Source organism: Neofelis nebulosa, chromosome 17 (genome assembly GCF_028018385.1).
Source record: "Neofelis nebulosa isolate mNeoNeb1 chromosome 17, mNeoNeb1.pri, whole genome shotgun sequence".
In the NCBI taxonomy this organism is placed as follows: domain Eukaryota; kingdom Metazoa; phylum Chordata; class Mammalia; order Carnivora; family Felidae; genus Neofelis; species Neofelis nebulosa.
The window spans coordinates 19960251-20100985 of NC_080798.1; the positions used below are offsets into that span (position 1 = coordinate 19960251).

Consider the following 140735-nt stretch of genomic DNA (forward strand, 5'->3'; position numbering starts at 1 on the left):
CAAAGCCCTACAGGATCTGACCCTTGCTTACCTCTGAGGTCTTACCTCTCACTCCCACATCCCCTCTCCTGGACACTGAACTTTTTGGTTACTCCGGTAGTCCTGGCCTCTGCTCAGGTCATCTCCCTTCTTAAGCTACAGTTATCACCTCTTCCCTGTCCCTAGATTGGGTCAAGGTCTCTCTCTCTCTCCCAGGGTGTCCTTCCCCGGTGGGCGCTGAGACGCCCGGTGGGGGTTGAATCAAGGTATCCGTGGCCTGGGGACACTCCCTCCTACCCTGGAAAGACCCCTGCCCCCTACTCCGGCCCTGCCCCTCGAGTACAGCGGGTTGCCGGTGAGTAGATGGATCCTCCTCTCTTGCAGGCTCAGTTCCTCCGGGTCTCCAGGAGCTAGACGCTGGAGGGGGCGGGGCGTGGACAACCGGCCCCGCCCCGGCCCCGCCCTGGCCCCGCCCCGGCCCTGCCCCCGGCGGTGGGACCTGGCCGGGCTCAGCTGATGCCTCACTTCACGTGACGCTGGTGCCGAGCGAACATGGCGGCGGCCACCGGGTGAGTGCTGCTCCTGTCCCTGGCCGTTGGCAGGCGGCGCGGAGAGGGGGCCTGGGTCTCCCGGTCAATAGCCCCCGCCGCCGGGCGGCGGCCCCGCTGGTTGAGTTGCGTGGCCGTGGACAGCGCACTTCGTCGCGCGGGGGGCTGGCTGCGCGCTCCGAGTCAGGGGCAGCTGAGCTCCCCTGCCCGCTGCAGGGTGGTCCTCGGGATCACCCTGGCGTCCAGACACACCCGCGCGCGTGGCGGCCCGGCTGTGTGGCCGAGGCAGGGGCTCGCGTCTGCAGGCGCGTTCACTGCCACGACCCTCAGATGGGAAGGCGGCGTTGCCCCGGAGTCCGGGACGCAGTGCTCCCGGGGGGAGGCGGTGTTTGAAAAGGGCTTGGAATTCCCTCCCGAGAGGGCCACTTTCCCGCTTCCTTCGGGGCCCAAACGTCACCTCGGAGGCGCTTTCCCTCAGCACTTATCTTACTTCTGCAGCCCTTATCACCTCCTGATAAACTATATAGTACATTTATTTTACTTGTTTCACGTCTTCTCATTTGAAAGGAAGGTCAGGGCCTCTCGCTGGTTCACTCCTGGATCTCACTAGTAAGTGCCTTGCATGCAGTAGGTGCTTCCTAAATTCTGCAGGAAAAAATGGGTGAGTGGTCCTGCTGGGAGGAAGCGTGGACAGATGGGTTCATTGCAGCGTTGGGAGGAGTGTACCAGAGGAGGGAACATCTGAACAAAGGGCGAGTGACAAAGGTTGAGAGTTAAGACTGCTGGGGACAGGGGAGAGTGGGGTGCATCCTTGTGCTGGAGGGCGTGGTGTCCCAGTTGGCTTCTCCAGACTTTGTCCCGAGGGGCTGGAGCTATCCAAGTGTTTAATCTAATCATATGTGCTCTTTAGACGATTGCTACCCTGGACTGTGTGTGAGTTCAAGGGGAGGCCCAGTAATGGGTAGGGCAAATGGGCCCGGTGGTGCTGGGGGCTAGGAGAGGAAGTCATAGCTAGGGGGCACTGCCCCAAATGCCCTGCTAGGAACTGAGATCAGAGTGGGGACTGACTGCATTTCTCTTTTTGGAAGGCGGGGAGAATGGCAACAGAAAATGGCCCCCTCAAGTAGCCCCCAAGGTTGAGAGAGCTTGGGACATACAAATCAAACATTTATTGGTCACTTGCTGTATTCTGGGGACAGTACTGGGCCGACCTTTAATGGATGACGTGTGTACCAGTCTCTGGGTGCCCCTCAGGCAGAGAACTGTGCATGCACAATCCCAGATGAGTGTTAAAAAACCCAGGGTCAGATCCTTGAACCCAGCCTATGACCCTGTCTGAAGGAGCAGAGTGAGCAAGTGTAGGCCAGTGTCCAGATGTGGGTCTGTTGTCTTTATATCTGGGCTAGTTAGGTGGCCACAGCGAGTTCCAGGGGCTGCATTTGGGTTCAGAGCAAGCCAGAGGTACAGAGAAAGTACAGAGAAGCCAGACTCCTTGTTTGGATGGGCGTGAGCCTGGAGCTGGCCGAATCCTGGAAGGAGGGCTCTTACAGCAAAGCTGATCCTCTGGGCCTTGGCGGGGGTGGGGGGGGGGCTGGGCTGGATGGTGAGGGAGGTGACACAAAATGACAGGGTTCTTGGAGAGGTGCACTACTGGAAGTGCAGGGAGCTTCTGGAGCTTGACAGGGCCTCCTTGGCAGGAGCCATCCCAGGCCGTGGTATGGGACTATCCTGCCGGACACTTTGAATCTGAGGTCAAACCCTAGCAGCTTCTTTAAGGGGGGGTAGGTTCTGAGTGTGTTTCCAGCAAAATTCTGCCCATCTGCACACACAGGACAGATCAGGGTGTCAGACGTAATGGGGCACTATGCCATCAAGTCATGGTCATGGGCTCCTCGGGGGGTCGGATTTGGTTGCCTGCAGGGTCCTCCAGAGCCTGGGCCAGGGGAGGCTGTGAGAGTCTCAGGGACTGGAGTGTGCTGCGTGTGATTTGGGGAGCACCGGAAGCCCTAAACTAGCATCTCAGATTCAACTAGAAGACCAGGTGCAATAAAAAGCTCCCCTGGGGAGTGTTTCAGGGCTGACCCCGCTCTGTCCTACCAGCTTGGGCAGGGACGTCATGTATGAGATGGATGAGATAGCCCCCAGAGGATCTGCTCTGAAGCCCTCCCTCACTGCTCGACCCCTCATCCCATAGCACTTGGTGCCGCCTCTTTGAGCCATGCCTGAGCCTTCGTGGTCAGAGATGAGACTTGGCTGCAGCCAGAGCTGCCTGCATCTCCTCTCTCACCTGGCTTTTTCCTTTCTCTTCTTGGCTGTGCCCACTCACCTGCTGGCCCTGGAGTGCCCTTGGCCTCCGATGTAACTATTCACATATGTGCAGGCCCAGCTTAGATGATGATTCCTCCTCCTAGAAACCTTTCCTGACTGCCCTCCCTCCTGACCTCTGATACAAGCTTCCTGCTCAGAACTCCAGAGATTCCCAGTTTTCTCCACTGGCAGGATGCTTTTCCGTGTCAGCACACCTGCCAGTTGTGGTTGAGATGTTGCTTCCCTTTATGCCTCTTCTGGCATCCTTGGATCCCAGGGATCAGGTCATTTTGTACCTTCAGGGCCATTTGGCCACCCTGTGATTGGTGCTGGGTGACGTGATGCCTAATGAATAAAAGGGGAACTTTAAATTAATCCAGTGTGCCGTCCTGCTTTGCAAGGAGGCTCTCAGTGATTGAGGAAAGGAAATGTGGCGGGGGGTGGGGGTGGGGACAGAATTCCAAGTAAGATGAAGAAATACCTTAAAAAAAAATTTTTAACGTTTATTCATTTTTGGAAGACAGAGAGAGACAGAGCACAAGAAGGAGTGGGGCGGAGAGAGAGGGGGACACAGAATCCGAAGCGGGTTCCAGGCTCCGAACTGTCAGCACAGAGCCCAACGCGGGGCTCGAACTCCCAGCCAGCCAGATCCTGACCTGAGCCGAAGTCGGACACTTAGCCAACTGAGCTACCCAGGCGCCCCAAGAGATACCTTTACTTCTTTAACCGAGTGGCTCCCAGGGAGCTGCTTCCCAGGGAGCCTTTGCCAGTGAGGAAAAGCAGATGAGCTGCCCTCGGTGTGTATCTGTTGGTCATAGGTCATGCCGGAGTCAGCATTTTTAGGGAGAGAAAGTAACTGGAGGAGTCAGGTTCTGGATCAAAGCCTGTCCCCACCCTGATACGAACCTTTTGCTCCTGGAGAAGAGGTGTCAGGCCAACGCTGGTGGGTGGGTAGGGGTGGGTCTGTGGGAGGCAGGCTGGCCTTTGAGTGCTCCTTTGCCCTCCTCTGGCTCTTTTCCAGGCCTGGTCCTGACTCCATAGCTCTCTCTCTGTCGGTCTCTGTGTATGCTTAGACCCCACTGACCCTTCCCGGGAAAGAGGGAGGCAGGGTGGGGGAGTGTTGGTCAGCTGCCTCTAGGCCCCTCCAGCCAGGGTGAGTGGGTTGCCCTTGCTGACAGCCAGCCAGTGGGCTTGGGGCCCAGCCCAAGCCGGAGGCTGAGGGTGAGGAAGCAGAGGCCCATGGCTGGTCTTTCTTGCTGGGAACTTAGCAGTGTGGGCCCCATCTAGAAGTGGCATTACATTCTAGTGCAGGGATCTTGTCCTTTTCTGTGCCGTGGACCCCATGCCCATTGGTGAGGCCTGTGCACCCTTCTCAACATGTTTTGAAATGCATGATATAGGGGCTCCTGGGTTGCTCAGTCGGTTAAGTGTCCTACTTCGGCTCAGGCCATGATCCCACAGCTTGTGGTTTCGAGCCCCAAGTCGGGCTCTGTGCTGACAGCTTAGAGCCTGGAGCCTGCTTCAGATCCTGTGTCTCACTGTCTCTCTGCCCCCCTCCCCCCCACCCCTGCTCATGCTCGCTTGCTCTCTTTCTCTGTCTCTCAAAAATAAATAAACATGAAAAAAAATTTTTAAATGCATAAAATAAAATACAGAGAATTACAAGGCAAACTAATTACATTGAAATACAGTTATCAAAATGTTAATAAATTTACTGCATAGTAATATATGCTTCTTTATTCACACATTAAGTCATAAAAACAGCAGGCCTAATGACCACCCTAATTATGAAGTAGCAATGAACAAGAGTGATATTTTGAGATCCCGTGACATCAGTAATATGATAGGAAAACACATATGATTGTTACTGGTGACAGATTCATACACTGCTGATGCTGCTGTGGTTAGTTCCTTACATTAATAATAACTGAAGAAAATGTACAGTTGAATGAGAGGTTAAAGGCAAGAAAGATCTACTTTTTCCCCACCCAAGAAGATGGAGTCCCTAAGTTCTGTGTGTGAATCCTCATGGGTGAATCCTCCGTGGGTGAGAACCCCACAGGTGGCCACTGAGGCAAAGGAAGGGGTGGCTCAGTATGGTTTGGGGGACAGGAATGGGTTGGAGGGACAACAGCGTCACACTCTCCCCGAGGCTGGCCCCACTCCTGGTCACTGGCTGCTTCCTGGGCCCTGGCGGTTGGTAGGGGTGGGCTGGCCTGTGGGGACCGGAGTTTGTTCTCTGGGTCTCTCCGGTGCCCCAGAGCTGGTGTGCCAGCCTCTGCTGGCTTATTTACACTGGCACTTGGGGATGACCTGGCTTTTGCCTTTTCAATTCTGGGGAACCGTGAAAGCGCCAGTGGAAACCAGGTGGAGGCGTTTTATTGGTGCTGCTTTTGCTGAGCTTGCGGGAAGTCACCTGCACTGGCTCTGGGCCCCATGTTCTGTTGGGGATGGGGGGAGAGGGTTGGTTTACATCAGGAGAAATCAGAGGGCGCGTCTCTAGAAACCTTGATTCTGGGCGTGCCCTGCAGTAACGAGTGACCGCAGCTCCTGGGCTAGTCTGGGCTGCCCTTCTCCGTTCGGCCTGAGCCCCATGGAGACTTAGGGAGTATTGCATGTTTTCTTCACAATAACAGCTGACGCTCCTAGACAGGATTCTTAGCAAGTTACCTGTCTTGTTCTGGGCTGCTTGGCCCTTGGGCCAGAAGGTCCCAGTCCAGATGCTCTGAAACATGTAGGCCTCTCAGAAGGTTCTGGACAAGAGGAAGCCCAGCTCTTCTTCTGAGAGCCTTCCTGGTGGGGGCATGGTGGCAGGCCAGGTGGAGCTAGTGTCTGGTGCTTTTAAGGAGAGAGGGTCAGGGAGAGGGTTGGGGGATGAGGTGGGCCGGGCGAGGGGATGGGTGCTGGCTGCAACTGGGCATTTTCAGCCAGCTGTGCTATGGAGTCTTCGGGCATCCGGGCAACTTTGGCTGAGGCCACCTGCAGCAGTGTCTTAGTGATGCTCCCGCTGGGCCACTGGGGAGTCTGCAGAGATGAGGTTCTTCCCTGTGCCATCCCCTCCCTGGGATTTGCTGAGTGAGGGGAAAGAGTGTGGGGGGCCGTGCGGGTGCTGGTGGCTGCACTTTCGGTTCCTGACTGCATGGCCAGCTGGGATGCAGGCATGTTCACGAGCTGTCACCTCTGCCCTTTGATCCTTGTGGCTGAGCACAGCAGAAAAGCAGCCCAGCTCAGAGGAAGTCCTGGCCTCTGTACAACCCTTCTGTAAGGGCGAGGCCCAGGGACTGGGGTGGGGAGCTCTAGCCCTGTCAACGCGTGTGGGGTGTGCGTGACCCTTCCTCCCTTTCTGGGCCAGGGTGGGCCCAAGGGTCCTGCTTCCTGCCCCACTGGAGCCGACGTGGCAACTTCTGATCTGCACAGCTGTGTGGGTGGCCCCACATTGTGACCGTTGTTTACTCAGCAGATATTTATTGAGTACTTGCTGTGTGCCAAGCGGAGTGCTAGGCACTGGGGCGGTAGTGACCAGAGCAGGCCCAGATCTGTCTCCATGGGATTACTTTCTTGTGCATGGAGGTGGACCCCCCCAGTGAGCACCAGTACATACAGATTGCCTATGTGTCAGAAGGTGGATGTGTTGGGGCACCTGGGTGGCTCAGTCGGTTAAGCACCTGATTTCGGCTCAGGTCATGATCTCGTGGTTCACAGGTTCAATCCCCACGTTGGGCTCTGTGCTGACAGCTCAGAGCCTGGAGCCTGCTTCGGATTCTTTCTCTCTCTCTCTCTCTCTGCCTCTCCCCTGCTCTCTCTCTCTCTCTCTCTCTCACACACACACACACACACTCTCTCTCTCTCTCTCTCTCTCAAAAATAAATACACATTAAAAAATTAAAAAAAAAAAAAAAAGAAGGTAGATGTGTCATTTCAGCCAGGGACCTGGCAGGGCCTCACTCAAAGGGGTGATGAAGAGAGTTTCATGCAGGGGTCAGTTTACAGAGCTGTGGGCAGGTTAAGGGGACCTGGGAGAGAAGAGGAGGGAAGCTGGTCAGGAGCCAGGGAAGCCAAGCTGTGGTCCTGCGGGGCGGGACCACCAGCCATCAGGTTCCAGCTTCACCAGGGAGAGGAGGGAATGGATTCTGTGTCCTCCCTCCACCCTTTAGTCTCCTGCCCTGCCTCCCAGCGGCTGAATCCACCTGGAACCTTACTGAAGTGCTAGGGGGACCTGGGCGGAGCAGGGAAAGTGGATCTGGAGGGTGCTAAGCGGGGGGAGAGAGGAGAGAGCTATACGTGTAAAGAGGAAAGCCGGGGAAGACCAGAATGCGGTGGCTTTTAAGCCATGATGTGCATGGGGGTGTCACCTGCTCATGTGTCCCCGTCTCTGAGGGGCCATGGCCAGGTGAGTGCGGTGCCTGGCTCTCATTGTGTTCCCTGGCAGAGCCTTCTTTCTCAACCAGCTCTGGGCTGTTTCTGCCCTCTTGGGCCTGCGTGCTCATCTGCTGCCCCCTTCCCTGGGGCACACACCACATGCACTTGCCTGACTCCCCTGCCGCCCCCTGGGCCTGGCCCGGCAGCCTTCCTAGCCCCCGGCACACTTGCTAGGATGTTACCTCTGTCTTCCGTCCCCTGTCCTCCATTTGGTCATTCTTTCGGAAAGAAGGTGAGGTTCCTGCCCTCCTAGAGCTTACGTTTTACCTGGGGAGACCATGAGCAAGTAAATAAATGATGTCAGGCAGTGCCCTGTGCTCTAGAGAGGAGTGAGGAGAGTAGGGGATAAGTCTTGGACAGAGTATTGGAAAGCTTCTGGAAAGTGTGGCCGCTTCTGCAGAGGCCCGGATACAGTGAGAACGGGAGCCATCCAGGCCCCTGGGGAGTGTTCTTGTCGTTTGGGGAAGAACTGGAGTGCCAGTGCAGGCAGAGTGGGGCTGCATCCCCTCAGTGCCTGGTAGCTCTGGGCCAAGTGCACTGGGTAGCAGAGTGGGTGGGCAGGGGAGGGCCTGCTCCGATTTGCATTGTAAAGTGTCCCTCTGGGTGGGGGAAGCTGGGACTGAGAGAGCCTGGAGAGTTCCCTGTGGTTGTCCAGGCAGGAGAGGGGTTCCTCCAGCTGGAGGTGGCGCTGAGGGGGGAGCGAGCCTGAGCCTGGTTGGGAGGGGCTGTGGAAAGAGTGGCCCCCAGGTGCCTAGGAACCCAGAAGCTAGGCGAGGACTGGGAAGCCACATAAGGATTTTGGGTGCAGGTTCAGGAGCAGGAGTCACTGTGACCTGGCCAAGGCCAGGGAGGGGATCGAGGAGAGCATGGGCAGTAGAACAGTGGACTTGAGTGACTGCAGAGGATATTTCCTGCAAAGGGGACAGAGACATCAACTGCTGGAGGGGCGTTGCGGTCAAGGGAACTAAGTGTTTTTACTTATTTATTTTTTACAAGGGTGAGGTTCCTGTACACTGGTTACAAAGAGCGATCCTGAGAGGGAAAACTTGATGCTGGAGCAACCGGGGAATAGACATGGGATGCAGGGTCTGGAGGCAGGTGGGCTTTGGGGGGGTGGGTGCTGGGAGGGTGAGCTGTTTTCTCAGTGTAGAGGGGATTGGGGTGGGGGTGGGGAGAGACATCCACCTGCTCTCCTGTGATGTGGGTCCTTCAGGAGAGCACCCTGAGGGCTGCCACTGCCCAGTCCATCTGACCATGATCCCCTCGGCACAGACTCACTTCAGGCCCTGGTACTGGGTGTCCTGTGTGTGTGTGTGCTGGGGCCAGGTGGGTGTCCCGGCCCAGGATGCTGGGTCTGTGACTTGAGAAGACAGCATTATGAAGGCACTGGGCAGGGATCCAGTGTTGTCTGGGCCAGATTACAGCTCATTCTTGCATGGATAGTAGGATCCTTGAGGGCAGAAGTCGAGTGCGTCTCCAAGCCATTGTAGGCTTCCCTCCATGGGCCTCACCTGCCAGCTGGTTAAACAGATGCAGTTTTCCCTCATCTGCTCTCAGGGCCCGGCGCTCGGGGACAGCAGGGGAGGGTGCGGCCGAGGGGGCCCTGTGGTCTTCGGCAGCCCAGCGAGGGGCTGTCTCTAGGTCAGGCAGATTGAGGTTAGACCAGCTTGCCCCACGCTAATGGGGATCCCACAGCAGGCTCGGCCCTCCAGTCACCTGAGGCCACGGGTGGCGGATGTGCTTGGTGGCGCTAACAGAGCCTATGTGGCAATGTGTGTTCGTGTCTTGCAGACCTTCGTTTTGGCTGGGGAATGAAACCTTGAAGGTGCCGTTGGCACTCTTTGCCCTGAACAGGCGGCGCCTGTGTGAGCGGCTGCGGAAGAACCCGGCTGTGCAGGCGGGCTCTGTGGTGCTGCTGCAGGGCGGGGAGGAGACACAGCGCTACTGCACCGACACCGGGGTCCTCTTCCGCCAGGTGAGCCCGCCCTGTAAGCGTGCACCCAGCCTTCTGTGGGCTGCCCGCCCTCCTCCACCATCGGGCCTGGTAGGCCCTGGGCAGCTTTACCCCCAAGGGGACCCTGCAGAGGCTCCCCTCTGGTCGAGGCGTGGGCACCCAGGGAGCCCATACCCAATAGTCTGGAGGGGCAGATCCCTACTAGCTGTGGCTGAAGGCAGAGCTGATGCCAGCCAGTCTCAGCTCTTAGGTCAGAATACAGAACGATGACATCCTTGGGGGAGCAAGTAGGCAAGAAGGCCTCACGGAAGAGGCAGCATTCGGTGTGGGCCCTTGAAGGCCAGGGTGAATTCTGACAAGTGCAGTTGGGTGTGGGTGTTCCAGGCTGGGGAGGAGGGTAGTGTCCACAGGAGTGGGTGGTAAGAGGGTGGGCTGGGCAGAGGTGCAGATGGGGAGGTCTGACTTCCTGGGGCCAGATTCTTCAGTGCTAGGGAAGACGGGGGCTGCAGGGGGCTGCAGACGTCCGGGAGGGGGCGTGTGAACAGGGTGCTGAGCAGGAGTAGGAGGCCCAGACATTCATCATGGTTTGGCCATTGCTGACTCACTGACCCTCACCGGGCTTCAGTTCCCAGACCTGGGAAGTAGACTAGGGACTCCTTAAGGATCTGGAACCCTGTGCGGGGGAGGGTAGTAGGGGTAGCTTAGCTGCAGTCTGGATGTGGCGGCCTTGGCTGGGAATCGCTGGCATCACTCAGTTCCCAGGAACAGGAGCAAAGGCACTGAGCAGAGAGGCTCACCCGGAAAGCCGGAGACGCCCTGAGCCAGCCCCACTCATCGATCTTAACATCGCACTCACTCTATAGATGATGCAACCGAGGCTCCGAGAGGAAATGACTTGCCAGAGGGGGAGCTGGGACTAATTAGAGTCGCATCTCTGGACTCCAAGTATAGGGCTCTCTTCTCCTCCCTGCCACTTGCAGATCTGGGGCCTGGCACCCTGGGAACTCCGGAACCTCCCTGGGGACATGGCTGTCCAGCATCCAGGCCAGGAGGAGTCAGGGAAATGTGAAGGGGACCTGCGTGTGGAGGCACGGCAAGTGGTGGCCTCCCCAGCTGGGCTGTGTCCCCTGCACAGGACACAGATGGGCTGTCGGCTGCTGAGAGCCATTGTGGTGTTTTTATGCCGCAAGTGGCTCCCGCTGCACGTTTCCCCATGCCACATTGTTCTTGCAGCTGCAAGCCTGCAGTCCCCTGGTTGCTAGAGACGTGGAGGTCTCAGTAAGGCTTTTCTGCCTAGTCTTGATGCTTCCTGAGGTTTACGTATTTTGTGGTTTAAAAATCGATCTCCTAAATTCAGCCTTTGGCTCCCTGACTGCTGTTATGCAAGGTTAATTTTAGCAGAGATCCTCCTCCACTTCATACCTTTCGAACATTATTTTAGCTCAATGTTTATTGCTAAACACTGAAGTCATCAGCTGCCCCGGGGGTGGGAGAAGGAAGTAAGAAGTCCTAAATGGAGGACTCCTTTCCGTGCAGATGTCTGGCCTCGGTGTCTAAGTCAGAGTGGCATCTTGCCCACCTTCGGGCATGGGGGCAGCAGAGAGGCACGGGCAGGGCTGAGCCGGACCCGTGGTGCTCATGGGCACCCGTGTCCTGGCGTGCCCTAGGGTGCCCTGCGGGGGGGCATGAGGGTGTTGCCAGGGAGGGGTGCAGGTGGGGCTGGGGCATGTCATGAAATGTGCATCATCAGAGAAAGCTGAAAGCAGGGTGGGAGGAGCCAGCCGGGCTGCCCCATGCCAAATCCCGGAAGTGGGAGACAGCCCACAGCTGTCAGGGTACAGAGTGGATAGATGGACAACTGTATGGGGCTGGGGGGCCCTGAGCTGACTTTCCAGGGTGCTCGGTGCTCACTCCGACACCTCACACCTCTCCCTGTGCCTCATGTTTTTGTCCTGCTGACCGGGTAACCAGGGTCCTTGTTCTCACCGCAGGAGTCCTTCTTTCACTGGGCGTTTGGCGTCACGGATCCAGGCTGCTACGGCACAATTGATGTCGGCACCGGGAAGTCAACCCTATTTGTGCCCAGGCTTCCTGCCAGCTATGCCACCTGGATGGGAAAGTAAGGAGCAGTCGGGCCTGCTGACCACCGCTGGGGTTGGGGCAGGGGGAAGGGTCTGGCCTGTGGTGACAAGGAGGGAAAGAGTAGCCGGGGATGGGGGGCGGGGTTCAGTGGTCAGGCCCATTGACTGCTCAGGGCCAGAGCCTGTGGCCTTGGTTGGGAAGGGGTGTCAGAGCCACAGACTGTGGTCATGTTTGTTTGGAGGTACTATTTATTAATCTTGAAATTCTGGATTCTCAGCTTTGTTAAAATGTCAGAGGCTGTGGCCCCAGTGAACCATCACTCCCGCATGGCATCAGTGGGAGGCGGCCCCACCTTGGGTGTCATGGGGGTTGGCTCGGGTCAGAGAGGGCAGCCTGGGACCATTCTCTGAGGCCCATCGCTAATGTGGCATTGCGGGATGCCTGTCGTGTGCCCATCTCTGGCTCAGATGGAGGCCCTGCCTCAGTTGGCTCACCCATGAGACAGGTCAGTGGCTCTAGGCTTGTGCTGTGTGAAGAGTGTGGGACCAGGGCTGGGCTGTGCTCAGAGGCCTCCTCCCCATCATCCATGGCCTCTACCAGCTCCAGGGCCCTTGGCCATGTCCACCCACCTTGGGAGCCATCCTGCCTGCACAGAGGTGCTGAGTCAGACGCTGTACTTCACCGTGGGTGCTTGAGGTGCTCAGGGGATCCCGGAAAATGCTCATCACCTTCAGCATGTCGTTCCTGCCTGGAGGGTGGTCATTCTGGGCAAACGTCTGAATTGCAGCCCTCGCTGCCTAGTGTCCTCGATCTCTCATTACCAGGTGGGCTGGCGGGCCTGTGGCTGCTACAGGGAGCTGCTCTGTGCAGACCCCAGGACAGGGCCTCCTGTGCCTCATGCAGCACCCTTCCCCACCGGCCCTTCAGTGCAGACTCCATAGCTTCTTTGGTTGGCCTGAGAGATCCCTCTTCTGTCATCTTGGGGCAAGGGATCCAGGCTCACAGGTTGGTAATGTTTCTCCTTTGGGGCTTCCTGGCCCCAGGCCTTCAGCTTTGCCATAAAGACAGCTTTAGGCAGCACTCACGGCAGAAGAGAAGTGGGCTGTGCTTCCCTGGAGGACATTCTCCTGCTTGCCTCTGGGGGAGGGGGGTGGGAAGTGGTCATGCCTGATCCACTTGGCCTCTGGAGTGCGTGACTGAACAGCCACGTAGGTTCTGGCCCTCTCAGAGACCTCAGGGCAGATGGCGTAAATGTGTCCCTGCTGTAACGAGCAGGTTCCCACTGGCCTCCATACCCGGGTCAGGGTGGACACGGAACGTTGTACTGTCTTCTTCCCAGAGGGGTGGGGCGGCACCTTGGTCAAGGTGAGCCAGGCCCAGTGAGAGCCCCCAGAGGCTCTACACTGCCCAGGCCTGGGTGGGGGTGTGTGGGGGAGTACAGAGGCAGATGTCTGTTCTGTCCTCTGGACCTCCCTGCCTGCCTTGCCTCGGTGTCTTGTACCTGCAGAGAAACTGGCCTCGGGTTTGGCCTGGGGCAGGCCTTCCTCAGTCCATTCTTCCTGGACGCCTCCTCCTGTTAGATCAGCATATCTGGCCTGGAGACATGGGTACTCCTGGGAGGGTGGGTTCCACCTCTCCATCTTGTTGTAGCCTTTATAGTCAGTCTTCATCAAATTCCTGGTTGAATCCGTACAACTGCCCTGCTTTGAAAGGAAACAGCAGTGTGGTGGTGTGGCCTGTGCAGGTCCTGTGGGCCCGTCTTGCTGGAAGCTTGCCGGACGGCTCAGCACGGCCCCTTTGTGGAGCAGGTCTCGCCACTGTTGGGGCCTCTGATTCCTTATCTGGGGAACAGTGACAGTACTGTCCGTGAGGCACCACCAGGGCTGAGTGATGGTCAAGGCTGACCACCAGTCGTCAGAGTGATGGTCACTGTGGGGACGGTTATGTTTGTGACACTGAAGTGAGGTGGTAGATGGCAGGGACAGGCAGCTTGTAATGTCCAAAAATGACCACAGCAATATTTGTGGCCATTCCCTATGCAGAGGTGGAATCTGTCCCCTCCTGCTTGACTCGGATCAGGACCTGGTGACTGCCTCGATGTGTGAGTGTGGCAGGGTCATCTTGTAGACAGACGATAAAGTGCACTGTGGTTCTGCTCAGGAACACTGGCCCTTGAACCCGGCTGCCATGCCGTGAGGGGGCCCATGTAGGAGGGACCTCATGGAGAGGAGCGGAGGCCCAGCTGACAGCCAGACCACCCATCAGAACAGGTGACTCCCAAGTCCCAGACCTTGGGTCCTGCTGCTGAGGTCCCAGACCTTGTGGAGCAGAGATAAGCTGTCCACTCTGGGCTCTGTCGCAAGCCCAGACCTTCAGGGTCCGTGAAAGTGAAGAGTGTCAGTATGGTTTGCTACAAAACCCTGGTGACTGGTTCAGCTGTGGTGAGAAGGTTCCTGGTGAGAGTGTAGGTCTGGTCTTGGTAAGAGGATTCCTTCCAGACCCTTCCTGCACTCTAGGCGGTCACTTAGCTGCCAGTGGCATACCCCACAAAGAGCCAGGGCCCCTCTGCAGCACCCGGGGTTGTGAGCTGGCTGGCTGTGATCCTCCCTGTGGCTCCCTACTGGCTCCAGGAGTGCCGGTCCTGCAGTCGGAGATGTGGGCCTGGGTGGGGGGGGCTAGGGGAGGTTGTGAGCAGGGCCTCACTGGAGTTTCTGTCTGGAAATGTAGGGAGCCTCTGAGTGCATTTTCTCTTCTGTCTGCTTGCTTTTTACGTAGGGCTGACTCTTGTGTGAAATTGGGGAGTGCCTGTCCTAGAGGGTGGACGTCTTTTGGGGCAGTGGGAGGAAAGGCCTGTCCCTGCCTTAGGGACTCTACCATCCAGTGGAAAAATCTGAGCAAATCTCACTATGTTTCCCCACAGCCACCATCTGGGGAGCCACATGGCACTTGACTGGAGGGTTTAAAACCCAGGACCTGATTGGTCAGGGAACAGCTGTTAGCAGTTGGCTATTCTGAAGCATAATCTTCAATAATACAGGAATAATATTCTGTGCTTTGGTCATGGCTGACTTTCAGGACCACTGTTAAAAGTTCTCCTTCAGTCTGTCCCTGCTTTGCCAAGCCAGCTGATTGTCTGGTGCAGACACAGCTGCTTGTGCGGCCTTTGAGTATAGAAATGGGTCTGCAGTGTGGGTCTCCCAGTTGGAAAGGCTCCATGCTGGGTGGGCCGGAATGAGCAGGTTGGTCCCCAGGGGCCTTCTGGCTCCACAGCAGAGAGCTAGACCCTGGTTTCCTACAGACCTGGCTCCCCACTGTGGCCACCTGGGCAGGCCTTTCCCTTCCTCTGTTCTGGCGTGCCCCTTTCCCGGTCCCCATGTCCCCAGCCTTTGGGAGAGAAGACTCAGTTATAGTGGGGCAGTGGTAAATGAGTTGGTTGTTTGGGGCTGGAGCTGGGGAATGGCCGGATCTGATTGCATGTGGCTATTTCCAGGCACTCATAATCAATAGGGCTCAGGAGCGAGGCTGTGGGATTACCTGGCCTTTGCAATCAAAACCCACCAGCCTGAACATTTGACCTTCAGCTCCTCAGCTTCCTTTTCAGTCTCTGATGGCTTTTGAAAATCCATCTGGCAGATCCTGCAATCCACAGTCGTCCAGGGAAACAACACCCCCATCTGCGGATCTGCCACTTCCTGCACAGAGGGCCTGTCCCGTTGTCAGGGCAGCAGACGCCGAAGGGTCTGCCTGCTGCCCGGCCTGTTCCTCACCTCGGGCCTTTTTGGGTACAGGGGTAGGGTAGCTTCTCATTTGTTTTCATTTGGAATCTTTGCTGACAAAAGTCCGGGGCCTTTGGACGTGAGAGTGTTTCCCATCATGTCTTGTCAGAATCAGGCTTAGCTGATGGCAGCTTTGGCTGCCGGGCTGTCTGGGGTCCTCTAAAATTGTCTCCGTAACTCAATACCAGGCAGCCTCAGCGCCCAGAGAGGGTGAGTGACTTTGGGCCTGCGGAGTCTGGGGGGCCCTACTAGAACCTTTGCAGCTTGACCGTGTTCTGCTCCTGTTGTCTCCTGGCTGAGACTGTGGCTTGGTATGGGAGACAGTGGGCTGGTGTGGGGTTTGCAGGGAGGAGGGTGCTTATCCTACTGAGGGCCCTGCCCACGAGTGGTGAGGGGGAGTTTACCCCCGGGCTCAGGGCCTCAGGGCCTGAGCCCTGCTCTTTCTGGCATGGGAGCTGATGTGCATGTGCTGTGATGTGTGTGTGGGTGCCAGGGGAGTGGTTGTGGGTGGGTGTGGTTTGGGTGTATGCGGTATGTGGTGTGTATGTGCACGTGTGGGATGGGGTGTGCGGGGGCGTGTGGTAGGGTGTGATGTGGTATGTGTGCATATTGCGGGTTGTGTATGTTGTGAGCGGTTTCTCACAGCTACCGTTCCGCACCCTGTACACACACCTGGGTCAGGAGGACTGAGGCCGCCTCAGCCCACCTGGTGGCCTCACCCTGTCCCTCCCTCTGTCTTCAGGGAGGGGCACTGACGGAGGTGCAGGCCTTCCCGAGGAGGCTGAGGGAGCCCCTTTGGCTCTTACCCCAGGCCGTCCGGGGTGGGGGAGCCTGATCTCAGGCAGCCCGAGGCCTGGCTAAGCGTTTGCCAGAACCCTTGGGCACCTTTCCCGGGGCTCTGGCTCTGCTGATCACGGGCCTCCTTTTGATCACCTCCGGAGCCCTGGCTCCCCCGATGCCCAGCACCGCCTCACGGCTGTGATCCCCAGGATCAGGAACCTGCACTGCTTTGGAGAGACCTGTTCTCTGACGAGCCACTGGAATGTTGCAGTGGTTGCCGACCCACGTTGGGAGCGAGTGCCAGCGCTGTGCTGTGAGCAGGATGAGAGGCAGCGGCGTTGCGTGTAGCTGAAGGCAGACTCTGGCCGCTAAAATTGATGGTGACTGCTGTAATTTGGTCCTGTTATTTATTCATTAACCGCACACAGGTGGGCAGCTAGCTGGCAAGACCTGTGCTTGGAAATTTCATATTCTGAAGGGTTCCATTGTGTCTACACCACAGGCATTCACTTAATGTCTCCGTCCCACAGGAGGCCCTGCACGGGGCGTGGGTACCCTGGTACTCAACCCTGACCTTGAGTTCTGGGAAAGGCCACCTCTAACTCATGCTGGCCCCGGCTGCTGGTGGTGAAGTCACAAACCGCTTTGAGTGGGGCGCTCTCTCTTCTCTCCTGCCAAAGCCGTCCCTTCCCTTTGAAGGGACAGTTTCTAGGGTGAGGTCAGCTTCTCTGCTGACCCACTCTCCCCTGGTCCAGTGGTTTTTTCTGGATCTGCCATGTGATGGGATCTGGCATGAGCTGCCCCGCTGGACCCCGAACCCCAGACAGGGCAGAGTGCAGGCCCTCCGTGTGGCTGCCGCCAGCCTGGCCCCCAGCGGGTCCTGTAGCTGCCCACTGACCTCTCTTGCCTGTCCAGCGGGGCTCTTGGAGCAGCCGCTCCTTCCCTGGTCGACCCCACCAAGTCATCACGGCTGAGTCTCTAGTGGCTGGCTTGATGCGGTGGCCTGGCACACGTCTCCCTTAGGGTGACATTTAAATTATTTTTACTATAATTAGCCTCAAAACATGAAAAACAAGTAGTATTCAAACTTAATTACCTGTGCCCTTTAGGAAAGAAAGGCAGGCGAAGTGCCAGAAAAGATGTTTTTCACATTGTATCTGTGAGGTGATCGTTCCTATTACGAACCAGGCCTGTGGCTAGTCAGTGGTTTTGACCCTTGAGGCCCAGTGGGTGCTCAGGACTGTGTCATTCGACTTCTTTGAGGAGGGCAAGGGGCACGTGGTGGGACTGACTCCTGCCCTGCCTTCCTCCCGGATAATCAGGGTGGCGGCAGCAGGCTCTCGTGTGGGCTGGCTGGCCCTGGCTGCTCCTCGGCCCCTGTGGCGAGTGGAGCGGCTTATGGCTGGTAGGCGAGGGGTGGACAGGTGAGCGCACAGCCCTGGGGCCACCCACAGGTCACAGCTACCTCTTGTTTGCCTCGCCATTACGCCTCCTCCTCCCATCTCCCCTGGTTCCGTATCGCGAAGACCTTGACCTCAGGCTGAGTGTGTGGAGATGTTCTCAGGTCTCCAGTCTAGGTCTGTGCTGAAGCCTGACCACCGAGACTCTCAGGCAGGGCAGGCAGGCAGGCAGGCAGGCAGGCACACATTCCCTGGGGTAATGGCTGAGATGCCCACCTGTAGGGAGCATCCCCTGAAAGCAGGTCCTTTGCACTTCCCAAATCTGCTGGCAGTTGGCGTTGGGTGCCTGCCACCGCTGCAAGCGATGAAGTGGCTGGGGACCAGAGGTGGACTGGGGACCTGCCGAGGATGCAGGGCATCCGTCCTGGAGCTGAGACCGAAGCTGGTGCGGTCGAGGGTGGACGTGGTGATGACACTGATGGCCCCACCCCTCCCTTCTGGCCTGTGCTTTTGCGCATGGCTGAGGGTGTCACCGCTTAGTAGCCGAGGGTCAGTGAGCTGTCTGCCGTAAGCGGAGAACCGGGGCCTCCCACATCCAGGTGCCTGTCATCTCTTCCTGCCCCGTAGCTCCTTCAGGTGGTACTGCTGGTGGTGCCAGACTTTGGCCATTTGACGTTTGAGTCCTGACTCAGGCGTGGAAGCTGATGTGACTGGATTGTGCAAATTTAATTAACAGCAAGAGCTTGACACCCAGTGCCTACTTCAGAGAAGCCAAAAGAGAGATAAAGCAAAGAGCGTTCTGGGGCACCGAGCAGCTCGCTGCAGTGAGACTGTCATCTCTTCAGCCCTGCTCGCCGTGTGTGGCTGTGAGCTCCTTGCTGATCCCTGAGGCCCACCCATCTGCCCCCCAGGTCCATGATCTCTGCTTCCTGGCCATGATCTGTCTGGCGCATGCTTGAGTGGAGAGGGAAGCCGTGCAGGGCTCAGGGAGGGTAGTGGGCTTCTATTTCCCGGGCAGTGACCCTGGTCACTGATGTCTTTCTTAAAGGCACATGGAGCTTGCTCTTGGAGGTGGTCATCTCCAAGTCTGGAAGTGTGCTCCCTCCCCTGCCCCCTCTGGGCGTCCCCAGGCACGCTGCCCTTGGCACCCTCACCCCCCTGTCATCTGCTCACCCTTGCGAGTCCAGGAAGCACAGTCTGAAAACCATCTGCTGTTTTCTCCCGAGGCCGCTTTCAGATCTAACACTCGATGACTAGAATACCATGTGATCACAGGCAGGCTGGGGGGTATATCCCCTGTGCTGATGTGGTGCCCAGGCGTGGGATGGCGCAGGATGGCGTGTGTGCGTCAATAGACTTGGCTTGTGACACCCTCCCCTCGTGTGGCTAGTGCTCCACTTCATGTGAGTTCTGTCACCAGCAGTGACATCAACTCACCCACCTGCCGGGAGGCGGGGCGATGGGGGGGTGCTGGCTGGACCATTGACTGTGACCATGACCATGACTGGGAGCCCTCCGGGAGATGGCCCAACCTCCTCCTTCCTTTGTCTGTCTTCTCATGGCTGATTTTTCAGAGATGATGAGTAAGCTTGAATGTTCTCATCACAATGAGTAATACTGATATTGACTTCTTTAAAATGTTAATTTTAAAACTTTCCTTTAAAGAGGCTCCATGGGGGGCAGCTCCTGGGAGGCAGCTTATTTCATGCCCCAAAGGGTATACTGGCTGGCTGCCTGGTGGGCTCTTGCTGGTGGTGGAGGGTGAAGTTTGGTCTGCAGATGCTTGCTGCGGGTGGCCAGGGTCACGGGCTCCAAGGACGAGTGGAGGTCAGCTGGGGAGGTCAGGAGAGGCAGACGGTTCAGCATTAAATCTGTGGCCCAGTGCCCCTTGTCATCCGAGTCTGTGCCTGCTCTGTGTCGGGGCGGGAATGGGCCCTGGGGCTTTATGGTCTGGGCTTGAGAGCGGGAAGGCAGCCCGTGCCGAGTGTGGCCAAACCCTGACCCTGGTGTTCTTTGTGCTTCCCTTTGAGGATCCACTCCAAGGAGTACTTCAAGGAGAAGTATGCTGTGGATGACGTCCAGTATGCAGACGAGGTCAGTAGCAGCCGGCTCCTCTCTGTGCAGGTCAGGGCTTCCGTCACCCCTCCGTTCCGGCATCCCCTTCCTCTCGCTGCCATAGCCTGGCTGTGTGTTGTGGGATGCCACCGCCCGGCTCCCAGCCACCTCGGCAGTGCCCACGTTTGCAGAGAGCAGATGGGAAGTGTGTACCTCAGACCTCCCTGAAGGGGAGGTGCCTGGGCGGTGCCCTGACTCGGCAGCTGGAGGCCTCTGTACCTGGGTTGTGGCTGCTGAGCTTCCCAGTGGGAGGACAGCTCTGGGAGGTCTGATCTAAGCGCCCCTCGGGCTCAGCCCGGGCCTTCACGTGTGGGGAGGTGGTCCCCCATAGACCATTGCCGGCTGCAGATGCTGCTGTCAGAAAAACCCCAGACTTTGAGAGGCCTGTGGGTGGGGTGCAGTTGGAGGCCCCTGGATTTAATCTACTTCCCAACGTGGGTGCCCGGGGGTGTCATGTGGCCTGGGTAGGTGAATGACTGTCCTTCTGGGACTCTGCATCTGTCCCGAATCCAGATAGTCACAAGGGGCTGCCCCTGACTTTCATTGCTGATGGAGCAGGACTGGGGCAGAGGTGAGCGCACAGCCGTGCGCCCCCATGGTCTCCTTGGGGGACCAAGGCCTCCAACTGCAGCCACTGCCAGGTACACAGGGAGGCCTGTATTACAGGCCCTGTGCCCCAAGCACGTCAGTGCCTGCTGCTCCAGGTCAGGCACTGCTGCTCCAGCCTGGCAGGATTGGCGGGATGGGGCCCTCGCATGCCAATTTCCCCAGACCAAGGTGGCACGTGGACATACATTAAGTGCTGGGGGTCATTGTGGAAGCAGCAGAGGAGCCAGCCAGCCAGCTTGAGTAAATGTCCCAGGGGTGTGTGGGCATCAGAGCTTGCTGGGACCCAGGGATGAACTCCGTAGCCAGGACACGGTCTGGAGCAGAGGGTGACTGTGGCCCTCGGTGCCTGGTCAGGGGGGCCTTGGTGAAGGAGCGCGGCTTACACCCATGCGCCCAGGGCCACGGGCACCTGTTTTCTGCAGCACCTTCTGCCTGGTTGGGTTGTGGAGAGAGGGTGGCTTTTGATCTTTCTTTTTGTCCTTGGATTTCAATACTGAGTTACTGGGGGGCAACTCATAGCATCTAAAGAGTCGGTTAATACACTTGTGACCTGTTGTTATTGATTTCTTTGGGTATAGGATCTCAAATAGCCTGAACATTTACTCACGTGCTCCTAATGAGGTCATTTGCTACTTACCTTGCATCTCTAAGTACCAGGGAGCGAGGGACCCGCTCATCCTTCGTTCTGATTTTGTTCCTGACCCTCTCCTTGGCAAGTGCATCCTTCCTGCCTCTATAAACTGCATTTTAACATTATCGTCCTTGGGGACCTTGACCTTTCCAGAAATTTGGAGGGGGCAGCCTGGGACTCACCAAGTCAGAGCATCTCTTCACTGCAGCCTCCCCAGCTGCATTCGGACATTTTTGCTTTTATGGCTGGGGGAAACTCAACTCCGTTTGTACTGTGATCTGGGGGGAGAAGAGGAGAACTGGCCTCCAAATGCAGTGAAACAGAGTCTGGAGTGGCGGGACGGGAGAGCCGGTAGTGATAGTGTAGAATTACAGCCCCAGAGAGCAGCTCACTCTGAGTCTGTATGTACAAAGCAGAATATTAAATGAGGTCTTCAGAGGAGTTCAGAGGACAGGATCTCAGGTCCAGGAGCTTTTTCTGTGTCCCATCATCGCTGCTGTCATCGTTAATCAGTACTCTCATCACTGTTGCCACTGTGATTCTTACTGGACACGAGGCTCACTGTTAACAGCTGGTCAAATGCTTCACTCTGAGGTGGCACCTGCTGATTCCAGCAACATCCCTTGTGCCCTATCCCATGCAGGCCACAGCCCCTGCCCCATTGCAGAGGAAGCCAAGGCCAAGGTGAAAGGCCCTAAGTGTGGGCCCTTAGCCGGGGAAGCAGCAGAGTTAGGGGGCAACCCCAGGACCTTTGGACCCCAGAGACCCTCCACTTCTGCATTTGCCCTGTCAGACAAAGGGGATGACCTAGACTCCCAAGTGACTTCGATTTTCTGTGGCTCGAAATGGAGCCTGACAATATAGACTACTGGATTAAGACACCTGTGCTGGGGGGCCCTTGAGGTGCTTGGGACCTGCTCCATCATAGAAGGTGACAGGAAGCCCCTTGGATCAGGAAAGGACTCCTCAGGCCACTTCTATGGTGCCGAGCCCCAACTGGCTTTGGGCAGCCTTGGTTATTTGTGACGAATCACAGATGGGAAGCAGCTCACTTGCCTTTTCTGAAAGAAGGCAGGAAGGCCCGCACCCCAGGCTGTGGCTGGTCACTTCACGTCATGTATAAAATGCAGGCGTCTGATATAGGAAACATGGCTGCCTGCTTCCTTTCATCCCCATAGACGACCTGATGTGAATTATTGGGAAGGTAGAGCAAATGGTGCCTCCCTGAGAACGGGGTGCTCAGGAGAACCTTGGCAGGTGCTTCAAGACATCTCACTCAAGTGTGGTGCAGAGGCTGGCATTCCTCATGGGAGGGCAGCTGCAGGGTGGAGGGCACGTTTCATGCGCTTGCTCTCCTTTGTGGTGCCGGGCACATGTTGGGAGGTGCCAGGGTCACTGGCTCAGATGCGGGCAGGATGGATGAAAGAGATACCATTGTGGTGGCACAGAGACAGATGCTGCCTGCCTCTCGGCCTCGGTGTGGAGAGGCATCAGGGAATGGCGGGGTCTGAGGGCAGGGGTGTGCGGGGCCCTGTGGGGATGGCTGCTACATCTGGACTGCTGGTCCAGAGTTGCTGGAAACTTCGTTTTGTCAGGAGGAGTGCCTGCAAATCCATGTGGTTTGTGATCTTTCCTGATACTTAAATTTTAGAAACAAGTTCATATTTTTAAATGCATTCCCAGCCACCAAGTTGCACCCCTGTTTTTGACTGCCATGGAAAAGAGTTCATTTTTAAACGTTCAGATGCTTGCAGGGTCCAGCTCCCTAGAGCAGCGCAGGCTTTCTTACCAGCACCATTTAAGGACTGTCCTGCCCCTTTCTCTGGATCATCACCCATGAAGAGTAGCCTTCAGGCCTGGTTGGGGCCCTGGGCATGAAGGCGCATGAGATGTCCTCGGGAAGCCTCTGATTGTCCCCAAGGTGGGGAGGGTCCCTGTGCACAAGGCCCTGCTAAATTCTGTGTGTGCCATCTACCTCGACCTGCCAGAGAGGCCCGGCTGTCCGGGAAATCGATGCTGGCCGTGGTACGAAGCAAGTCAGGGGCATTTAATGGCACTGGTTTGTGAGAGCTGATGGGTCCCCAGTGACCACCGCTCCGGTGGTGACCAACTCCCTGTGTTGACAGAGCCGTGCCGTCCCGTGTGCTGGAGCTGCATTTTGAGCTGGCGACACACAGGCGCGTCCCGTCTCCTTCATCGCCAGGCCTGGAATCGGGGTCTGCTGATGAGAATGTACTGCTAATGGGTGTCCGTGGGGAAGGGCGGGTGGAGCTGCCAAGCTGGGGGAGGTTTTGCAACCGCAAAGGTAACCAGGGCCCGCTCAAGCAGCCGTGATCGATGAAAGACGCTGCCCTGCCAGAAGTAGCAGACGCCCAGCCTGCTCGGTGTCGGGGCTCGACCCGCCTGCGCATCAGGCGGTGCAAGAGGACTGCTTTCTGCATTATTCCTAACCGGCACGTCCTGAGCCGTTGCCGAGAGAAAAACCGTCAGACCACACATTCGTTATGTGGCTCCCCTCTCCCAAGGACAGTAGCACATACAATCCCCAAGTGCCTGCTTGCTCTCCGGTGCTGCTGCCGAAATTGACGGAATCATTCTGTGCTGATGAATGTAGACCCTTCACATCGACGTGACAACACACCCAGGGGCCTGACATGCACAGCTCTTGTTCTTTTAATGAGTCCCCCCCCCCCCGCCCCCCACTCCTCCAGGAGGGCCTGCGGGAGTGGCGGGGATTCAGCCAAGCCGTTGGTTTGTGCAGCACAGAGGTGGGGGATTCAGTGTTCAGAGCGGTTCCGAGTCAGAGGGGAGGGTCCGGGTGGGGAGGGAGCCTTGTGCACCATGGTGGGAAGACGGTTGGTGCACATGTGGAGAGTAACCTGGCCAGTGGCATCAGAAAGGTCAACGTATATGGCGTTTCACCTAGCAGCCTCACTGGGTCTAATTTTGTTTTTAAGGAAATAAGTTTTTAAAGGAATTTACGTTAAGGAAATAAACACGTGTAGAAGAATGTTCATCAGGCATTACTTATACTGGTTAGCCATTAGAAATTACTTAAGCGTCCAGTGGAGGAACGAGTAAGTAAATCGTGTGCCATATCTGTTGAGAGAGGGCCAGGCAGCCGTATGTTCAGCTCTGAGGCTTGCTCTTTTTGAACTGTGAACCTCAACAAATGAGCGAACCCATAGTCTTTCTCATATGTGAAATCTGGACATTTATAGCACCAGCTTCACGGGTGGCGAAATGAGATGATGTCTGAAGGACTGGCGCAGGCCGTGATCAGGGGCTCATTGGCTGTTTACTGTCCCCGGCAGTAGTGACTGGTGGGAGTCACGTGGCTGAAGAGTACTTAATCTCAGGAAATAAGTGAAGTGTGTAACTCCTTATGATCCAAATGTCATTACGGATCTCTGTTTTTATGTGCAGAGGTAAAAAAAAGTCTCTGGGGATGGGATTGTAGGTGTATTTTATCTTCTTATACTTTTCAGTATATTCCAGGTTTTCTCTGGGAGCCTCTCAGTATTAAAAAATCATGTATATATATACATATGTCAAAACTTATCAAAATGTGCACTTTAAATATGTGCGTTATAGAGTATGTCAGTGGTAGCTCAGTAAGGCTGTTTAAGACACAAACAAATCTTCCTCACTCTCGCCCTGTGTCGGGGTGTGAAGGAGTTTAGGGTGGGGGGGGGGGCGTGGCTCAAATGCAGTAGGAGCTACAGTAGCCAAGATGCAGGGCAGACTGAGGAGTGGGGGCCAGGAGAGGGAGAAAGCGCTCCCACTGGGGTGGTTGGCGTTCTTGGGGTACAGATGTCATGGCTAATGCAGGGTGGTAGGTGCTTTGCTGAAGGAATGGGGCAGAAGAGGAGAGAATGAGCGAGCCTGTCTTGGGGGGCCAGAGGGCCTCGGTTCTCAGTACGCACTGATGGGGTGGGGAGGAGGCGCACCAGGCAGAGGTAAGAGCCCAGGCAAAGGCGTGGAGAGACGGGGTTGCAGGACACGCTCCTTCATGGCGTCGGGGTGCAAAGCAACCAACATGCAGGGGCAAGAGGCCTGCATGGGTCAAGGGGGAGCAGGGATGGAGAGTAGGGATGTAGGATGGGGGACAGAGGGTAGACAGGGTCTAGGAGATGAATAGGGGACAGGGAGGAAAGTGTCTGCCCTGGGGACAGGAGGCTGTTGGGATCAGTGCCTAAGAGCTCTTACGAACAGGTCTTTTAGGCGGGACTGGCAGATGGACAGAGGTGCTGGCCTCGCAGTGTGGGCAGGTCTGGCGGTTTGGAACCTGGGATGTGTGTGGGGCCTGGAGGTAGGGCAGCATGTGGGAATGTGTGCCATGTTTGGGTTTGAATCCCTGCCAGTTGAGAGCTGTGTGGCTTTCAGAAGTCACTTGGCCTCTGTGAGCTTCGGCGTCCTCAGCGGCAGGATGGGGACAGCAACGTCACTGCCCGTTTTAACACTGTGCTCCATAAATGTGAGCCGTCATGATTAAGTAATGGTGGTGTATCATCTCCATCAAACGTCTTCACGGTTGCTCAAAAGTGGATTTTTCTTTCTGACCTTTCAGATTGCCAGTGTCCTAACATCACAAGGCCCCTCTGTGCTCCTCACTTTGGTAAGTGGCTGGTATCCAGGGACCGGACACCACGGGGAAGGGTTTCGGGGAGCTGCCTGTCCCAGCAGAGGCATAGGGGAGGATTGAGAACCTAGAGGAATGGTCATCGGTGACACAGAGCGACACCTTCTCATCCGGGGTGGCTGAACGTGTCCAGGGTCACGACCTCGATTCTCCCGTGTCCCTGGGATGTGCTGTGTTCTGGCAGAAGGCCGCTGGGACGAGATACCTACTCTAAGGGTTAAAATAAAACCCAGCCGGAGAATGTATTTGTGTCAGGCTGAGCTCCTGGAGTCCGTGGATGTAGAATATCAATGTGCTTCCGCCCTGTGTCTCCTCCATTGTTAATAGGATTTTAAAGATGCACCTGTGGCATCTGCCCACGAGGGTGCTGGGCTTGTGGCATCAGATTTAGAATCGGGTACACTGAATGGCCGAGGGCCTGCCACAGCCTGAGGATGGGGTGGGGTGCACGGCTGGCCCCTGGTACCACATGGGGTGGGGTGGGGTGGGGTGGGGAGCATGGTGGGTCCTTAGTACCACGTGGGACAGGGTGTGTGGTGGGTTCCTGGTGCCACCTGGGGCTGGGTGGGGTGTGCGATGGGCCTGTGGTGCCTTAAATAGGGCTGTGGGGGCACTGGGGCTGCGGAGTGGCTCAGAGAAGAAGCCTGCTGTCTTGTGCTTTTTTGACCTTGGGGAGTTTCGAATATGGAGAGTGTACACCCTTCTTCCCTCCCAAAGTGACCTTTCTCTCCCTTGTTAATCGATCCTTCTTCAGAAATGGTTCTTCTTGCTTATTTATTTATTTACTTGAGCCCTTCACATGTTCTCTTTGTTCCGCTCTGCTCTTTTGATGGCCAAGAAGGAAGATTCCGTGAGATGGTTGTGGTCAGAGACGGTCCGGTGTGTTTTCTCTGGGGGCCGTTATTAAACATTGGCCTGCGGTTCCTGGGGGCAGAGGGTGGGTCAGAAGGCCTTGTCTCTGTGGGGATGGCACACTCTTCTCTGAGTCCCTTGGTCTGTCTCCTGTCCTTTCCACCTGGAGTCTCCTTACAACTAGAGAAAGAAGAGGGATGTAGTGCAGCTTCCTCGTGTCACCGGGGAGGGCCCGTCATGCCTGAGTTGGGTCCTACCTGCATCTCGGGAGGGCTGGATCTGACAGTGCTGTTTGGACCCCGTCAGTGGGGAGTGTGCGTACACGTATGTGTGTGAGGGAGATGAGGCCGGCCCGGGAGAGCAGATCGGTGGTGGAGCCTGGTCCTGTCGCCCCCATCTGTGCCTGCACAGCCTGAGCTGGTTTCGGCAAAGTGATCTGATAGAGGAGGCTCCTGTGCCCCGGGGACACTGTTTGTGTGGCCCCTTCCTCCTTTTTCAAGCTGCGGCAGAGAAAGGAACTGCCTGCCTTTGTGGGGAGGGGGAGGTTGGCTGGGAGCTACCTGACAGGCAGGAAGGGATGGATATGTTTGCCGGGCAGGGGTGGGGGCTCTAGGTTCTTCCCCAGTCCTAAGGCTGGATGGAGGAGGCAGGCACTCCCACGCAGGCTGTGGGGACCTGCGCCGTGGCCCCGTGTGACGAGTCTACCCTTAACGCTCCCTCCGTCTCTGCAGCGTGGTGTCAACACCGACAGCGGCAGTGTCTGCAGGGAGGCCTCCTTCGAGGGCATCAGCAGGTGAGTCCTGGGGCCCCCGGAATGGTCTCCGTCCTGCCCCCCTCACATCTCACCAGCAGGCCTTGCCCTGTCTACAAACTAGACGTAAAGTACGTGAACAGGAAGAGGCTAAGGAGTTAGTTGGGCATTTTGAGGAAATGGTTAGAAAACAATCTGCCTAAAATCACTTCAACTTCTTCTCTGTTGAGCTCCATAATGCAAGTGCAGACCTGCCCAGGCTTGGGGAGCACACACAGGTGGGGGCCTGCTCTCCCTCTGGACACCTGCTCTGAGCTCTGTGGTCTTTGCTCTTCTCAGCCCCTTCTTATTCTTGGCTGCTAACCTCTCCTAGACTGAGTCCCCTGCTGCCCCAGTCTCAGGGACCCCCTTACCTGCCCTTACTCCCCCATTTAGCTCCAGGAAGAGTCTTCAATCCCTGCTTCCCCTCCTGGGCCTCTCCGGGCAGGAAGGCAGATGTGGGGCCCAGAGGGAGCACTTTGCCCTCCTTGTCCCCTTCACGCCAAGGCCCCTGGAGAGTGCCGCCTGCTAGCTGTGCTGTGTCCCTGGGCCGGCTCGTGCCTGGCCCTGGGGCATCTGTGGGGCCCCAGGCTGCAGCAGAGGAGCCCTTGAATGGAGGCACCTGTTCCTACAGGCTGCTGAGTGTGGACAGCTCCCAGCCTTGCTCCTGGGCCTCCATTCCTAGCTCCTCCCCCACTGGAGCCTAACTCTGCACCACTGCCACCGCGTCCTGTCGTCCTTTGGTGGACTGAGGCGGTGACAGAGGAAGTGCCTTATAATTATGTATGAGCCTGAGCCACAGGGAGTTTGTGCGGCTGTGTGATATAGGGGTGATTAGGAAGGATTATGAGCTCATAAATATGTATCACTCCCCCAATGATCAGAGCAATGGGACGGGGGCGGGTATCAGGTTTGCTTCTCATTGCTCAAATCCCTGCGTCCTCCTGGGAATTTCCTCAGAATGGCCACGCCACGCGCTCGCTCTCTGAAATGCTGGCTGTGGAGCTGCCATTTCTCCCCAGGCCCCGGAGGGGGAGGTGTGGGGCCCAGCCCACCGTGGCCTGTCCTGGGCCCAGCCTACCCCGGTCCCCCAGCACTGTGGACGTGCCGCTGCCCTGTCACCCATCTTGACCAACACCAACGTCTGTGTTCCCGTGGGCTGGCCCCTCCAGCTTCTCATCGGTCTCTGCCTGGTGGGGAAGGCCCTGAGTGGGAGCAGGGAGCCCTGGTGATCACCTCACTGACTGGTGCTATGACCTAAACAGAGCTTGCCCTCTGAGCCTCAGCTCCCCCACGTGTAGCGTGGTGTTGCCTGGGCTTGCCCTGGGGGTGAAACGGGATCCTGCTCCCCCAGAGCCTGGCACGGAGCTGGCGGTCAGTAAACAGTTGTTCACAAGCACACCCCCATCAAGCCCCCCCCCCCCCCGTCCCCCGCTGCCTCCTGAGCCTTGGTCTCCCCATCTATGTAGTGAGCCAGGTGGACTTCAGGATCACTGATTATAAGGTTCCTAGTACCAGTGAGCTGTGGGTTCTTTGCCCCCTCCAGAGTTTCTGATGCCGAGAACCTCCTTAGCACCCCAGGAACAGGTCTGGCAGGTGCTGTGGCAGGTATGGTTCCTGGGAGGCAGCTCACGATGTAGCCCCTGAGAGCAGAGCTCTGCTGGCTGTTCCCCAAGTTTTCCCAGAGAAGAAGCATGGGGAGATTCCAGGGACATCACAGTCAGGGGGCAGTGGAAGCTGAGACCTTTTCCCCTCCCCTGGTAGGAGGAGTCCTGCTGTGAACATGACCTCCTTTCAGTAGGCAGACCTCAGCCTCTGTCCCCTTTCGCTCCCTGGGACTCCTTAGCCCCTGCCAAGAGCCCAGAGGAGCCTCTGCTCTGCCAGACCCCCACCCCACCCGGTCAGCATCTGGAAGCTTTTTTGGAGAGCCAGGACTGCCTTAATGTTGCATGTTCTCCCCAGGCACTGGACTGGGCCCTCTCTAATCTGTAGTCCAGTCCAGGCGGGGCTGACTCTGGGATACTGCCAGGCCCCTCACTACCGGGCTGAGAGCCTGCTCCTGCAAGCCGGTGCTGAGGGATTGGCTTCTGTACCCGTGTGCCTTGGCTGACACACTGCTGGTGAGAGGCCTCCCCTGGGCCTCTCTGCCTTGGAGTCCCCTGGCCTGCCCGTGGTACACCCTCCCTTCCCTGTGGGCCTCTCATCCCACTGGGGCACCCTTTGAGCAGCTCCACTCTCAGGGGTTCGTTGGGGAGGAGCCTGTGGTAGGTGCCCCCACCCCACACGCCACGGGTATGACCTTGGGCCCCAGTCTCTGCCTCCAGCCGCCCGCCAGTGGCTTCCGTACAGAAAGTCATGTCTATATTCCTGGGCTCTGGGTGCAGCTCAGACCCCTGCCTCCCACCATCCTGGCTGCCAGCGCCTTGACTCTACCTCCTCCTGACTTCTGCCATTGTCCTTGAGGGCTGCTGCGGCTCAGCCACCACGTTCACCTGCCTGCCTTGTCTCCAGCTGTTTGCTGGGGCTAATAATAGCCTGTTTCCTAAGCAAGGTGAATCTTGCTATTGTCCTACTTTCTATCAGCTTCTATCATCGGTTATAATAAAGCACCTTATTCCCGGAGGTTTTGGTTTTGACCCTTTTGAACTTCTCTGAAACACCTTGCATCTTGGATTTTTGATTGACCTGCTGTGGCAGAAGTTCCGGTTTCGCTTCTTGGTTTATGCTGATGGGCCATCCCAGGCCATCTTTATCCCTTGGCCTGAGGGGAGGAAGGAGCTTATAGTAGAATGGTGGCCTCAACATGTCCACCCAGTCCAGACCCCCTGGGCACTGGTCCAGGTGGACAGTTGGCCTGCGACCTTCTCTCCAAGTATGGCTCCTGGGGGCTGGCTGCCTCTGGGTCTGTGACCTTGGTGGGGCTGTGGCTTTGGTTCTGGGAGACCTCAGACCTGTCTCAGCCTTCTCAGATCAGGGTCAGGCTGCTTGCTACCCACGTCGGGGAATGTGTCTGGTCTCGCAGTGGTGGTGATGGTAGAGAACAGGAGCAGAGGGAACAGGAAGACAAGGGTGAGGTGGGAAGGGTAGACATGCACCGGGGCCTCCTGATGGCCTGGAGCCCCTGGGGTCACCGAGAAGTGTGTCTATTCTCTCGGGGATGACGGGAACAGGTGGGGAGAGTGTGCTGGGCTTTGTGCTGAGTTTGGGCTCTGGTGCAGGCCACGGCTCCACGTGTGGCCACACTGGTGCAGGGATAAGTCCCACAGAAGATGTGGAAGGATCAGACACCCCATGGGCTCTGGCTGGAGAGTGGGGTCGGGTACTTCTTGCCAGGTCCTGGGGAGGGCATGGCCAGGACTGTTCTGTGGCTGGGGTGAGCCAGAGCTGAGGTGGAGAGGCTGGTTGTGCAGGAGTGGGGGGATGTGAGGTCTCCCCGTGGGCTCCCTCCCACAGCTGCCTGGACAGGTTGGTTCCTGTAGCCTGGGAGCAGAGGCAGGCGTGATAAATCTTTGTTAGCATCCGAGGAGGTAGATTTTAGAGCAGATTTTCCTGAGAGAGAAAGAGAGAGACTGACCATGAAGGAGAAGATGATCTGTGGGGGCCAAGTGGCCCATGGGGGTGCCTTCTTGGCATGAAATAGTTCCCTTCAAAGTAGGCAGACTGCCCAGGAGCCCTAGGCCAGGGCAGTGAGTTACTGAGGGCTCAGTGTCATGCCATTGTCTGAGAGAGAAATATGGTCGATATTTCACATCAGCTGGTTATTCGGGATAAGCATATCTCTTATCTTCTGGCATTTACTTAAATTGCCTTGCATATTTGAAGACAATTGGTTACAAATGAATTCCATTTAAATAAGCAGTTAAATATGAAATTGCTGAATTTGGGGGTTGCTAATGTAGGAGTATTAATATTCAAAAATGTGAATTTTTAAACCCAGGAAATAGAGGGACTTTATTAAAACCTGATGATCGCAACAAAATGCCGGTCTGTGGCATGGGGACTTGGCATTGTGGTTACTGTTAACTTGTGTATCAATGTGAGGTGTGTGCTTCTCATTATGGCCCATGGAGTCTCCATGAGGAGATAGGAACCCACCCCAGCCCCTAGCAAGGGTGGGCAGTGGGGGGCCCTTCTAGGGCCTGTTCTCCGGCAAGCCTCGCCTCCCTCCTTGGGTTAGAAACTGCAGGGAGGAGGACAGGGACAGGGACAGGGACGGTTGGGCCCATACTGCTCACCCTTTGTCACCCGTCCCTCAGGCAGAGCCCATCAGGGAATTACCCTCTGCTTCTAGGATACGCGCTCCCCACCCTCATAGGCACTGATGGGTTTGTTGTTTTTACCCAGTTGATACATGCTCATCATAGAAAATGCTGACTACACAGAGGTAACACCCAAATTTCATCACCCCAAGTTAAACCCCGCCAATGCTGTGGTGAATGTCTTTTGGACTCTTCTGTGTGTGTCTTGAGTGTTTTTGGTTTTGTGGGTTTTTTTTAATTTTAATTTTTATTTTTTTTACTGTTTATTTTTGAGAGAGAGAGACACACACACACAGAGTGTGAGCGGGGGAGGGGCAGAGAGGGAGGGAGAGACAGAATCCAAAGCAGACTCCAGGCTCTGAGCTGTCAGCACAGAGCCCAATGTGGGGCTCGAACCCACAAACCGTGAGATCATGACCTGAGCCGAAGTCAGACGCTTAACCGACTGAACCACCCAGGTGCCCCTGTCTTGAGTGTTTTTGTATCTGAGTGTGCATTTGTGTGCATCTGTGGGTTTATGTGTGTATATTTAGGGGTGGATCTTTGTGTATTAGTCTGGGTGTGTCTACATGCCTCTGTGTGTGTGTGTGTGTGTGTGTGTTGCATACACATCTGTGTGTGTCTACGTGCATCTCTTCCTAAGCGCATGCCTGCCTGTGTGTGTGTTCATCTTACCTGTCTCTTTATATCCATGTTACCTGTGCGCTGGGTCACTCTGCTGCTTGTGTGTGCACGGGTGCATGTGTGCATACGTATGTACATTTTATAAAGTGAGATTTTACTGCTGTGTTTGCCTGCTGAGTAGATAGGCCATTGTTTTTCCTAATGTCAAAGTGACATTTGGGGAAATGGGAGGCAGAGCCTGGGTTGTCGTCTTGATTTATGTCATTTGCTGCTCTGCTCTTGACTCCAAACCGTGTTGGCTGCCTGAGGTCTCTTTGATATTTCACAAGTAGGGCTTTGATTCTACAGCATTTCAGGTGACTTTGAATTAGTCAGGTGACTTTGAATTTGTGTAGCTAGGATTCCCGACAGCTTTGGAGAGCTAGAATCCTCCCGGCCTGCTAATGCCCCCTTCTCCCTTCTCTCCTCTGTCCCTCCTTCTTCGATGGGCTCAGCCAGCAGTGGGGGTACCAGCTGCACAACCACAGCATTAGATAGGTGTTTTTCAAACCCTGGTAATGGGGCCATGGAGAGTCCTTGCCTGGTCACAAGCCAGCATGCCCTGTGTGTAATATCCTGACCTGAGATGGAGCAGGGCTCAGAATCCAAAGGGTTGAAGGCTTGCTGGAGCTTCTCTGCTGAGGCCTGTGCTTTGTGCTGGGCCATGCCAGGCTTCCCCAGCTTTCCCACTGACACCTTGGGCTCTGGGTCACACATGATGTACCCCGACCTGATCTTTTTGTCTTCTGGGGTCCCCTTGTCAGTTATGTTTATCTTATCAAAGAACACATTTTGACTTTGTACATTTTTCTTTATTTTTATGTCTGCCTTTTATTTCATTGATTTCTGTACATTTTCATTTCCTTTTAATTTCTTCAGGTTTGTTTGTTCTTTCTCTAGCTTCTTGAGAGAGAAGAAAGGGACATTCTTGGGATGGGAGCTTAGATCATTGTTTTCAGTGTTCTTTTCCACTAAGTACGTTTTAGAGCTATCAGTTTTCCTCTGGGTGTTGTTTTAGCTGCATTTCACCAGTTCTGATTTTTCATGCTTTTAGTTTCTAATTTTGTTATTTCTTTTCTGAACAGTGGGTCTTTAGAAGTTTGTTGCTTAACTTCCAAACAATTTGGGATTTTATAGTTTTCTTTCTGTTACTGATTTCTAGTTTAATTCTACTGTAATCAGTGTACATTTTCTGTATCTCAGTGCTTTGAAATTTCTTGAGACTTCCAGTGTATGATCACTATGACAGATGTTTCTTGTGTACAGTATTGAACAGAAGTGGAGAGAAAGGAAATCCTTGCCTTGCTTCTCATCTTAGGGGAAAGCTTTTCGTCTTTGACCGCTAACTATGATGTAGGCTGTGGGTTTCTTGTAGATATCTTTATTATCAGGTTGAGGCAGTTTCCTTCTCTTCCTAGTTTACTGAGTTTTTTTTATCATGAAAGGTTGTTGGATTTTGTAAGATCCTTTTTTTGTATCTATGTGGTTTTGTTTTGTATTCTGTTGATATAAATTATTAATATAATTAATAGATTAGAGCATATTACACTGATTATTTTTGTCTGTCAGAGTAACCTTATATTCCTGAGCTAAATTGGACTTGGTCATGGTGTGTATCCTTTTTATATGCTGATGAGCTCAGTTTGTTAAGCTATTTTTTTTTTTTAATTTTGAAAGAGAGAGAGCGCGCGCGTGAGCGAGCAAGTTGGGGGGGGGCAGAGACAGAGGGAGCCAGAGAATCAAATCAGGCTCTGCACTGACAGCACAGAGCCTGACGTGGGACTTGAACTCACGAACTATGAGATCATGACCTGATCCCAATTTGGAGGCTTAACCAACTGAGCCACCCAGGTGCCCTTGTTTTAATTATATTTTTAGTTGTTACCTGGGGGATTACAAATGACCTCTTAAACTGATAACAGTCTAGTTTGCATATATGTCAATTTCAGTAGTCTACAACAAATTTGCTTCTATACAGCTTTGTTTTGTCCCCTCCTTTGTGCTGTTGTTGCATACAGATTGCATCTTCATATGTTCTGTTGGTCCACACAGATTTATGATTGTTGCTTTTTGCAGTTGTCTTTTAAGTCAGGAGAAAAAAGGAGTTACACAAAATACATTTACACTGTCTCTGTACTTGCCTATGCAATTACTTTTCTCAATGCCTTCATTTTCTTCACGTGGATTTGAGTGAGTCTAGGGTTCTTTCACTATAGTCTGAAAGATTCCCTTTAGTATTTCTGGTAGGATAGGTCTTCTAGCGATGAATTCTCTCAGGTTGTTTATCTGGGGATGTTTTAATTTTTCTTTCATCTTTGAAACACAGCTTTGCTGGATATAGAATGTTGGTTGACACTTTTTTTTCTTTCATCCCACTGTCTTCTGGCCTTTATAGTTTCTGATGAGAAATCAGCCATTAATCTTATTGAGGGTTCCTTGTATGTCATGCTTTTTTTTTTTTTTTCTTCCCCTCTTACTGCTTTCAGGATTTTTTCTTTGTCCTTTGAAAGTTTGATTATAATATGTCTGAGTGTGGATCTCTTGGGACTTATCCTGTTTGGAGTTTATTGGGCCTTATGGATGTGTAGATTAATGTTTTTCATTAAATCGATGATGTTTTGGGCTATTATTTTTTCAAATATTCTTCTCCTTCATCTCTCCTTTTCTTCTGGGACTCCTGTTGTAAGTGTGTTGGTACACTTGACAGAGGAGGCTAGGTCTGCCTGGCAAGAGTGGAGGGTAGTTTTGCAGCCGAGCAGCTTGCTCTCCCAAGCGACAGCACTTAGGGGGCTTGGTGCAGCCGCATGTCTGCTGCAAGCAGCGGGCGGCAGGTCTTCTGTGGGCCGGAGGGTCGTGGAGTTATAGTTTGCGGCCCTCTTTGGGTCGTGTCCTCTCTTGGTATGTCTTGAAAGAGGTATTTCTTGCTGGGAGATGATGGACCATTGAACTAATAGGCTTGCTTTGTGTTTCCTCTGCAGGTTTAACGTCAACAACACCATTCTTCATCCAGAGATCGTGGAGTGGTGAGTATTGCCTGTGGCTGCTTTGGCTGTTTGTTGTGCTTCCGCTCAGGAAGCTCAGAGACCCGGCTGTCGCCACCTGCTCCATCTCAGAGAGCCCCTCAGACAAGACAGTCCCCAGTACAGCTCTCTTCTCTGGTTCTGTGTGTGTGTGTGTGTGTGTGTGTGTGTGTGTGTGTGTCTGTGTGTGTGTGCGCGCCAGTTGGTCTGTTTTTCTGAAAGGGCATAAATCACTTGAATGTCAATTAAATTTATCTTTTCCTTTGTTAAGCAGTCTTTTAAAAACTCCTACCCTAAGCGAGCCACACTTACATAGCTCACTTAAAGTAGATAATGAAAAGAGTAAAAACAGACATCATCCATAATGCTATTACCAGAAAGGTAAACGTGTTTTCCTCCTGTGGCATCTGTGTCCTGACAAGTTGCCATCCTTTTGTATGTGTTCTTGTGTTGCCTAGTTTCCTCCCTTGCTGATACCGGCAGCCCGGTCCTGCAGCACGACTGGTTTCTGTTAGGTCACAGCAAGGCAAACTTTCTCGGGTTGGGCATCCCCTCCGTGGGCCCTGGAAGTGGCCCTCCAGCTCTGACGTGCCACCAGTTTTCTTCCTAAGCCATCGAGTTGCTCAGCAATAAAACGTGTTTTATTGGTTCTAAGGCTGCACTTACTCTGAATGTAGAAGAGCGGCGAGGTGGGGCCTTTGGCACCTCATCACCTGACGGCGGGGAGGTGCGCGGACCTTTCATGTCTGATGCTATGACCTTGTGGTCGTGTTTCCCCATCTGGTTGGGAGATCTTGCTCACCTAGTCTTGGAGTTTGGGCACCTTCCGACTAGGGGAAGCTCCATCAGGAAGAAGGAGGAGATGATGCAGGTCCAGGGGCCGCGTGTTCCGAGGCCTTGAGGGCAGTCAGAGAGATGGGCAGGGGGCTGGGTTGGCTACGGTGTCCGCTTGGACTTGATCTTGAGAGAAACGGGAACCATGGGAAACCTTTGACGAATTTCAGCAGGAGAATGGTAGGATTGTGTTTGTGTTTTAAACGATCGCTTTGGCCTCAGTCTGGAGACTCAATTCTGGGGCAAGAGAGGGCACAGGCTGCCAGCTGGGAGGCTGCTGCAGGGCCCAGGCGGCAGGGGAAAGGCGGTGTGACAGAGCTGAGAGTAGCGTGGCAGTCCAGGGGAACGCCCCTGGGAGGAGCCGGCTGTGACACGACTGAAGGATGGAGTTGAAGGCGACTCCGTTTTTTTGTCCTAAACAGCTGGGTGGTGTGTCACTGAGACGAGGATGGCTGGGAAGAGCAGGTGCCGTGACAGATCGGGGACTCGTTTGGGGCATGTTGAGTTTGAGTTTGAAGCAGGTTCCGGTGGGAGAGAGGCTGGGCCAGAGGTGGAAATCCGAGGGCCGTCGGGACTGGCATCGGGACTGACCCCTTGGGGGCGCTCACCGGAGGGCAGGCCGGCCAGCCCAGCTCTGTCGGCCGCCGTGCGCCCTCCAAGGATGGGGCCTGGGTCCTTCTCGTTCACAGCCTCCTTTTCTTGTTTTTGGAAAGTAACAGACGCCTGGCCCATCTGTGGCTCCCAGTGGACAGAAGACTAAATCCTGGATACCCAGGAATGGGCCCGCACCCACTTACACCCCGCAGGTGACGTTCCCTCACGGCTGCTAACAGTTCGGGTGCCTTGGAGACCGGGCTGGGTTATCCGCTCCGGCATCTCCTGAGGGATCAGCCATTAGCTCGTTACTTTGGAACAAGCACACTTTAATTCTAGTGACACTTCCAAGGCTCTGAGGTGGATTCTGCATTCATAAGAACACTTCCCAACTTTATCAAAGCCAGCAGCAGAAAGGACTTATTTGGCATTTGATGGCAGTAGAACTATTTTAGAAATGTCACCCTGTCCTTCCTGCCTCAAGGGTGTGTTTTAATAGCATGGGTTCTGGCCTCTGTAGTGACTGCAGTCATTCTCGGGTGAGATCCATGGTGGTCTTGATCACCGCCCTCTTCAAGTAAGCGAAGGAAGGATTCTGGGTGCAATGGCAGGCTGGTCCCTCATTTATAGGAGAGGATTTTCTGTGATGTTAAATTATGACTCACTGGCACATCTTTGGGCCCCTGCGTCCTGAATGCTTTCATCACCCCCTCTGTCTAGGCCCCATGGAGAGGGACTGCCTGGGGTGACACAAAAACCCTCCACGCACGCAAATCCAAACTCTCACCCCAGCTTGCACCCCTTGGGAAGTCGCTTAACTTTTCTGAGCCTCAGCTACATCTGTCAGTGAGCTTGTAGTAATATCTAACTTGTGAAGATTCACCAAGTGTCTTAGACTATGCAGGCTGCCATAACATTTACCATCAGGAGTGGCTTATAAACAACAGAAATGTATTTCTCACAGTTCTAGAACCTTGGAAATCCAAGTGCTAGCACACTCCGTGTCTGGTGGGAACACACTTTCTGGTCCCGAGGTGGCCATTTTCTTGCAGTGCCCTCACATGGCAGGAGAGGCAGGGAGCTCTCTGGGGTCTCTTTTATCAGAGCACCAATCCCAGTCACAAGAGCTCTGCCCTCATGGCCTCATCACCTCCCAAAGGCCCCACCTCTGCATGCCGACACGTTGGAGATTAGGTTTCAACATATCAGTTTTGTGGGGGGAGACAGATATTCAGCCGATAGCATGGAGCCTCAGTCTCCTCACCTGCAAAACAGAAGTGGTCTCCCTTGGTGGATGATGGCTCAAGGCTTGAATGAGAGTAGAAGTCAAGTGCTAACTCAGCTTAATAAAATGTCACCTTTTGAGACTTCTTGTGTGCAAGGCACTGTGCTAAGCACTTGACATATGTCACCTCATTCAAAGAGATATTTTGCTTATGCTTTAAGCTAGGTGCTCCGATTATCCCCATTCTACAGATAAGGAAACTGAGGCACAGGGAGATGATTTGCCTGAGGAAAAGCCAGGGGCTGAGCCCAGGTCGGTAGTTCCCGGATCTTGTGCTGCCCCTTGTATATCTGAGGGGCACCCTGGAGGATTGGGGGGGGGGTGCCTGAGTTTCAGCCATTTTGAAGTCCCCTCTAGGCCACTGCAGATGCAGGGGTGCTCAGAGGCCCCGGCGTGGATCTTGTGTGAGGTCAGCGTGTGCAGGTAGGTGCCCAGGACTGTGTGGCTAAGCCTCCTTCAGCACCATGCCCCCTGCCACTCATGCACCCCGGCTCCTGGTTAGCTGCTGGGCTGGGGATCTGGGATTCCTCCCAGAGCCTATCTGATAGGCAAGGAGCAGCCTCTGCTAGCACAGAGGACGCTTCCTTCCTAGTGTTTGTTTGGGCGTCATTCATTTCCTTTCTGTGACTGCTTTATTGTTTTCCATTCTCTGAAGCAGTGCCTTTTTGATTTCCTGTAAATTCCTCTATCATCATACTCTTCCCCAGAAACATAAGATCATAACTGATAATTTCTTTTCTTGTGCTGGGTATTGCAGTTTGGATGTGGAGGTCAAAAGTTGAAACTTAAGAGCAGGCGTCTCGCTTCCATAATTTAGGCTGTGGTTCTCCTTTCCTGTTCTGCAGATGATTAAATTGATCTGAAGGCAGGTTCGGAAATAAAAGGAGATACTTTTGTGCCGTCTTAATAGCTCGGCGCCTTGGATTTCGGTTAAGTACCACTGGAAGCGTCACAGAAGAGCAAGCATGTCAGCAATTGCCGTGTGCCTTGTTGGGTTTTAAGAGAGACCGTGTTAAATTGAGTCACACGCCGATTTTAGAACTGTTAATTACACAGAGTGAAGGTGTCCTGCGTGTATTAATCCGGCGGTGAGATAACATACCTGTTTCTCCTTCCCCTGGCTTCCTGTGCGCAGGAGATGGTGAGGTGTGGATGGCACAGCAGGACCCTGCGTCCCGGTAACATGTCCCGAATTAGAAAAGATACGTCGATGATGACCTAGATTCTTGGTGTGTACGTGAAAAGTCTTCCAGTAGGGTTGCTGTCTTTGTCTCCTGAGGAAGAGGCATTTAACCCTACGTTAACAGGAAAGCCAAGTGGACAGTGGGGATCCTAGGGCAGAGTGACTGTGCCCCAGAAGGCAGCAGATGGGGTGTGGGCACATCAGGCAGAGGGGAAGGCTTGGCCGGGCCCCAGTCGGCAAACGCAGAGGTGGACCCTCCCATGCCTCCCCTGCGCGCGGCCCACGCCACGTCTTAAGCACACTCAGCTCACTGCTGAGCGAAACCGCTATTTTCTTCATGGCTCTGATTTCTTTGAGAGGGCTTATTGATCGAGCCTCCTGAAGATATGTAATTCCAACCAGCTCTTTCCTTTCTGTCCCTCCTGTTGTTCTGGGATTTTATCCTGTGCAACACCAGGTCATGGGGGATAGAGGGAATGGATGTGGGGTCCTGTGGCGTTGAACTCTGCCCGCCTGCTCCCGCAGAACCATCCCCTGCACATTCATCTCCAGGAGGGATGGAATACTTGTCCCTTCAGATGGGTTTTGTTCAACACGGTGGCACTTTGACACTTAGACACTGATTTTGGAAATACTTCATTCTGTCTTGCTACTATTTTAATTAGTGGAGCATTCAAACCTCAGTTCATTAATGCCTTAATCCTGGGTTTAATGCCCAGAGGCAGTTTTGTGACCTATGCATATTTAAGGGGAAAAAAAACCAGATTGCACAAAAAAAATCTCAACCTAGTCTGGTTTTTGTCATTTCTGGCCTGTTGCAGGGGACTCTGGGCCTGGCGTAGTGAAGGGACTTTCTCCCCACTCCTGCTCCCCTGCCCATAGCTCTGCCTTCCCCCTGAGTGGCCCGCTGGCTGTGATGATGCTCACGGGTGTGGCCGCAGGCCTGGGGACTCTGCACGAGTGCCGCATCGCCTGCACACATCAGCCACCTCCTCTTGCTAGTCGAGGAGCCTGAGCTGTTTCCAGTGCAGACTTGTTAACTGCATCTTGTCCTGTCCTAAGCCTGGGTCCTCTGATGCCTCGTGGAGGAGGCAGCCTCGGTCCTTTCCTGGGGATAGAAAACTTGCAGATTATATTGCTTGTTGCCACCCCACACATCCCGGGACCAAACAAGGCTGGGGCCGAGTGTGACACTAGGCATCCCTGGTGCCAATGGGATGTGACCCCTGAGGCCACTGGGACAACAGAGGCGGGGCCATGGTGGAATCCCTTTTTCCTTATCTTTTCCTGCCCACGAGTAATGGAAATAGCCTCCTCAGGCTCAGGGTAGTCAGTCCTTCCCGAAGATAGCAAGAAATTGCCAGATGCTGGAAAGTCTTGTTATTTTTTTACAGTAATCTTAAAAACCGTTTCTGGTGCTTGTGTCCTGGAGATAAGGGGGGGGCCAGGCTGAACGCCCAGCACCTGGGCAAGACTTAGGCCCAGAGTGCCCTGTGGATAATCAGGTGAGCCAGCACACAGGCATCTGTTCTTGGGGTCTTTAAAGCTTGGATTCATGTGGGCCAGGCTGGTTTCGTTGGAGAACTGCCTTTGTGGCATAGTTTGTCCTGATTCAGTTTGATTTCTTTCTTTTTTTCTTTTCTCTTTCTTTTCCCCCTTCCCTTCCTTCCTTCCTTCCTTCCTTCCTTCCTTCCTTCCTTCCTTCCAATGTTTGTTTTTTGAGAAAGAGACAGAGTGCAATCAGGGGAGGGGGAGAGAGAGAGGGAGACACCCAAAGCAGGCTCCAGGCTCCAAGGTGTCAGCCCAGAGCCTGACGCAGGGCTTGAACTCATGAGCTGAACCGTGAGATCATGACCTGAGCTGAAGTCAGATGCTCAACCGGCTGAGCCACTCAGGAAGCCCCTTTTTTTAAAACATGACTTACAAGTAAGTCCTGAGTAAAGCAGCTAGAAGCCTCATGTGTCATCTTCCACAAACTCAAATTGGGCCAGAAAACAGGACGTGGCCTCCATGGCTGGAAGTGCTTGCGTCTCTGATGAGAAGAGAATGCGGTTCCAGTCCAGGGGGCCTTGGAGGAGAAGCCAATGGCCACCAAAGCTTTTAAGCAAGGAAAAGCACGATCACATTTGCGTTTACTAAAGATCTGCAGCCGCTGTCCCTGAGCACATGGGCCTGGAGGCACGAAGAGGCCAGAGAGGTTGTCCAGGCCGGAGGCAGTGGGGTCTGGATGGAGAGAAACAGAGGGTCTGAGAGAGGGTATAGAGGTGGAATTGCAGCCCTTGGTCATCACTTGGATGTGGGAGCAATGGATAGGGGACAGGAAGGGATCTGGGATGGCACGCAGGTCTCTGTTGTAAGTGGCAGGGGGGTGCTGCAGCTGCGGGGTGAGGTGGGGGAGTTGGCGTCCCGCCGAGCTGGAGGTGCTTGGGGGACCTGCGGGTGGAGGAGCGGCTGAGAGGCCTGTGCCACAGACAGCCATTCGGGGGCAGGTGCAGAGGCAGAGTGGAGGGGGGAGGGAGGGAGGCCTTATCGGGAGATGGGAGCAGCCCAGCGGTGCCAGGGGAGGCGGGGGTCACTGTGCTGCTTCCTCTCCGCACTCAGGGAAGGCCTCTGAATTTGGCAGCCTGGGGTCCTCCCACACATTGTGAGAGGGGGGCTGGCAGGGGGTAGGGGTGGGCTGAAGGGAGAAGAGGAGAGGGGAGAGAGGAGGGAAGGGGATGGGGGAGAGCTCTGAGATCAAACACGAAAGCTCCTCTCGCTCCCCGCCTAAAGCAAGGACAGTTGTGGTTTCCCTTCCGGAAACGTGGCGGAGTAGCAGAGGATAGAGCTTGGCTGGAGGAGGAGGACGGGGGGTGGGGAGGAGGAAAGTGGGTGGTCGTAGAGCTCCTGGTAATAGGGGCCACATGGGCTCTGAACCCAGGTGTGTGTTGGGGTGCTGAGCCTGATCCACCTCTTCCCTTGTAAGTGGGTGGGGAGGAGGACGTGAGTGGGGAGGGGAAGGCTTGAGAATTTGGAGAGGAGGGGAGAGAGAGGAGTGCATTTATGCACTGAGCAGGGGAGGGGGCCCAAGGAGGGGAAGGGAGAGATCTTGGGGAGATAAAGTTAAGAGGAGCCCTCCCGCTCTGCACGCCCCCGTGCAACTCACAGCAGAACTGGGGCCGTGGCGAGACCGGTGGGGCTGGTGACTGGGAGCTTTTGGTGTGCCATCCGCCTGGCCGCGGATTTTCCCAAGGCCTTCATGGCCCTGGAACATGGGGGCAGCAGGCACAGGCTCTGGCTCATCCCTCGTGAGGGTTTGGTTAAGGCCACGCAGATGGGTGGGCACAGGGCCTGGGGGTCTGGAATTTTGGCAGGAGTGGTAGCTGGCAGGTTGGACCAGAGATCTAAGCCCAACAGAGGGTCAGAGGGCTGGAGGCGGGCACAGCCTGGGCCCGGTTCCCACCTGCGTTGTTACTCTGGTCATCACCGCATTTGAGAACAGAGAGGCCCGCTCCTTGCTTACCAGTCGCTCAGGCTGGAACCGAGCAGGCGGCAGTGGGGAGCAAAGCATCAGGCTGCTAGGTTATCCTGTGAGTGGATTTGGGCCTGAGGAGCCTGAGCCGCTCACTTGAGTCCTGCTCTGGCTTTGGGCCCTCACCTCCAGGGCACAGGAAGCAGCTTTCTGGTCCCCAGGTGGGCTGCTCCCAGTGTCCTGGTGGAGAATCAGAGACACCTTATGATGATAAAGAGCCAAATGTCAGCCTTCAGGGACTCCTTCTCAAGAAAGAAAGGATGTTCATTTGGGAAAAGTCTCACTGGGCTCAGGGGTTTATATTTTCCACATCCCCCAGAAAGCTTTACGGTCTTAGGAGGGCATCTCGGTGCTCCAGGATACCTTTGTCACTTCCCCGTGACAGATGGCTGGCTGTCCCAGCTGGATGGCACCATGCAGACGGCATGAGTCAGTGGCTGACCGCGGCTACTTCCGTGCAGTCTCCAGAGGTTTGCTGCCCCTGATGGAGGTGGGGGCACCTTCGCTGCCATCCTTGGCCCGGGTCGGGCTTCAGGGCACAGATGGCGGCCGGATGAGAGACAGATACGCTGTGAACAGAGGGGCGGGCCATCGTCAGACACTCTGGCTTTGCTGATCTGGAGGTTGCTCGAATGTGTCCCCTTCGTGAGAGGGAGGGGAGCTTTGGTGAAGCCGCCCATGGGGGATGCACCGAGGATGCTGGGCTGTTAGTGACCGGTCGCGGCCACCACTGCCCATGGCCTAGAGTTGCTTGTTCGAAGTGGAGGGGTAGACAACCAGTATTTCTGTAGCTTCTCTGGTTGAGTCTTACTTGGCAATGAGATCGATTACAAAAAGACCTAAGCAGATCTGAGAAAACTAACATGAATTTCCTATGAGGACCCCAGGACCCCCTGGAGTCCAGTGGCAGGAGGCACAGCTAAGTGTCAGAAGGACAGGAGGGTCTCTGGGTTGTGCCTGCCTGCCCCACACAGCACCCCCTCTCTTCTCGTGTCTTCCTGGTCTCCTCTCTGCAGACCAGCTGTTTCCACAATTCTTACCTGCACTCACAGCTGGAAGTGGCTGCACCACCTGCTGTCCCCACTCCCACCCCTGGCTCAGAGTCAGGGGGTATTCCTGGGCTGCCCCGAGGGCAGGCGGGTGAGGTAGGGAGGAAACGGGAGACCTCTTCAGCGAACTGGGCAGAGCCCCGGAGTCAGCACAGTTGATTCAGGTCTAAGAGCCTTGCCAGGTAGATTTTATCCCTTTTATGGATGGGGAAACTGAGTCTCAGTGAGGTAGTGCGTGTCTGGCTACAGAATCTGGGCCTCTTCCACCACCCACGGTGGGTTCCAGATCTTGAAACTGGAAACAACCTGCATGCCCAAGGCTGGCATTAAATCAGGATGGGCGGTGCTTAGCGCAGCGTATCCGTCCTGGGCCTTGGCGGCCCATCTGCAGCCTGGCTGGGCGCGAGCCGGCCCTGTGGTCCTTCCCAGGCTGTGCAAGGTGTGACAGGCCCCGAGGTCTCCCTGGCAGGGGTGCGTGGGGTGGAGGCGGTGGTGGAGGGGGCTTGTCCAGCCAGCCCCTGCTGGGAGTCACTGACCTGCCACTTTGTTCTCTCTGAAGCCGGGTCTTTAAAACGGACATGGAGCTGGAGGTTTTGCGTTACACCAACAGAATCTCCAGTGAGGCCCACCGGGAGGTAAGTTGGGCACAGGCTCTTTGGGGTGCTGGTAGTTGGGGTGGGCGAGTGGCGTTGCTCTGAGCGGGGCAGGAGGGCCCCATTTGGATGGGTGGTCTTGGGGAGCTTTAGTCCCAAGTGCCCCATGAACAGGCAGCAGGTGTCCCTTCCAGCAGAGACTCATGATGGCTCTTCTCTCTTCGCCCGTGGGGGCAGGGACAACAGAGGCTCTGCCCCTCTTCCTCACCTTAAGGCACCCACCCTCAGGGCATTTCCCAGCCACAAGTCCCCCACTTCCAAGAGGGCAGGGCTCTCCTTCCCAGCACTCCGGCAGGTTCCAGCTGCTTTTCAAGACTCTCTCGTCCTCACCCATGATTCAAGCACATGGATTACTGTCCATTACTGTCCTCCGTTTTCCAAAAACTGTCCTCCTTCCCAAACCTTCCCACTTTACCTGAGGAGCCAGAGCAAGTAAGGAGGCGCATTTCTTGCAGGACGGTCAGGGTGACGGGTGGCCTGGTGCCTGCTTAGTGGTGGTCGTGGCTTTGTGCGTTTGTGAGCCACAGCCTCTCGTATGCGTTTCATTTTCTGCACGTTCTATGACGGCTAAGCAAAGGAAACCCTTTAGGACGGTCACTGTCGCTCTCTGAGCATCAAGTATTCACCAGGCATCTGGATTAAATCTTTGCCGCCCTCGGTCTGCCTCTGCCTGTGCCGTAGAGCTGGGTGCTGGATGGCCACTGGCTTCCAAATGGAAGTGCTCCAGAGTGGTTTAAATAAACTGTGCGGCTTTCGGAGCTTTAAAAAAGTTCTAATTTGTTACATTTCTGCACCACTGTGTGCACATATCACTCTTTTTTTTTTTTTCAAAGAAGAGATTCTTTTGAAAAAGTGCTATACATTATTTATAAGGCAGTGTTACTTATCTCCTTAATACAAATGTCTTTGCTTAATATCCATCCTCCAGGTAATGAAGGCTGTAAAAGTGGGAATGAAAGAATATGAGATGGAAAGGTAAGCTGCCGTGTTTCTCTGGGTAAAGATTAAAATGTAAAAAACAGTAATTTATGTTCCCTGAGCAAGTAACAGATGAGGCGCCGCAGCCCCGCGCACAGATTGAGTGGGGATCGCGAGCAGGGCTTTGGCATCGTGGGCAGAGGATTTGTCTTCCGACTGTGGCCACCTCCCCGGCTCTCGGCGGAGTGTTTGATGGTAATGGTCTCTGATTACTTTTCAGGATGGTTTAGTGCCCCATCATTCCACTCTTGGACTTTGTTTCTGCAATTTGCGGGAAACTTTACCAAATAGCTGCTATTGTGACTCTGAAAGCCGCTAGTAAAGAAAGCTTGCCATTTTTATGTGTAAACACTGCCATTATGTCTGCTGTGCTTGGATGACTGGGTCGAGGAATGGTTAAGTGGCTCGTAAAGCATTCTGGAGAACTCCATTGACCTTGGGCTCCAATTAGGCTATAGCGCCCCACTGGAGCGCTTCCCGGGGCTGCCCAGCATGAGGGGTGTGGCCTGGCCAGCGCCTCAGCCCCTCTCCAAGACCCAGGGGTCAGCAGGTTGCTGCCCATGGCATGAGGAAGCCCTTGGGTCAGACCCAAACTGCTCCAGTGGCTCTCCTCCCACCCAGGTCCTGGGGCAGGAGGCCCCCAGTCCCGGGTCTCCCGCCAGTGACAGTACCGTCTAGAAGCTCCACTGGGGAGAGGACACCCCCTGTGACATAATAAGAAACACATATTTGGTCTCTGCCCCCATCTCCTGGCACAGAGCTTCTAGAACCCTTGGAATTCTTGAATTATTCATAGTAAGCCCCTTTCAAGGGCACCTGAGTTTATGCTAATATGGCGACTTGTGGAAGGTGGGGGCTGGTTGCTGGAGGAACCACTGCTGAGATTAGGGGGTTGGAACTTGCATCCCCCCCTCAAACTCCAGGGAGGGGGAGAGCGGCTGGAGGTGGACTTCTGACCAGTGATTTACTCAGTCGTGCCTGCAGAAGGGAACGTGCATAGAAACCTTACACAGTGGGGTTGGTGGACACGTTGGGGGGTGCTGGAAGGGTGGCGACCTGGAGGGGGCATGGAAGCTCCTTGCCCCTCCCCCATACTTTGCTCTGTGCCTCCCTCTTCTGTTTGGCTCTTCTTGAGTCGTATCCTTTCTAATAAAGTGGTAATAGTAAGTAAAACACTTTCCTGGGTTCTGTGAGCCATTCTAGCAAATTATCAAACCCAAGGGAGGGGGTCACAGAAACCCCCAGTTTATAGCCAGTCAGCCAGAAGTACCAGAGGCCTGGACTTGCGATTGGTGTCTGGAGTGGGGGCAGGCTTGTGGGACTGGGGGGTCTGTACTCACCCTGGCCGTTCATGTCAGAATTAAATTGTAGGATGTCCATTTGGTGACCACAGAGAATTGGAAGATTGCTCGGTGTCACTCACATTTGGTGTCAGAAATGTACGTACAGAAAAGAGTTTCACCTTTATCCTGCCCGCCCCATGGCGGGGTGCCCCTTGTACGGGTTTGGTACTGTCACCCCTTCCCCACTTTGCTGAGTCCACCCGGGTGCTCTCGGGGCCCGCTGTGCCTCCACGTCCCTCTCTCAGCCTTTCTGGCCTGCCTGCTTTGTCAGTGTGGGGTGAGGCTGAAGTGCAGACAGAATCAGCAGTGGACGCTGTGGGCATTTCTGTTCACCTCATGTGGCTTGGGGATCAGCATCATTTTCAAAGTCTAACCCTGAAAGGAGTCCAGAACAGAGGGCCTCTGTGTTTCTCTCCTCTTACCCCGAGTAGTGAGAGGTTAACATGGCCTTGAGGGCCCTTGTTGCTGTGCAGTCCCAGGAGGGGGCACGGAACAAGTGCTTCATCAAGGACCCAGCTCTGTCACGCTGGAGGAGGACAGGGACAGGCACGCAGAGCTGTCCCAGCTTTTGCCTCCACGTGGTCTGCTGCAGTGCGGTATCTGCTCTGGTAGTCCCGCGGCCCCTGCCCCCCCGCCAGGATCAGGGCCAGGAGGGGTTCTACAGGGCTACCTGGGAGGTGGGCCGGGCAGCAGTCCCCCAGATTGGCACTGCCCCACAAATCTGTTCCCCACTGAATTGGCCCATAGCTGATGCCTCAAATAAAAATAACCCAGAAATTAGAGCAGGACTAGCTTGCCCCAGGGTGGAGCCCTAACGTCTTCTGTGCGGTGGCAGCCCCGTGTCCTAAGCTGCCGGAAGTCCAGCTCCAAAGCTGGCTCCTGGGAGGGACGTGAGCTGCCCTCCCACCCACTGTCCAGAGCCTGAGCCCGCTGCAGCCCAGGTGGGCCTGTGTGTGAGCTCTGGCCAGCGGCCCTCGGAATGCTTCCCCTAGCTCCTTGCTCCCCGACCCAAGGCAGTGCAGGGTTTTTTTTTTCTCTTTTGATGAGAAAGTTCAGAAATCCACCGCCCTATGCAAAAAGAGAAAAGAATAATATAATGAGCCTGAAAGTCCCCAGCAGAGTTTGTGTTTCCTTTTGTTTTGCTATAGTTATATTTAAAACCAACCCCCACGGGGCACCTGGGTGGCTCAGTCAGTTAAGTGTTCCACTTCGGCTCAGGTCATGATCTCACGGTTTGTGGGTTCGAGCCCCGCGTCAGGGTCTGTGCTGACAGATTGGAGCCTGGAGCCTGCTTCGGATTCTGTGTCTCGCTGTCTCTCTGCCCCTCCCCCCCCCAAATATAAATAGACATTAAAAAAAGTTAAAACCAACTCCAGACATGATGTCATTTCACCTGTACGTACAGCAGTAGGTGTCTCAGCTGATGAGGGTTTTTTTCCCTTTATGTAACCACCACATCATTACCACATCTAACCAAATTAACAGTAATTCCTTAATCTTACTAATACCTAGTCCACGCTGGTCTGTTTGCATCAAGATCCGGAGTCTCCACGTTGAGTTTGGCTGTTCTTTGAAGGGGTCTTGGTTAAGCTGAGCTCTGGGGACACCATACCTTCGTCTTCAAACTGCTCAGTGCCCCCGCCCTCCAGTCCCTTGGCCCCACGGCCGCCTCCTCTGTGGATCAGAAACATGAGCCTGAAGCTCACAGCAGAGCGGCTGTCCTGAGGATGCCAAGTGGCATTAATTCAGCTTGACTGGATGCACCAGGTGTGCATGCTATCGTGCACCTACTGTATGCCTTGCACACGCTACGGCTGGCTGCAGGAGGTGCACATGGGAAGCAGTGTCTGCCCTGAGAGCTGAGAACAGGGACGTTCCTGGGGCACGGCACTGGGGGATTGGGACTGTGCTGGGGAAAAGCTGAGGCAGAGAAGATGAGAACAAGAGGCGGAATCTGTTCCTGAAGGACAGGTGAGCAGGGTGACCTTTGGGGGCTGAGGGTGTCACCCCCGAAGACAGTGGGAAGATGGTTGTCATTGTTACACTTTGGGATGTCCCAGGCCAGATTTGAGGAGGCCAGTGCCAGCTGAAGCCCCTGGGGGCACCTGCTGTGGTGAGATGGGCTGACTTCTCTCTGCCTCAAGCTTCCTCCCCACAGGCACGTTTCTCTGTCATTGCCCAGGTGACTCTGTGACACAGTTTTGTGGTTGGTGTCCTTGGGAGGCTGGAGGCTTCTTGAAGTCCTGTCTCCTTTATCCCTAGTGTCTGCCCCACAGTTGGTGTCAGGAGATATGTGTGGGTGAGTTGGATGGATGGATGGGAGAGAGAAGAAAATGTCCTGAGCTATTTTTTGCTGTCCTCTATGCCACCATGAACTTTTAGAATTCTTTTCTTAACTAGGTGGGGAGTATAAAATCCTCTCTAAAGCAGGTATTGTTTCCCCATGGGGTGTGGCCCTTTTAACGCCAGGCTGGACCGATGCCCGGGAAGGCCCAGGGAGCCCAGGTTCCTGTGCAGGCTGCTGACCCACGGGCCCAAAAGAGCATCCCTGGAACCTGCTGGGCATTGTGCCAGGAGCCTGACCAGCCCCACAGAGGGACACAGGGCAAGACGAGCAAGGACTCCTGTGTCAGGACTTGGGGGCAGGGTGGGAGCAGGGGATGGGGGGGTTGAGACGGGCTGATTTTCTCAGAAGAGGGCAGACCATCAGGGCAGTGGTGCCCAGACTCAGGCCAAAGAGATGCTGGCCTGGAAACCCGGTCCTCATCTTTGTTTGTCTGTTTTATAATCAAAGGTTTGTTATAAAATCTTGAGGGCATGTTAAAAGAAAAAGTGAGCTGATGACGTTTATTAGGATCCCCCTCTCCTCTGGGCTGTGCCTGTGAGTAGGGTTTTCAGAGGGAACGAACATCATTTTCTGCAGCTGAGGTATAGTAAATTGTGTTAAAGCGAGAAGACGTTAATGTGTGGGTAAATCGGGCGCCAAGGGCACCTGAGTGCAGGCCCAACCAGGCCGTCCATTTTACCGCCTCATATTATTTCACGTTAGAGGCGTAACCAGCTTGTAGCCTGCTGGCGTGGGGCTGGTGGCGGAACCAGTTACCTGCAAACGCTAATTTAGAGCAGGCTCAATTGGCTGCGTAAGCAGGTCCCGGCTCACGTTTGCCACAAGGAGATTAATAACGATGTTTTGGACAGCCTGGGACCTTAATTGAAATTATGCTTTCTCTCCAGGCTGTGAATGGGGCATTTGGGGCTCTCCCGTGACCACTTCCGTGGGGGTCGTGGGAGGGATTTAAAGGCAGAAGGTCTGTGAGGTGTGCTGGGGGACCGCATGGCTGTCCGTCCTCCTCCCCGGGCTGGGGTCTTTCTTGGCAGACGCCCCCGACCCTGCCTGGAGACCCTTGACAAGGCCTGGGCTTTCCCTGCTGTTGTGTCCCCACAGCAGCCCACACCAGTAGCCTCCTTGGTTGCTGAAGAACTCGCTCCGCTGTGCTGGCCGCTCTGAGGTCGTCTTACCTCCCCCGCCCTCTGGCAGGACCAAGTGAGTCACGATTCTGTGCGCTCGGTGCGCCCTCTGAGTGCAGACTGGGCATGGGAGATGGGGGTCCAGCGGAAGGGTCTCCTCCCCTGACGCTGTGCGCCTGTGTGTGCACGCACACAGACATCACCCACTGACACCACACACACTCCCCACAGACCTATACACCCCCCCCACACCACCCACCTATACCACGCATACATATGCCACACATACACACACTACACGCCCCATCACTCACACCACACAGACGCACGTATCACACACACAGTTACAAAGTACTGTGCACATACCCCCCCACATTGTGCACCACCTTGTACACCACAGCGCTCACACACCATATACACTCACACCTGCACCCACATATACACCACACACACACACACACACACACACACACACACTGTCTCTCTCTCTCTCTCTCTCTCTCTCTCTCTCCCTCTCTCTCCCTCTCTCTCCACGTAAGCTGTGCGGTGCTGGGTCTTTCAGTTCACCCACCCCAGGGAGCAGGTTGCAGAACCCTTGCTGTGTTGTTGTAAAATAAGTCCGGTTTTTTTTTTCTTTTTCTGAGGACTAGAACGCTTAACTGCAGTGAGGATAATTGGAAGATGGGAGAGTTTGCAGGAAAACGCCACAACCACAAGCCTACTAACTCACGGCGATTATGGCTGTAGAAACACAGGCAGCTGGTGCAGACAAGCTGCTTTTCCCTGTCCTGCCCCCTGACCCGAGCCCTAGACCTCACCAGGCACAGGTGACCCCCAAGCTCATCCCTCACTCCCATCTCCCCCACAGGACCCACAGACTCCCCGGCTTCTCTGTTATATCTGTAGGGGCTGCATTTCCAGGTGTCCTGAGACCGCCAGGCTTTCTCAGATTAGCTCCCTCTTTGTCCAGCCCTCCCGGTGCACTGTAATCCCCGAAGGACCATCTCTCAGGTGCCTGGACCCGCGTGCCCCACTCTGGCTCTGGGTCTTGCCGGGGGCTCTCCGTGCTGGATGTGGTGGTCAGACGTGGCCCTGTACGGCTCTGGCCGTGCCCCTTATGGGTCGTGCAGAGGATCCAGGTTTCACTGGTGATGGATGTTACCAGGAAGCCCGTATTTTCCTCCTTCTTGGAGGCTCTGGAGATGTATAGCTTTCAGTCCCCTGGGAGTGGTCTGACCTAATGTGGTCTCCCTCTAGGCAAGCCTGGGTGTCAGTAAGGCCACCCTCAGTTTACTTTCCTCCATGAAGGTGCTAGAGTTTTGCTCGGGGCCTTTGGGGCAGGTGTAGGTCCAGTCAGCCTCTGACCCGGAGCCCCCCTGGGTGAGAACGGATGTGACAGGCCTTCTCTGTGGGCCTGGTCACTGTCATGGGCATGTCCTGTCCCCTCCATGGCAGACACATCCTCTGTCCACTGGCCACCTTGAGGGATGAAGCCACGGCACGGCTGGCTCATAAAGGGCCTGCTGAGACCCCAGGTCTGGGTGTGGCGGAACCCGTTCTTTGCCTTGTGTTGTGAGGCTGATGCAGGTTTCCTGCCAGCACTTCCTTGGCTGTTGGAGGCAGGCCACACTCGGCCTACCACGAGAGGGGTCAGGAAACCCCCATCTGTTTGGTACACCCTTCAGGAAGGCAGCCCACGAAAGTGCACCCAGCTGGCTGTACCTCAGTGAGCTGAGCAAGCCCTTTCTAAGAGCCAGGCCCACCTTGGGGAGACAGTTCCTCAGTGTTCAGAACAGGCCTTGCCTCATCCTGGGCCATCCCGTACTGGGCAGGGCAGGTCCCGCGTGCCCACCAGCCTTCTCTGTCCACACGACCAGACATGAGGGAGGGGAGTAGCTCTCTCTGTGAGGTTCAGCAGACCCCGTGTCTGAAAGTGTAGCTGGGTCCTTGGTGGTGGAGGGGCTGTGGGCCTCTGAGGCTTAAAGCAAGGTAGTGCGTTTTGCCCATAAGAGTAACTGGAAAATGGGTGCATTTAGGGTGCAAACAGGTCTGGTATTCGGCCGGAAAATGTGGACAAAGAACCAGAGAGAAAGGCTTCCTGCAAATAAGCAGCCTGGTTGATGCAGCCCTAGTTAGAGCTTTTGGGGACAAAGCCAATAGAAATAGGCATTTACTCTTCAAATGCCCGGGAAGTTGCCCCCTGAGAATCCTGGTAAGTAACAGCGGTGCCCGCAGGCATCTGTATGGATTTTCCTGTAGTATTTCACCATTGAACCCGATTCTGACCGTTGACTTCTCATAAATAGATATCATCAGCTTAAGGAAGTAGTATTTTCTTCCTGACTTATGAGAAGATTTTATCAGGAAAAGATGTTGAATTTTGTCAGATGCCTTTTTGGCGTCTCCCTTGGCCTTTTTGTGTATATGTGTTTCGAGGAATTGATAAACTTTGAATTTTATGATAGTTTTGGATCACAGAAAAGTTACAAGTATATTAGCTAGTTCAGGCATACCCCATACCCATTTCCCCCTGTCGTTAACATGATTGGCACATTCGTCACAGCTCGTGGACAACGTTGACACATTATTACTATCTGAAGTCCACCCTTTATTCCGTTTTCCTTACCTTTTACCTGATATTCCTTTCCTGTTCCAGGATCCCACCCAGGACACCCACTGCCTTTGGTTGTCCGGTCTCCATCGGCTCCTCTTGGCTGTGACAGTTTCCCAGACGCCCTTACTTTTGATGACCTTGACAGTTCTGAGGCATGCTGGTCAGATACTTTGTACAAGATCCTTCAGTTTTCGTTTTTCTGATGTCTTTCTCAGGGTTACACTGGGGTCGTGGGTCATTGGGAGGAAGACCACAGAAGCAGAGTGCCTCTTGGCATCGTGTCGTATCAGGGCTCCGTGCTGTCAACCTCACTTATCCCTGGTGTTGACCTCCGTCACCTAACAGGCAGCGTTTGTCAAGTTTCTCCACCATGAGCTTCTCTTTCCCCCCTCCTGTACCGCGTTGTGCTCTGTCCGCTTGGTTTGGAAGCGTCGACGTATGCTGTCTGTAATTCTTCTGTGTAGGGATTTGTCTCTTCTTCTCCGTTTATGTATTTGCTGAATCACTCATTTATGGACTATTTTCTATCTATATGGACTCACAGCTGATTATTTTCTACTTTGAGTTAGAGTCTGGTGTTATTTATTTTCTTGCTCAAATCATTCTCGCTTTGGGCATCGGGGGCTCTTTCAGTTAGGCTCCTGTGTCCCTCTGACATCACCCACCCCCAGTCAGTTTGCTGTCTGAGCTCTGTCTTACTTTCTGGCTCGGCAGGATGCTCCAGGCTCATTTTATGTGTTCCCCGCTCCAGCCCTAGAATCAGCCATTTCCCCGAGGAGCCGCAGTTCCTTTTATCGGAGCGGGACATGAGACGCCAGGATCGGGCACTAGGTGTACCTGAGGTGGATTTTCTGCGGGGACTTCCTGGTGGGGAGCTAGTGTGGCGTCTGTGTCACGCACTGCTTCGTCACGGCGGATTTCTGCTGTAACAAGCCGCGTGACTGAGATGGGGAGGCAGTGAAGAGTGGTGGTTAGAGCACAGCCTCCAGAGACTGGTGCACCCTGCATCTGAATACCAGCTCTGCCACTCATTGTGCCTCAGTTTCCTCATCTGGGAAGAAGGTAATAACAGCGTTTCATAGGATGATTCAGAGGATCCAGTGAATCATCATGTGGACAGTACGTAGAGCAGGCCCGGCATCTCGTCCGCATCACCAGGACTGTTTTGTTGTTACTCTTTTACTATAAAGGCTCAAAGTAGAGGATTGAGCTACACATTTATTTTTTTTTTTAACTCCCTTTGCCATATTTTGAGAACAGGGTTTTTGAGATTGTGATTTGGGAAGTTCTTCACACTTTTCTGTTTTCTAGAACAGTTTAGAAAGCAGAGGGGCTTTGCAACAACATGGATAGAGTTGGAGAGTATTATGCTAAGTGAAATAAGTCAGTCAGGGAGAGACAAATACCATATGATTTCGCCCCTGTGGAATTTAAGAAGCAAAGCAAACAAACAAAGGGAAGAGAGAGAGAGAGAGAGAGAGAGAGAGAGAGAGAGAGAGAGAGAGAAACCAAGAGACTCTTAACTATAGAGAAGAAACTGATGGTTCCAGAGGGGGATGAAATAGATGATGGGGATTAAGGAGTACGCTTGTGGTGACGAGGACTGAGGCATGTATAGGACTGTCGAATCACTTTATTGTACACCTGAAACTCATATAATATTGTATGCTGTCTGTATTGGAATTAAAATTAAAATTAAAGAAAAAGAAGGCAAAGAGGCATGTCTATTCCTTGAACGTTTAAAGAAATCCTTCGATACTATCAGAACTTATTGTTTCTTGGCGGGAGGATTTCTTGGACAACTTTTTCAGGTTTTCCTAAGGCATTGTTTCAGTCTGACTTTATCCTTTATTCCTCTTAGAGTTAGTATAGTACATTTTCCTGGAAGGGTGTGTTTCTTTTTTATCATTTTCTTTCTTTCTTTGTTTCTTTCTTTGTTTCTTTGTTTGTTTGTTTCTTTCTTTCAAATTTATTTTAAGAAAGAATAAATGGGGAAGGGGCAGAGAGAGAGGGACAGAGAATCTGAAGTGAGCTCTGTGCTGACAGCAGAGTCCAATGTGGGGCTTGACCCATGAACCGTGAGATCATGACCTGAGCTAAAGTCAGATGCTTAACTGACTGAGCCACCCTGGCGCCCCATCTTTTTATTTATTTATTTTTAATTTATTTTTAATTTATTTTTGAGAGTAAGAGAGACAGAGCATGAGTCGGGGAGGGGCAGAGAGAGAGAAAGAGAGAGAGAGAGACACAAAATCCTAAGCAGGTTCCAGGCTCCGAGCTGTCAGCACAGAGCCCGATGCGGGGCTCGAACCCACGAACTGCGAGATTGTGACCTGAGCTGAAGTCGGACGTTTAACCGACCGAGCCACCCAGGCGCCCCTTATCTATTTTTCTAAATTGAAGTATAGTTGACATGTAATATTAAACTAGTTCTTGGAACGTTTTTATTCTCATCAAGAGTTTTGAACTTATTAGAACCAGGTTATTTTATTATGTTAAATGTGAAAACCTGCTCTGTGTCTGTTAGTTGTGTTTCCTTTCCTGTTCCTGACTGTCTGCTCTTTCTGTATGGGGAAGCTTTGTGTGGCCACTTTGATGGTATCTTCGTACAATCAGCTTCCAGATGCAATTATCAGCTCCACTGCTGATCTGCCTCCTGGATCCCCAGTTTTATGCTTGTTCCTTTCTCCTCCCTTCCTGACCTCGTTATGAACACCTGTCTTTAAACTTCTTCGGTTGAAACTTCATTGTTTTCCAGTCTTCTTCTTGTTGAGTAATAAATGAATTTTGGCTCATATATTTTTGAATGCTGCCTTTACCATATCCTAAGAAGTTTTAGCTGATTTGATTTTTGACCTAAGAAACGGACTAAGAGCATTTCTTCTCATTTCCAGATAGATGTGGTTGGTTAATTTTCTTGGTTAACTTTTGGTTACTGGTTTCCACTGGAGTTAGAAAATGTAGGGGCACCTGGGTGGCTCAGTTGGTTAAGCATCCGACTTAAGCTCAGGTCATGATCTCACGGTTAGTGGGTTCGAGCCCCATATCGGGCTCTGCACTGACAGCTCAGAGCCTGGAGCCTGCTTCGGATTTGATGTCTCCTTCTCTCTCTGCCCCTCCCCCACTCACACTCTGTCTCTTTCCATCTCTTGAAAACAAATAAATGTTAAAAAAAAAATTAAGAAAAAAAAGTGTAGTCTATGTAAATTTTATTTTTCTTAATTTTGAGATTTTTCTTTGTGACCTATTTAAAATTATTTTTGTCAGTATTTTGTGGGATAAAATCAAACATTAAACATTTATTGGAAAATGTTAATTTTTTATTTTTAGAGTACATGCTTTGATGTATGGTTTCTCATCTTATTCCAGTTTTCTGCCTCGTCCCTTAATTTTGTACATTTTCTCTAGGATTAAGAGAGGTGGTTTTATGAATTCCTCTGTGGTTCTTAACAGATTTTTGTGTTTTATTCATTTCCATGGTTGTTATGTTTTTTATTGTGTATTTTACCTTTGTACAGCTTCGAGGAACCCCTGTTGACCTAATTAATCTTTTTTTGTCTTGAATTTAACTTTATCTGCTACTGGTTTTGATATTAAATGTGTGTGTGTGTGTGTGTGTGTGTGTGTGTTTGCATTTTCCTGGTGTATCTTTGCTTACTCTTGCTTTTAACTTTCTCAGCTGCAGTTTTTGTGTTCCAGATGGAGGGCCCCTAGGTGTTAGGAGAGCCATTTGCATCCGTCTTGATGACCAGAAGGTTTGCTCTCTCATGCACTTTGGTGCTTTCTGGCTCTGTACCACCTTTCAGGATTTTAAATTTTTTTGTCATTCTGGAAAGTTGGTGAAGTTTTCTTTGTCCTACACATTCCACTTTTGGTGTAGAGTTACTTTTAAATTAAGAAGAAAGGCCCTGTGTTTCTCTACAGTCTCTACCTCTGTGAAAAATATCGATTCTTCACTTTGAAAAATGAGACATTCAGCATGGTTTTACTCTTTATCCTCCCCCACCACCTCTGCCTTCCAGTTTTTTACTATCTAACTTCTCTTTCCAGCAGTTATTTTCAACATTTGTGTTGTTTTATAATCATTTTTGTAACAGTTCAGAATTAGCACTGTCTCACTGAATCCAGTGTGGACCCCTGTTTTGTACCATGTTTTTCCTTTCCTTGAATGCTTTTGCTTTGACCTTGCACATCGGAGAGTTTTTCTGCTGCCTCCTCTGTGAAGGATGGTTTCACTGGGTATTGAATCTTCATTCCATGAAACCATACCCTCCATTGTTGCCAGAGATCTTAGGCAAATCATCTTCTTTCTCCTTTCTAGGGAACTTTGTAATTTTCTTGCCTTGATGCTTATAGGAGTCTTTCTTTATTCTGAGGGTGACGGGATTTCCCAAGGATTGGTGCTGTTTCTTGGTGCTAGTCTGGGCTCCAGCTGTACTTAGGGAGTCAGAATCCCACCGGCCTTGCCAGCTGGCCTGGAGGCCCAGGCCAAGGCGTCCCCTTGAGAAGAGGTGTGAGCTCTTTGCGTTAGCATACAGTTCTGCAGCCAGTGGTCAGCAAGGGTCTTGGGGGGTACGGAGGGCCACACGGTTCAAGGGTCGAGACATAGATCAGGTGTGTTCTGACTTAGGCCAGTGGCGGGTAGAGCATCATACGTCACACACAGACCAGATGGGGTAGAGGACACAGCAGGTTGACTGTGATCCATGTGATAGGTCCTGTGATGACAGCAACAGCTCTGTGGAGTCAGGAGCAGCTTGGCCACAAGTGAGGCTGGTCTGTCCATGCAGGACAGGCCAGCAGTGGTGGCTGTTTGCACACTCAAGTGGGAATATCACACCTGTATGTTTCCTGTTATCTCCCTGGTCACTCCCCAGGGGCATTTATCCTCTTGGGTCATGTTATCCGAGACCTGGGATACTATCATTTATCATGTCACTCTGACATACGTCACTCCCCAGTTTCTCTGTGGCTTCCTTCTCAGTTACAGAAGCTAATGTGGTGACCTGTTTGGGGGCCAGAAGCCATGCAGACAGGCTTAGAGTTGTCCCTGTGAGCCTAGGATCTGGTTCTTTTTCTTTTTTTTTTTTTTAATGTTTGTTACTTTATTTTGAGAGAGAGAAAACATGAGGGGTGGGGGGCAGAGAGGAAAGAAAGAGAAACCCAAGCAGGCTCCATGCTCAGCACGGTGCCCAACATGGAGCTCAATCCCACGACCCTGGGATCATGACCTGAGCCGAAATAAAGAGTGCGATGCTTAATCAACTGAGCCACCCAGGCGCCCCAAGATCTGGTTCTTTAATCTGAACAATAAAACCTTTCCTCACTTCAGGATCTTCCTTTTAAATTCCTGCTCTGCATGGGGTCCCCTGAATGCCTCCTCTGGCCCTTATCTTTTCTGTCATGATTCCCACTTCTGCACCAGTAGAAAGTTCTCCTGCTTCTCTTCCCATTCACTTACGGTAACCGCCATACACTGTCTCTACTGCTCACTAATTATCCTTGTTTTATGACTTGGCTACCACAACTTTGGTCTGGCTGTAGCAATGCTGAGCCTTCTCTTGGTGGCGGTAGGAGACCTCTTCTTCTCTGTAGCGGATCACTGAGTTGGCTGAGTTGGCTTTGGCCACACCCCATTAGCTGGCCTGCCTTCCCCTCTGGGGCCCATGTGAGACTTGCCTGTAGCTCCCGTGGGCTTCCAGAAGCTCTGTCAGGTTAGGGTCCTGGTGGGAAGACCCTGGGTGTCCCCACTTCTCACTCCCAAGGAGGAATTTTCTAGCAAGACAAAGGCCAGAGTTTGTAAACTGGTAGCCTCTGGGCTAGACTCTAGGACATAGGTGGCTTTCCTTGGGCTCACACAGTGGGGTTTTTGGGTTTGTTCTGGTTGTTTAGCCTCAATAATGAAAACTCAGGAGACTTTTCTGGCTTTTCCTAGAAATTGAAATGGATGGTAACCTTGGGCTGGAGTTCCCAAGGAGTAGCAACCCAGTGGGCACTGAGTAGCTACCGGCACACACCACAGACCCCACCCCACCCTGTCACTCCCCACTCCCCCCAGCGCCAGGCGGCCCTCTTCCATCACCCTTTTCATCACTCTGAGGCCGCAGCTGCTTTCAGAGTCAAGAAAGATTTCTCATACCAACGTCTCTATCAAAAGCAGGAAAAATAAGAGCCAAAGGGTCATGTATTTTAAGAAAAATGGGAGAGCTGTAGGGGGAAAAAAAGACTGTTTCTCATGTTTCGTGTGTAAATTTCTGGTTGGCTTCAGTCTTTTACAGGTTACCTGCCAGGTGCCCCCAGGCTTCACCCCCACCCCGGAAGAGCCTTTCTTTCCCTGCACCCCCTGAAGGAGCCCAGTGGCAGGCAGGAGGGGTGGGGATGCGGCCTGTGGACCCGTGTCCCATCGGGGAGGGGGAGTAGTCCTGTTCAGTTCTGACCACCAGAGAGCAGGGCTCCCAAGTCCCAGGAGCGTCAGCGCAGAGCTGTCCAGCAGGAGCCTTTGTCCGGGTGTCGCGCCCAGAGTAGGCAGACAGTTGTGATCATATGGTGAGGTTTGGTGCCGGTCTTTAGAAAATTCTCATCCAGACCTATTACATGCTGGTGCAGAAAGATGCTCCCTGTGGGAGCAATTATTCTGGGCTGGGAGTTTTCCCTTCCTAACTCAGAATTCTGTAGATGTCATGAAGGGTTGAATCCAGGAAATCAGAAAGCCCGTTTCCCTATCTGCCAGCAGGCATGTCTGCTCTTGAAACCTGGAGGTAGTTTTTGATGAAACCACAGAGAGGGATTTTCCACTTAGAGGCCCCAACAACAGGCTCTGGGTGCTGGGTTCTCTGTGAAGCCAGGCTCGTGTCCCACACAAGTCGCCCAGGGCCCCCAGCCCCGGGCCAGACCGGCTGCTGGCCTGCGTCACGGCTCCCCTCGGTCTCTGGTGTGCAGGCTAGATGGTGCGCGCAGTCAGTGCGAGCCTTCCGGCTTCCTCCAGTGGTCATCGAAGGCCAGGCTGCCGTCCTCGCCCCGGCTGCCTCCACTTGCGGCCGCCCCGGAGGAGGGTGCGGGGTCGGGGTGGCTGGTCAGAGGGGCTGGGGCAGCTCTGCCCCACTCTACTGCTGTTCTCCTGCAGCCCTCGCTGATGCGGGACCCCACACGTGGTACTTGGGTCCAGGAGAGATGCAGGCATCTGCAAGCCAGGCCGCTGATGGCTGCTGGTGGTGGCAGGCCAGGGGGTCTGGGCTTCCACGTTGTCACCGTGGAACATCGCAGGCTCCTCCCGGGCCTCTGGCACTGCCGTGCTCCAAGGTCTTCTCCTGCTCCCCGCTTCTCCAAGCGGAATGAGATGGCAGCCACTGCCCTTGGGCAAGACCCCGGCCGTGAAGGCTGGCTTCTCCCAGCTCCGGCACCACTCCTCACAGGCCCAGCCGGCCGCGTTCATGTTTATTCTACGGTTTTGTTAGAAAAGACGGTGCTCTGGTGGCGCAGCACAAGCGCCCGCACCTCCCCCGCCCCCTCTGCTCTTGCGTTGTGCCTTCCCCTGGGGCCACCCTCTGTGAGTGTGCCACACACCCTCGCCAGCTGAATGGATTGCGCGTGTGACAGCACTTTGGCTCCCCTGTTCGTGAGTGGTGGTTGTTGACCTGTGTGACCTTCAGGAACAGCACTGTGGCTGCCCGGGCGGGTCTTCCAGGTTTCCTGGCAAATCCAGGTGCACTGTCCCCTGCCCTCCAGCCCCCTGCTGACTGGGGCTCGTTGGTGGAGGGCCCTGCCCGTCCAGCCCCCTGCCACAGCACACGCCTGGTGGCTGTTAGGGGTCAGGGCCCGGCCGGACTTGGTTTTTGCTGTGTTACTTTGTCTTGCTGTTCATCCCAGCAAGAGAAGTGGGGTTTGACTGCTCTTGCTGGAGCCGGGCTGGTGGCTGTAGAGACAGACACTCTGGGTGGGGGAAGCTGATGTCGGCCGAGCACCACTTGCTCTCTTGAGGGGTGAAGGAGCCCTTTTGGGGCAGGGGTTCCTTGGGAAGATGGTACCAGCTGCAGGACTGGGAAGGAAGCCCCTCCTGGATGCACAGTTTCCAGTGAGGCACTTCCTTGCTCCTACTAGCCCCGGCCAGCTAGTGAGTTCCTGGGGCCCTTGGGGACATTCTGCTCAGGGGTAGGAGGGTCTTGACCAGGGAAAGGGCAGCTGCTGCTAGCTGAAGCTGGACAAGTGTCACTGTCCCACAAGCAAAAGGACACAAGAGAGTGTCCTGGTGTCCTGGTGAGTCTGGGGCCTGGCCGCCAGCATGACCTGTCCGACACGAGTGTGGTTCGTGCCTTTCCCTCCGGCGTGGGGTGTTTTCGAACAGGCTGTACACAGTCCGTATATTTTCAGCGTGAGCTGGAGTCCTGGAGTCTTTGAATCATTTGTCTTGGCAGCTCTTCTTGAAACTGAGAAAGGTGGAAATTCATCTAGGTGCTGAGAAAGGAGCCTGGAAGAAGAAAGTGTCTGGTGCCTGCCGTGATGGGTGGCATGCCTAGAGATAGTGCTGGTGGCTCAGAGATCAAACAGCTGAGAAATGGTTTCCCAGGAAGAACTCAGGGAATTCTAAGTAGGTAATGAGTAGTGACTTTCTTTTGATTTACGGCAAGACTTGGCAATCAATCTATAATGCTTTGAAGAGGCAAGAAATGAATCTCCAAGAGGTTACGGGCTGCACGCTCCGCACTGGCAGTCCTTCCTTGTGGGGCTGGGGACGGGCTGGCGGTGGGTCCACTTCACTTTTCTGCCACAGAGATCCCGGCCCCTCCTTGCAGGCCACACAGCTGTGGCTGGAGCTGGCCTGAGGGAGGGGCTCCTCACATCCTCCGTCTCCCCGCCGCCTCCTCCTCCCCCTCCTCTCCCTCCTCCCCTCTCCCCCTCCCTCCCCCTCTGCCTCTCCCTCCCCTCCCCTCCCCCTCCCTCCCCTCCCCCTCCTCTTTCCCTCTCCCTCCCCCCTCCTCCTCCTCCTTCTCCACCTCCCCCTCCTCTCCCTCCTCCCCCCCCCTCCTCTCCCTCCTCCTCCCCTTCCCCCTCCTCCCCTTCCCCCTCCTCCCCCCTCCTCCAAGGTCTTGGCTTTGACCCTGGCAGGACTCTAGTTCAGCTTTCAGGTCATGGGTGATTTCAGGCCTAGTGGTTTGTGGCCACAACCTCCCTCCCTCTGGAGCCCATTCTCATCCCTCTGTCCCGAAGGTACCTTGTTTGCTAGGGTTGCCATTACAACGTACCATAGACCGAGGGGCTTAAACAACAGAAATTTATTTTCCTGTAGTCCTGGAGGCTAGAAGTTTCAGATCAAGGTGTCAGTAGATTTGATTTCTTCTGAGGCCTATCCCCCTGGCCAGCAGAAGGCTGCCTTCTCTTGGTGTCCTCACGTGGCCTTTCCTCCATGGGCACACATCCTGGTGTCTCTGTGTTAATTTCCTCTTCTTATAAGGATACCAGTCAGACTGGATTAGGGCCCCACTAAAGATTTCAGTTTAACTTAATCCCCTCTTTAAAGGGCCATCTCCCAATACGGTCACATTCTGATGGAGTGGGGTTAAGACTTCCACATAAGAATTCTTGGGGACACAACTCAGCCCATACATAACTGCCTTTGCTCCCTGGAGAAATCAGGCCTGGTTTCCTGTCTGTTGGTTCATTAGGTAACTCAGCAGTACTGGCATTCTGAAGGGCTTGGGCTGGCCCGGGGTGGGCGGGTGGTGGGGGGCAGATTCCCAGCTGATATTCCAGAGGGGGAGACAGACAAGCAGGAGAATTACACATGGTGGTAAGTTGGAGTCCAGGAAAGAACAGGGAGCTGTCTTGGCCCAGCATGACCCTCAAGCTGAGACTGAGAGGGGGCGAGGAGCTAGCCAGCACTTGCTGGGTGGTCAGAGGGCACAGTGGGTGGGGCCTGGCAGCTAAGAGAGGAGTTGGTGGCGGGGCGAGGTCTCAGTGAGATGCCCCTCAGAGGTTTCTGTGACTGGGGAGGGACCTGACCAGCTGAAACTGTGGCTTTGGGTGGCAAGTAGACAGATGGCAGCAGGAGGGCAGCAGGGAGGCTGCTGTGGGAGGAGAGGGCGGGTGGGGGGTGAGTTTGGAGCTGGAGCTGAGGACTCACAGACAGTGGGGAGAGGGGAGAGGAGGAATGGCAGTGAGTCCCCCACTTCTTGCTTGGCTGCCTGGTGGCTTCGGGCCATGCTGCGCAGACCCGGTTTTGCTCCCCCTGGCGCCCATTGTCTGGTTTCTGTCCTGCCTCCTGCCTCCCAGTCGTATTTCCTGCCTAAAATGGCAGAGACTCTGCCTTTGGGCTGTGCTTTTATGAGGCCCTTGGATTTGGATGGGAGAGAGATCCCCCGGGCCCTGGTGCTGTACTTTCAGTCAGGCCTGGCTGTATTTCAGTGCCCCAGCCTCCAACAAGTGTGTGTGCGGTGTGCACACCCACTAAGCACACCTCCTCACACTCCCTGCCTGGGGCCACAGGCTGTGTGTGTGTGTGTGTGTGTGCACAGGCTTGGCCCTTGGAGTTCCCCCTTGGCCCTGGGCGAGAGGCACAGGAACAGGGCAGGCAGTAGGTGGGTCTTTTGACAATACTCAACCACTTTCCCGGGGACAGGGTACAAATCTGGGGTTGCCATCCAGGTAGAAGAGCAGTGAGGAGCCAGGGGCAGTAGTTCTGGGGTCTTAGAAGTGACACAGTGGTGACATGTGGGGACAGGAAGGTGGTGAGGGGAAGTTGAGGAGGAGTTCTTGGACCAGCATGTAAGACACAAAACCCATGAGGCCAGGGCATGTCCCCTCGGTCAGACCCCTCCTCTCTCACAAGCATTTGCCATTGTCCTGAGCTCTGGGGACACAACGCAAAGGGATGGCCCTGCTTCCGTGGGGTGTAGTTCCGGGGACAGCGGCAGTGGTGGCAGCATTTTCTGAGGTCTGATCACACAGCAGCCTGGTCTGGGCCCCTTGCTCTTCTGTGCTCAAGGGTAGGGACTACTGTTCAGTCCTTTCCGTGGGCCAGGAAAGTGCGGGACAAAGAGGCCGAGTCACTTGATGAGGTCATACCTTTGGCAGGCAGATGAGCCAGGATTCAAAGCCTAGCAGCTCCCACTGTAGGGCGCAGGGCACCACAGAGGGCCGGTTGTCTCGTTTGGGGGGGTGGGGTGGGGGGGAAGGGGTCCTGGTTTTTAAAACACCTGTAAAAATTAGAAAGGACGAAATGTTGATGGTCTGAATTATGGTGATATATAACCTAAAGCCAGAATCGGGGCAGAATCTGGCCACCTCACCCTAAGGTAGAAGTTTCCACCCCTGCCTAGGAAGGGGTAGGAGGCTTAGCTCACCCCTGCCCCCACACTGGCCAGGGTCAGCCTCAGCCAGAAAGCCCAGGAGCCGTTGCCTGAGAGCCAGGTGTGGCCTTCAGAGGTTGCTGCAGCCTCTTGTCTGTGACCCTGCACAGGTAACGGGTCTGAAACAAAGCAGTTGGAGGGGTAGGCAGAGGTCACTGGCAGGGATGGACGGTGCCCCAGGAGCCCAGGCCCAGCAGGTTCCAGGCTGCAGTCAGGGCCCCAGGGCCTAGGGTGGCCTGGCACAGAGCAGGTGCTCAATAAACGTTCCTGTTCCTCCTCTGGTGGTAGGGAAGGATGGCTCCTCACTCACCCCTCGGAGGACTCAGGGTCCAAGTAGCGTCCACCCGACTGGGGCCAAAGTCATGTGTGTCAGAACAAGGTCGTGTCTCACCCCCCCACTTCACCCCTGGCCGTGCACCCTTCCAGGCAGCCTCCCTTCCTGTGGATGTGGTCACCGGCCCTGGTGAACCCGACGGCCCAGTGGTTATCGGGGAATTGGATCTGTGCCCCTGCGCTGGCAGATAAGGGGCGTGTGCTGGTGTTGCAATGTGGCACGTGTGGCAATCGCTCACAGGTGGTCCCAGGGCCGGCCAGGCTGACGAGCAAGAGGTGAAATGCCAGGGCATTTTTGAAGGCAGATTTACAATGCCATCTCAGGAGGTCTGGGAAAGCCAGAGCTGATCTCTGTGGGCTTGATGGAACCTGCATAAACCAGACTCATTGGCCCTACAAGACCAGGATTTTCCAAAACGTTTCCTGATGTAGTCGGTGCAGCCGAACCTTGCTAGGAATTGCACCTAGGGTTGTCCAGCTCAGGGAGCTCCGATTCGATCATGCAGATGGCTTGCCTGGAGCACAGCAGAAGCTCTCTTGACTTTCTTGTAGCTCTTGGCTGAGCAGGCTGACACATGCCCTCCCCCCCCACCCCCTGCCACACACCTCTGTTCTTGGCAAGCAGGTCACGTGTGGGCCAGTGAGTACTGGCTCATTCCCAGCCTGCCTGTGCCAGTTCGTTGGGTTATAAAAATTTATTGGGTAACTACAGCTACCAGGCACTGTTCTAGGAGCAGGGAGACAGAACAGAGGAAAACCTGTCTGTGAAGCTCCAGAGGGGAGATAAACAAAATAAATAAGTAAAATGTACAGCATTTTTGGTGGTAGCAAATACCAGGGAAGAATAAAACCAGGAAAGATAACAGAGGGAGTCCTGGGAGTGATTTGCGGTTTTGAGTAGGGTGGCATTGAAGGCCTTGCGTAGAGGTCCAACAAGACCTGGAGGTGCTGGGGGGCTGAGCCCTGGGGTGTCAGGAGAGGCCTGAGTGGCAGAGAAGAGGGACCGGGGCTGGGGCTGGAGGTTGAGCAGAGGAGGGACTTGGTCTAGTGGTCACCGGAGAGCTGACTGCAGGGGGGCCAGTGAGGAGGCCCCTAAGGGCTGACAGGTGACAGGGCACCGGCCTGGGGTCAGAGTGTTGGAGGGGAGAAGCGGGCAAGTTCTAGGCATATTTTACGCCAGGCCTGGTGAACCTGGTGGCCCAGCGATGCTCAGGAAATCCACTCCAGACCAGGTAGAGCCAGCAGCATTTGCTGTCACATCAAGGGTGACTCCAGGGTTTTTGACTTGAGCACGTGGAAGGATAGAGTTGCTACTAAGTGAGGTGGGGAACGCTGGAAGAAGAGTCCAGACCACTTGTGCCTGGGGAAGTTGAGGCAGCAGTGGAAGATCAGAGGAGCATGTGGGGCAAGTTCCTTTCCAGCCAAGGTCACCCATCTTACGACAGGTCCCACTGGATGTCATTTAGAGTCGTTATAAATGGACCATTGCTGTGCTTGAGGAAAAGCCAGCATAAAATCATTAAGGACACTTCTTGGAACCTCATCTTGTAAAGTTTGGCATTTGCCCTGGAGAGTTTATAGGAGGCATTAATCGAAGCCCGAGGGTCGTAGCACCTGAGAGGAAGTGAGCCGATGTAGTCACAGAGCAGGCTGACCGTCGGGGGCGCCAGCCACCCTTCAGGAGGACACTGATGCACTCCGTGACTGCAGACAGAGGAGGAACCAGCTATAGCGGTCATGTTTGCTCCAGGTCCCTTTTACCTTGAGCGTCTCCTTTGCAGAGAGCTCTCAGAAGCTAAGACCAATGGCTTGGGTCCCGCAGTAGACCCAGATGCCCAGGGGGGTTCAATAGGCATTCCAACCAGTCTGCACAGAGGCCAGCCTGCCCGTGCCTGGGCCCCCCTTCCCACTGCCCTTGTGCACAGGGGAGAAAGCCTTGGTGCTGACCCAACTTTGCCTGAGGTTTGGCCCCTCTGGGAGAGGATTTGGAGGCTCCCAATCCAGGCAGAGGTCATGGCCCCCGAAAGCTTAAGAGCCCAGCCCAGGGCAGGTGTGGGACCAGGAAGTGCAGGACCCAGCCCCAGCCCCAATACTCTGGGGGCTGTGAGTGCATGTGAGACATGCCAGGTTATGGGGGCCCCAGCAATACCACACTTTTTCCTCCTTGGGCCGTGACCCCAAACCTCTACTCCAGGTCCCTTCCAAGAACAGACACTTTTGCACTTCAGGGAGGAGAATGGTGCCACCAGCTTGTCCTGGAGAACAGATCCCTTTTTGCTGGAAAGCATTCTGCTTGTTGCCTGTGTTCCTGTTAAAGAATGGGGAGGGACCACCACCCGTCAGTCCCAGAGATCTGCCATTATGAGGCTCCACTCTACCACTCTGAGGAGAGCAACCAGTGTAGGAAGAACATTTTCCTCCAGGACAGCTGCCCTGCCAGAGCTGGGCTGTCCGTGTGGTCTGGCCTTTTCATGTTATCGGGCTGCAGGGCCAGTGGAACCCTTTGATCTGCCTCTTGGTGCCCTGCAGGTTCCATTGTCTGATGACCACAAAGTCAGGCCAGTCTGGCCCAAGAGAGGAAGCACCCCGCTGTGTTGGTTGGGGCTCTGAGCCAGGGTGGGATCGTAAGACGGGCACTCTTTCTCCCGCCGAACAGGCACAGCGTGGGCCTGGCAGAGGGGGTGCCCCATTGGGGTGTAGCATCCCTGCCGCTGGGATGCTTCTCCAGTCCCAGGGAGCAGATGGGTCTCTTTACCCTGTGCTCAGCTGAGTGTGTGTACCAGAAACCCAGTGCCCAGGGGCCACCCTCTGAGGTCCTGCCTCAGTTTCCCCAATGCTTCCTGAAGTCTCTTTGGTCAGTGATGTCCGTGGGACTTCCGTCTGGGCAGCGGTCCAGCCTGTAGGACTCAGAGGGTTATTTCCGGCTCTCCAGGAGGATCACCCGTTATGTGAACACACCTCCCCATCCTCATATTTCACGGTGAGACACATCACTACATTATTCTGCCTATATTACTTTTCTCTGCCCTGTCATTAGCTCAGCTGTGACCTGGTTGTTTTGGGGGAGAGCCTGGGCATCAGACTCCTGTCTTATTGAGGGTTTGCAACCCCACCTCTTCCAACCATGAGGCAATGTGGCAGTAAGTGGCGAGGGGCACCGAGAAGACAGGCCCCTCACCGCACAGTCCAGGTGCCTCCGGAAATCACTGTCCAAGCTGTTTCTGATGCCACCACCCTCTGCACATTCTCTCCCTCGCGTCGCTGCCCGCTCACCTGTAGCGGGCAATTTGGTTGGATTTATTCCGATGGGCTCTATCCACTTAGCAGTTGAGAAAGAGATTTGTCATTTTGCTATAGAGCGTCACACACCCCGCGACTAAACGATGTGACAACGAGGAGTTCAACCACAGTGTAAAATTTCAGATGTCGAGAGGTCCGGTGCCTGCAGTGGCTCCTTAATCCAGGCTAAATCTGGAGCCCTGTCTCCCGGGCCTGCCCGTGTGTCTCCAATGGCTGTTAATAACTGTTCCTCCAGGCGCCCTGTTTGCTGACGAAAAATCCATCTGAAGCTTTTGCATCTCATGTGGCTGTTAAAAATTGACGTTTCTTTATTGATGTAACTGGTTCCTGCCAAATACTCGGGGACAAATAAAAGTGGCTGAACTTGGAGACAAGCAGAGAAGCATTTGTTCATGGAATTGCTGGCCAATTGATGTTGGTAGTTAAACAAGCTATCATTTAAAGAAATCTTGGAAGAAAGAGGTAGACTATAGCGAGAAGTTAGCGTTCAGAGTGGCCTTGCCGGGAAGGGTTGCCACGGCCATTCTGAGGCTCGGAGGCGGAAGGGTTTTTTTTTTTCTCTGGCCTCCCAGGCCACATCCTCGGGTCCCCCGCCTCTTTGCTTTCTGTGCCACCCCCGAGCTCCGGCTGTCTCCTCGGGCCTTGCTGCTGTTCCTTTCACATGCCCTACTTCTCTCTGCCTCTGGATTTCCCATTTGCTCTGCCCTCTCTGCTGACATCCTCCTCCAGGGAGTCTTCCCACGGGTCCCCGCCCCACATGGTTTCTGCCTTGTGCACCTTCACTCAAGGGAACCTCTGTCTCTCTCTGGACAGAGGGCCTGGATCCGCCCTGCTCACCCCGCGATCACGGCACCTCGTGGCTGGCACACAGTACGTGTGTTTCCAGCAGACCCGAGGAGCAAGCACAGAGAGCCGGGTGTGATGGATGGAGCTCTCCAGACAGCTTCCCTTCCTGGGCTCCCCAGGCTGCAGGGCTGGGGGCCAGCGGGTGCTCCCGGGAACACGAGCCCAGTTCCGGCCTGTCGCCCTGCCGAGTAATTACTTTAGACCAGCAACAAGTGTGGAAGACCAAGGAGGCAGTGTCATTGATTTTCCCATAAAGGCGCAATTTGTAGTAAGTGAGAGAGCCTTCCTGGTAATACCTCACCCATCTTCATGGACGGCCCTGGCGCCCTCGTGGGGAGAGTGAGGAGGGTCTGCGGCATCTGCCGAGGCCTCCCGGGGGCACCAGGCTTGTGGCCCATGGTGGGGTAGGTGTCTCCTCAGCCTCAGGCCGCCTGGAGCTCATGGCTGTGCCCAGCCTGTCAAGCAGGAGCACCCTGCCCTGGGCCAGTGGGAGACACGGAAGAAAGCTCGTGCCAGCCTCAAGTGAGGCACTTAGAGCCCATCCCTTCCCCCACCCCATCCTTCTCCCCCACTTCCCCTAGGCCAGAGCAGAACCCTGAAACCAGCCTGGGGTTGGGAAGTCAGGGGGAGCTCTGGGCCGGTTGAACCTCAGGTTCTTCCTCACCTCCCCCTGCTCTTCCCGCCTGTCTTCTTCCTCTCTACTTCCTGGAGGCCAGCACCTTCCTCCACACCTGCTCCCCTCCTCCTGCACGAGGCAGGCAGAGGACCTACTGAGAGCCTGAAGGGGACACCGCCATGCGAATGGGCCTCAGACTAGCAGGAGGCCCTCAATGTGGAGCTGGTGTCAGAGCCCAAGTGGGGGACACCATGAGAATGTCGTGTGAGGGCCCGGGGCAGTCGTCTGCTTGCAGCCTTTGGAGATTCTGAGGTCAGCACTTACGTGACAACATCCAAAGTATGTTTGTCATCCCCGTTTGACAGTGAAGGGAACTGAGGCCAGAGAGACATATTCGGGCTAGGAACCTACCACCTGGTGCACTGTGCCCGGGGCTAGAGAAGGGGGGGTGGTTCTCTAGCCTTTGTCCTCTAGCCAGACCCAGGCCTCAATTGTCCTTTGTTCTGGGCTATAGCCAGATGAGGGATTGATGCCCCGCCTCCATACCACCTGTCTATTCTGAGAGTCTTGGGCAGAGATGTGACAGGGGAGGGTGACCTGGTGAGTCACCCGCCCTGGGGCCTCAGCTTAGCTTCCAGATTCTGTTTTCCATCACATTAATTGTATTTATTATTCATAAACTTCTGAAACTGGCTTCTGGGGCCTCAATTTTCCCAGCCCCCTGGGCTGCCACAGCTGAGGCTCCTCTGTGTTGGGCTCACCAGGGTCCCTTATGGCTTTGAGTCAGGATCAGATGCTGGCTTAGCCTAGCTGAGGGCCCTTTGAATTTGGAAATGAAAACAAAGGATCCTCCTCAGCTTGGTGGCTTTACTGGGACAGTCCTGGGGGGCTGGGCCTTTTCTCTCCTCTGCCTGAAAGTGCGGAGTGGACAAGGGAGCCGTCACCTCAGCTGCCCGAACTTGGCTGCCCCAACACCTCCTTTGTCCCACCCCACCCCTGAGCATCCCTCCCTGTCCCTCATGGTGCAACAGACTCGCGCCCTGGGGCTCCTTCCCCGTGGGAGCTGGTGTCTGTCTGGGCTCCTTGCTGTCCTCAAATGTCTATGACCATCTAGTGTTACAGCCCCCGCCTGCCCCATCTCAGTCCTTTATCGGAAGCAGGGAGGGCAGGCCTGAGAGGACTGGGCCTCACTTGCTGCCTGCTGGGCGTCCTCTTTCTCCACCTGGCTCCTTCCTGACCCTGTTCCTGAGGCGTGACCTTTCCCAGCCACTTCTGGGTGCCCTCAGCTGGCAGCTTTCTTCTGTAGTTGAACTGGTTTGTGTGTTTCACTCCCCCTTCCTTATTCCTGATTAAGTTTCCATTTCTGCTGAGGCGTCTACTGGTGGAAAGACAGGTACCTCCGAGGGGGCATCGGAAGCCATCCGCAGCTCTGTGTTTCTTACAAATGTGTGGTCCTGCCCTGGGGTGGAGGGCAGGCCACTGCGCTGTTGTCCTGTGGGAAAGGTCTTGCCACGGGAAAGATGGTCAAGGAAGGCAGGAGGAGGGTCCCTGCAGCTCCCAGGGACTCCGGTGCCTCACACTCAGGTTCAAGCCTCTGGTTCATAAAGGCACGGGCTTGAAACCTTCTTCCCTGTTAAGGAAGAATAGTGAACATAAAGAGCAGAGGTGCCGGAACCATCACTGGGAGAGAGCCAGCAGCATCCACCAAAGCTGAGCACTCCATGCCTGGCAACCAGCGTTTCCGCTTAGTACACAGCAGACACGGCCAGAGATGTGTGCGAGAACGTTCCATGCGCGGACGGGGCATGCTCTAACGCCGGGGGCACCCAAAGCCTTCCCGCAGAGATGAATAAACTGTGGCGTGTTCATTCGACGAGTACCGCTGAGTGGTGGGGACAGCCAGGTTGTCACTGTGCACGAGACCACGGGCAGACAGCTCTCATGCGGGCCGTGTCTGGCACAAGAAGCCAAACTCAAGGGCCTCTGCTGTATCACCCCACTTACATGAAGCTCCCCAACAGGCAAAACTTCAGTGTGGTGGAGGAGCAGAGGGGCAGAGGGAAGAGGCGGGGTTGGCACCTGCCAGATCAGGAATGTTCTGGATCTTGATCAAAGGGATCTGTTTGTGAACTGTCATCAGTCTGGGACACCTAAGATGTTTGTACTCTTCTGTAGGTGTTCTATTTCAATAAATAGGTTTACCAAAGAAACCAAAAAGCAAAGAGCAAACCTACAAAGCAGGTGACTGCAGTGACAGTCTGGGTAGGAAGGCTGCTGTCTGTCCCTTATCATGAGCCGTCCTCATACTCTGCAAATTTATAGGCCTCTCGAGAGCTACAGGCTGGCGTAGTAAAATGACCATTTGTGTGCTTTCAGAATTATTCCGTTGGCCAGTGACAGAAAGAAAATGAAAAGTTAAATGCAATTTAGGGAAGTACCTCCCCGGCTGTCTGTTAAGGCCAGGACCTGAATATTGAGTCTATTAGAAGCAATTATAAAAGGGACCGCATTTCTTAATGTTTCTCATTTGACAGGAAGGTTTTTAAATATGGGGCATTAGTTAATAAAAAGTCCCTAGAAGCCTATTGTAATATATTGCCTAATTCCTAACAGTTCATAGTCACAGAAATAGGTAAAAAGGGAATGTAGAATTAATATATACTTATTATTAAAATTGCCTGTTAAATTAGTTAAGTCCCCTGGAGGTACAAAATGGGCATCATTATTCTAAGACCATCTCAAGGGCCTTGGTGTGCCCTGTGTTTGTTCAGTGGGAATGCCCCCTTAGTAGGGAGGGAGAGCTCTGGCTCTGTAGTTTAAGGATAAAACACCTGCTCACACTGAAAGAGGTGAGAACTAGCAGCCAGACTACAAAAATTTCATAAAGAACTCTCCTTCCCTAGTTATTGAAGTTTCCGGGCAGGCTGGCGCTTTGAGGCATCGCTGAGTTTGTTCTGTGCCCGAGGCGAGGAAGGCCAGGAAAGGCAAGCCAGTTCACACGGGATAGAAGTGTTTGTGTAGCTCCTCCCAGGGCCCTGGGGATCCCTGGTCGTTCCAGAACTAGTGGGGTAGAAACAATTCCCTTCAAGTGTTTGCCCCCACAGCACCCTGCTGCAGGCGCTGGGGGGCTGACACCCCTCACCCGGCGTGGCTGTGGGTCAGTACGGCAGGGGGGTGGGGGCAGGGCGCCTGTGGGGGATGTGTGCCTGTGACTCGGGCAACGTTAGAGCCACTGTCTCCGGGCTGCCTGTGCAGGGACCCCCGGCATCCCACCTTTGCCAGGCCCCAGTGCATTCCATTAGGGGATTCCGAAGCTGCGAATGGAAGTCCACTCAGATCTGAGCTGTTTGCTGAATCCGAGTTCTTTCCAGGAGCATTTGGTGAATGTCATGTTGTGTGCATTCTAGGTGATTTGCCCTGTGCCTGCTGAATCTGTTTACAATGGCAGGCTTGCTTCTGTGGAGCAGCATAGTCCCCCTGGGCAGAGAAGCTTCCTTCTGCCCCTAGGGGAGATGGAGAGCACGGGAGGCAGATTTGCGTCTTAATTCTGTCCTTCCGGGCTGCACGTTTGGCCCCATCCCGTCTCTTGCTCCCTTCACTCCAGGGGGGCCCCAAGCCCTCCGTGTTTCCCTGAGGGGTGGGCAGCATTTGTGCAGTGGGCAGCCAGCAGAAGCAGGCAGCACTGTTTTCCAGCCAGTCTCTGACATCCCCAAGTGTCCCCCTGCAGGAGGGAGACTGTGCACACAGGGGTTTGGCTACAGAATCTGACTCCAGAGAAGAAAGGAAGTTGAGTGCGCTTTTGAAGCAGGGCTCATTGGCAAGACCTTCTTGTGGCTCGGATTCTCCACACCCCATACCAGAGAGTCTTGCCTACAGAGTTAGTTTCTGCGTTGCAGGCCCTCAAGCCTGGCTGAAGGTTTCTCCAGATGCTCTGTGCCAGTGGTGGCAGGCGGTGTGCATTGGCGACCCCTTGTGGCAGCTTCGCGGAGTCGTCCCGGATCGCGGCTGCGTGGGTTGTGTCCGCTGGGCCAGCACATCGCCAGTCCTGGGCAGGCCAGCAGGGCAAGGCTGGGTGTAGGCCAGCTGGTCTTTAACAAGGAGCTTCCGTTTCTTCCAAAACAATATTTTCAAAGTGAAATGGCTTTGTCTGATAAAAGGATATTACCTGTTCCAGTAGGAAAATTAGTACAGAACATTATGAACAAGATACGAGAAAACCCTGTGATGCAGAGGCTCGCTAACCCCTGTTGCTCTAGCAAACATGCTTCTGGGTCTCACCAGGGGCACAGACAAACGGACTTTGATCTTCTGGGATCACGCTAGGGCAGAGTTTGTTCTTCCTCCTGTGCAAAGTGTCTGTCTCCTCCGTCTCTGAGCCAGGGCACGGCTCACCTGTGGGGCCCCCGCCATCTCTGTTCACACAGGTCCTGCGCCGGCAGTGGCTTCCCAGTGTGAACGACACTGCAGCGATCGACCTTATCTCTCCATCTCTTCTCCATCTCAGCCGGTCATGTCTTCGGGGTAGGTTCCGCAAGTGGAATCGCTGGGGGAAATTTTGATGCACGGAGCCCATCTGGTCCTCTGGAACTTGTTCTCCCTCATAGGTGTCAATGACGTTCATGTCCGGTGAGCACATACTGTGTGCTTCCTAGAAATTTTCTCATCTAATCCCCTGAGGTGAGGAGACCTACCTTCTGCACTTGATCGGACACCAAGCCTGTAAGGGCCAAGGCTTTCAGCAACTGGCCCACGATCCCACAGCGGCCAGATGGGTCTTGGAGGAGCCAGGCAGCCTCTCTGTAGAACCCATGCTCTCTACCACTGAGCTGGGTGTACACACACACACACACACACACGAGTGCACTTGGCCCTCAAAGTTAACTGTGCTGTTTTTATTGTTTTTCATCTTTACCAATCTGATAAGGGAAACAATGATTACCAGAGAGGTGACACTTCTCTTGCGGGTATTTCTCTGGCGTTTGTCTTTGTGGCTTGTCTGTCCTTGGCACAATTTGCTATTGGGACATTCATGGTTGACTTACTGATCTGTAAGAGCACTTCATGTGCTCTTCATGTTCAGTTTTATTTGTCAAAATATTTTTCCTAGTTTGTTGCATAGCTTTGACCATTTGATAAAAGGTCAAATTCATCCTTTCCTGTAGAGTTGGTGTCTTTTGCATGAGTACGTAGGCCTCTTCTGCTGCCTCTAAACAATTCAACTATTTGCATATGCCTTCTCCTATCCTTATGATTTTATGAGTTTCTTTAGAAACTTTACAGTTATGAAATATTTCAACACTGGTGTGGATAGTATGACAAATCCATGCATCCACATGGTTTTGTTTTTTATACTCATACTCTTTAGTCTACCTACAGTGCATTTAAAAGTAATGAGTAAGAAGGATGCTGACATTTTTGCCCCCTGTGAATTGGCAGGTGAGCCCACTACATGTGTTAGTCAGCATAGGATAGCCTTTGCTGCACTAACAACAAAAACCCAAATCTCACTGGATCAGTGCAGTGACTGTTTATTCCCGGCCATGCTGTAGCCTGAAGCAGGCCCCACGGCTGTCCTTCACCAGTGTCAAGGCTGCTTCCGTTGCCCAACTCTGCCCCTGTTGAGAGGGGAGAGAGAAAGCATGGAGAGCTTATATCCGCTCTTAAGAGCCTTGCCCGGATGCGGCACACGTCACTTCCGCTCATACTCCCTTTGGTGAGAGCCCATCACGTAGTCCCACTGACTACAGGAAGACAGGTGAGCTACACAGCCAAGTCTCTGCCCAGGGCACCTCCTGGGAAGCTGGGGGTTAATGCCACGTGTATGTGTGTGTACACGTGCATGTGCTCGTGTGTGTGTGTGTGTGTGTGTGTGTGTGTGTGTGTTCTGTTTTGACCATTAGGTGTGTTCAGGCCAGCTGTCCCTGCCATCTGTTACCCTTTGCTCAGATGTTTACTGAGGACCTACTGTGTGCCCAGCCTCAGGTATAGGGTGCCTTGGGCCTACGTCTAGGGGTTCCCTTCGAGACCGGTAAGGAAAAAGGACAGGTGCCATGGCATAGCCATATGCCAGAGTGAAAGCCATGAAGGGTGTGTGGTGAGGGAAGAGAAGGAGGCTGACCTAGGTGAAAGGGGGGAGAGGCCACTGAGAACTCCCCCCAGCCACCACCTCTTGGGCAGGCAGGTGGGCCATGAGGGGACCTGGTTCGAGGCCAGCAGAGCAGCCTGTTGGACTCAAGGGACCAGTGAGGTGGGGCTGCGGCAATCCTGGTGGGAGGGGAGCCAACAGCGTGCTGCAGTGGGGGCGGGGCTTGCGCTGGAGTCGGGGAGACCCTGGAACAGAGTGCTCAGGGCACGCTGGGCTGTATGGATGCTCCCCACAGTGGCCAGCATGGCAGACGGGGAAGCACACCATGACACTGTGACTCCCTCTGCCCCCTCCTCCAAGTTCTCATCAAATTTTGTAAGCTTTTTGAATTTTGGTGGGTGATTTGGTTGCTTGTGTGGGTTGCCCTGGTGAGGTGCTTCACGGTATGTGCAGGAAGGGGATGGAGAAGCCACGGGACTTTTCTGCCTCGTGGCTGGACAGGAGAAGGGGAGACCCAGACCCTCCTATCACGTGGCTGGTGCTTCTGCCCTAGAGCATGACTCTTACAGACCGGCAGCCAGGAGAGCGCCTCCAGACCATGCGGTTCACCGGAAGTAGATTGCCATCCGGATGAAGGCAGAGTTCCAAAGTGCCTTTGCTGCTACACAGCTCTCTGAAATGGGACTCACACCTGCAAAAATTCCTGCTAGCTGTCTGCTGGCTTTGGTTAGCAGTATTAGTACCATAAAGAAGAATATTTAACTTTGCATCAATAGGCAAAGAATAATTAAAATATAATTAAAAGCATGAATTCTTCTAATTATTGGCTTCATATAATGTGTATTTAAAAACAAGACATCTGTTAAGGCTTTCTTTTGAATCTATCCAGAAACCAAGAGAGGGTAGCATTTTAATTAAAAATGGATTATTTCAGAAACCCTTTAATCACCCTGTCATCATAGGACTTAGACCTTATTAATTAGCTATTGATAAATAGGTTTACATTACAGAAATTTTTAGTTCACGGGGGTTGGAGGAGTACTTTCAGGAACCTGCCCTTCATCTGCAGGAACTCAGCAGGGGAAAGGCCCAGAGTAGGAGAACGAGTTCTTAAGTCACCTCACCTGTTCCCTATGGACCCAGAGTGGACGTCCTGCAACAGGTTGGGAGCAGGTGGAGAGTACCCGTGGCCGTCCCCCCAGCCACCACCTGCCCATGTGACGTGAGCTGGTGCTGAGGCCCTGGGGCCCGGGAAAGTCGAGCCCGCTGCCCCGTTGTCCGCCCCCCTCCCCAGCCCCGTGCTTGTGGAGCGTCCCCCGTGGCAGTGCCTCCTCTTTTCAGGGCTGATCTTTCTACAGGGGCAGCCTGAATGCTTTCCCCATTTATCATCTTAAGTGGATAAAGACTTTCAAAGTGATAAATAGCATTGCCGTTGTTCCTTCAGCCAAGTGTGTCTGAAATAACGTTTGGAGTTGTGAGCGGGGACGCGAAGGCTCGTTAGAAGAGGGTTTTCGGCAGCCCAGGCAGAGTAGCCCATATGCTGGAGTAGAAAGGGCTGTCTCCACCAAGGGCCCATCCAGGCCTGCCCGACAGTGTCTGGGCCTCCTTCCATTACCGGTTTGGCTCCAACCTGGGCTTTGTGGTTCCCGGGAGCTTGGGAGAATGTTCTCAAAGAGGACACACTGTGTCTTAGGTCCCTGGGGGAGTGCTCACCTGGTGAGGCGGCCATGCTTCTCACTTCTTGCAGGTGACCAGGATCCTGCAGTGACGGGACTCTCCTGGGTCCTCCCGCCTAAAGGTGGCCCCAGCCTTCTGCTGCGCAGTGATCCTCCCTGCCAGGTCCCTGTATTTAGTGTCCCGTGCTTCAAACACCTCGAATGGTCTGTGTGTGCGCAGCTGGGCCCTGCTGGCGTCAGAGCCTGGAGCAGAGGGCGTTTGGGAGGCAACATGTGGACACCAGTGAGACCCAGAGGGTGACTCATTCAGAAGAGGGGAGCGAGCCCCAGAGGGCTGGCCAGAGCTGGAGACGGGATGGGGAGAGCCAGCCGATACTTTGGACCGCCACTTTAGAAAGGCATTGACGTGAAATGGTGCTTTCCAGGAAAGTTACATGGGAAACGGCAAATTTATGAAATACTTTAAGATTATGGGACTGAGAAAGAAATTCGATGTTTGGAAATAAAGTAGCACTGGGCTCTGTAGAACCAAGACACCCACCCTGGGGACATTCAAGGAGCAAAGCCCTCTCTTTCTCTAGAAGGGATGACGAGGGGTCTTGTCCCTGAGTGCACCGAGTGGAATCCCGGACCCTCGTCTTCCGCAGGATTGGTATTTAGGAAGCACCCGTGTGGTGAAAGAGCCCAAGTTTTGCTTCTTCCACTGGTGGTGGCGGGAATTTGGGGCGTGGGACCTCCTGGCGAGTGGTGCCTCCAAAGGGAGCCGCAGGCGAGCGGGAGCCGCCAGGCACCCGAGGTGCTGTTCACCCGTGGTCCCGCGTGGGCGTTCGAGAGAGTCATTGCCCTGAACAGCCTCTGTCTAATGACCCGGCTTTATGAGGAGCTATTAAATAAAGGAAGGCGGAAACAGTGCCAAGTAAGGCTCCAGCCAGGATTCAGGCCACGGGGAAGCTCTTCCTCGTCTTCAGTCAGTGGCGGAGCAGAGCAACGTGGTACGAACTTGGCATCTGCTCGTCCGAGGCCCTTGGCGGCCAGATTTGCTGGACGTGGCTTTGTTCCCCGACACCTCTCCTCACCCAAAGTGCTAAGTCTACCCTTATAATGTCATCTCGTGGACTTTTTTTTTTTTTTTTTCAACTCGTTAAACTCAAGGAATAGTTGGGGGGAGGGGAGGGTTGGAGTTTTTGAGTATTTGCCACATTACTGGTAATAACTGACCTTAAGGGCCACAGATTAAAACAACAGTAGTAATTGCCACCTCCCACTGCTTTCCTAAGAAAAAGACAGGAGTGGGTTCTGCCCCATTTGGACCTAGGAGTTAGTGTGAGGAGAGGTTGAGACCTGACGTCGAGCTTCAAAACAGGAAGCAGGTGTCCAGGTGAATGGAGGCTTGTTTCTCTGAATTTCAGGGGGAAAGCTGTGTTGTAGGGTGTTCAAGCCACCGTAATTTTAACTTAGGCTGTAAATAAGGGTTGCTCTCAGTTGATGGCCCTCAAACCAATTTTCACCAACCAAAGGGAGCAGAAATGTCTGGCTCATCTCTTAATGGCGCACCAACATTCTTTGGAACTCTAGCCTGGGTTTTAAGATAGGGGTAAGTTGTTTAACCTCAGAGGTGTCAAGTTTCTTCCAGAAGTTTGCCCTCCAAAATGTTGAGGTCAAATAAATAATGGAGGGGTTTGAAACTCAGAGCTGATTCTTTAATCACTTAAAGGGTGAAAGTCCTTCAAGCAGAAGAGTACAGGGTTCTGTCCCCCAGGCTGAGGTTCCAGGTCCCTAAGTTACAGGGTGCAGATGATGACACTGTTTAGCGACCAAAGTCTGACAAAAATGATTGCTACTTTATTGTCTGATGCACCTGGGCTCTTCTGGCTTTGAGATCTAAAAGAGACCTAATCCTTTTATTGGACCCAGGCCAGATGACACCATTTGCCCTTGGGGTCCGCGGTGGCCTGGGGTCCAAGGCTGCTGGGCCAGGGACAGGAGCAAGTGGGGGTACAGGAAAGACTGGGTTCTGTTTGAGTCCCTCCCACCAGCTGTTTTCCAAAGATCAGCAGGTGCTCTCTGGCAGGGAGCTTCTGGACCAATATATTCCCACCCAGAACTAAAAACGGGCTTTTCCTCAGAGAAGCAGAAACCCCCAGCATCGGGCACGTGACACGCTCTCACCATCTGCCAAATCCTGGTCTCACTTGTAATACTATTTGCTTAATAGTTTCTTTGCTTTTTTTTTTTTTCCTTTAAATATCCTTTAAAAGAAAGCTTTATATCCCTGTCGTGAGTGAAACTCAGTATAATTTGCCATAAATGGAGCGGAACAGTTTAAAATAAATACCTAATGCATAAAACCTGTTTGTCAGTCTACCCTATAATGTTATCTCGTGGACTTTTGTCATGCCGTGGGAAATACTAACTCACGGGAAGCCCCCCCACCCCGCATCATTCTTCCCGAAGGTGCCCCGTGTGCCTGCTTCCTTCCCCTGCATCTTTCTCGGGAGGGGAGGTGGGGGTGCAAGCATCCTTTGGAGGGAGAGTAGCCTCTAGATTGTGTTGAATAAGTATTATCTCCCTCTACCCCTTCCTGGTCATACGTTAAGCCTCTGTGGATGATTCCTAGCATGGCCTGGTGCATTTTTTCAAGGTAGAGTTTTCAGTTTGGGGCCGAAAAGGGTGTTATTGATGACATCGGCAAGGGCTGGTGAGGTTGGGTCGGATGTGAGCAGACACTGATCCCAGATTAAGGCAGATCGTTGTCAGTTACACCGGTAAACGTTTACAAAGCTCTCCAGGGGCCTCCCAAAGCTGGGGCCCTCTCACTTGTTCAAGACGTCAGCCCCAAAGGGGTCGGGGCTCACAGATATAGAATTTTCCACTCGAGCCGTGCGCTGCAGGCTCCAGGTTTTGTCTTCCTGTATGTTGTCACATTCAGGGCACCAGTCATCCCTGCCCTTGTGTGTAGCCTCTGCCCCGGCTGCCCTGCCCTTCTTCCAGGGAATCATCCAAGAAGGCACTAGAGAGGGTCAGCCTGGGCCGGCTGCTTGCTACATAGATGATGGTCAAAACCATTAGCTAGTATCCTTCATATATAAATCCCGTAAGATCAATAAGAGAAAACTGAGCATCTAGCTTCCTAAAAAAGAAATGAGCCATTCAGCAAGGAAGAAATATGAGGAAATAAACATGTAAACTTGCCACTTAATCAATGAAAAACAAAATACTTTTGTGTTTTGCCCACCAGATTCACGGTTCAGTGGGCAGACAGGCCCCATGGGGCACCGTTCAGGACCCTGAAAATCCTTATGAACCTTTTGGGGTCTGTTTGGCACAACAGGCTCTGAGGCTCCAAATGTGCCCATGTAATTCTCCTTCTAGGAATTTAGTCCAAAGACAGCGACAGGCGTATGGCCATGGGTGTCCATCGTAACACGGAGGTGGAAGCAACCTAGATATCCAACAGCGTGAAATTGGTTGAGTAAATTATAGGCCGTGGTATTGCCCACGCAAGCCTTTACTATTCAGTCACTGAACAGAAACGTACCGAGAAGCGCCTGAATACCAGAATAGTGCCAGGCACTATTCTGGGCCCAGGAGATACTAGAGTGAACGTAAAATAGAACCCTAGCCTAATGGAGGTAAGGCCGGATGGATAAAAGTTAGATGGTGAGGGCCATAGGGGAGGGAGTCCTTTATCCAGGAAGCTCAGGACAGGCGTCCCTGAGACGGGGACATTGGAGGAGAGTCCTGAAGGAGGGAGCAATCTATAGATCTGTGGGGCAGACATTCCAGGCAGAGAGAATGGGGCTCATCTAGTGGTGCTGAGGTGGGAGCTTGCCCAGCGGTCCCAGGAATAGCAAGGAGACAGATGGAGAAGATGAGGGGAGACCGGGAAGTGAGAGGAAGGTGGGCAGCTCCTGGGAAGCCAGGACTCCATGAAGAAGGAGCCCTTTGTAGAGGACAAGGGCTGAAGCAGGGAGACCAGCCACACCAATGTCACCATCAACCTGCGAGAGAAGAACGTGGCCCGCACCAGCATTAGTGGGGAGAAGTAGTCAGATTCTGGACAGAGGGACAGCCCTAAAAATAAAACTAGTATAGACATGTATCTATTGACAGGGGAAAACATTCTTGCTTTAGCAAGAACCTTCCCCGAAATATCCCAGCCTTCGTCCAGGACCGGGTGGGGCCCTTCTCCACTCTTTTGGGCCCTGCACAGGGCCCCGTGCACAGGAGGAAGTTAGGAGCCGGTGAATAAATTGATACAGTACCTGGAGAGACTGGTGTTACTCGCTAGCCCTGAGCCCACACAAAATCCGGTGACAGCGTGTCCGCCCCGGAGTGTGCTCGGTGGAGGTGCACGTGCCCTGCCCCCCGAAGACCGATCCAGAATGTCCACAGCAGCACCACCTGTGAGAGCTGCAGTCTGGAAACGGCCAAAATGTTCAGCAGCAGCAGAGCGGAACCAGTGGAACGCTACCGACAATGAGAACGCACGACAACAAGTACCCACCACCCGGCACCACCTAGCATTACTGGGGAGCAGCGGAGGAAGCCGACAGAGAGGCCATGCTGTTTGATTCCACTTACATAAAGTTCAAAAACAGCCAAAATTAACCTGCAGTGTTGGAAGTCAGGCCACCCCCCCTGGGAGTGAGGTCTGACCGGGAGGGGCCCCTGGGTGCTGGGGACATTGGATGGGCGTGCTCACTTCATGACAGGTCACTGTGCTGGGTCCTCAAGACTGTAGTCATTTTCTTTTTCTTTTCTTTTTCATTTTTTGTTTTAGAGAGAGAGAGAGAGTGCACAAGTGGGGGACAGGGGCGGAGGGAGGGAGAGAGAGAGGGAGGGAGGGAGGGAGAGAGGGAGAGGGAGAGAGAGAGAGAGAGAGAGAGAGAGAGAGAGAGAGAGAGAATCTTAAGCAGACTCCACACTCAGCACAAAGCCAGATGTGGGGCTCGATCCCACAACCCTGGGATCATGACCTGAGCCAAAATCAAGAGTCAGACGCTCAACCTACTGAACCACCCAGGTGCCCCGATTGGAGTCCTTTTCTGTATGCATGTCAGATCAGACATCAGTCAAAAAGTGACTTTTTTAAAAAACAGTTTTACTATTTTAGTATAGAGTTATTATTTTTGAAAATCTGTGTTTAAGGGGTGTCCTGGGTGGCTTGGTCAGTTAAGCGTCCAACTCTTGATTTTGGCTCAGGTCATGATCTCATAGTTTGTGAGTTCGAGCCCTGCAACATCGTGGAGCCTGCTTGGGATTCTCTCTCTCCCTCTCTCTCTCTCTCTCTCTCTCTGCCCTTCCCCCACTCACACGTGCATTCTCTCTCTCAAAATAAATTAATAATAAGCTTTAGAAATATAAAATGTAAAAAAATTTTAAATCTGTGTTTATTGCATTAAAAAAATGCCTGGAAGGATGGTCAACAAAATATCTGATAGAGGTTATCTCTGGGGCATAAGATTATGGGTGAGTTTTTTCTTTGTGTAGAGAATTTCTAAAATCTTTTCCGTATTTACATATATATATGTATATTCATATATATATACATATAATCATATATATACATATGCGTTTATTAGCAGTCTGACGTGGCCAGGGCTTTATCCAGTAACTGATACCGAAGAACTCAGAAATTCAACCTAATCAAGCATGTCAAGAATAAAGAGGAATATTTGTTAATTGAATGTCATGTTATGTCCTCAGTTATGCTTAATACAAGATAGGCAATTTAGAATTCCCAATTATCCAATTAAAATGCTAATTATCTGGTACCTTGATAACGCTGCTCTCGGGGAGAGAGTGAGTGGCTTCTCTCTGGTGATCCTCGTCTTCCCGCCGTGACCCTGTCTTTGCTGCTGCCCTTGCCTCTGGTTGGTGGAATCTTCCCTTGCGGGGCCTCTGCGTCCCAGGGGCCTCTCCTGGAGCACCAGCTCGTATGTTGCACCGTCCTGCCTGGGGCGCTGTCCCAGGGTGGCCGGCCTTGGCCCAGGATCGGGTGGGGCCCTGTGCACACGTGTGAAGCCAGGGCCCTGGAAGGCGTGGTGTGGCACCATCCACCACCAGCATTTGCAGAGCGGGTCGCCTCGCCCTGCCGAGGCAGGTGCTGTTCCCGCACGTGCACCACTAACAGGCCTGAGGCTTCGGGTGCATCGGGGTCAGAAACCCTGCCGAGACGCCAAGCTCAGACACAGATGCGGTGGGTTCCCTGACCACAGCACGCCACCTGTCTGAGCCACAGATTCTTCCATCCACAAAGTAGGAACATCGCTCCTTCCCACCAACAGCTGTGGAAAACTGAAGGCTGCTGGTGACTGTTCGGTTTCTGTTACGGGCTGTGGGAGGTCCTGGCCGGGAGGGTGTCACTGTCCCCAGTCCGGGACCCAGGTGGGGCAGCAGGAAGGGATTCGGGGAGCATCAGGCAGAAGGAACTGCTGCTGACGGAGACAGCCACCACAGCCGTTACACATGGTCTGTGTCTCTGGTGGTGCCAAGTCTTACAAGCTGTGCCTTGAGCTCTGGTTTTATTACTAACGCACATCTGGGTTTAGTCCAAGGCTTGAAGGCAGTCCCCTCTTGGTGACAGACTGTGTGGATGCTCCTCGCTCATTTAAAACCTCTCGGCGGTAGCTCCCTAGCTTGCCCTGTGCCCTTCTTCACTGGGGTTCTGGGGAGGCAGACGGACAGGACAGCCTCTCAGTTCACCACCACCGAGCCCGGAACCCACCCCTCAGAAGGCCCACAGAGAACTTCGTCACGGAAGCTGGGATCCCCCCGGGAATTTGGGCCGTGCCCTGGATGGGTGGCTGGAACCACGCTGCATGGCAACAATTATGAGGGTGGGATGGGGGCCCTCCTGCTGGGTGCGTTCTGATGACATCTGATCACCCTTGGAAGAAGTGAGCCAAGCAGCATCCACCCTTCCCCGGAAATTCAAAAACAATGTGGTCTGTGCTTCCGGCTCCCCGGGAAAGCTGTTCTCGTCCTACTAGAAACCTCTCCTCTGGGTCTGGATCCTCTTTGGCTGCTGCCTCCACTTTGGGAAAACAGGAAAACCCTCCAGTCGCCTCCGGGTGGATGTCATGACTCCTCTCTGTGGGACTGTGGTTTCCTTACTTATCAAGAATTTTCTTTTAGTAGCTAGATCTGCAAAAGGCAATATCACATTCATTACACAGCTGTGGTCATTTCTACCCCAAAACTAAGAGTAATTAAACAGAAGAAATGTGAATGAGAAGTAACTCAGTGCTGTGATAACTGCACAGAGCATAGTCATTGGCCCCAGACATCATGAGACACCCCCACTCCTCTCTCTTCTTATCCCTCGACGCCCTGGTTCTTCCCCAAGGAGGGGAGACTTCAGGATGTGTGAGCAGGACAGAGGCGGCTGAGATGCCCCGTGTGCATGTCGGTCATAGGGATGCTGCACGTGTCCACCTGCGTGTGGGGCTGGTGGGCACCCATAGAGACCCTGGCTGCTCTGGAATATTCGGGCGCCAGTGTCCGGCCATGGAGGGATTCTGTTTGGCTTTAAAGGAGTAGGCAAGAGACTGTCCAAGCCCAGCCTCTTTTCCTTCAGCGAGGGATCCTTGCTGTGTGACTCCCTTTGAGGCCCCTGAACCACGACAACAGTGACAGCTAATGCGTCCTGTACGTAGGGCTTGGTGTGCTATGTACTTTATATGTATAATGTCACCTAAGTGATACAACAACTCTGTGGGGGGTACTCTCATGCTATTTTACAGATAAGGAAACTGAGCCACGGAACGGCCATACAGCTGGTAAGTGGCAGAGAGCTAGGGTTTGACTTCAGTGTCAGTACGGAACAGTGCCCTGGGAGGCATGTGGCCCAGAGCGAGGACTATGGGTGGGGAACCTAACAGGCCTGAGCACCTGGAGCCTACCTCTGCCAGGAGAAAACGTGGGGCACCCACCTGAGACCGCAGTAACAGTGGGTGTGGGGTGCACCCTGGCCCAGGAGGACCCCGCATTTAGCTCGGAGTGCCTCGGCCCACACACAATAACCCTGTGTCCTCACTGCTCACTCTCCTAGACCCGCAGCTCAGACGAGTGGCCTGCACCAGCCTGCTCAGCTTCCCTTCCACTCTCCTGTTCCTGGCTTGGCCTCCCGGGAACCGACGTGCATCAGGGCCCCGCCTGGGAGGGGGCTGATGTGGCCCCCGCTGACCTCCCTGGCTGGCCTGCCGGTGCTCACGCTTGCACTGATAGCTCACTGACACCGGCTGCCCGGGGCAGCCCTTCTGCCATTATCTTGGGCAGCTCATGCATTTTTATAGGGCTGTGGCTATCTCCTCATCAGGTGATAAACCTCAGGGGGCAGGAGCTGGGCCGTGTGCCCAGGAAGGCTCCACGGGCTGGATTTGCAGGCCCCGGCGGAGACCCCCAGTGCTGTCCCTGGAGACACCTTTCCTGCAGATCCGGCCGAGGCCATCTGCTCTCCCTGCCCCATTTGTCACTCTAGGCACTGACAAATGGGCCTGCCCCTCTGTCGCTGTGGTGGCTCCATCCACCTCGTTATTCACAGCACAGACTCTCCCAGGTTACTGAAAGGTTCTCATTGATGCCTGGATACAAAGCATTTTCCACTTGTGTCTTTCTTGGGAGGTATTTATAGGCAAGGAGTATAAATTTACAGTTTGGGGAATGGCCATGCTGGGGGAGCTTCAGGGGCCACAGAGTGGCAGGTGCGTGAGAGCCCCCTGCATCCCTCTGCTCCTCAGGAAGCCCTCCTGCTGCGGGAGGCGGAGGCGGGGGGGGGGGGAGGGGGGGAGGCAGTGGTGGCTGGGCCACATGCCCGGTGCCTGGTCAGGTGCTCTGTGCAGGTAGAGCAGGAGGGAGCAGGGCAGTCAGGCCCAGCAGGACACTGTGACACACGGGAGAGCCACAGATGGAAAGAGCAAGCAGAGGTGATCTCTGGGCCTCCAGCACCAGTGCCTGGCCTCTTGCCCCCGTCTCCTTATGGACAGACTGGTCGCCTCCAGGAGTTTCGCTGTGGTTCTTCACAAGCCCTGCCTGTTCTGTCTGCATGCTCCATGTTTAGGCACAAGTTATATTACACGATGGGTACAGTCTCCATCTGACGGTTCTGTTAGCAGAAGACAACTCTTGTGGACTATTTTCGGATTGTGAGTTCATCCTCAGTGTGTGTGTGTGTGTGTGTGTGTGTGTGCGCACATGTGCATGTGCATGTCCGTGTGCACAGATCTTGGCTGGCCTGGGTCGAGGGTGTGACGGCCCAGTCGGTTCTGTGTCTGCCCCTGCCGGGTGCGGGTGCTCCAGGCATCACCAGTCAGGAACATAGTTTTCTGCTCATTTCTTGGCTTGGGGTGGGGGTGGGGGTTTCCAAAACCAGGAACCTGAACCCCATGGAGGACAGGCCTACACTATGAATTCTGAGGGAGGGCAATGTATTTTGTTTTATTCCCAAAGCCCAGGCAGGCTTCCTGATTGCCTGTTATGATGCTGGCGAGTTTTCTCCAAGCCTGCCCTTCTGCTGAGGGTGCATCCCTGCCCGGGGCCACCGCCGCGTGTGGGGACGGGGTCTGAGTTCTGTTCCGCTGCTTCTTAAGTCCCTGAAGCCTTGTCACCAGCCCCACCTGGCAGTGCAAGGCCAAGGACTCCAGCTTCCCGAGACTGACAGCTCCCTCTTCCTTCTGGCCCCACCTTCCTTCCTGTCCTATGAACGTGGCTCTGCGTATTCTCTTTTACGTAGCACCTCTGAGTGTGGGAGAAGGAGGATTTCCAGCCGCGGACTCTGCTGTCATCTCCTTGTGGCTCCAGAGGGGCTAATTGGTAGCCCATGGCCGAATTTGGCTGTAGACTTGCGTCAGTCCGTAGTTAAGCTCCTATGGTTATAAGTCGCCTGGACCCTCATCCGGTTCACAGTTTGCCATATTTTCCGTAAGGTTCTAGAAGGATCTTTAGTAATTGCCCTTCTGTTGCCACCTTGGTCTGTGAACTGTGCAGTGGGAACAGGTGGCTCTGCTGTGGTCTGTCCTCGTGGCCGATGCTTACCACGCTCTGCAGGAACTTCGTGTCACCGATGTGGCCCCAGCTTGGAGCACCCACTGCTCACCCCTACCCCTTGAAAATCAGAAATATGTCGGACTCACATCTCTCCATGAGCCCCCTGAGCCATTGCACTTGTCCCAGAACTTGGACACCCGAGGTCCCAGAGAGAGGGGCCTCCGAGGTGTGGGAGCAGAAAATGTGGGCCTGTTGCATTCACCTGTTATCGTCACCAGTTGGTCCTCACATCATATCAGAAAAGTTAAATTAGGTGCTGAAGTCCAGTTTGAAGAACTTCAAATCATTTTCAGCTAGAGCGACTTTTCAGCTTGTGGCGGTTCTCCTCTTCCTTATCGCTGTGTGGGATTGTCCCTGTGTCTGGAGAATGACCCAGAGCCGGGCTGCAATCTGCGGGTGAAAACTGGGTCAGCCATTGCTTAGTTTGGTGCTTCTGTAAGCTACGCCTTTTACCCAAAAGTCCTTTTTTCTTTTTCTTTTTCTTTTTTCTTTTTTTTAATGTTTATTTTTGAGAGACTCAGAGAGACAGAGCATGAGCAGGGGACGGGCAGAGAGAGAGGGAAACACAGAATCCAAAGCATGCTCCAGGCTCCGAGCTGTCAGCACAGAGCTTGAGGCAGGGCCTGAACCCACGAACCGTGAGATCATGACCTGAGCTGAAGCCGGACGCTTAACCTACTGAGCCACGCAGGTGCCCCCGAAAGTCCTTTTTTCTTAAATGGAAGCCAGGGGCGTGCCGCGAGGGCTGCTTCCACTGAGTAGATTACATGGCAGGCCGCTGAGTCTGGCTGCAGAGGAGGGAGACAAGGCACCCACCCCTCGTCCTCAGGCTGCCGCAGAATGTTCCTGTTTAGTCACCTGCACGTGCAGGTGGCACAGCTGTCCCTCTGCCTGTCCTTCCTGACGCTGGTGGCTCCCACAGCCTGCACTTGTCTGCCTGTCCCCCGACCCCAGGAGAGGCCCGCTGTTCCCATCACCTGGAGAATGGCCGTGCAGCCCCAAGGTCTGCTTCTGACCAGGCACGGTTGTGTCTTCCAAAGCTAAGGGAGCATTGCAGCTCCGTGGTGGCCTGGGCCTTCTCCACTCCACTCACTGTGGGCTCGCCGTGTGGAAGCCTGGCATCCGAGGCCCTGGTCTCTAGGCTGGGAGCAGAGGTGGTGCACTGCTGGTGTCCAAGGCTGCCCCATGGAGGAACGGGCCGGGCTGTGGCCACACTCGGGGCTGTGACTCAGCCTTGCCGCCCCCCCATGGTCTCTGGGACGGAGGTGGGAGTCGGTGGCGGCCACCAGAGCCACCAGAGCCACCAGAATGCTTTCTCTGGTGAATACAGGGCACCGATAAGAGGACGTGTGCGCCCTTCCTCGCCTCCCTGACAGTTCCTGAAATCCTTTATGTTGAGGAAATAGTTCGCTCGCAGATACCCAATTATCCCGGGAGGTTTGTAAAGCAAGTCTGAAAGCCGACTGAATGTAGCAGAACCACTCCTGCATGACAACTACTTAATACCCAGTCATCACAATTATACATAATTGGTGTTTACAGTGCCTGGAAGATTAGACTCCTCCATACAGACATTCTCCAAAACAGGCCTAGAATGCGCAGGGCAGGATTGCTGCTTAGCGTGCCCACGGGCGGCCTCGGTGTGCTGAGGACAGGGACAGCGGCACAGCCCCGTGCTTGGTCCCCTGCCCTGGTGGTCGGTGGGTGGGGTGGGCACCCCCCCCCCCCCCGCCCGGACCTGCTTCTCTGCCAGGGATGCGGGAGGGCTGGACCTGAGGAAGGGGGCGAGGCCTGGAGACGCTGAGCTCTTGGAGCACAGCGTCCCATGCCAAGACGAGCTCCTACCCCAGATCCTGGGGCTTATGGTGGGGGTATGGACAGGGTCGTGGCCTCCCCAGAGCTCTTGGCAGCGTGGCCCCCTGGGGTTCATTGCTCCTAATGTGGTGTTGATGTGGCTGGTCGGGTCCAATAGCCCCTGCAGTCATCTCCAGGATCTGCGCCTTCGGTGGGGGGCAGGGGGACAGGGGCAGAGCCCAGACTTCTGCCAAGGGTGGCTTACCCTCTGACCTTTGTTACATTCCTGGGCTTTCAGGGGTCTGCAGACATCCTGCACGCCCGGAGGCCTCCCCAGGCTCTGGTTCTGGGCTCAGCCTGGGGGCTGGCTGCCCCCTCTAGGGTCTCATCTTTCCCTCCAGACTTTGTTTCTGGCCTCCCCTTCCCAGGCTAGGAGCTGGTCCAGGAGGCCAGCCTGTTTGCTGCTTGGCCTGAGGACGGGAAGCAGGGCCTGTCCTCAGACCCTGCCTCTCTCCACCCCCTCTACACGTGGCCAGAGACAGCTCTGCCCTGCTCGGTCTGCTTGAGGGCCTGCCCCTCAATCCTGCCCTCCAGGCCAGTGCTCAGTGGCTCCTGCTCTCTTTTCCCTGTGCCCCTCCCCAGGGTCAGGGCCAGGGCCATCTGAGTCCAGCTTGGGGCCTGGAGAGTTCATGTCCCTCCCTGGCCATGTGTCCAGCCCCTCCTGGTGGGGTGGGTTGTGGCCACTGGACCTGGGAGTCACAGGGAGACCCGCAGAAACAGCGGTAGCCCCCGCTTCCCAGTGGGCCCAGGAGGCGGGGTGGCTTCTCCAGTTTTGCTCCCTGTCCTCACTGGCCTCTGTGCTCTTGTGGCCTGTGGCCAACCCTGGGCTCTAGGCTGTGAGCCCCGTGGACCCATGCAGGGTCACTCAGGCCCTCCTGCAGGTGCAGCCGAGCAAGGCTTGGACTGAAGGTTTTCCTGGGGTGAGGGCTGTGCACGCTCTGGCAACCGCACCCTGACTTCCTTCCTTCCTTCCCCTGCAGCCTCTTCGAGCACTACTGCTACTCCCGGGGCGGCATGCGCCACAGCTCCTACACCTGCATCTGTGGCAGGTAAGCGGGAACAATGGAGGAAGGAGGTCGTGAGAAGGCGAGGAGACCCCGCTGCCCCCCTGAGCTCAGGCACGCCTGTTCACTACCGTGCCCACATGAGTGCCCGCTTACTCTTGGGAATTGTTCTCCTCTCCCGAGGCCCCCAGCCGGGGTGGCCCCCTCACTGTCGTGCCCTTCCTGGCCTCCTCTAGGGTGGCCGCTCCCCTGAGGCTGCTGGCTGGCCTTCCTCGTCCCCTCCACACAAGCACACACCCAGCGTGTGGGGGCCAGGACGTGGCTTTACCCTGTGATGGCTTTTGTGTGCAGCAGAGGTGGAAGGAGCTCTGTCAGTGCAGGAGGCCGTGGTTGTGTGTGTGTGTGTGTGTGTGTGTGTGCGCGCGCGCGCGCGCGCACGCACACGCGCACACATGCATGGTTGTCAGTGTGGCTGTGTAAGGAACATCACCACTGTGGTTGAGTCTGGGGCTCTGCAGTAGGGGGTGTCACTCTAGGTACCTCTGCATGTGGCACATTGTGGCTGAGGCAGGGAGCTCTGAGTCTCTGTGTGTGTGTCGCCTGCACGGTGGCTGGAGGCATGGGGTACAAATGACCATGAGTATGGGGCGGCTCATGGTTGTTAGTGTGCACTATTTTTTTTTATATATTGTTTTAAATGTTTATTTTTGAGAGAGAGACACAGTGTGAGCGGGAAAGGGGCAGAGAGAGAGGGAGACACAGAATGGGAAGCAGGCTCCAGGCTCTGAGCCGTCAGCACAGAGCCCGACACGGGGCTCAAACTCACGAACCATGAGATCATGACCTGAGCCGAAGCTGGACACTTAACCAACCGAGCCACCCAGGCTTCCCGAGTGTGCCGTGTTGCGTGTCTGTGTGTCTGCATGTGTCACCCTAGGTGTGTGTCTTTGAGGGGCACAACCTGGCTGCGGGTGGCCCCTCCTCTCCCAGGCTCGCCCCAGCCAGTCTCCCCCTGCTCTGCCCCCCTGGGTCAGAGGGTCTGGCCTCTGCCCAGCCAGGACGGAGCCCGCAGCTCTGCTGATGTGCACGTCCTCGGCACATGAATAATACATGTGAACATCTCAGTCTTTGGAAATGTTCTTCTCTGGTGGATAGAGAGAAAAATCATTATTTCTACTTTTATGATTCCTGAGACTCCCGAACAGGGCCATAAATATTACACCCAGGTGGGTTTTTTTTTTTTCCTTTGGACAGACTTAAAAGTCCTTTTTTTTTCTTAAAGGCATCGCTCATTAGGGAAGCAGTCTCAAGCAGAGGAGCCAGCCTTGCAGCATGGTGGCCCCTGACATGGGTCTCCCCTCTCCCTCCGCCAGGACAAGAGGGCTTCCTCAAACTCCCTTCCCTGGGTTTCAGACCCTTGTCCCCCCCACCAGTCCCACATCCCCAGGCCCAAGGTCACCTGCCCAAACAGCACTCACCTGGGGAAGCCCTGACGGTGGCAGCGCTGTGAACCGTGCACTCAGAGGCTTCCACCAGCTGTATGGCTAAGGTGCCGGGGCCGTTGTGCTCCCCGCCCGCACCTCAGACTGTGGGCCTGATACAGCCCCCGCTGGGCCTCTGCTGGAGGGTGGGCGGTAGTGCCCACGGGGCAGGGTGGGGTGCCCCCTCCGGGGCCTGCTGGGCGAAGATGGGCTGTTGACCTCCCCTGGTTGCTGTGCAGTGGTGAGAATTCGGCCGTGCTGCACTATGGACATGCCGGGGCCCCCAACGACCGGACCATCCAGGACGGAGACATGTGGTGAGTGAGGCCAGCCTGAGGTGCCCCTGCCCTGGCTCTGCGTGTGACCCACAGGGCCGCAGTGGGGCTCCACCTCAAGGGGAACAGACTGGGATCTCTTGGTCCCCACCCTGGGAGGGCTGAGCACAGTGAGGCCCCCAGGCCTGCCCCGGGCCCAAACTTCTTTGCCAGGGCCCCCCACCTGCATGGCACCTTCTGTCCATCATCAGGGAAAGAGGATGTGCAGGGCCCTGTGCTGGGGGCCCAAAGTGGCCCCAGCCCCTGCCCCGTACCTGCCACACTCACACCTCTGTCTCGGTACCGGGAGGGTGGGCACCTAGTCTGGATCAGGGAAGACCCGGAGGGAGCCTCACCCCCTCTGAATCCTGCCAGCCTCAGCCATCCATAAATGGCCATTAGCCCAGGAGGTCAGAGGCGGTGCTTGACCTTCAAGACTGTTTGCAGGGCTTTTCTGAGCACAGCTTACAGTGCTCACAGCACCCCGTGGAGCCCTGACTAAGCAGGCGTGGGCGGGATCTGCAGCCCTCACCCCTCCGATGGACTGGCCCCGGTTGGCAGAATCATACATCTTGCCCACGATCCCGGTCTGTAGGGCTTATGCCGAGCATATGCCGCTCCTCTCCAGACAGCTGCTCCAGGCCTCGGGAGGGGTCTGTGGGCACCTTGCTGACCTGGACCAGCTCTCTCTTCAGCTCATGGGCGCTGGGCATTCCCTGCTTCTCCTCTCCAGCACCCACATATCAGGCAGGGTCAGCCCAGGCTGCCACAGGGCTACTGAGAACCAGTTAAAGGCCGCAAGCCCCGCGTCACCACCCTGCCTTAGCCTGCAGGCATCTTTGCTGTGGTCACCGACACATGGGCGGAGTGGGGGACACGGACTGTCCCACCTGGTTCTCTGGTGCCTTCGCCTCCTGGTTGCCAGGGCACCTGAGCAAGATTTCAGCAAGCCTGCTTCCAGCCGGTCTCCTGCTGCTTCTCAGAGTATGGGCGTTGCCCTGCTGGGCTCAGTTCCCGAGCTAGAGCTCTGGCAATGCCTGCACGCTGGCCTGAACCTGAACCTGGCTTCACGCACGTGTAGCTCAGCCCTGCATTGGGGCGGAGGGGAGCCTGCACGCAGGGGTCCCTGGTCCACATCCACTGGGGGGCATGAGCCATGTTCTGAGCTGTTGCTATGTGTTTGCAGAAGCCCACCCAATCCCAGGGTGTCCTTGCCAGGGGCACAGCAGGCTCCGTGACTAGCTGCGCTCACCCGGGTCAGCGGCTGGACGGCATGTTCTGGGTAGGGCCACTGTTGGCAAGAGCCCAGCTCAGCCTTCTGGGAGGAAACAGAGTCACTTAGCTCCCTCCCAGAGCCTCAGTTTACTTTTCTGTTGGTGGAGGTGGCACATGCCTCTCAAGACTATATAGAGGGGTGGAAGAGACGTGTCAGAAACGCAGGTGCTGAGCTCATGTGCCCTTTCCCAGGGGCCTGGGCCGGCAGGGCAGGGACCAGAACATACAGAGGGGGGCACCCAAAGTGGCTGCACCCTTCCCGAGTCATTCAAGGCATAGGGGCCAAGGGCATGCAAAAACCTTGACAGGAGTCTCCCCAGTGCCTGGCACCAGGGACACCCCTTTGGGTAGATTTTCTCACCCTGTCCCCACCCTGTGTCCCACTGCCCATCTCCATGTGTAGGTGAGGTCACTGAGACACAAGGAGGGTCCAGGTGCAGAGCCAGAAGGATTTGGGGAAGGAGTTGACTGCTTCAGACTTGGCTCAGCTGGAGACGAAGGAAAGACAGGGGAGGGCTCTGCCCTCTGGGCCATGGCTGAGCCACTCGTGGCCCCAAGAAACCACCTGGCATCCCCAGGCACTCTTGCCTCCTGCAACATTTCCTAATGCTCTTTGTGCAGCCCATTCTGGCTGGGCCTGGAGGCCAGGATGTGGGAATCAGTCCTCGGGCAGAGGCAGAGACCTAGCCCTACCAGCAGGTTTCAGCTGTCATTGGACCAGCTCTGGCCTGCCGGAGGGCCCTGTGGCAGCATCACGTGGCCATGAGTTTTTCTCCTCTGTGAGTTTGGCATACCCCAGAGGACTGTCTGCTTCTCTGCTCTCCTCTTTATCTGCCCCCAGTACGATCCTCACCCCAGGAGAGGCTGGTCACGGCTGTGTTCCTGGGGTGACCACTGCTGGGGTGGGGCCCGGCTGACCGGGGCGCAGCCTAGATCAGGTTTCCACACGGCCCAGATGTGGCCTTGGCCCTCGTGGGAGCACATGGCACCTGCATCTGCCACTTGCAGCTAAGAGAGGAGAGCGATCCAGGAATCCCACGGATGTTAATGCCAAGTCCAAATTGGTGATTTTATTTTTCTCGTACTAACTTTGAAATGTAGCCAGTAGAATAATTACGAGTTTATTATAGTCAATTTATTATGCAGCATTTAGAACAACATGTTTTGTTGATTACTGCTGCTGCCAGATTGCTGGCGGCGTTTATAATCCATTGTTTTATTGAAATTGATCTGCCGAGCGCCTACTGTGTTCGGTAAATAATAAATCACTCTGTTATCCCAACATAAAAGCCACAATACTTTATCATAAGGTATGAAACCAAAATATGAGCATAGCACAGAGTTTCTCCTGAAGCTGAGTGTCTCCCAGAGCCACGGCTATTCCAGGTGCCCACCGGCTGGCACACTCTGAGTGCTTCAGTCCCCTGAAGTCAGGGGAAAATGCCCCAGAGATGTTTGAACGTTTAGTGAGGGGCTGTTTGGGGTCAGAGCTGGGCCGGGGCAGTCAGGCTGTACTGGAGAAGGTGGGGGTAGGGCTGAGGCAGCCAGCCTTTCCATCCTTCTCCTCGCAGTCCCACACGTGCCCCCGCACCCCTACAGGGAGCCTTAGAGAGCCCGGGCTGTGTGATGATCCCCCTGCCCTCCCCCTCCCCAGCTGAGTGGCTGGTACCCTGAGCCTCAGCTTCTCCATCAGTCACGGGGTGATAGGGCACCTATCTCTGGGAGAATACACAGTGTTGAGTGGGGAGCCTGGCACAGCACAGCCTTGGCAGGTGAGAGCTGCGATGGTGGCCATCCTCAGAGCCAGCAGTCTAGGGCTTGTACCTGTGCTCCGGGGCCCTGAGGCCCATTTTCCAGCAGCTGGCTCCATGACAGACTGGCGGTGAGAGCCACCGGCAGACTCTGAGCCAGACAGCTCTCGAGTCTCAGGGCCTGTTGTATGTTTTCAGCCCCAGCCCTGTCCTCAAGGTGTGTGCCAAGTAGAGCATGAGGCCAGCCGGGCCCCGCCCACCGCCCATGCCTCTGTCCCTCCAGTACCAGCACCTTCCTAGGAGCTGGGCCATGACCGCTGTTGGCCTCCGTCGTCTCCCTGTGAATTGGGGCTTATAGGTTAGGCATGCTGCTTCTCCCTGCACATCAGCTTTGTCACCCAGAGCTGAGAAGTAAGGGCCTGCCGACTCCGTGGGCCCCTTCCCATTTCTGTCTGCTAGATGCTGTCCTGCTTGCTCTGCGTGACCTTGATGTGGCTTCAGATCGCTGGGGCCCTAGTACTCAGCTCACTCAGAACCGTGAGGCCTCTTGTGGGACTTCTTGGGGCTTTGCCCTGGGCTTAGAGCCCTTTCACCAGGAACCCCATCTCCCCGTCACTATCCCAGAGGAGCCATTAGCTGCTTTCTGTTTTGGAGTTTGAGGCAAGTGGCAGACCTTGTAAAACAGGGTGGCAGGAGTGTGGGAAACTTGCTGATTAATGCTCTTCACATGCTCACACAAGGGGTGGTGGCTACTGTCATTGGACACCCATCCTGGGGGGGATCCCCAGAAGACCCCTCCTCACCAAATCAGCCCCTGCCAGGTGGGTGTGAGGGGAGACATAGCTCCCATGTACTGCACTGGCTTCCCAGAAACCAAAGTCCCAAAGTGGATGGAGGTGCACCCAGGGGGCACCACTGTCCATGTTCAAGTCCACCCGGAAGCAGTACACGCAGGGTTGGACCCTCTCTTGTGCTGAATTCCTGGGTCTGAGGCTGGCCTGGCAGCCTTCCCACCCCCCCTGGGGCCCTCAGCAGGAAGGGGCCAGGCTGTGCCTCCAGTGGGTTCTGATTTGGAAAACGGCCAGGACACCCCTCCTCAGCTGCTGCTTCCATCCATTTGATCAGGGAGCGGAGCAATGGTTCCTGAGGTAGCATGCCCTGTGTTCCCTCTGAGAACCTTCTAGAACACCTAAGGATCACCAGGCCTGGGTGGCCCAGCTGCAGGCAGCATGTGGGTGCCGAGCCGGATCTCCCAGCACTGGCCAGAAGAGGGCAGTGTTGTCTCAGGATGTGTGGGCGGGCCTCCTCCCTGCCGCCAGTTCTCCTGTGTGCCCCTGGGGCATGGGAGCCAGCCCACTTTCGGGGAGAGAGGCCTGTCCGGCCCCATGCAGTATCCTCTCCCCCCCTCTCCTCTCCTCTCCTGTCAGCAGACAGGGACCCCTGTTTCTCTTCGCCCTGATGATGGTCAGCCTGAAGCCCTGGTTCTCTCTTGCCTTACCCTGCTAATGCAGAGGTGGGGACACAGCACACAGTGGCCAAAGCCCCCTTCTTTTTGCCTGGAGAAACCAGGGTTTTCCTCACAGGGAAGCCCCTGGAGACCTCTGACCTATTGCTGGCATGTCAGTGACACATGCTACTGCTCCTGCTGCCCATGTCACAGCCCCAAGCTGCCCCGTCCTTTCCTTCCATAGATGAGGGGACTGGCCTGTGAGGGGCCATGGCCCAGGCAGGCTCTTTCCCTACCTGGCCACCCTTTCCTGCCACCAGCACCATTACCGCCAACTCCTTCCTTCCCTTGTCTCATTCCCAGTCAGTCCTGCAGGTTAGATGTGGGCTAGGCGTGAAACTGCTTGGGGAAGTGACCCTACCTCGCTCCCTCTATCCTGGGCCACCATGCCATGGGCAGCAGCCTGCATCCATGGGACACCCTGCAGGCCATGGGGGAGGGGGGCTGCCGCTCATCCAGGGCCCCAGACGCCCCCTTGGCATCCCACAGGCTGACAGGACGGTTCTGCGGCCACAGGGAGGGGTGAGTCTGTGCCTGGGGGCTCCTCCCCAGCTGGTGGAACGTCTGGGCTGGGCTCTAGGCCCCACTTGTCCTGGTGCCTGATGCCCTGGCTGACCTCAGGGAACAAGTGTCACCTCCAGGGCCTACTCCCTGGTGCCAGGCCCAGCCCAGACCCCTCTCCCCTTGCTGTTTGCACAGGGGAACACTTGATTTTCAGCCGGCAGCCCCATCCTGAGTTTTTGATGGTCTTACGGACGTGCCCAGGCCTCAGGGCAAGAGAACACTGTCAGGAGGGCACAGGCCCTGCTAGCCTGGACAGCCAGACCGATGGCTGTAACCTTCAGCCTTCCGCCCAGTTAGATGTATCCTTGATGTTCTAACCCAGCCCCAGTTATAATCAGATCCCCCTACCACATGCTTTCTGTCTGTTACATCCTGGCCTGTACCCCACACTCTGTTGACTTCACCACCCACAGTTTGAAAAGCACTGGTCCAGACAGCCTGGGTGCTCACACACATCATAGGACACTGTACTCCAAAAAAGTGAAATGAACCATGTGCTGTGCTCGTGACACCGACTGAGTCCCTCCTTGGCGGAGGCCGCTGCCCTGACGCCCAGGCTTCGTCCACGGTGCTTCGGTGGCGGCAAGGGCTTGGGTGGGCGCTGTGTCCTGCCCACACATCAGGCCGGGTGCCATGCAGTGTCCTTCCTGGGGACTTGACCCCTCACTGGTGCTCTGCTTCTCTCCACGTCATACGTAGAATGGGAATAGCAGTTCTCTCCAGACACACAGGACGCCCCCAGCCTGTGCCTGCTTTTGTTACCATGGGTACCAGGGATCACCAGCTCTGGGTTCCTGGGGGTGGTTGCTTGGGCAACTTTCCTGTCTGCCTGGGCCCCATGGGAGCAGTCGCCCCGTGGAGCAGGGTGTGGAGCAGGGATGCCTAGAAGGTGTGGGGAGAGGTCTGCTTGATGAGTCAGCCCTCGGCCTCTAAGTGATGGCCTTTGCCCCGCTGGTCCCATCAGGGCCTTGGCACTCCACAGAAGGTTGGGCTGGAGGCGGGCAGGCAGCCCGTGTGCTTCATCTGGAGGGGCCGCCCGCTGGAGTACATCAGCGGGAAAGCGACTAGTACGTCTTCCTCTCTCACCCTGAGGCCTGGAGGGAAGCAGGAGTTTCCGACTTCTCAGAAATCCCCTGGCCTCGCCTGGAACGCAGGCTGGGGCAACTGCAAATTGGGATCTGAAATGCTCCTGCCATCGCATAGAGGCCTGTGTGCATGCACAGTGCCGGTCCTGAGTGAGAGGTGGCCGAGGGCTAGGCCACAGCTCGGGAGGTTGAAGTGAAGCTACCTACTGAGCGCAGGGAGCCTTGTCCGTGCACAGCAGCGTTTCCCCAAGATGCGGCCCAAGCTGGCCGAACCATCTCAGAGGCCTTCTGCCGGCCGGCCTCTGCAGTGGGGCCAGGGGAGCTGAGGTAGGGGCTTAGGGAGGGTCTGGCTGAGCCAATGGTGGCGGGTAGCCCGGGCATGAGGCTGCTGGGGAGGAGCCAAGGGCAGACAGAACCTCTCATCCGGCCAGAAATAGAACCAGATAAACACATGTGAGGAAAGAGACGCCAGCGTATTGCTTAGAGATGTGTAATATCTCCCCAGATGTCTTAGATTATCATACGCGTTCACTCGGCCAAAGATGGTGGCGGCCCTGGTGGGTGTCCCCAGGCAGCCGGGGAGGAGGGATCCTGAGCGCCTGGTGGAGCCAAAGTATGACCGAATTCCCCATTGTCACTTTGCGCTCAGAGGGCGGATGAAATGGACACAGAGGAGCTGGAGGGAGATGATTTATGAAAGAGATAGCTTTCGCCCCTGGATTCCAGAGCGGCTTGAATGTGAATAACTTATGTGTGTAGGAACTCTGAGGGGGGTTTAGAAAAAAAAGGGGGGGGGGGCAGAGAAAGATAGGGAACTGAGAACACGAAAATAGACTCCAGCCCCGTGCCCTGAGCGTCGCTGGGCAGGATGGAGCTGGCCGACTGGGCGTATACTTCCTTCTACAGTAAGCAGATGATTTTCAAGCAAAAAATACAAGCAAAGTCTTCTAGAATCCGAACAGTAAGGCCAGGCTGGCTGAGGAGCTCCCAGCACCCACTGTCCCATGTTCTGTGTTTTTGAGGAGAGTTTTTGGAAAACTCGGTCAGGAGTCTTGTCTGCCGAGGAGAAGCGTCTTGTTTTTGCTGCTCTAGATGACTCCAGTGTTCCATGCGCTTTTGTGGGCTTCCTCGTTTTTTAAATAGTTCAATTTCTGTTTTTGTTTGAGACCAGACGGACCAATAGAGCCCTCTGCCGGGGGTGGGTGCTGCCGAGGTGGTGGCCCCCAGGAGTCTGTGTCCCCCAAGCTCCCGGCTCTGTCCTGTCTGCTCAGGCCATTCTTGGATGTTCTTGAATCCACGAACCACAAACGATTTTTCTTTTCTTGCCTCTGAGGGGCCCCAATGAAAATGCTCTGCTCCCCGAGTGAAACTGGACCTTGGCCCCACACAGACCTGCTCCCCACGCCTGTCTATACATCGGCCCTAAAAGGACACAAACCTGCAGCCGTGGAGGCATCGTCATCTTAAAGGAAGCAAAGCTGAGGCCCTGAGACCCAGGGCTGGAGCCAGGACAAGAGAGCCCATCCCTGGGCTCCGAGCTTCTGACCCCGACACGGGACTTTGCGGGACCAGTGTTCAGAGCCTCCCTTTCCCAGCAGGTTAGGGCTAAGCCGCCCTCCCACCCAGCTCTGTGAGTGTGCCCCTGGCAGGAGTAAAGCTACCGTGGGCCCAAACACCCTGTTGCTTCTGGAGCTTCCCAGGGAGCAGATGCCTGGGCGCGTCTGCTCAAGGCCTCTCTGTCTCATCTTCAGGTCACCTCTAGTGAGGCCCAGGCCCTCCCCGTCAGCCTGCCCCAAGCAGAGTCTGCTGGAGTCCATGACTTTGACCCAGCCTGAAGTTCCCGTGCCATCCTGGTTGGGGCTCTCCCCACTCCCGGAGAATCACCTGAGGTGTTATCTCCTGCTTTTTGCACTGTTGACACTGTTTATGGTGTTTTGCAATAGGAAAAAGACAGGAGATTACAAAGTGCCTGGCTGGGGACTTTGGATTCCAGCAAAGTGTCCAGGGATCCTGAGCATTCAAGTTTTTCTTCTCCAAAGATCTGTCTCTTTGGAGTAGCTGGTGCTTCCTGTCAGGCCACATGACCCGACCCCCTGCTCCAACAGCAGGGCCAGGGACCCCCTGCTCTGTCATTTGGGGTCAGGGCCCCAAAGGCAGGCTCGCAGGCAGCCCCTGGAATGTTTGTGGATGGTGGTGTTCACCCCGAGGATTTGGGTTTGGGGGAGAGGCCCCGGTGGAAGGCACAGCTCTGCCCCTGGCTCAGGTTTGCCAGGACCTGTGCAGCTGCAGACCAACCCCCAGGAGAAGCTGAGAACAGAGCCGGGAACCGTCACAGAGGGCAGCCCCACCACCCCTCAGCTCCTCCCGACTCTGTGGCCACCTGGCACTGAAGACTCGGCAGAATCCTGGGCCTGGGGCTAGACCAGTGGCCCTCAATCGGTTTTGTCACCATGAGCATCATGGCTTGGCTGATGACGTGGCTGGGGGTGCTGGTGGGGCCCCCTGTGTGCCTGCTGCCAAACACCCTGCCGAGGTGCTCGGGTGGGATGGGATGTGGAGGGGGGCTCGGTCTGTGCCCCCCTCACTGCTCTCATCCGGGGCCCCTCTGGCGTGGTGACCCAGCAGCCCTTCGCATAACCTGCTGCGTTCCGCCATGGGGGTGCAGGGCAGGATTCCTTCCTGCCCTTGACCCGCGAGGGCCCTGAGGCCCGGGCAGGCAGCAAGGGTGGTGGAGTGGCCCACCCCACCCCCTCCTAGCCCTGCCACACTGGGCCCTGTCACAGGGGGTCCAGAGGGCAGGCTCGGCCGGCCTGTCCTCCGGACTCTGGCGCCATCCTGCTTGCTGGCTCACAGACCCCGGCTCAGGGCCTCTGCAGCCTTCCTACTCTCCACCTCTGCCTGTGCCCGCTGGTCCCTCCCCTGTCACTGGGACGCCAGGGCACCCTGCTGCGTGTGAGGACCGTCCTCTGCCAGGTCCTCCCTGCTCTTCCCTCAGGCCCTGGAAGAGCACATCTGTGCTATCCCAGCAGGGTCCTCCGGTCGGGGGACCTCCGTGCTGGGACAGAGCCACTGGCTGAGCTTTCACTCAGACACCAAGACCCAGGAGAGCTGGGTGGTGCTCCTTACCCCACTTGTCTGTTGGATGGGGGCATTCCTCCCCACGGCCCCTGCACGGCTCCCATGAGCAGTGCATGGAGGCCAGATGCTGCGTCAGGGCCTGGGGACCTGTCTGCCCCTTCCTCATTCTCCAAGTCAGTCCCCACAGCTGGGCGTCCATAGGCCTTGGAGGGCAGGGGTATGTGTGTGGGATCGGCCCCACTCCAGGCTTCCCTGCTCTGGGGTCAGAGGTCTCTGCTGATGGCACCGTGAGGATGCACTGGGGTGGGAGGCCCCGTACTGCTTCCTGCGCTGGTGAGCCAGCAAGATGGCTCGGGCTCAGCGCCCGGCGCCTCCAGGGTCCGACAGGCTGCCCTTGAGCCGCGCGGTGGAGAGTTGGAGGGGGGGAGGGCACCCCCTACCTCACACCTTCCTCTCCCTGCAGCCTGTTCGACATGGGTGGGGAGTATTACTGCTTCTCTTCCGACATCACCTGCTCCTTCCCCGCCAACGGCAAGTTCACCGCAGACCAGAAGGCCATCTATGAGGCGGTGCTGCGGAGCTGCCGCGCTGTCATGAGCGCCATGAAGCCAGGTGAGGGCACTGGTGGTTGTGGGGCAGGTCCTGCACTGCACAGCCTGACTCGGTCCCCCATCACCGGAGGAGCTCAGCTGGCCAAGACTCCAGGCGGTGTCAGATCCCCAGGAGCAGTCCTAGGAAAGGGGGCCGGCCAGCAAGGAGAGACAGAGCTGGGAATCGGGGAGCTCAGCCCAAGGTCACCCCAAGTCCCACCTGCTACTCTCCACCAGCAAGAACCCCTGGTCGCAGTGGCCACTGGAATGTCAGCATGTCCGCTGTCCTCTCCTGGAGCAGGGTCCACTCCAGAGAGGGCTTGATCAGCAAATGCCAACACTGGCATTTGGTTGGACGTCAGGGCACCCTTCTGTTCGGGCCGCAGCTGACTCTGGAGTGGGCCGAGTGTCTCCCCAGTGTCTGGGGAATGGTGAGTGGCTGCCACAGAGCCCTCTGGGGACCTGGCCATGACACCCTCGAAGGCTGGACTCTAAGCTCATTCTGAACTCAGAGGGACTATGGCAGTCAGACCGGCATCCCTCCATGGAGCCTTTATTCAGGAAAAGAAAAGATCCCCAAACTATAAAATCCCCAGGATGTGGCCTCTTGAGGCTGATGGCTCTGTGTTGGCTAAACAGCCCCGGGGCCCCCACTGCCCGTTGTTGGGATGAGTGACAGCCTCGGTCATCAGGCCAAGAGCTGCTTTTGAGGGTTCCTCAGCAACTGTCACTTTCGGAGGCAAACTGAGCGGGCCTTTCCGGATGGCCCCCGTCTGGCCACAGAGCCCCCCACCTAACCCCACCAGAGGTTAGGGAACCACACAGGGACACTGGCGGGCCCCAGCCCTGCCCCCTCGCTCATCCAGCAAGAACAGAGCTCGGTGGTCCCAGTACGGGGAGCTCAACCCGAAAGGAAAGCTTAAAAGTTAAGCTCCTGCTGGGGTGACGAGGTGATGGGACCTGCATATTTCAGCAGCTGCAGAAGAAAGCAGCATCTTCTGTTAATTTTTGAAAAAGCCGAGGTCACGGGGCATCTAGGTGACTCAGTCGGTTGAGTGTCCAACTCTTGATCTTGGCTCAGGTCTTGATCTCAGGGTCGTGAGTTCGAGCCCCACACATGCTGGGCATGATGCCTACTTAAAAAAAAATTTTTTTTCTAAAGCCTTGGCGGCCACTGAGTATTAACGTGGGAACCTCCAGGATGGCTGTTGAGTTGTCAGAAAAGTGGAGGATGGAGTGGCCGATGGTCCTCTTTTGTGTAAAAGAAGGAAGTGTAAAAGGGCCTGCAAATCTACGGAGGAGGCGTAGGAGGGGCGCTGGAAGCCGGGCAGCAGAAGAGCGTGCTGGTGGGCGCGGGGTGTTTCTGACCTTTAAACCAGGGAACACATCCCCTATTCCCAGTGAGGTCCAGCCTCGAGAAGCGGTCACCCGTCACCCCGAGGGGCATGGCCCTTCCTGCTCCCTCGACACCACAATGAGTAGGGTTTGTTCCGTTTTGGACAACACTAGCCGTGGGCTGTGGCGTGCTCCCTGGCGTCTGTGAGCACAGCCGCGCGCACCCCCCGGGCATACCTCCAGGACTGGGCCAGGGGCTTCCTCCGCTGTGCTCCCCACACTGTGCCCCCAGCCCAGCCTACCTGGCAGCACCCCCACCCTCGGGAGAGTCTGCTCACACCTGAGTAGCGCTTCCCAGGTGGGCGTCCTGGCCGACGGCTGACAAAGCGGTCCTCATTCTGCCCAGAAAGTAGTCGGGCCCGCTGTCCCCAGGGCCCCCAGCCAGTTGCACTGAGAAAGGCCTGGTGCTCTGTGCCCTGGACGTGCCTGGCCACGTCCCTCTGGGGGCAGGCAGAAGGCTGGGCTCGGCGGAGCTGGTCTGCACAGACTGGGCGGGGTGGTCCTCCCCCAGCGCACAGTGGGGCACGGGCTGGGCCTGTGCTGGGGCCTGGAGGTTCCCTTGGGTGTGGGGTGGGAACGGATCCCTGCTGTAGCCCCCACCTCTCCCACGGATACTGGGGATCGCGACACAACTGACAGTGCCCGAGGGCCGACTCTGTCGGGTCCCATGCCAGGCAGGCCGAGCTGTGCCCACAAAGCTGCTCACGTGGGGACAGCTCATCTCCCCAGAGCTGCGAGGAGGCCGTGGCCAGGTCAGCCCCATGTCCTGTCCTAGCGGAAATGCCCCTGGTTTGTGGGTTTGGCTGCTGGGCCAAGACACACACCCGCTGGGACTGCACGGCTGCTTCCGACGACCTTCCAGGGAAGCGGAAATAAAGACACCAGAGTGGCAGTGAGATGCCCAGAGGAGACGCACAGAAGGACCAGAACCCCGGGTCAGAACCCCGAAGGCGTTCTGTGTGTTCTGACAGCGTCGGGGCCTCCCTCCCTGTCACCCAGACAGCCAGGGGAGGGTGGCTGAGCCCACTCAGAGGGGCCGTACCTGGGAAGGTGCCCCCCACGCCAGTCCTACGGCAGGGGCCTGGCCGCCATGGCTGGGTGGAACTGAAACTCTCCCTGGCTCCTGTGTTGGGGCAAGTGGCCCACCCCGTGCAGACCACCCTGTCTCCATGGGTACCAGGGAGTCTCCATGGGTGCCAGTGGGGCCCCTCAGCCCCCCTGAGGGGGGCCTGGGGTGAACCCAAGCAGGAGCGCCCCAAAGACTGCTGTCCATCGTGCATTCTCCGTCCCTCGTCCCTCCGGCCACCATGGAGCACTGAGGACAATTCTTGCCACTTCCAGCACTCAATTCCCCTCCGTGTCCCTCTATGCTCACCTGCCCGCCCTGGCCTCCCCCGCTTAGGCTACAGGTCCGCCCTCCTGAAGCCGTACCGCTACAGGGCCCCACAGAGGCAGTGTAGACTGCTCGCTCGGCTCCGGGCCCCGCTGCCCACGGCTGTGAAAGCGGCGGGTCTGTATGAACAAGCCCTTCATCGTTGCGCCCGTGCAGTTGTGTGCAGCTCCTGGCCCGGCTGGTGTCCGGGCTCTGGCCACTTGGGGGCGGGGGCCGATGCAGCCAGCACAGAGTCAGAAGCAGACTGCCCCCAGAGCAGCCCAGGCGGCCAGAGAGGACGCTGTGGAGCCACCAGGTGATCAAGCAGGAGGAGGGCACCCGGAGCTGTGCCGGCCCGCGTGGCACAACGCGTGTCGGCTGTGGCCTTTGGTCGGGTGCCTTTGCCAGCTCTGCCTCCCTGCCGGGCGGGAACAGGGACAGGACTGGCTGGGCTCCCCTCAGGCCCCTTCTTGGAGATGGCTAGGAGCGGAAGGGTGCGGGGACAGTGTGCCTCCCGGTCTGCCGGCGCCCTCTGTGGCAAGAGCCGGGACAGAGGAGGCTGTCTGGGGAGGGCCCTGAGAGGCCCCCCTGCTGGCTGGAGGATGGTGGACAAGTTCCCGCCCTCCCTGGCCTCATTTACTCCCTCAGGCTGTTGGCCAAGGTTGGGGGGTGCGGGGAGGGGGAGCGTGCGGAGACTTTGAGAGGCAACCGCACTCCACTCAGCATTGAGGCGCCTGCAGCCCCAGGGCGCATGCCGCCCCCTGCCCTTCCGCAGGGTGAATGGGTCCCCGGAGGTCCTGGCAGCAGCCGGGTCTGCGGTGGGGTGGGCTGGAGGCCCTCAGCCCTGCGCCAGTTTGGCCCACCAGACGGCTCCCTGCAGCCCACAGGGCCTGCCCTGGGACCAGGCCCCGCGCCTTCCTTGCGGCACCCCCAGGGTCTGGCGCACACGTGGTCTCCTGAGGGCCATTGTCTTTGGATGAAGTGAGCTCTTTGTCTGGAAGTAGCAGTGAGGATTCAGCTCTCCGGGCCCTCCTGGCTGAGCTCTGGCCGAGCCCCTGGGTCTGCCGCACTCTGGACGGGAGGCCTCAGGCGGTGAGGGATGCTGCTAGGCTCCCAGGGGCCAACCTGGACCCTGGCCCGTTGGGGAAAGGTGTGGGGAAAGGGGGCCAGGTGGGCACAGATCAGCCTGTGACCTGGGGCCTGGGCACCAGGGCTCTCTGGTCTCTGAGCCAACGGCCGGATTACGGGCACAAACCTAGATGCTACCCTGGCACCCCAGGGTCTGAGTGCACAGAGGAGCAGGGTGAGGGGGTCACACCTGGATCCTGGGCCCGTGAGGTCACAGCACTGGCTGCAGGAGAGAGCCATGAGGGGGGCCGGGGCTCCTGCTCAGGCCACACATTTGCCAGGCATGGAACAGGACACAGGGCCCTCCTCCCAGGGCTCAGAGGCTTTGACTAAGCCACAGCTGGCCAGCGTGCTGCCCACTGGTGGGAAGAGCTCTGACAGCACAGGAAGGGGCAGTCAGGGAGGGCTTCCTGGAGAAGGCCGTAACACAGAGGCTCACAGGAGAGAGTGTGAGAAGGTGAGGACTTTGGAGAGGTGGTACCAGCTGAGGGGCCAGCAGGTGGAAAGCACAGGGAAGCGCCGGCACGAGGGTCGTGGGCCCAGGGGTGGAGGGCAGTGAGCCTGGAGAAGGCCGGGCTGAGGTACACGTACTTGGCTCTGTCCTCAGGGCAGGATGCTCCTGCGTTTCTAAGCAGGATGCAGGGAAATGAGGCCTTGCAAGGGTTGGGGAGGAAACAGGCAGGAGTCCAGGAAAGGTCAGGGTCTAGATTCCAGAGATGTTTCAGGGAAGGTGGGACAAAGATTTGGGGCTTGCCGGAGGTGGGAGGGCGGGCAGGGCCACCGACGCCCAGTCTGCAGTGTGGTCCCCAGTGTGGCATCCCCAACCCGAGCAGGCTTAGGGGACCGCTGAGCTTCGAGCTGGCCACATGGGCCCCGAGGTGCCTGTGAGCTGCTGAGGTTGTGGGGGAGCCTGAGGTCCCCTGGTTTGCATCCACTCCTCCGACCCAGCCCAAGGACGGCAACCTTCACACACTTCAGAGCCCCTGTCCTGGCGGAGGGTGTCGTAACCACCATCCGGGCCAGACGCTGAGGCCAAGTTGCTGGAGGTTGGATCACTGTCACAACCCTAACCACACACAGGCAGCAGCCCCACTGCCAGCCACGAGAGCGTGTGCAGGGCCGGCCCCGAGGACACAGGCAAAGAAGACTGGAGGCGCCGTGGGGACCGCCTGGGCCCTCGCGTCTGGCCCCAAGAGGACAGGAGAGGAGCCGAGCTGCCGGCCGAGCATGATTTATACCTGACTCCCCTCTGCCGAGGCCGCAGCCCACTTGGAAGCCAGCCAGGCTTGACGTCAGGCCGCTTCCTGGGGCTTCCCTTTGGCCACCGGAAAAGGCCCCTTTCCAAGAGAAACGGAGCTGCTCTGGAGTCGGGGTGCGGGATGCCCTTCCTCAGCCCCGGGGCCAGGCGGGCCGGGAGAGTTTGCAGAGCTGCCTGGGGGCACTTTCAGGCCCAGAGGATCTGGGCGGGAGCACAACTTGCGGAAGAGCTGCGGTGCTTTTGCCCCTGAACCAGCAAGCTCTCTGGTCCTGAGGTGCGAGGAGCCAGCAGGCAGACCCGTCCAGGGAACAAGGTGCTAGGAGGGCAATAACCAGGACGGTGGAGAGAGTGCTCGGGAAGGTCCCTCCAGGGCAGGGCCCACATATGTCGAGACCTGAGCAGTGGGTCTCACTCCAAGCGGCCTGTGTGCGGCTGTAACAGGTGGCCCGGCCTGGGGAGGGCGAGGTGGGGTGCATCGGCCTCGGGGGAGCGGGGAGCCGAGGCTGGGGCAGGCTTGGCTGGTACCCCAGGAGCACGGCGGACATCCAGCGTTGAAGTAGGGTCTGGCTGGGCCATAAGCAACGGATGAATATTGGCCGACAGTTTTGCAGGGGTTACTGACCCGGTCCCCCAGTAGATGCCAGAGTCTCTGTGGCCAGTCTTCTAGGGCCAGCATTGCAGCTGTTTGACAAAGGGAGGCATCTGAGGCTCTCAGAAGTGCATTAGCAGCTGAGCTGGGATCCAGTACCCAGCCTTCCATTTCAGGATGTCCAACTTTCGGAGGAAAGCCGCCCACCTTGACTCTGCCGTCAGGGCTTTGAACCGGACTCTCCCCGCTGCTTGAGTGGGCAAAGCCAGACCCTAGGATGCCGCCACTACCCTGGCACTCTGTGGGCCGAGGCAGGTCAGGCCTCAGGAGCTGGACTCCAAGGAGGCTGTCTGTCTCTAGAGACGGGGCTTCCCCCCTCGGCCTCCCTGCACCTCGGGCCCTGGGCCGACTCCCGCCCTATGAACTGGCCGGGGTGCAGCCCTCTCCACCTGCTCAGAGCCTGGTCCGCAGGGATCCAGGAGGATGGGTCAGCGCTGTGCCTCCAGCCAGCCCAAGACCCCAACTGTGGGGTCTCCATCCCTGGCGGGGAAGGGGGCCCAGGTGGAGGACTGGTGCCCAGCAAGTGCCTGAAGGGTGATGCCCTGTGTCCCAGAGTGGGCCCCCCTCTCTACCCCTGGATTGAGCCCTTGGGCTACCTTCTGCCAGCCACAGAGGTTCGGAGCCCTGAGCCCAGACCTGCTGGCCCAGCCCTTGCGGGCGCGGGGTCCGTGCAGGTTCCCAATGGTGCGGGATGCCAGGGCGCCCCTCTGCAGCTGCCATCATCCGTGCTGGTGGATGTGGAGGGCAGGGCATCATGGGGGTGCCACTTGGGAGCCAGTGTCGCTCCCCACAGGGAGGAGGCCGCAAGGGTTGGCACTGGCCCCCTCTGGCTGGATCACTGCTCAGGGGTGTACGCCCCCACGTCTGCCTGGCCCCACGTGTCCTGGCCCACGGCCTTAGCCAGCATGTGGCCTGCCCCCAAATCAGCCCTGTGGCGTGGGGCAGGGAGCTTCACCAACCTCAGTCCTTGTGTGGTACTTAGGTGGAGTGCCCAGTGCCCTGGAGTGAGGTTGGAGTGGGACCCCGCCAGCCCAGTGGGGAGGGCCGGCGTACCCCCGCGATGGCCAAGGCTGTTTGAGGGTGGCTGCCTGAGAACCTTGGACAGAGCCCCTGAGCTTGCTTGCCTCGAAACTCAGTGCCTGGGGACATGCTCTCCCCGGTGACCTTTGCCCCAGAAACGTGGGGCAAAGATGAGTTGGATTGGCAGTCTGGGGCCTGGATGTCTGGGCTGCCGTGGAGACGGTCAACCCTGGCTCGTGGCAGGCGGAGCCACAGACCCCTGCCGGCCAGCCCACGAGGCCGTGCTAGCTCGTGCTAGCTGCACCTTCACCCCGAAACCTTTGCTCCCCACAGTGGCTCCAGGGGTGATTCAGCCCCGCCTGGGGGTGTGCAGCCATGCCCTCGCCCCACAGCCTGAGGCCCCGAGCTTTGATTTGGGGCTCACTGAGGCAGCCCCACATCTGTGGGGGACATGTGCTTTTCTCCTGATGCTCAGGAACCTTCCTGGGCTCGCTGGCCCCGGAAGCACTCACTGGCCGCGGGCAGACACGCCACGGGCTGGGGAGTAGACCTAAGCTGGACGCCCGGCCCCGGGTGACAGGAGCCTGCCCCTGAGGGCACAACGGAGACAGAGGAAGGGTCTCGGGGTCCCCAGCTGCGGCACCCTCACCACTCACTTCCGGCCGTCCTGCCTCAGCCAGTGCAAGGGCTCCACGTGTCCCCCAGACTTTCCCTTGGGGAGCCCCAGCCGGACTGCCAGTCCCCGCAGCTCACTGCAGCCTCCTTTGGAGCCGCAGGGGTCTGGTGGCCTGACATGCACCGCCTGGCTGACCGCATCCACCTGGAGGAGCTGGCCCGCATCGGTGTCCTGAGCGGTAGCGTCGACGCCATGGTCCAGGCCCACCTGGGAGCTGTGTTCATGCCTCACGGGCTCGGCCACTTCCTGGGCATTGACGTGCACGACGTGGGAGGCTACCCCGAGGTCAGTGTGGACACATCAGCCAGGGGCCTGCCCGTGAGCGGTAGCCGAGCTGGCCCTGCCCACGGTGGGTCGGGGCTCTGGGATCAGCTGCGGTGTAGTGGGACCGGCTAGGGAAGGAGGAATGGGGTCCCACAAGGCCCCCCACCCCTCCTGTCCCTCCACCCATTGGTCGGTCCTGGTTCAGGTGCTGAGGGGGGGGTTTCCCGGAGTGCGCCTCTCCTGGTGGCTGCCACCTCAGAACCTAGTGCCAGCTGGGTGTGCCCTGCCTGGTGAGCCCCAGGCTGTGCGCTGGGGGTGACAGCTGCCCCGAAGGGTAGGAGGTGGCCAGTGTGCGGCACGCGGGGTCCCCAGAGAGCAGTGGGCACCCCAGAGCTGGCTCTTAGTGATGGGGCTGGCGCTGCGGCCCTTTTGTCCCCCGCCTCTGGCTTCTTTCGGGTGCGGGTGGTGAGGCACCATGGCTGGCCCTGGGCCTTCCAGGGACTAGCAGAGCCCAGCACCCCTCACAAGCCCAGCAGCAGACCCAGCCCCTGGGCCAGCACACCCCGTGGCCTTCTCGTCTGCAGGCTCTCGAGGCACCCTTGGCAGGGGAGGGAGGCTTCCGTGGGCATTTCCAGACGAGGCTTTCCCCTCCCCCTCCTACCAACCGAGTCTCGAAAGGACCACCCAGAGGGTGCCTGCAGCCAGCCTTGGGGAGGCCCTGCCCGGCAGGTGGCTGCGGTCTTTCCGGGCCCCGGGTGGGTGGGGGTGAGCCCGGCCCTGCCGCCTGGCCCGGTGCCCAAGGTGCAGGGGGCTGATTATGCAATCGGTGCACACCCTGGGGCCCACCAGCCAGTTAGCCAAGACTAGGCTTGGCCTGTTGGCTGCAGGGTATTTTGAAAGCACCAAGAACGATTTTTGGGGGGAAAAATTGCTCAAGAGAAGCATTATTATTCAATTATTTTTTCCTCAAGTGTAAACAGTTAAATTTGGAGAAACAAAATCAGTTTTAATTTCCTAATTTCTATCCATCACACTGTGTACAGGGAGCCAAGAGCAGAGCCTTCCAGACATTGTTAACTGAGGTTCGTTATTCATTAGTCGCCAGGACTCTTTTTTTCCACCAGAGAAAATTGGCAGCAAACTGCTTTTATCTTTTCCAGTAAGCAGCCCTTTGTGCTCACAGAGTCTATTCTTTTGACAGATAAACATTGTAGAAAAAATATGGCTTTTCCTATAAAAGTCATTTGTTTTATTTCAGGCCTGCAGACACATCTGGGTCCCCTCTGCTCAGAGCCCAGTCAAAGCAGAGGCCCCATCCAGCCCTCTGCCCCAGCGGAAGCCGATGTGGGTGCGGCACGGGCTGGCGCCCCCGCTCCCCACAAGGCTCGGGTCCCTGGGCTGGAGGGGCCGGGGCTTCGGCCTCTCCCCTTCGTGGGGTCTGCTCTCCCCTGCCCAGCCCCCATGCTTCTCCCGGCCCCGCTCAGACGGGCGTTCTTGTGGGGAGACTCCTGAGAGCCAGTGCTCTGAAGGGGTAGAGGTCGGGGCCAGCATAGTCTCCTGCCCCCAGGGTCCCTTCCCCCCCTCACCTGCAGTCTGGGTGGTGGTCCTGGAATTTTCCGGAGGCCTGCGTAGACGGCCCCTCCCCTGGGCACACCCACGGAGTGGCTCGGTGCGGGCACACAGTGACCAAAGGAGGACGGGGAGACACGACCTAGCCAGGTTTCTGCCTCTGCCAGGGCCCTGGCTTTGCCGCCCTTGGAATGGAGAGAAAGGGATAGGTGCTCGGGGTGGCACGAAGGTGAGGGACAGGGAGAGGGTGCCCGGGGGCAGCCACAGACTTCAGGTGGCAGAAGGCCCTGCCCTGCAAGCACCTCTCACCTGAGCACGGGGACCGACATTCCAGGCCGGGCCCTTCCGTGTCGCCAGCCCATCCGGGCAAAAAGTGTCACGGGACCCGGTACCACACCAGATAGGCATCTGTACCCAAAGCATGACTCATCAGGGGTCACAGTGCCTTAACGTCCCCTCATCACCTCCGCCCCAGCCCAGCTCATGCCAGAGTGGCTGCACACGCATTTCTGTCCCCACCCTCGTGGAATCCCGGTCACAGCCTTCCCTGCTGTGCCCAGCTGTGGAGGCCGAGCCAGCCTGTTTCTGGTTACCTTACATGAACCGCTAATTGAAGTCTGATGTTCTTGGCCCCTAAACAGTCAGAAATGACAGCTCCGTGTCCAGCAGCTGGGCTTCCAGGGAAGAGCCGCGGGCGGGGCGGGGCAAGCCCGCAGCCCGGCCCCAGAGCTTGCTCGCTGCCCGCTTGCTCCCTGGCCCCGGGCCTCAGGGACCCGGGGACACGGGTGTTGGCTACGCCGTGAGAGTCGAGAGGCCCGGGCCAGGTGTGCGTTTGTGGGGAGAGGGTGCCTCTGCAGGGAGGCGGGCAGCCGTTCCCTAGGGGCGCCCACGTGGCCTCCTCCACGTGCATCTGAGCATGTGCGTGGGGCCGTCCTGCTGACGGCACCTGGCCTCCCTCCTTGGAAGGCCACACGGGAGACCTGGGTCTGGGGGAGCAGCGCCCAGCACCGCCGGGGCCGCTTTCCAAGTGAGCCGCCTGGAAGGAAAAGATGTGGTGCGGGAAGCCTCGCAGCCTCCCTAAGAGCTTTTTTGGCTTCACGAGTTTGGCTTCTGCCGTTCCTCTGGCGAGGAGAGGCCTGCGTGAGGGCAGCCGGACCCCAGGCGGCCGCACGGCCAGCACGGGAGGGCGGCCCTGGGTGTGTGCGCGCCGGTTGTCCCCGGGGCTCCCGCAGGCGCTTCCGGGGGTATTGTGGGGGGAAGGCGGGCAGAGTCTGCAGGGAGCAGAGGGTCTTACCGAAGCGCTCGGGGCACGGCCCAGCAAGGGGCAGCCTGGGCCAGAGCCCCTCCGGAGCACAAAGCCTCCCTCGCAGCTCCGGGGAGCGCAGACGCTCGGGGTGGAGCCAGCCCTCCTCAGGCCCCCGTGGCCTCCCTGTCCGCGCAGGGCGTGCAGCGCATCGATGAGCCCGGCCTGCGCAGCCTGCGCACCACTCGGCACCTGGAGCCCGGCATGGTGCTCACCGTGGAGCCGGGCATCTACTTCATCGACCACCTCCTGGACGAGGCCCTGGCGGACCCGGCCCGCGCCTGCTTCTTCAACCGTGAGGTCCTGCAGCGCTTCCGCGGATTTGGCGGGGTGAGTGCCCACAGGCCCTGGGTCTCTGCTTCCAGAACATCCCCCTAGCGCACGCTGCCGCGGGTCCGACACAGGAGCCCTAGCGGGAGGAGGGATGATCTTCGATTCCTCACTTGACAAGGACCCGGGCCCGTCCTTTCTCCTGGTCTGTTGCAGACGGGAGGGGGGGGGGGGCAGGTGGCGGGAGCAGATGGCCCCATGGGAGGAGCCTTCCCCGCCCCCCCCCACCCCCGCGGCCTCCCCCGGAAGCCCGGAGGCCAGCCCCTTCCATCAGGGGCAGGACAGACCGCTCCTGAGAAGGGGCCCCTCTGACCCTCTAATCTGGTGCACGAGGCCAAGCTCAGGAATACTGAGTGTCTGCCGTTCCGAGCCAGGTCCGTATCGAGGAGGACGTCGTGGTCACCGACAGCGGCATGGAACTGCTGACCTGCGTGCCCCGCACAGTGGAGGAGATCGAAGCGTGCATGGCAGGCAGCGACAAAGCCTTTACTCCCTTCTCTGGCCCCAAATAGAGCCAGCTGGGAGCACCCAGTGGGACCAGGGACCCAGCCTGGCAACCTTTCTTCACGACGGGCCCTCCGGAGGCCAGATGGGCGCTCAGAAATCACGTGGCTGGGTCCGTGTTTGATCATGCTGTTTCCTCGGGGGAAAATCTTTCTTAACCTTCTGCAAGATCACACCTCAGTCTGCTATTACTTTGCTTGAATGACAGTGGCTTTTGAAATGCTAATGGAAAACAGTTCTGTTCTTTAATAGCAACTAAAATGTGTCTTGCTGTCATTTGTATTCCTCTGCTCAGGGAAGATCCATTTCCAGTGTTTTCTCTCAAAAATCAATATGCAGAATGGAACTTGCAATAAAAAGTTTCCGAAGATGGGCCTTTGTGCGCGGCTCCCTCTCTGTCCTTTCTCCCTTTGCAGATGAGCACGCGTGGCCGGACCTAGGACGTGGGCGCTGACGGTGCAGAGCGCCGGGTGCTGGGCGCGTAGCTGGAGCCGGCCTCCACGCGCCTTTGCACGGGAAAAGGTGAAGCGGTAGAGGAAGAAGCCTTTCTGATACGGCTACGGCCTCAAAGCCGCGTTTCTGAAGGGGGCACTTAAGGCATAGTTAAAACTTGAGACTTGCAGAGATTCCCTGCCTTGACTTCCTTTTCACACCGGACGTGCTGGCCAAGCCGGCATCTGCCCGAGAGACACTGCCCCCCAGCTCAGCTCCACGGCAGAGGTGAGCTTTCTCGTGGCCTCCGTGTTTGCTGAGACCACGTCTTCCCTAAGTGTAAACCCACGGGCCAGATTCCTCTCCGGCAGGGAGACTTCAAGGCCGGTGGGGCCTGGTCCCTGCCGAGGGCAGAATGCCTGTCCTTACCTCTGCTGGCCCAGCTCCGCACTCCCGCAGAACCCAGGGCTGGGGGATTCTGTGCCGAACCGGTCCAGGTTTGTCTCCTCACGGTGCCGTCATCCAGGAGTTTCCAAGCCAGATGAAGGGCACATAAGACAGGACACCAGAGGTGAAACCACCATGGGGTGGAAAACTGTGGCCCAAGCTAGACGCCTTGAAAAGTCACTGAAGCGTTTAGTACAGATGATTTCTTCCTGCGACAGGCACGCAAAAGTGCTCGTGAAGTGACCAAGTTAAAACGAAACCATTTTTCCTGTTTGCTTCTCAGACTTTTTTTTTTTTCTTATCTTATGTGTGATCTGGGGAGGAGCAGAGAGGGAGGGAGAGGGAGTCCCAAGCAGGCCCCACGCTATCCGCACAGAGCCCAATGTGGGGCTCGAACTCACCAACCGTGAGATCGTGACCTGAGCCAAAACTGAGAATCAGATGCTTAGCCGACTGAGCCACCCAGGCACCCTGCCTCTCAGATCTGTAACCACCATTTTTTCAGGTTTTCTGCTGGTGCACAGACAGCCCCTAAGTTCTTGGTGACGCTGAGCAGTTTGAGTAACGACAGTCTTGAGTGTCAGGAGTTTGAGTTCACCAACGTTTCTCCAGCCCAGCTGTACCTGAGACACATTGTGGCATACAGGGTTTCAATTCGCCCACCGCCAGGATAGAATCAGTGGCAGTTAGGTGGAAACTGTAAATGGATAGTTTAGTTGGTGTTCATTAAAAAACATAGCTGAGTGTATTATATATCTTTGTCCTTCCTTTCCTTGGGACATCTCCTCTCCAAACTGCCCATTTCCCATGATTCTCAAGAAGGTAAAAAGCATAAAGAAAAATCTCAGTCACTGAATGTTCTTTGTTCAAGAGGGACACTGGGAGCATAGTATGACTGCTTTTGCCCAGGTCAGTAAGGCAAAGGGCATTCTCTACTGGTGCAGGGCTCGGGGTGGGGGTGGGGGGGCAGCAACAGATCTCCCCTCCACCCCGTGTTCTGGAGGGAGCACCCAACTCAAGTCTCCAAACCTCTGCAAAAATCCATACAGCTTCAGAAATACATTAGAGACCCTTCCAGAAAGCTGAACAGCACTAAACAAGGCTTTCTGAAACCCTGGAAGGGTCTAGGTATTCATTCAATAAATAATTGAACATCCACTATGTGCCAGTGTAGTATAAAAACATGATTCCCTGCTCTCCGAGCCTGTAGTTTACTGAGAGACTTCGCCGCCTTGAACAAACAAGCACAAATATATATATATTTTTTTAAGTTTGTTTATTTTGAGAGAGTACGCACGAGCGGGGGAGGGGGAGAGAGGGAGAGAGAATCCCAAGGAGGCTGCAAATACATGATCTTATACACTGAAAAGTGCCATGAAGGGAAGTAACAGGACTGACCTTGTCTAGAAAGCCAGGGTGGGGCTGAGATAGGAAGGGTTCAAAGTGAAAAGCAAGGCAAAGAGGAGGCATCCAGACCTGAGCTGTTCCAAGGAGTAAAGAGAGCTTGGAAAAGCCCTGCAGCCACAGCAAAGAAACGAGGGCTAGAAAATGGAGGGATGTTAAGTCAACAAGACCAAATGGAGCCACATCGCAAGGAGACCGGGCCTCACTGGGTGCAGTGGGGAATGACAGAAGGTTCTGGAGAGCATGCAATGGTCCAAGGAGACAAAGTTCAGACAAGAGCGGATGATGGCTCTGCAGAAGGCGGGGGAGGGGAGGGGAGCAGACAGGTTCGAAAGGCACATTTAGGGGGTAGGACTGAGAGGCGGGGATGTGGGAAGGCACCTGGCTCTAACAGCTGCTTCAGAGGGTGTGGCCAGACCCAGTTATCTGAGCTACAAACAAGCACAACCCCCTTTGCCTCGAAGCCCAGTTCTGCAACCCCAGCCCCCAGGGGCACCCCTGCCTCACTTGCAGGCCTAGAGCTCTTCGAGGAGTGGGTGTGGCAGTGAAAGAACCTTCAGGATTGGTGGTCTGAAGACAAGTAAAAGCTATATGGACTCTACACATTGACAGAGCAGGTCCAAAAGTGCTTTTATTAAAAAACAGCTGGCACCTTCACAAATCACCTCTATAGAAAACTCCTCAAGACAGGACGTCCTACCCACAGAAATAATTACTGCACTACAATTTTCATTAAGAGGCAGTGAGTGGAAACCTATTTCCCAAGACCTGAGAATAGCTGAAGGATCACAGACGTATCTAAATGACATCTTCCCTTGAGACACTCAAGTCAGCATGGATTCAGTATTTATTCGCTTTTGTAGACGCTGGCACCATGTAAATGGAGATGGTGTACATATCACAAATTGTACTGTTAGGGGAAAGACATCCCCGTCTACCTCAGAGCCTAAAGAACGAACCTCCTGCCACTGTGTGAATGGGAACCACACACCGAGACACCAGGTGTCTGCGCAGGAAACGCCAGCTCGGCCTCCCCTAGTCTAGCACACTCGCGTGGATTAGACCACGCGACAAAGCATGTGACTAGAGAGGCGCTCCATCTTCGCAGAAGATGATGTTCAGGGAAATCTAGGCTTGGACAGAAGCACCCCTGCTTGTCCCCCACGCTCCCCTGCCTTCACCCCTGCCCTGGGCTGGAAACGGGAGAGACCGCACCGCCTGCTCTGCAGAGCCAACACCTGGACTACTTCCCTGGTATCGAACATAAAGAAACCCACAATGAAATGCAGTCATTATTCCAAAGTGTGTTTTTATTTCATATTCATTGAAAGAAATAAAATTATATTTAAAAAAATAGAGTAATCTCACAAACTGAGGAAAGCCAGGAACAAAAGAACAAGTTAAGGGCTTTTTCCTGAGAGGCAGATCTAACAGCTATAGAATGAACTTTCTCCTCCCTAGCTTTTGTCAAACAAAAAATTGCTTCCTATTTCTAAGGCATCAAAAAGCACTCTGAGTGCTAACTGGGTGGTTCAGGTACAAAGTTTCAAGCCTCTAATGAGGATTAAGAAACATCAAAAGCTGATTTCTTTTAATACCAAATATTAAATTGCACATACTACCTTTTTTTAAACGTAAATTTCAGAATTTCACACTCATGACCCGAATTTCAAAAATCTGGTCATATGCTGTTAACGTCTTACTACTTCTTAGTAAGAATCCTAAGTATCTAAGCTCACATCCCAATAACTGAAAGGGGCCAGACAGCAGAAGAGCTCCGATCTCCCCACCTGCAGCCAACACCGGCCAGAGAGCGCCTATCTCCGGAGACTCAGACGCAGCTAGAAATTTACATCAAAGCCTAATTCCTAAACCACTGGACCTGCCTGCAAAGGCAGATCAAATCTTAACGGTTCATATGTAACCTACAGAACAAAAGTTACAAAAGTCATTTTACAATTCCCAAAGCTCTAAATGTACCCATTCCCCATACTTGGTTTCCCTCAATTTTACACTAATGAATCTATCAAACTAAAAACTTTCAATCCCAAACTTCAGTAAGACAGTCAAGACAACGGTTAACATTTTTGTTCTACGAATAAATGACTGTTTGTGCTAAAGTTCTTGTTTGCATAGGTAACAGGAAAGCTTGAGTCAATTTTTCCAAAAGTTTCAATCTTATGTTCTGATTTGAAATATCAAGTGTACACCCCTGATGATTTCCCTACAACTTCTTTTTCCAAGTTAACTCAAGTTAACTCAATCCATATAATTGGTAACCATAAATTCCATAGGGACATCAACTTCTGAAACACAGTTTTTGGTAAACAAGAGATTTAATGTAACACCTTTCTAGGTGCTTAAAGATTCAAGTGGCCTAACTGTACCTCTAATAAGGTTAATTATAGAACATGGGTCAGCTATTAAAGATTCAGTAGGATTCTGGGGCTATCTCCTAGTTAGGCAAAAAAAAAAAAAAAAATCCATCAACCTGTAAGTACACTGATACTCCAGCCAAAGTACATTGGGGTTGGACCCTAACAGAACCCCCGATCCTGTCTCCTGGCTGTCCAGGGAGTGAAGCCTACGGGGATGGTGGCTCTCCTGGAACAGCACTGGGTCCTAGTCACATGCGGAAGAGGCTCCATGGACTCAGTGATGGCTCTGTTGAATCGCAGGTCACCGTGCTATCTTCGCCTGCCCAAAAGAGCACAGACCAACCTAAGGGTGCGACCTGAGTTACATCCTGGTTAAACTGTTCCAAGTCCTAGTACAAAATAACAATGTGGCCAAAAGGTGACCATGTTCCAATGAGATACCTGGTAACACAAATGTTTTAACCAGAGGTGACTCAGAGGTGACTCAGAATCTTGTCACCAGCCTAGACTGACACTGACACTGACACACACACACCGACACACACACACCAACAAATCTGAGCTAGAATTGTGCTAAAAAAAAAAAAAGGAAGAAAGAAAGAAAAAAGAAGAGAAATCAACACGGACAATCAAAACTACCAACACTGATACAAACCAAACTCTAGAGATTCCCCAACTTTAGTAATCGCCGTTTTTTAGTCTCGACAAAAATGTCAATATCCTGAGTTTTATCAGTATTTTCTTTCTAAAATAATTTATGGGACACAAAGCATACAAATAAACAAACAGAAGCAGTGGTACAAAAAGTCTAGAATAGCCCACTAACTAGAAAAAGAAATGTCACAAGAACAATATAAAAAGATGTATTTATGTGAAATAAATTAAAGGTTAAACCTTACATTTTCAAGTTTTCTTAGACTATACTATTTGGGGAGATGGCCTAGGGTTGATGATGTATTTTTCTAATAATCACTTGGCTAGGATTAAATGCTAAATGATCCTTACCAAGACATTTCTGCCTTTAAAAATCATGGCCCCATTGCAGATATTTGGACATAGAAGAAACTACCTAAATCTCAATCGGTAAACAAGGCATTCTGTCTACTAACCTGGCTGTCAAAATGGTAACTTAAAAATGCTTACTTGACTAGCATCTACAGAAACAAAAATTTTGGTGCACAAGTTTCTCTAAACCAGAGCTGTCTTTTGGTTTATTGTTGTTGTTAGAAAACAAAATAACACCAATCCAATAACCCAAAGGTGTCCCAAAAGCATAATTCTAATATGCTTTACTCTTATTTTTAAAAAACCTATTCGCCTCCTAATTATTTGTATTTTTAAGCCAACTGGCTGTATACTGCCTCTAAAACACAATGGGACTTATTTAACATGGCATTGCTACTCAGAAACTTGTACTTGTTGGGGAAACAATACTAATTGTGCTAAAACAAGGGTTATGCTATACATAGAATCACTCCAAATCGCAAAGTGATTGATTTCTATAGCCCTAAGGATTTTTAGTACATAATTTAGAAAAAAAAAAAAAAATCACAAATAGATCAACCAAATGGCATTCAACTTTCTTAGTCCAATTAACCATCTCCAATAAAACCAAGAACCTCCTGCAGGACCTGCCGGTTCCCTGTTCCTTTTATCAACCTAGAAAAGAAGCATTTCTTGGGAAGTGAGGATTTATTAAAAACATCAAGGTCCAGGATTTTTTTTTTTTTTTACCATATACCTTAAAACTTTGTTTTATCCCCACAAAAAAATCCGTATCATTTAAAACTAGATATTCAAATTACATGGCTAACATTTTTAACTAATCAACTCTTCAGTGCTGATCCTAGAAAACAACCTTCAATGGATCTTTGAATAATGGAACAAGACAACGTTCGGCCATTGATACGAGTGGTGTAGGTAGTCACACCTTTAACGTTCAAGCCACAAACCGTGAACTTGGAAGGGGTGAGGTCTACTGTCCTGCATTATCAGGAGTTGTTGTATTTTCAGTGCCACCGGGTTGCACGTTATCTGCAAGGTTGTGTGCATGCTCAAGAAACAAGTCTTTCAGTACGCTTAATTCCTTAGTCAGCAATTTAATTTTTGCTTCCAACCGTTCATTCTCTTCTTTGAGCTGATTCACCCTCTGCAGTGTATCCTGTGCCTTCTGCTTGCTTTTCAACCGGCTCTTTTTCACAGCCATGTTGTTCCTCTCTCTGCGCTGCCGATACTCATCACTGTTTCGATCCATGGGAGAGCTCTTTTTGCTTTGCTTGCTCGGAGGCGCGGCTTTGCCCCCTCCCCCAGGGCCGGCAGGCACCAGCTGAGGAACCTGCTGTAAGCCGCTGGCATGAGCCTGAGTATGAATAACACTTATTCCAGGAGTACTGTTCTGCTGTGCTATCTTGCTCATTTGGGCACGCTCTCTTGCTGACACGGAACAAGGTAGAAATGAGGGCAAGGTGATCAACGGTTTCCACACTAAGCTGCCAAGAAATCTTCACATGTACCTAGTTAAAAAATAAATTGCATTAAAATGTTTGAAATGACAAGATCAAATGAGATTAAACTTGCAAGTACCTAACAGCAGGCCAACATTAATTGATTATGCTGAGAAAAGTCTACAGCAACTGCCAACTGTTCCAATGTTTCAGAAGTCTAAATCATTTAATTTAGAAAGGTGAGTTAGTACAGAAGCACCATAAGGCCAAATCCAGCCCACCTGAACCCCTGAGGGTACTACCCATCTGCGACTGTTATCAAAAATGGAAGGAAAAACAAAAGAATACCGCTAATTAGGTAGCACATATGAACTAATAGCACTTGGCAATCTGCCAGAGAGAAATGAGCTGTTTGGGTTAAACATGGAAAACCTGAGTTCAATTATGATAGAAGAGACACCTGCAAAGAAGGGGAGAAAAGTTTCGATTGTCCGCTCACGTCAAACGAGCGTACTGCAGCGCAGCGCCTGGTCCCCACTACTCATCAGGGTCGCCGCACACTCCTGATGCCGACATACAGGGACGGAGTCATCGAGGACTTGCCTCTCCTCCCAGAGTACATCTTTATGGGATATTCTGAAAAGCAGGGGCGGGCGGTGTTGGCTTGTTTTTATTTATTTATTGCCTCAAAGAGAACTAGTTTACATAGATTTCCTAAGTTTGTTTCTTGGATCCTAGACTTAGGAGCTCTGAGACACCCAGTCTGCTGTCCCACCCCACCATGCTTCTTCTAACAGTGCTTTTTTTCTTCTTGACGTAATAAACACATCTAAACATGGGCAACCTGAACCGCAACGAAAGACATAAAAGCCTTAAAGATGCATCCAAGGCAGAGCAAGCCTGGGGCTGAGGCCAGACAGAGGCCGAGCAGCGGCAGTGCCCACACCCACGGCCCACTGAAGAAGGGGCTCAGGGGAAAACGCCGACTCCAAGTGCCACGGCAGTGCCGCCCGTAGAAATGAAGCCACCGTTTTGGAAACTGGCCATGTGTGGATGACTGTGAGTCCAACTAGGCCCCTACAATTGCCTCAAGAGGTGTCAAAAGGATACCTATCCTATCCTGAGGCCACTTCAAGACAAACTGACTAAGCTGCTGAGCCACGTCCAGCAAGAAATCAAATTACTCTTGGAAATTCAGAAAGCGATGTTATGAACCATAAAACTATCCTGTCTTCTTTTCTCAAAACTGCCAAAACTACATCAGTGGAAAAAACCTGGGGCCAGAATTCTGAAATGCCTCAAATGAGTACATCTCATAGTTCTTAAGCTCAGTTAGTAAACACCAGAAGCTTCACCCAAACTTTTAGTTGGGCATTTCTGTATAAAACACTGTTTACTGGCCTGCTTTTTAAAAATCTTTGCTTTTAGAAAGTCGCTATATCCTTACTTTCAATGGTCTCCAAAGCCATGCAGGCAGCCCTGAGCTAGTGAGCCATCTGTTCTCACTCCAACATAAGGCAAAAAAGAAAGCTTCCTTCTAAACCATGGACAATATCTACTCCAAGTCTATCTTCAGTAGTGGACATTTCACAATCTCCTTTGATAATTTACTATGTTGCCTATTTTTCTTCCAGTTAAACAGTGGCAGTTCAGTATTAATTTGAGCCACCTTACCACTAAAAGTGTTAGTGGCCATCAACATTATTGCTTATTTGGTGTAAAGTGGGCATAATATTTTAGTCAATTTTTAAAAACGTGTTTAACACTTCTCCTGGGATTGTTTCAACTATCATAATCATGGTCATCTTCTTTAACTTTTTAACTTTTCATATGCCAATTATGTTTTTAATCTTTAAAACTAATCTATAGACAACACAAAGATAAGAATGATCCAAAGAAGTACAGACCAGGAGGAACCAGGTCAATACTGTCTTGGCTCTGGCTCCCCTCTTTTGCTCGGAACCTATCCTTTCCTTCTTGGGGCCTTGATTTCCCCATCTGCAAATGAGGGATGTAGAATGGTAAGATGCCTTCTGACTCTGAAAATATACCATGAACTTCAGTACTAAAAAGTCTTTTCTTCCTGCCTTATGCTTGGCTTTTTATGCCCAAATCACTAAAAGATTTTAACACAGGTTCCAAATTCAGTGACGTTCATGTCCATTTTGATACCCAGAGATACAGGAATAGAGAAGAGCTCTTTTTACCTCAGTCTGACTCATAGTAGAGGGGCTGAACATAGTAGGCTGAACATACTAGGGGGGACTTTGAAAATGTGCCCTTTGGCTTGAAAAACAAAGAGTAATTATCAAATTGGTAAAAACGTAAGCAAGGGAAACTTAGAAATATTAAGAACTTTAAAAATGTTGTTGTTTTAAAGTTCCTCAACCAAAGCCAATAAAGTTTAAGTGAAAAAAATATCCATTAAGGAAAATGAATCAAGTAAAGGGGGTCAGAGCCAAGTGGTCCAAAAAAGCTGACTCCAGAGTATCAACTGTTTTTACACCAGCAAAATAGCTGCCTCCAAAAGTTACCCACTTTACACTGTCACTTACGCTCTTGTTCCTTCCACAAACACTTATTGAGCACCTACAATGGGCAAAAAAATACTAGTTTATTTCAAACCTGGATATTCAATCCCAAATGAAAGTCTGGCTCCTGCGTAGACAAATACTATTCCAAAGTTCATTCTACAGGAAGCAGGGTGGCGCCTTATTTCCTTACATGTGAATCATTCGAGCAGGGAGGAGCAGAAAAACTGAGCAGTAATTCTCAAAGTGCGGACCAGCAGCAGCAGCATTTGGGAACTTGTGAGAAATGCAAATTCTCGGGCTGCCCAGACAGAAGGATTGGGAGCTCCAGGAATAGGCCCAGGCAATCCTGTTTCAACGGGACCCTGAAGTGATGAAGTGTGAGAGCCACTGCTGCAGATTCACAATGAGGAGGTGCATTTTTTTTTTAATTCAAATTTTTTAATTCAAGGAGTGTTCATTCAAAGCAGCAACACACTGAAAACGCAGAGCAGCCAGAATGAGTAAAACAAATTTCTCTCAAGTTCCATTTGGGAAAATAAACTTATCAAGAATTTTCCTAATCCTCCTGTCATCTTTTTTCACATACGTACAACCAGATATTCCTCCCCATGCCCCCCAAAATAAACTTTTAACTCCAATCTCCTCAGTGAATGTCCACACTCCAAAACACTCATAGATGTTTCTCCCTGACACCAAATTTTTTACAATCACTGGTATGTGACAAGGCTACCCACCCAGCTCCCAAAAACTTACAACCCACCACCTTCTCCATCCGAATGCCACAGAATTAATTCCCTCAGGCTGACATCATCTCTCAAGGGGCACTGGTCTCCTCTGGTTTAGCTGTGATCCCTCCAACCACTGCCTCCAGAGCAATCGAACACTCCAACCTGCTCCAGTGTGTAGGATCAGATTGAAGGTATCAACTCTCTCTCCAGCCCTTGCTCCCTTACACTTCACACCTCAACAACACTGAACCACTATCAACCCCCTAAATGGTCCTGCATTCTCTTTTCTTTGTACTGCTGTCCAGGTGGTTCCCCCAGTTTCTCTGTCAATGCCAGCTCTCCCTGGAGACTAAGCTAGAGGCAGCGATCTGTCTTCATGTCCACACGCTCAGCATCTAGTAGTGCAGGGTGAGCCATATAGTGGTGGTGCCCAAGAAGTATCTGTCGAGGGGCTCCTGGCTGGCTCAGTCGATTGAGCGTCCCACTCTTGATTTCAGTTCAGGTCTTAACCCCAGAGGCATGGGATCGAGCCCTGTATCAGGCTCCACGCTCAGTGCAGAGCCTGCTTAAGATTCATTCATTCATTCATTCATTCATTCATTCATATTCTATCTCTCTCTCTCTCCTTTCCTTCCCTCCCTCCCTCCCTCTCCCTCCTCCCCTCTCCCCCACTTTCACTCTCTCTCTATCTAAAATAAATATGATGAGGGGCGCCTGGGTGGCTCAGTCGGTTTTTTTTTGTATGTTGTAAACCATACCAAGCGTCCGACTTCTGCTCAGGTCATGATCTCACGGTTCATGAGTTCGAGCCCTTCATCGGGCTCTGTGCGGACAGCTCAGAACCTGGAGCCTGCTTCGGATTCATTCTCTCTCTCAAAAATAAATAAACATTAAAAAAAGTTTTTTTAAATAGTAAAAAGGAATAAAATAAAATGAAAATAATTTTAAAAAGGGGAAACATTTGTCAAATACTGGCTCAGAGGCTAAAAGAAAATCTTTATTTTTATAAACATCATATACAGAAATGAAATAGGTTCTCTAGTACTGAAATCTCTTAAAACAACCACAATTAAATCAAGAGTGTTAAGATATTATGGTCTTACTTCCTTAGGTTCTTGGTCTTTCTTAAAGGTGTACATGAAAATAAAAATATAATTCCACTTGCTCCTTTGAGTACCCAATCTATACAATGAACATCATTTCTAGTCTGGTCTTTGCTTTATTTCAGTTGAGAACTTGCTTTTCTACTTAGCCCAGTTATGTGTTCCAATTAATAATCTCAAGTTCTTAGGCATATGTTGCCAGAGTCTGACAACTCCATACTGCAAGAGATGTAAAGGTAAGCAAAGTCCATATATGCCCAAAGGAGCAGGATTTCTATTTAGTTGCCACCGCTTGCTTCATGACCCAAAACAGGGGTCCACGAAGGAGGGTACATCCCTTTGGGGGTACATAAGCAGTCCACTAGAGTATGGAGCAAATGTATGTTCACTTGTCTTTTTTTTAACGTTACCTTTTTAACCTACTTCTGTTATGGTTTACAACATACAAAAAAAAAAAAAGAGTACACACATTGTTTATAAATATACCTCCATTAGGAAATCATGCTTAAAAAAATTTTTTTTTTAACCAACAGGGCTGGAAAGCCAAAAAGGTAGGAAACCAATGTACCTACAAGAACCCATGGAAGCACTCCCTCCCCAGAATACCCAATAAATTTGGAATTGGGGCTACCTATATTTACATTACTGTGATCAGGTGAGGCAATCCTAGACCATAAGACCTAATTCAGCCCCATGAGGTCCTAGTTGTCTTTACCAGGGCCTCACCATGTGCTGTTCAAATCCCTACAGACGAACCCACCTCTCCAAGATCAGTCAATTGCTGACAGTCAATGATGTGCTCTTGAGAATTTAAAGGATATTATGAAAAAAATGAAATTTTGTCTTCACCTGTTTTTTAGGCAGGTATTTACAAACGACTGATTAAGCCAACTAGACCCACCAGAAGCAGGAAATCAAGAAACTGAGAAATTCTTCAGCTCACTAGCATCCTGTAATTATTTAGCCATGTTTACAGTAAGTGTTTCCAGAAACAGAGAATGGACTTTAAGAATAGCTCATGCCAAATATTAATCAAGTGGTAACAGTGACCAGATTTTAACTTTTCAATATCAAGAACTTTTAGAGGCACAAGTTCTTAGGAAAGCAAACCCCTGTAGTATTTTCTTTCCAAAATTTATTTGGGAGTCGCATATCCTATCTGAATTTAGGACAATCTCTTCACATAAGGATTCCCTGAGTGCAGGCTCGGGAGAGAAAACTACCAATTTTTGTGTAACCCACCAACCTTAAAACCTTTCTGAAACTGACACATTTTAAGGTGCCAGATTACAGCACAAACCTCAGACAAAAGGAAAACGAAACAAACCTTCTCAAAAATGAAAACATACAAGCCTCCTTGGAAGAACAGATTATCCTTCCCCCCCCCCCAAATATGCATTTCCATTCCGTTCATCTAGACACCTCTGCTAGCGATTTTCTTTACTGTGTTCCCTCCAACATGCTAATGAAGCGCTTCATTCCTTGCCCTTCTCTTTTCTATTCAACTCGTGGTTGCTGCCCGTTCATCTAACCTATATTCAGCAGTGAACTGCAGGATATTCAAATTACAGCTCCCTAAGTAAGCACAGGATCATTTCTGTAAAGTCGTGTACTTAATAAAAATCAGCCGCCTTCCCTGCCCACTTTATCACCCTCCTAACTTCTGAACAGAAGTCTCGCCTACCCCTGGCCAAGCAGTTCTGGAGGGGCGGGCAATTTCCGAAGTGGCGCTACGGTAAGGCACGGTCCTCCTCTTGCTATTCTGGTAACACCCTTTATCCCCGGGGGCCAATACGAGCCTAGCTTGTCACCAATGCCCGTTTCCCCAAAAGAGGCCGGGTTCCGGAGGGGGCACACCTCGTCCCCCGCCCCGTCCTGTCCCGGGCTGGCAGCGAGGGGCGCCCGGGAGGAGCGCGGGGGTCGGCGGGCGCCGCCGCGGCCCTGGGCCACGGCCAGGGATGAGCTCAGCGGCCCCGCCGGGTGTTGCCGGCAGGTTGCATCAGACGCCGCGCGGGGCCGCCGCCCGCGCCGCGGGCCGCGCGGGGCCTTCCCGGCAAGCCGGCCTCCTCAGGCCGGGCCGAGGTTCCTCGGGCCCGGCCGGCGCCCACGCGAGCGGCCGGCTCCGCCGCGGCCTCCTCCTCTTCCCTCATCCCGCCCGCCCGCGGCCTCCTTACCTGCGCCTCCAGCCCGCCCGCCCCCAGGCGGCCTCCACTCCGAGCGGCCCCGCGCGGCGCGGCCCGACGGACCCAGGCCTCGCAGCCCGCGAGCCAGCGAGGAGGAGCGACGGTTACGAAACCGGCAGCCTCCGCCCGTTCCGCCGCCGCCGCCGCCGCCGCCACCGGCTTCCCCTCCTCACGCCGACCACGCGCACTGCCGCCGCCGCCACGACCAATAGGCGCGCCGGCCTGCGGGCGCCGCGCCCTCCCCTCACGACGGGCAGCGCCGCCAGCCAATCGCGGGCGTCTTGGCTGCGGGGGGCGGGCACGTGGCGGAGGCGTTGGCCGCGCCGCGGCGAGGCCTGAGGGTGTGGCGGGGGTAGGCCCGCAGCTCCTGGCACCGCCCGCATCCTTCGCTGTTCGCGCGGAGCGGCGGCCCCGGGCTGTGGGAAACCAGAGGCGAGAGAAGATCTGTGAGAGCTGGAGGCGCTGGGGAGCTCTAGCCTTGCGAAGGCAGCACCTGTCTTTGGGAAGCACGACTTCCTGCGGTGTTTTTGAATCACCGACGTTCGCCTGGGTTTCGCCGAGTCCTCTGGGAGGCCCTCTGGGCGCCCCTCGCCTGAACGGTCCCCAGAGCGGCCCCCGAGACGCCCTCCCGGGACGCCCGGCGCCCGACGGAGCTTGGAGGACAGGGCAGGACTTCGCAGCACTGACGGCAGCTGCAAGCTTGCCAGGAAACGAGTGAAGTGGCGTTTTCCCAGCGTAGGGGTAGTGCTGATATCACATTGGTGAGCGCGGCAGACCGAGGTTCGTTGTCACCAGGGAACGATCGGACTTCGCGATCGATTCCCGTGTGCCGAGTGCCAGGTGAACAGGATGAGAGACGGGATCTCAAAAAACGCGTGGCAGTCCAGTTTAACGTAACCAAGACACTTCACAGGAGGATCTGAAAGCGTTTTAAAACCAGGAAGCAGCGCGCTGGGCGGAGGGCAGAGCCAGCGCGATAGGTTTGATTGCTTCCTCTTTAGCAATTCTTATCGTCCAAAAAATAAGAGTCTTTGAAAGAGGAAACATTTCTTCATCGCCCAGGCCGTGGCACCGGCTCTCCGCACAAGATTGTTTCGAGGAATCAGTTAAAGAGATGATAAAACCTTTGAAAAAAAACATAAAGATAAAACATAAAAAGTGCTGCAACTAAGAGTGAACAGCGATAACCATAGAACCATACTCGGTAGGCAAGACACGGTATCACCAAAACCACGGTTTCTTTTACTTTGACCCTCAGTGTTCTGATTTGAAATGTCTTTGATTGAGATGTTAGCACTATGAAAACTGGATTGTTTTATTGCTCACAAAAATCATAATTTTTGCCCTCACCATTTGTTAATCGCAAGTTATACAGGGAAAAAATTTTTTATAGAGATACTCATTTTCCTGTGGCTTGCTAACCACTCTGCCAAGCCGCTCTAGCATTCTCTGGGCAGGCCTTCTTCCACACTCAGCAGAGCAGGTCGAGTCAATGCCAAGGAGACTCTCATATTTATTTCCTCTTCAGGTGGTGGCTGGAAAGTCTCCTTAGTTTACAAGTATTTATTTGGTGCCAACTACGTGCTAAGCTGTGGGCTAAGTGATGGGGATTCAGCAACGAACAAGCAAAACATAGCCCTTGCCTACATGAAGTTCACCCTTACAGCCAAGGCGACAGACATTCAGTACTTACACAATTTTTCTGTTGCTATTTCCATAAATAAGATGCTGTGAGATCAAAAGAAAGGAACCAAATGTGGTCTGTGGGGCAGGGAAGGCCTGAAAGACGAGTTGGATTTGGCTGTGGGGTGTGGATGAAGAGGACGGGCCAATCAGAGGGAATGTCTTCTCTAAAGGTTTTATGATGGGAGAAGTGTGAGGCCAGAGTGGCTGACGCACAGTGTCCCAGTGGAGACTGGTGAGATTGATAAAGCCTGTGGCCCAGGAAAGGTTCTGATTTCTACCCTAGGAGAGATGGAAGGCCTTGGAAAGATTTGCTCTCACTGTGAGGAAACGAACAGAGCCTGGTGGAGGCTGTCTCTGGCTTGAGATCCACCGTGGGGCTTTCTTCCAAGTCCCAGAGCCCTAAGCTCTCATAACAAAAGATCTCCTGCACAGAGCTCTGCCTCACTGATACCCAAGTCGTAGTCTACAAATCCAAAGAATTTGTAAGCAAGTAGTACATTAAAATCTCCTCTAAAGGACCTTAGAAGTAGGATGTCTTGTTAGTTGATTATGCTATTTACCTGAGAGCGACTGTGATTAACTATCTTAGTTACCTGGCAGGTCCGCCCTGTGCTTACCCTCTTAATGGTTGTGTGACCTTGGGTAAATTATGTAACCTCTCCATCACCTGTAAATGGGCATAACAACAGTATCTACCCAATAAGATTGCTGTGGGGGGGTTAAAAAGTTAATATGTGTTTGGCCCCTAGAACAGTGCCTGTCTGGTACACGGTAGCTATTATTACCATGATGAATTATCAAGTTACAGTGTAGAATTATAGTACACTAAAATACAGTTCAAAACAAGGTCAAGCTGTGCTTAATACAGTTTTGATGATTCAGTCACTGACATACACATACTATCAAAGGTGCTGATGTTGACCCTATAGTGTATCCCAAAAGGTGTTTTTTAGAATGTTTTTTTCCTTAGTTACCACATCTTAGTTCATTAGTTTCCATAAAGTAGAGTGAGGACAATTTTAATAATTTCAAATCTCTTATTGTTTAGAAAGCCAGATCAATAAAAGTTTGCTATGTAAACTTTAGCATTTATCGAAAATGTGTCTTAAGTAGTTATGATAATACTTAAGTACTTATCATAGATTTATGTTTGGAAACTTTCTGAAAAATAATATACAAAATTAACCATCTTTGATAGGAGATCTGGGTCATATCTGTATTTTGAATATTGAAACAATGTCACCGGGTTGCATCTCAGTAGATATCATGGTATATTATATTAGCAATAATATGACAGTGATTGTCAATCATTCCGCATTGGTAATGGGCTCTTTTGATTGAAAGTAACTGAAAACCATCCCTGACTAGCCTGAGCATAAAGAAGGACTTGGTTAAAGATTTGAGGGCATACTTCATGAAATACCCCTGCCATATCAGAATCAAGAACTCAAATATCAAATGTCTTCATTTCTGTCTCTGTCTTTCTGTGTGTGTGTGTGTGTGTGTGTGTGTGCCTGTTGGTTTTATTATTCTTCCTGCTTGCACACCAGCTTTCTTCACCTGATTACTGACAGCCTCAATGTCCACAGTTTTGGTCACTAAAATAAAGCCAACTCTCTTTTTAAGTTCCTGTTACAAAAGTCTTAAGTAAGGACTCTGGAATTGGCCCAGCTGGGTCTAGTGCTTATCCCTGGAATAATCAAATGGCCAGGAACAGGTCACGATGTACTAACATGATGGCTCTGGAGGGAGTGGAAGAGGCACTTCCTTTGGGGAAAAGGAGCGCTGAGCAGACAAAACCATCAGTATCCACTTCAAATGGCAGATCAAACTGTGGTCACTCTGATGGAGCCTTAGTCACTCAGGCTGACTGCTACGTTCTTTCCCATGTGATATGCTCCCTATCCTTGAGGGCAAAATTTGCACCTCTAATTTTACCTTTGGAAGCGCTAATTCAGCCAAGATGCCGAATGGTTGTCTTAGGACACCCTAACTTTCATAACCGGCCCAGTTCATAAAAGAGAAAAATATGACACAATTTAAACTTGAACAGTTAGTAAGTACATAGTATGAATGTCCATTATAAAGCACTTTACCACATGTCAGATTTCATTATCGTGTGAGTTAAGATATGTCACTTGTGCATTTAAGAATGTCATCTGCTGGGGGCACCTGGGTCCATTCGGTTGAGTGGCCATCTCTTGGTTTCAGCTCAGGTCACAATCTCATGATCATGGGATCAAGCCCTGCATTGGGCTCTGCACTGAGTATGGAGCCTCCTTGGAATTCTCCTAATTTCTAAATGCCATCACATCTGCAGGGCTCCAACATTTGCATGGGGAAGGGCACAAACATTGACTCCACAATAGTATGTCAAAGGTCACAGGAGCCAAATGAAAGAGGCCCCAGTGCCCAAAGAGACCCAATGCCAATTTGAGTGGCAAAATAAATGACGTGGTATTGGATTATAATCCAAAGTATAAAATAAATATCTATGTTGATATAAATAAGTGATTGAGCAAATAAATGTCAAAGAAGAGACAAATCTCCCATGCAGAAGAATTCCATATAGTTTACAGAAATACTCCACCCATAGATGGTGGAGTGTAACTCCCGACACCTTAAGTGGGCTACACACAGCGACTTCCTTCTGGAAAGTAGAGCGTGAAAGGGAAAAATAAAGAGGAACTTTACAGTGGAGAAAACCAACAATCACTACTACAGCCAGGTGACCAAGGTCAACATCAATGGTCGTAAGCTCTGTTGGTATAATGAGGTGAAGACGGCACTTGACCTCTTCGATTTTCCTCCCCAGACCTCACAAACTCAGTCTAACCGTGAGAAAAACACCAGACAAATTCCAACAGAAGGGCATTCCACAGAATACCTGAGCAATACTCCTCAAAACTGCCAACATCACAAAAAACAAGGAAAGTCAGGGGCGCCTGGGTGGCTTGGTCGGTTAAGCGTCTGACTTTGGCTCATGATCTCAGGGTCCGTGAGTTCGAGCCCCGCGTTGGGCTCTGGGCTGACAGCTCAGAGCCTGGAGCCTGTTTCAGATTCTGTGTCTCTGTCTCTCTCTGCTCCTCCCCTGTTCATGCTCTGTCTCTCTCTGTCTCAAAAATAAATAAATGTTAAAAAAAAATAAAAAAAAAAAAAAAAAACAAGGAAAGTCAGAGGACGTCTGGAGAATCCTAAGGAGACATGACAACTAAATGTAACATGATATCCCAGATGGAATCTTGCGACCAAAAAGGGCTACTGGGTAAAAATTAAGGAAATCCCAATAAGTATGTACTTTATTTATTTGCTGACTTGCCAAACTTGGTTCGTTATAACAAAAACTCATGTAAGATGTTAATCATAGGGGAAGCTGGCTTCAGAGTAAATGGGAAATCTCAGCCCTATCTTCTCAATATTTTTAAATCTGAAATTATCCTAAAAAGTATTTAGATTTTTAAAAAAGCATTTGTGGTACACTACAGCATTAATATTAACAGAAAACAGGACACTTGAAAACATTAACATCAGATTAAGCCCACACTTCAGCCAAATGGGTAAGAAGTTGAGCTCAGTGGAAGATCCTTGAGCCCCACTTCTTACCTTGACCACTAATGGTGACTGTGCTTTTGCTTGGCAAACCCAAGACGTACAGAGAAATGGAACCAGAGGGGCAACAGAATTATAGGAGCTCCTCCAGGAGAGGAGGAAAGTGGGAAAGAGGGAAGACAAGGTGGAGGGAGACCACCTGGGGTCTGCGAGATCATGCTGAAGCCTTGGGAGCCATCTTTGGGCTAGCGAGGAAGCCCCATCCCCACGCTAAGGTCCAGATGCCAGGTGGATCACTGGAAGCCGCAAGGCTGAGCTGAGAAGCCACCAGACAGAGGGATGCGGTTGCCCTCATTGACTCGTTCCTCCCTCTTTCTCATCTGTCTCTAGTGATAAAGAGTCCCCACTCTGTGCCAGTGCTGGCCATCCTACAGAGCAAGGTGCTGGGGCTGGGGAGGCAGGGGGCTGGTGCTCAACAGACAAGAAAAAGATCGAGGAAGCACAAGCCGGGCTAGGTGGGCTTGTAGGCCATATTCCTTGGCTTAGAATCAGGAATCTGTGTCCGCTGCTAGGTCTTTGTCATTGTTTCTTCCATTTTCATTTTACTTTTCTTTTAGATTCCTGTAGTAATAATCAGTTCCTGTGTGATCCTAAACTGGGATTCAGATTTGCCTGGGCTCGGTGGGTGGAGCCAGTAGCATCCATCCATGCACACAAATCTCAAGGTTTTGGCTGGAAGAGGAACCTTTGCAAAGGTTTCTGGGGGGAAATCTGGGATTTGGAGAGGCGAGCACTATTTCACAGTCCTTATGAAGAGAGGAACATTTCCCCCCACCTCTATGAATGACCCCATTTCTTCAGCCCAGTGGAGCTACTTTGATGCCTCTAGAATTTGTGCTCTTGTAAAGGTCAGGACTCAGGCCCCTTGGCCTGTGGGATCAACTCTGCAAAGAAGAGGCTGAAGCAGAGGCTGTGCTCAAGGGCCTGTCTTCAAGAGACTTTGATGATAGGAGATGTTGATGGTGAGGTTCCGGGAGCTGGCTAAGAAATCTTGGTGATGGAGGTTGGAGATTTATTCTATTACCCAAATGAACCTATACATGGGAGGGCCTAGACAAACTTGAGAGCCAGAATAGTACATTTCCTTTCAAAAAAATGTGGATTTCTCTTGGCTAAACTATAGGTGAAACCAAAGGTGCAGCAGCTAGAACAGATTATGAGGTCAGAGTGTGTCTCGGGCAGAGAACAAAGGGGAAGGGAAGTGGAAAATGATGGAGGAGAGCTAGAAATGCCCCCTAATCTTGGTTCCCACCCAGTGGGCCCTTCCTTCCCAGTCCCATGTGTCCAAATCCTCCCCACCCCTCAAGGCCCAAGGCCACGTCTCAACTGTGCTGGCCGTTCAAGTTCTTGCTGGCCCTCCTTTTTCTTCTCGGTGGCATATGAGGTAATAGTAACATGCACACTCTTGTGCCTTCTGCTATTGTCTTGTCTGTTATACTCTGTTCTTATAGAAAGGGAAGGTTCTGTTTTATGTACATAACACTCTGCCAAGTACTTAGGAGGCTTTAGAAAACACAGCCGGGGGAATGAGTGTCTCTGTCTTGAATGGAGAACCTGAAACCTGGGAGTTCACCATGACTCCTGCTATTGTCCACCTCTTGCATGGCATGAATCCACTTATTACTAATAATACATTAATCTTACCTGTGAATAGCTTCTCTAGGATTCTGGATGGTCTCATTTTCTGGAAGAATTTTCCAGAAGAGAGCTAGTAGATGACTTACAGTTCCTAATGCTGCAGACGACCTCAAAGCTACATCAGTGTTCATCACCTGCCTCCCCTACCACCCATCCTAGAGTTTCCTCACCCTTGCCTAGCACCTCTTCTGCTCTAAGTAGCTTACCTGTTGAACTGACCCACACCTTCCACCTTGAGAAATGTGTACTCTTCAATGACATGTCCTTTTAAGCCTTGGCTACGATATTTGTCCATTTGCCATCAAGATTAGGGAGGGGATCATTTATGCAATTGAAATACAGGACGAATAAACCAGAAACTAATGAGATGGATTATCTACAAGGGTGGATGGGAATTGGAAAAGGGGTAGAAGAGATGAGGGGGAGAGTAAGTGTACCTTTCTGTATAGCTCTGATTCTGAGAACCATGGTAAAGTTTCACATGCCCTAGAAATAAAAAGATAGTTAACACCAAACAGGGTGAGGGAAGAACCCAAAGTAAAATACAAATAGTAACCAATGAACCTAACTGCACTACCAATGAACAACATAACCATGCTGTGGCAAAGAAAAGAACTAACCTGAATAACTTTAGAAAGTAGTATTTTTTTGGATAAGGCTAAATACAAAAAGAACTGTATGCAAATAATATGCACTAGTTGCTAAATTTTTCAAAGGGGCATGGTAGCGGTTGTGAAACTATTTTATGTACATGCTTGGACTGAGCAAACACGTAAATACATTTGAATAACAAGAGCACATTTCTCACCGTTGGAGAAAGAAATTACTAATAAGGGGAAAGGAAAGCTAGAATGAATCCGGTTGGTGTGGGGCTGGAATCTGAGGTTATCAGAATGAATTCATGATTTGTAGTATATATACAGATTGAAGGATCTAGAAATAAATACAGATGTGTATAGGTGTATGTGAGAATATAGTTATGTATATTCTCTAGCCTTGTCCACTGAAAGGATCTAAAAACAAAAACACCCTGGTGACAATGATCCCACCTAGAGACCAAATCATGGTGTCTAAATATCTTCCTTCAAGGAGAGGAACTAGGGTTCATCGGTAAAGTGGTTGATTCTAGAACTGGGCAGGGAAAACACAAGAAGAATCTGGAACATCTTGTAGTGCCAGGAAGTAAAGAAATGCTCAAAAAATGATGGAGACATATATCACAAGAATTATAGGAGTTGATTTGAAGGAGTTTCCCAATGGCCAAATCTGCACGTGACTAACAAAATAAATAATAGTAATGAATTATAAGTTGCAGAGTAAACAAAATAGCTATGGTTCACACTGACATAAATAAATAACTGAATAGCCAAATAAATCACAGGAAAGAAACAGCTCTTCCTTACAGCAAATTCCAATTCGTAAATGTAGAAAGAATTATTGAAATAGCAAATCACCTTTAGACAAACACCACCGTAATAACCATTGTGGGAGTGAATTATCAATGAACGTTAAAATCAATGGGTGAAAATATAATGAGAAACAAGATGTTTGCCAATTCTCAAAGTACCTCCCCACAAGATACTTATTAATCACAATGGGAAAAATAATAACCTTACATTGGAGAAACCTGGAGGATACTATCTTAACCAAGTGCCCAAAGTTATGCACTGAGAAAGGCACATGGCTCTTGTGGCATAACCTCAATCTGATCATGAGAAAATGCCAGAGAAACTCAAAATGAGGAGCCTTGTATAAAATAAGTGCCCAGGACTCTTAAAAAATGTTAACATCACGAAAGACAAAGAAAAGCTGAGAAATTCTCCCAGATTAGAGGAAACGAAGGAGCATGACACCTAAAGGCAATATGGAATGCTAGACTGAATCGTGCAACATTAGTGAAGTAATGAAAAAGAGCATTAGTGGAGTAACTGGGGAAAACGGAATTGGACCTATAGATTTGTTAGTAGTACCTTGTCAGTGTTAATTTTCTAATTTTGATCCTTGTTCCATGGTCAGATCAACTTTCGCTGGGGGTTCGGGAATAGAAGCAGCCATTGTACTGAAGAGACAGGCACCCCTCCCTCACCCCCTGTACCACCCACTGCATTGTTAGGCAGATATCACTGGTTATCGCTGCCAGAGAGGAGCCAATTGGCCAGCAGGAAGTAAGACTTTCTGAAAGCGCAAAAGACAGCAAGAAAAATTTCCCTGATTAGCACCCAGCTCCTGCCCCAAAGCTCTCTTAGAGGCCAGCAAGTTGCTTCCCTATGGGACAGGCACCCGCCACATGGAGGTTGCTTAACGTTGACTCCCAGTTCAAAAAAAAAAAAAAAAAAAAAAAAGACAAAGGAAACCATTGACAAAATTTATCAAAATAGTTAAAACTTCCGGATATAAAAAAATACTATAAATAAAATTAGTAACCACTGAGAAGCTGGAGCAGTATTGGCAGCATATTACAAGGTATAAATTTCCTAATCATGCAAGAAACTTGAAGATCAATCATCAGAAGATGAACACCCTGATATTAACAAAGGTAGGCGACATGAACAAGCATTTCACAAGAAATACTAATGGCCTGAGACACGAAAAAATATCTTATTATTAAGCAAATGCAAATTAAATCAATGAGATATCATACTCTATCTGTGATTATAAATAATCAAAAAGAATATTAATAAATCACATTAGTGAGAAGGTAAGTTGGCACTTCAAATATGGTCAGTGGGAAAGTAAGTTTTAAAAATCTTTCTGGAAGGCCGTTTGGCAATTTGCGATAAAAATCCTAGAGGTGCGCATACCCTTTGACCTGGCCATTTATTCTAAGAATATCATTACACATGCATGCAAAGGTACAAGGAAGTACATTACATCATTGTTTACAACAGCAGATAAAGAACTGATCTAAATGTCCATTTGAATTAGCCCCAACCAGTGGTGACCAAATTCTCAAAAATCAACAAGAAGAAATGAAGGTGATGCTTGGAAGAAAAGATATGCCTAATGTGGGTAATTGCCTTAAAGGAACAGGATTGTGACTGGATTTTTTTTTAAGTCATCTTTCTTTTGTCTTTTTATCCCTTGAGGAACCGAATTCCTATTTGTATGGATTGCACTATAATTTGACCATTAGTGCGCGGAACTCTATCCTTCCCCACCTGATCTCAGGTGTTGATTAAAAATGTTCTCCTCTGGGCTGTTGTTTGAACAAAATCAAGATTAATTACGTGTGTTCCTTCTTTCAAAAAGAGATACACACTTAGCTTTGGAAGATACCTACAAATATATTGTATATCATATCTGATATTATGTCCCAATTATTGAATGATTTTCTATACACGTATTTATATATTATATATTTATATTATAGTTATATATATAGTTGCAGATTCTCAGGTAAGAATTTTATACTTCTAAGAAGTTAGATTGACCTTATAAAGATAAATCTTTTTAGATTCACTCTTCTATGTAAATTTAACTGATTGATACCTAATCTTATATAAGTGTTCTTGTTTTTAACAAGGATTTATAGAGTGAAATATATATTAAAATATATGCATTATAATGGTAATATTCTTATTAGAAAGAGTATGAATAATTTTATAATAATAACAAAATATTATACTCAATAAAGCCTTTTGTATATCTAGAAGGCATATGTATGCTTATATTATCTGAAGTACTATATTTGAATGTTGCAGGATCAGAAACTTATTTTAAAAAACAGAATTGTAAATACTGCAGAAAATCATAAAAAGTCATCAATGGGTGGAAGAAAACCAAATATCCATCAGGGGATAAATGGATAAACAAAATGTGTTACATCTATACGATAGAATACTGTGCAGCCTTGAAATCCAGGGGCAACTGGGTGGCTCAGTCATTTAAGCGTCCAGCTCTTGATTTTGGCTCAGGTCATGATCGAGCCCTGAGTCGGGCTCTGTGCTCGGTGTGGAGCCTGCTTAAGATTCCCTCTCTCCCTCTCCCTTTGCCCCTCCCCCACTTGCTCTTGAGAGGAAGAAAGAAAGAAAGAAAGAAAGGGAAAATCCTATAAACATGCTACATGGCTGAAACTTGGAGTTATGATGCTAAGTGAAATAGGTCAGTCACAAAATGACAAATACTGAACAATCCCACTGCATGAGGTATCTAAAGGAGTCAAATTCATAGATACAGGACTGTAATGCGGTGGTTACAAGGGGCTGGCAGAAGAGGAAAAAAAGTAATTGTTGTGTAAGGAAGTTCTGGAGATCTATTTTGCAACAATGTAAATATTCTTTCACCCTACTCAACTGTACCTTTAAAAATGGTTAAGATGGGGTGCCTGGGTGGCTTGGTCAGTTAAGCGTCCGACTTCGGCTCGGGTCATGATCTCACGGTCCGTGAGTTCGAGCCCCGCGTCGGGCTCTGTGCTGACAGCTCAGAGCCTGGAGCCTGTTTCAGATTCTGTGTCTCCCTCTCTCTCTGCCCCTCCCCTGTTCATGCTCTCTCTCTGTCTCAAAAATAAACGTTAAAAAAAAAAATGGTTAAGATGGCTGGGGCACCTGGGTGGCTCAGTCCCTTAAGCATCCGACTCTGGATTCTGGCTGAGGTCATGATCTCACGGTTAGTGGGTTCGAGCCCTGACTCAGGCTCCATATTGTCAGCAGGGAGCCTACTTGGGATTCTCTCTCTCCCTCTCTCTCTGCCCCTCCCCCATTCGTGCTTGCTCTCCCTCAAAATAAATAAATAAAACTTTTAAACAATGGTTAAAATGGTACACTTTTATGGTATGTGTTTTTCACCACAATAAAAATAAAGAACCATCTTTAGTTTAAAAAAAAAAAAAGGTCACAGATGATGTTGACCTTCCAAGCTATCACAGGAGTTATTTATTCATTTATTTTGATATCTGTAGTCCACCTGCTATGTGCTAAACACTTTGCTAATTGTTGGTATTAGATGGTGGTTAAGAAATAAATGATCCCTGCTCTCTAGAGTTTTCAGTCTTGCTGCAGGCAGAGAGAAATAAACAGTGTGATACGGTAAGGATAAGTACAAGGGACAAGTATGAGGTGCCAGAGAGACACAAAAAAGGAGGCGTCACTTGGGGCGCCTGGGTGGCGCAGTCGGTTAAGCGTCCGACTTCAGCCAGGTCACGATCTCGCGGTCCGTGAGTTCGAGCCCCGCGTCAGGCTCTGGGCTGATGGCTCGGAGCCTGGAGCCTGTTTCCGATTCTGTGTCTCCCTCTCTCTCTGCCCCTCCCCCGTTCATGCTCTGTCTCTCTCTGTCCCCCAAAAAATAAATAAAAAACATTGAAAAAAAAAAAAAAAAAAAAAAAAAAAGGAGGCGTCACTTGGTCTTGGAGTGGTGATCAGGAAAGTCTTCCCATCTTCTTGCTGAAGTGCAGGAGGTCAATGTGGGTTAGCTGGGCACAGGTGCAGAATGAAAGACCAGATGAGGCACAGGGAGTGTGTCAGGGACAGTGAGAAGCAAGGTGTGATCAGAGTCCAGGGCTGGAGAAAGCTGAGGAGATGAACGAGACTGATGGTGGAGGCCTTGCCAAGGAGTTTGGATCTTATCTTTTATTATTATCATTTTTAATGTTTATTCATCTTTAAGAGAGAGAGAGTGAGTGAGTGGGTAAAGGGCAGAGAGAGAGGGAGGCACAGAATCCGAAGCAGGCGCCAGGCTCTGAGCTGTCAGCACAGAGCCTGACGTGGGGCTTGAACCCACGAACCTTGAGATCACGACCCTGAGCTGAAGTCCGACGCTTAACGACTGAGCCACCCAGGCACCCGGGATCTTATCTTGAGATTAATAAGAAGTCATGAAAGCATTTCAAGGAAGGGGATAATGTGTCCAGATTTGCATCTTAAAAAGATTATTCTGGCTGCTACAGTGAGAAGCAGATCGAAGGAGAGCAAGATCAGAGGCAGGAATATTAGTAAAGATTAAACAGGTGACAGGTGACTTTTGCAGCAGACTGAGAAATGAGTGGGAGGAGAAGAAATGATGAGTTTGGACAACTTTTTTCTACAAGTGTGACTTTGAGCAAGAGGTGGTGGCAGGATTGCTGCAGGGAAGTCTGGAGTGAGAGGGTGTGTGTGTGAGAGAGCGAGAGGGACAGGCATGTTTAAACACAGGACGGACAGGAGCTGTTCCCTGAGGGGAAGGGAGGGCGCGAGACCACATCGCTATGAAGGCCAGCACCAAAGATATTTCTCTTAAATCTAATCTACGTGTTCTGCCTGGCCTCAGTGTATCTAGACTCAGAAGACCTTAGACAGTACCCTCTGGATTCATTACAGGCTTAGGAAAAAGTACTGAAGAGACATTGTCCTACTAAAAAAAATCAAACTATATCATTAAGTCGTAGCTATTGAAACAGTGTGATATTGATCCAAGACTAGACGGATAGACCAGTGGAACAGAATAGAAAACCCCAAAGCAGCAGTTACATGTGGGAATTTAGAAGATGAAAAATGTGGCCCTTTAAGCTCCTGAGGGGAGAAAAGGATCAGACAACAGACGTGGAAGTGACAACAGGTATTTGTTAGATGCCTATCACGCATTATTCAGGAAAGAAGTTCTGGACAAATCAAGGATCCAAGTATTGGGAAAACTTTCCAAGTCAATAGAGTAAAATATTTTCCTACGTACACAGATCGGGGAAGTTTCTCCTAAATAATTCATGAGACCTAGAATTCCAAAAAGAAAATATCAATAAGTTTGACCACGTACAAACTAAAAAAAAAACCCAAACACAAAACAATGTATAACCAAGAAAAGAAACTGGGAAAAAATATTTGTAACGTATATAACAAACACAGGATGACTGTTAATATATGAGCTTCTGTAAATCAAATCTACTACTCGGCATGTATCGCTTTTATTATTAATGAGGTGTCCGTATATGTGTGCATTTATTTCCAGACTCTCTGTTGTGTTCCATTGGTCTGTTTGTCTATGCTTGTGCTAATAGCATAATGGTATATTATGGTAGCATAATAATGTTTTTATATCTGGTATTATAAATGTTCCAAAATCGTTCTTTCAAATAAAAAGTGAAAAAATTAGAAAAAAAATATTCTTTTCCTTAAATTTGATGGGTACATAGTCTGGTATTCATTATGTCAAATATTAATTTATAGCTGCTCAGTATTTAAAAATACCAAAATAGAGGGGTGCCTGAGTGGCTCAGTCTTGGCTCAGCATCTGACTCTTGATTTCAGCTCAGGTCATGATCTCATGGTTCATGAGTTCAAGCCCCACACTGGGCTCTGCGCTGACAGTGTAGAGCCTGCTTGGGATTCTCTCTTTCCCTCTCTCTCTCTGCCCCTTCCCCCTCTCTAAAAATAAATAAATAAACATTAAAATAATAATAATAAACACCAAAATGAAAAGAAAAAGCTTTTTTTCCCCAGTAACAGGATCAAAATTTGTAAAGCTAGAAGTTAGAAATATAAGGGCAAAATCCAAAACTACATTTTTAGTGGGATATTTTAGTATACCTCTTGTTTTTTGGACAGGTCAAGGAGATAAATATTTTAAAAGATACAGAAACGAAGGGGCCTAGATGGTGAAATAGACAAAAACTTAAAAGCAGTTAT

General features: G+C 53.4%; 2 protein-coding genes and 1 non-coding gene across 4 annotated transcripts; 2 read left to right on the forward strand and 1 right to left on the reverse strand.

Annotated features, from left to right (window-relative positions):
* The first annotated feature begins 447 nt into the window (after positions 1-447).
* Positions 448-112931, forward strand: PEPD (peptidase D). The gene is made up of 15 exons (XM_058707638.1): positions 448-548; positions 9045-9228; positions 11199-11326; positions 19276-19339; positions 25171-25218; positions 26826-26887; positions 34785-34829; positions 43842-43917; positions 44864-44910; positions 89421-89489; positions 91165-91242; positions 100963-101111; positions 108688-108872; positions 111862-112053; positions 112428-112931. The coding sequence occupies exons 1-15, from the start codon at positions 532-534 to the stop codon at positions 112563-112565; spliced, it is 1482 nt and encodes a 493-aa protein (XP_058563621.1). The 5' UTR covers positions 448-531; the 3' UTR covers positions 112566-112931.
* LOC131500505 (small nucleolar RNA Z17) lies at positions 78324-78395 on the forward strand. The gene has a single exon (XR_009256320.1). It is a non-coding gene; the product is annotated as a small nucleolar RNA Z17 (small nucleolar RNA).
* Positions 112932-116129: 3198 nt separating the features above from the next.
* CEBPG (CCAAT enhancer binding protein gamma) lies at positions 116130-126337 on the reverse strand. Of its 2 annotated transcripts, none has more exons than XM_058707640.1 (2): positions 126202-126337; positions 116130-119731 (listed from the first exon to the last, which is right to left on the reverse strand). In XM_058707640.1, exon 2 carries the CDS (start codon positions 119632-119634, stop codon positions 119194-119196), a length of 441 nt encoding a protein of 146 aa, XP_058563623.1. In that variant the 5' UTR covers positions 119635-119731; positions 126202-126337; the 3' UTR covers positions 116130-119193. The 2 variants fall into 2 exon arrangements, with proteins under 2 accessions (XP_058563623.1, XP_058563624.1); XM_058707641.1 differs by lacking the exon at positions 126202-126337 and adding an exon at positions 125712-125851.
* Positions 126338-140735: the final 14398 nt, after the last annotated feature.

Coding starts and splice junctions, on each gene's coding strand:
- PEPD (XM_058707638.1), top strand. Junction 44,911..89,420: donor AAAGAATATGAGATGGAAAG/GTAAGCTGCCGT, acceptor CTTCCCCTGCAG/CCTCTTCGAGCACTACTGCT. Junction 91,243..100,962: donor ATCCAGGACGGAGACATGTG/GTGAGTGAGGCC, acceptor CTCTCCCTGCAG/CCTGTTCGACATGGGTGGGG.
- CEBPG (XM_058707640.1), bottom strand. CDS start 119,634: ATGAGCAAGATAGCACAGCAGAACAGTACTCCTGGAATAAGTGTTATT.